Below are 144,179 nucleotides of genomic sequence, written 5' to 3' on the forward strand. Positions count from 1 at the left end.
ATGGTTTCATGATCATAAACTTTATCTACCCTCTACAGAAACACAGAAACTCATACTACACTGGTGTCACAATCTGCCAATGATGGGTCATCCTGGAGAAACCAAAACTCGACAACTGTGTCAACGTTGGTTTTGGTGGCCCAAAATGGCACAGGATATTATTAACTATGTCAAGGAGGAGTGTGGCTCAATGGTTAGAGAGGCAGACCCTGATGCAGAACTCTGGTCCGGGACCAGGGTTCAATTCCCGCCTCGGCGGGTCTTGGGCTCATAATTCCTCGGACCTGATTTCTCGCCTCGGTGCCTATTCTAATCATGGGCCCCACGCTGCAACTCTGGGCAATAGCTTGCTTAACTTCCACACCGGCCCCAACAGCGCTGTGGATGCCTGGCTTCACCCTGGGGGTGCCCAGGAGTGGACACTTCACAGGGAAAGCCAGGAGGGGTTCCACAGCGGTATGAGTAATAGCGCCAGGAAACCGCTTGGTGACAGTGCGCTCTACAAATACCTTGACATTTACATTTACATTTACATTAAAGCCTGTCCCACCTGTGCACGACAAAAGTCCTCACATTCCGCTCCTGTTGGGTTATTACAACCCCTTCCTGTACCAAACAGTCCATGGACATCCATTAGCATGGACTTCATCACTGACCTGCCTGTAACCCGCGGTTATACTGCTATCCTGGTAGTGGTAGATCTCCTATCAAAAATGGCACATTTTGTACCACTTAAGAAAACACCCACTGCTTTAGAACTCACTGAGGTCTTTATACGTGACATAGTAAGACTGCATGGACTACCGTCTGTAATTATCTCAGACCGAGGGCCCCAATTTATTTCTAGGTTCTGGCAAGAACTGTGCAAAATTCTAAACATAGATCTCAGATTGTCCTTCGCATATCACCCGCAGACGGATGGACAAACTGAAAGAACAAACCAAACATTGGAACAATACCTACGATGTTTGATAACTACCTCTTGTCATGATTGGGTACAGGCCTTACCTGTTGCAGAATTCGCATACAACAACTCCACTCACTCTGCTTCTAAAATCTCACCTTTCTTCTTCACAACTGGTTGTCACCCTAAGTGTTTACCCTTAGAACACTTACCCTCTGACACATCTGTTCCCGCAGTCAGAGAACAACATGAGAATCTGTTACACATTTGGAACCAGGCTAGAGAAGAATTAACACAGGCGAAGGCCGCTATGAAGACTCATGCGGATAAACACAGACGTACAGCTCCTGACTATAAAGCAGGGGATAAAGTATGGCTTTCATCTAAAAACTTAAGATTAGAAGGTCCCCGTAAACTCCAACCGAGATTCCTGGGTCCTTTTGAAATAGTAAAGGTTCTGTCCCCTGTAGCTCTTAAGTTGAGTCTTCCTCCCGAACTGCCCGTCCATCCTGTTTTTCATACCTCCTTGCTAAAACCCTATGTAGCACCTACACATCCTGAACCCCCTCCACCACCTGTCACAGTTGAAGGAGAACTGGAGTATGAAGTCAAAAGAGTCTTAGATTCTCGTAGACTTAGAGGGAAATTGCAATATTTTATTGATTGGGTGGGTTACCCTCCCGAAGATAGAACCTGGGAACCCGCAGAAAACATTCATGCTCCTAGATTAGTCCGAAGGTTCCATGCTCTGAACCCCTCCAAACCCAGACCTGTTAGAAGACCATTAGGGGGGGGGGGGGGTACTGTTAGGACACGTAGATCATAGATCCCTTTCCATTTCCTTAGGAGACATGCACAGGCAGGAATATGCTGTTGTGCGCTGCTTGTACTACATCTCCCAGAATGCCATGGGAAAGACACGTGAACAGAAAGGCACTGGGGAGTATAGACCAATCACGGACCTCGAGGGACTATATACACCTTCTCTTCCAAGATGGCGGTGCTTGGTTTTCCTAGCTTCCGTCCTAAGACGTGTTCCCGGCTTGGATCGTGATCCTGTCTTGTTCCTTTGCTGTGAAGTGCCTACTCAACGTTTCCCTGCCTCCCCTGGATTACCCTGACCTGTTTCCACGTTCCTGCGAGTGCCTCGCTGTATGTCCCTGTGCAGCGAGGAGAGTCTGAACTAACGCGACTCCTCCCCTTCCTTACCTCCTCCTTTCCAGTCACCTCCGTGACCCGGGACCAAGAGCCGTTTCCGCGCTCGGAAGCGCTTCTAAGAGAAAAACTTAAGAGCGTGCAGTTAAGGCAGTGCCAGACGGTTATTGCCTTTCTCCCCTCAATTTTTGGTTCCTTTATTTTGATACACGCAGGCAGCGTGTCCTTTCAGAGCTTCCTGAACTGAGACTTGTATCAACACGCGATAGTGTTGCAGTGACTATTTTTTGCTTAGAACTCGGATAACGCGAGGTAGCGTTTCCGCCTGATTACTCCCTCATCTTTATTTTCTGAAACAGTCCTTCTTTACTGGGATATAACTTTGTGAAGGTAATCTTTTGGGAACGTTATATTTTGGATCCTTCCTGTTTTGTTTGGAGAGAGACCTGCAGACACATCTGTAAACAGTATCCTTTTATGGCTGGAGAGCTCGTGTGCTCATTGACTCCTTTTGGGTTTGTTATTTCTTTAAAGGCAGGTAAGCGCGTGGCAGCATATTCTCATATAGTAATGTGTTAGATAGGGAAAACTGTACATCTGTGCTTATTATTGAATACCTCTTTTTGTTCTTGTCTTTTCTGTTACTGCAGGTCACTATTTCCCAAAGACGTGGGGTCTCTGCCAGACCTTTTCATTTCTTCTTTAGACCTTGGTTTTGGTCTCTCTCTTTTCTTGGGATAGCATCATTCTCTTGTGTTGTGTATCACGGAGGGAGGTCTGTCTTGAGTAAGGAGGGTGACACTGTCTACACTTCTGAGGAGCCCGCTTTCTGCCTGGATAGTGGTTTACGCCCAACACTTTGCTCTTACTGACTACCAATAGAAGTACTGTTGCACTCAATCATGTGCGCTCTCCTCCAATTATAAATTACGCTTAGTACATTTTAAATATCTACACAGACTACACCACACCCCGGAAAAGGTTGCACAAAATGGATTTGATTGACGCCGCGTGCCATGCTCGGTGCCTCTTGCTGACTTCTTACATCTTGCGTGGGACTGCCCTGGATTGCAACACCTCTGGAGCACAGTCTTTGAAGCTCTAGAGGAAATAACCAGACACTTGCCTGAATGGTCCCCGAGCTCTTAGGTTATGTGTGCCCCCTCCAGCCCCTTGAAGTGTGCAAATTGCAGACTTTTCTTAGCAAAGCGCCAAGTGGCGATACATTGGGGCTGGCGCAAGACCCTGCGGTGAGCTGGACAGCTTAGGGATGCAGCTTACTGCCAAGAACAACTAAATGTACACTGAGAGTTGATGCCGGTGAAATCCTGCTCTAAGGATATAGGGTCCCCCTGAAGAGTTCTATCTGAGCACCCAGATGAATGTGGAAAATTGCTGTTGCTTGGGGTGACATCTTGCCATCGGCTGCAGTGCGACGCGTTTGTCGCCATGCATTATTGCACGTATTGTGAAGCTCCCATTGCGGAGGCGTAATATTTTCTCCCTTGATGCGGAGTGGCCCTCCTTACCCTTTTCTTTTCTTTGCCACACCCCACACATTTAGTAATGTATGAGACAGTGCAGTAAATACAGACATAATTTGGTAAGTATGTGGTATTTGCAATCTTGATAATGTAATGGACTGTACACTGCTCGCTTAAGACTGGTCTGAAAATGTAAACAAAAATAATATATGTAATACTTCTGATATGTACTTATACATATAAGTACATATCAGAAGTATTCATACACCCCGTTCTTAGTTTGATTTTGCTTTTTTTTCTCCAGCACAACAATCAATACATCCTAGCCTCTACACTGCATTTCCAGAGGTTTGCCCTACACACATCACAACATGTACACTTTTACATGTATGAACACCTGGCTAACTTGTGATTCCCCTATGAAATATTTAAGGTTGAGAAACTTGGGATCTCTCACCTCCCATAATTTGTCTTTCAACTCCTTGTTAGATGCATGTACCATTAATTAACCCACATACATATTCAGTTTGGTTTCACATAAACTTACATAGTGCCAGAATTTTCTTTCCAGGTCTTCCTCAAAGATGGCAGACCTGCATGCTCTGTTTTGTGAAAAGGTTGTGGTGATTCAAAATGCACATTTCTCAAGTTGTTTTAACACATTGTTGCATTACCCTTAATTTCTTTTTTAATATCCTCAGGTTGAGGTAAACTTCTAGAAACATGCTACCCTTCTAAATCGAAACTATTCTTCAAAAAGGCCAAAACCATTATCGTACTATTTCACCTTTTACCCATCAGTCTATTCCCTCAACTCTAACCATTCTCAGAGCCCCAACTGAGCAGGATTTTCACACTATCGTTATCTTTTGGGGTGTTCTCTAAAACCTTCAAAGCTAATTTATCTTTCCACTTCTCACAGCTTCATCTATCAACTTGCTAATTTTTGTTAAAGACTTCTCTTCTGTGATCTATCATAACTTCCTAACCGAACACACCACTTTCAGCCTTTCTCAATGTCAAGTCAAGTCATAAAATTTGTATAGCGCACTACATACCCAGAGGGTTTCAAGGCGCTTAGGAAGGGGGGGAGGATTATTTGTCAAATATCCACGTTTTAAGCTGCTTTCTGAACGCTACGTGATTCTGGGTGAGGCGGAGGTAAGCGGGGAGTGAGTTCCATGTTTTGGCAGCCAGGTATGAAAAGGATCTGCCTCCCATGGTGGTCTTGTTGATGCGAGGTACATTGGCGAAGGCTTGGCTGGAAGAGCGAAGTTGGCGGGAGGGGGTGTAGAAGGACAGTCGAGAGTTGAGGCAATCTGGTCCGATGTCGTAGAGTGATTTGTGTGCGTGGGTAAGCAGTCGGAAAGTGATCCTCTTATTGACGGGTAGCCAGTGGAGGTCTTTCAGGTGGCCAGAGATGTGTTCGTTGCGCGGGATGTCTAATATGATCCTGGCTGAGGCGTTTTGGATTCGTTGTAGTTTCTTCTGGAGTTTAGCGGTGGTACCTGCGTAGAGGGTGTTTCCGTAGTCCAGTCGGCTCGTGACTAGAGCGTGGGTGACTGTTTTCCTTGTTTCGGAGGGGATCCAGCGAAATGTTTTTCTGAGCATGCGAAGAATGTTAAAGCAGGAAGAGGATACGGCGCTGACTTGTCTGTTCATTGAGAGCGAAGAATCCAGGATGATGCCAAGGTTCCGTGCGTGGTCTGTCGGGATGGGTGCTTTTCCGAGGGCTTCCGGCCACCAGGAGTCGTCCCATGCAGAGGGGGATGTACCTAAGATGAGGACTTCTGTTTTGTCTGAGTTCAATTTCAGACGGCTGTGTTTCATCCATTCGGCGACTTCTTTCATTCCTTCGTGTAGGTTATTTTTGGCGGTGCTGGGGTCCTTGGTAAGAGAAAGGATCAGTTGAGTGTCATCCGCGTAAGAGATGATGTTGAGGTTGTGTTGGCGGGCGATGGCCGCGAGGGGGCTCATGTATACGTTGAAGAGGGTGGGGCTGAGTGAGGATCCTTGAGGTACGCCGCAGATGATTTCAGAGGCCTCGGATTTGAATGGTGGGAGGCGGACTCTCTGGGTTCTTCCGGTGAGGAATGAGGTGATCCATTCAAGTGCTTTTCCTTGGATTCCTATGTTATTGAGGCGATGTAGAAGGGTGCTGTGGCAGACTGTGTCGAAGGCTGCAGAGAGGTCGAGGAGGATGAGGGCGACTGTGTCTCCATTGTCCAGTAGAGTTCGAATGTCGTCTGTTGCTGCGATGAGGGCGGTCTCAGTGCTGTGTTTGGCTCGGAAGCCAGATTGTGAGGGGTCGAGTGATTTGTTGGCTTCGAGGAAGGCGGCGAGCTGGTTGTTGACGGCTTTCTCGATGACTTTGGCCGGGAATGGAAGAAGCGAGATGGGGCGGTAGTTTTTGAGTTCGGTGGGGTCCGCTGTGGGTTTTTTCAGAAGGGCGGTGAGTTCTTTCTAGTCTATTTTTCATTTCATTTACCCTAGATCTGTGGAAGCACTTTACACAAAAAGATCCCAGACCCGTAGCTTCCTGCACCGCGTATGACATTATTTCCAACTGCCTTGTTTGCTCCATTCGGGTTGTCTTGCCCTTAGTAACATAAATCTAAGACAATTATAAATCTCTTCCAATTCTTCTACTACTCATTCATACACTACTGTTCTCACCCACCCTTCATATTTCCCTCTGTAATCTTCAGGAATTCTTTCAGCAGTTGACAACACCTTTTCACTTTAAAGATATCTTGGGCCACACGCACAGGCAATAGCTTCGGTCCAGTATAGATAAAATTGTTGCACAAATTCAGATTTCTTTTGATTGGGCTTGAATTAGTATCTAGTTTTAATTAAAAATGGAATGTGGCTGTATTCCGAGCCATACGGCTTATCTAGAAAAGATTATGATTCAAACCAATGCCACCAGTGACCCACACTCTATCAGCCAAAACATATTCAAGCAATGGCAATATGACTGAACTTCTATTCGTCTACATTCCTAGACACACGTAAAGAGTCTGTCAAATAACTACTTTCTTTACTCTCATATTCAATAGTTCTTCAAACTTCCATTCTCTTCTTATATCAAATGTATTCTTTTCTAGCTTGCTGATCTGAGCCTCTAATCTGTTCTTTTTGTCTGGTGTTTGAAAGCTTTTATGGACTGTGATAGTCTCATTGATCTGCCCTTTTTCACCTCTATGTCCATTTTAGCTGACATAAACATCTTACATCCTACTGGTTAAGGTCCCTTAATCCATGTTCCACTTTGCACTTCTTTTGCACTGATTTCTCTGAAACACTGGAAACCACAAACACCACCTGTCTGTTAAGCTCTTACTCTTTCCCAGTTTTGGATCTTTAAAAACTACCTCTTTGCTCACATCCCTCATCTCGCCAAAACCTAATAATCAATTCCTACCCTCCTTGCGACCACTTGCACTTCAAGTCTTTTGAATGTAGTACTCAAACAAATGTAGATACCGAAAGATCACCTATAAATTAAGCTCTCACCTTTTTCTTCTTCGTGATTATTAAAAAACACTTTTTACCTAGCAAATTTCACCCAGTATTTTGCTTAAATGTTTTTGCACAGAAATGCAATTCTGTATTCTTTTCTGCTCTCTTTTGTACAAACAACCTTGCTCTGTCAAGGGATTTTGCTAGTGAGCTCAACAAAAAAGATAACTGAATTGTGAAAAACATTTCATTCATCCCAGAAATCTCCCCTGCCTTGCTTAACTGGCCACCAACACACCAAGTGCTATCCTTACAATAACAGCAACAAGACTTATTATTAAAAAACGTGGTTTAATTGATAGAAATCAACAATACTCATCTCTTGCCGTGGATGAACAAGAACAAACCAGCAGTTTGATATAGTACTTCCACAGAGTACATCAAACGCAATCACTCTTGCTTCATTCCAGATCAGTAACGGAGTTCAAGTCTCCACGGCATGGCAGCACTGTGATGTTGAAACAGGAAGGTGAGTACCGGTAGGGGGGAAGGGGGAAATCATGGGGTCCTTTTATAGTATGAGCAAACAATCTTTCTGTGGTATAATAAACGTTAACAAAAGGGCATCCAAATTAATGGTATATTCCAGTGTTCAACAAAAAAGAATAAATGAAGGGGTCGAGTTTCAAAAGGCACAATCATCGGGAACACTGCGTAGCAGCGTGAACTGGGTTAAATGTTCAAATGAAATGTCTCTTGCTGGAAATGTAAACTTTGAGTCTGTCACTTTGAAGTCTTGACATACCACTTCCCAGCACTGAGGGATCCAAAGTTTTGCTGTACAGAAATTGACATGGTGCTACTTTCCGAATCAACAACATGGCCACAATTTCATTTTCCATGCTCCACTTGCATTCCATCATCCTTGGTCTCCGGGGGGAGTTAGCCTGCCTCTGGAAGGATGCTTCATCATAACCCCCATATTCATCCAGAGATTAATAGTTTGATTTCTATCCCAGCTTCTCTCTTCTATTCAAACCTCATCTAGTTTGGTGCAAGAGCCACCTACTGAAGCTTCCAGAGGCGCATCGCAGAGCTAGGTAACTTGAGTAAGTGAACTGCACTGTAGTGCTGCAAGTATGGGTGAACAACGAACAATATAACCAAGATTCATAGGCAGCAATCGGCAAAAGAACGGAAATCCTCAAGTAACAAAAAAGGACATGTGACATGTGAGATGAATGCAACATCACGCAGTAGTACTACCAAAGTGCAACAAAATCAATCATTGTTTCTTGGCTCTCCTGGCTCTTTCAGAGGTCAAAATACAGCATATTCCTTCATTTAAATATCGTGAATGGAATAAAAAAGCAGCATTTATTACGACAACCCTATTTTTAGAACTTCCTGTTTAAAATGTACTTCGTGGTCCCAATTTTGTCAATCAGAGCAGAAAGCTGGTAAAGAACCTACTACATTTCAATGTAGAAGGTTAAGGGACGCACTGCAGTAGGGTATGGGCAGGATAACGACAACTGATTTGATATCATTCAACAAGATTAAAAGTTTCAATCGTTCTCCTGCTTTATCAGAAGCAACATTCATTAAATCCTAAAGGATCTTGGTCCAACTTTCTGAAGAAAGAAGCTAACTTTCTTCTGTTTTAATATGATTATAACGTGGCCTTCGAAGCTTTGCTCTAGAAACCACTTGGCTCACCAGATATATTACTGGTAGTTTTTAGTAACTATTTGAAATGCATTATAAACTTGCTCTACAAAACGAGCATCCTAGCAACTGAGCTTTCCACAATAGTTTTTAATAAACACCATAGGATGCAATACATTTTGATTTTTTGGCTTTGACATTTTGCATGAGGGTCTGAAAAGAATAACTGGTATGCAATCTATGGCACAGCTATCCCAGAAGTTGTCTAGCCTTTGCTTTTTGACATGTTGGCGGAATCGACGAAAATGTGCGTAGGGAGGCAATTTATGTAGCATGGGACTTCCTAAAGAACACCATAAAAGGTCCAGCATTTTTAAAAGGTCTTTCTTCACACAGGACATCATTAAAAAAAAGAACTTTGGCCATTCTTAGCAGAAATACCCCCAATCATGAATCACAACATTAATGAATCGGTTTTATCTTGAGGAATGCCTTTTCTCCCTAAACACACCTAAGGCTTCCAATCACTGGAAGTATCTTACTGTGACGATGCTTTGAAGTTAGACTTTCTAGTGTCTGACCTTTAGTTAAATATGCCACGCACAGTTGGGTCATGATACGGGTTACTGCAGAGCACTCCTATGCACTCTTGTTCCTCGTAGCTACAGAGTTCACAGCCTTACAGAAAGGATATTCAACAACTGCAAGTTGCTTCAAAGCTCGAAGAAAAACAAATTCTTGCCTAAAGGAGACAGTAATTAAATGCAAGCTGGCAAAATCAAGGAGAAGAGACCAGTTGCAACACGGCCAAGGAACAGCAACTGAGAATCTTTTCCAAAATATTGGGTTTTGAGGAGTTGAATAATTAATCAATATCCCTGAGCATTTTTTGTAGACCACATGTCATGCGGTTCCCCTATGTGACATGGATCAAACACACATACGGCAAACATACAATAAACAAAGAAAGTGCCCGAGGCGTAGAAAAGCCCCAACTCCATCATATGTAATGCAAGCCAAGAACACAAGGGGCTAATTAGTTAATCTTTTAGCTCTTCGGGGGAGAAACATACAATCCAAATTTAAAAGTGTCCCAGATAAGGTTCTATATTTAATGTACTTCGACAGCAGTGGCTTTTGAAGGGTTGCTCAAGTTGCCCTTATTTCACAACCATTGTTGAGGTCCTGAAAACGATTCTGTTCCCCTGAAGGCAGATGGAACAAGCAACCATAGATTGCCTGGTACATCCAGTGCCTGCCCATTGCTGGTATCATGCCCCAGATTGAAAATCTGAAGGGATTGGACAGGTGTACATGGAATAAGGTCCCAATAATAGACCAGCTCCTTGTTTAAAGTAAAAACAAAATACGGGTCACCAGCTACTGGGAGTGAAGCACTTGGTTAAAGGTTCTATTCCTGCTTTGGTGACAGTCGAGCTTCAGCTCAGTCTTCCGATGGCACTTGGAGAGCAGAGTACACCATTACCTGGTTATCGTCCTTCCGTTTACCTACAGAAGACAAAACCAACAAGAAAAGGCAAATTATATTCTGTAAATATTTTGGGTGATGTAATCACTAAAATGCAAAGTTGAAGCACACCACTGGAAAGTCTGCTAAGAGGAATGCATACTGGTGAAAACTTGGTAACTAGAAGTTCCATGATCTGAACGATTTTTGCTCTATACTCTCCTGTTCAAATTACTTTTTTTAATACGTTTTTTCCCCAGAACTAAATGTATCATTCATTAGACAACTCTTTAAAGAACAAAAACATCTACAATAATCCACTTCAGAACTTCAAAATATTTAGAGATGTCTAGGCAAGAGAACATAGGTGGATAGAAAACAAACTGACAGATTTTCATCTGGAATATGGCCTAGTACCAAATCTAAACATTTGGGTAAAGTAAGCACTCAGACTGACTTTGTATCCTGTTTCCGTCTAATGCCCCAATGTTTCTCGTAGCCACACATAGTTCCTCAATTCTTCAGACAAAGAATGAAAGCAAAGTATGCTAGAATATGCTCACAGTGACCAACTGCATAAAGTAAAACATAAAGATAAGTAGAACGCTAGTAAAAAGCCTCGCCCAAATGCAATTGATTGAGCCACATTCCAATCCTTTGCTCTGACCGCATTATGACCCTGCATATAGAGACCAGCCACATTTAAATCAAACCTGGCCCTGTCCAATAGAACAGTCCAGCCCAAACTGCCAAATCCCTTCTAAATGGGAACACGAACAACCTCAGACTAGTTTTAGCCTAGCCAGTGAGGTAGCAAGTTGCTTGTGAAAAAGCAAGCATTAAGTGACGTATATTTGGAATCTAGAACAATTACTCAAGAAATCCTGTATTATAGACTTATAGCTTGCCGTAGCTGGCTATACCGGCTATTAGAACATTGGAATGTTGGGAGCTCCATTGAAAACACTGGAGTGCTCCGAGCTTATAATGGCTGGTATAAGCCTGGAGCTCCAACATTCCAATGTTTCTTTGTTCACAGCTCTGGTTGTGAACAAAGGCTTCAGGGAGCCTGAGGGGATTCTAATCCCCTCACGCCCCCATAAGGCGTTGTTTTTTTTGTTAGAACATTCTGCCCTCTAGTGGCAGAATGTTCTAATAGCCTTATAGCCCTTCGTAGCAGGGCTATACCGGCTATTAAAGTCCCTCTCCCTTGTTAAAGGCCCTCGCCTATGGCTCGGGCCTTAAACGCTGGAGAGGGCCTTTAATAGCCGGTATAGCCCTCTATGGCGGGCTATAAGACTATATTAAAGGCCAGCTGCTGTGTTAAAGGCCCGAGCCGAAGGCGAGGGATTTTAACAAGGCAGCGGGACTTTAAAAGCCGGTATAGCCCTGCTACGAAGGGCTATAAAGCTATTAGAACATTCTGCCACTAGAGGGCAGAATGTTCTAACAAATAAAACAAAGCCTTCAGGGAGCGCGAGGGGATTGAAATCCCCTCAGGCTCCCTGAAGCCTTTGTTCACAGCCAGAGCTGTGAACAAAGAAACATTGGAATGTTGGAGCTCCGGGCTTATACCAGCCATTATAAGCCCGGAGCACTCCATTGTTTTCAATGGAGCTTCCAACGTTCCAATGTTCTAATAATGCATAATGCCCTCCTCTGCAGAACACACTACCGCTATTGTGAAATACTGCACGTCACTCCTATACCAGCAGAGAGACAATACCAGGAAAGCAAAAATAAATAACCTACAAGTTGTCAAACAGGATGACACCCTCGCTCCATGGTTTCATGAGCAATATATTCCCAGTCTTGGGTTCTGAAGAACAAACTAATAGATTCTGAGCAAAAAGTGCACAAACCGATCTTAGGGCAATAGTTTGGAAGTGAAAAGGTTAGGACTGGAAACAATATGTCTAGCATGACGTGGAGCGAGGTAGTCAACCAAACATCAAATTCTCCAAGAGGATATATGCAAGAAGAAACAGAAAACTATTATTTGATCCTTTCTCAAGATTTGGAAAGAGGACAAGCTATTGAACTGGAACACTTCTATAGTACAGTAGCTTCTTAAATTGGTAAATTAAAAATAACCTCTCTTCTGAAGAACGAAAAAGATCTCCCAACGACCCTAAAGATTTTTTGTCAAAGTAAATTCCTTAGATTCATAACCTTTAGAAATCGGAACTGCTGTGGGGCATTTTTATGTATTTTATTTTGTGATCATCCTGACAGTGTAGGGTTTTCCAAAGGTTATACATCTAAGTAATGTTATTTTCCTAATAACTTACACAATTACGATAATCCTCTCATAAATAACAACATTCCGTTTAGCAAACCTGACAGCCTAATATTTAAATCAGACCCTATTTCACCTGTAATTAACTCTTCAGTCAGCTTCATCCTAAAAGCCCCTGGCACAGACATATGTAACCCAAGTCTGCAACTTCATAAATTCAAACAAACCCTCCCATCAATTCTACATCCAACATCTCCTTGCCATCTTTGATACAAATGCTCAAGATAAAAAGTGGATTTTAGAATAGTGGATGTTGAATTTGGGCCCCAAGGACACTGATTTTTTCTGGCTCTACAATTTACTTCACGGTTAGCTCATACTCTGCAGGCTAATGCTCCTCCAACTCAAAACATCTCAGTAACACTAGGCATTCCTGAAAGCTCTCTCCCTCATACATTTCCCAGGTCGACCTCCACTCGCACACTGACATATCAAGAAGGTTAACTCCTCTTATACCAGATACCTCCTAAAAAAATCCTAATATGCGCTTCCTCGTTGATAACTATGGCTACGTGGCAACATCCCAAGAGCTCTTCAAGAGCTTCACTGAGTAGCTGTGGTCTGTTACACCACCTTTCAGGCACCCCACATGGCTCACATAACCATCTACAACAGTGGTTTAAAGGCCACACTCACAAACCAAACCCTTTGAACCATATACAGCTTAAGCGTTCTATCCTTCACAAGTGCAGCAACATATGAAAACATGCACCACTATTGTCATTATGCATGACACCAAACATCTTTCCATACAGGGCACAATACAATGCCACACCCATGCAACCAAGCACAGCCCATGGAGCAGTGTGCAACCTATCCATAAAAGTGTGTTGGCACCTCAACAGGGGTATGGAACACTCATTAAACGTAACTACAGTAAAATACACTGCAGAGAGACCAACTCGCAGGCAGCGTCGGATTGGTAACGTGGGCAATCGGGCAATGCCCGACCGACCGGTGTCCGAGCCCCAACTGTGGGATGCTTTTTTGAGCAGCATGGGGGCTGATTTGGGCGGGTTCTGCATTGATCGATGCCGCCAGCGGCCCAGTGGGTGCCAGAGTGGCCTTTTTGGAGGTAGATGGGCGTCCATTACCTCCCTTTTATCAACGGCAGAGGCGTCACTCCCTTTCTCTGGCTGGGCCGGCCCATTAATATATGCATATTGAGCGGGGGCAGGGGGCCTGAGCAAAAGCGGTCTCACTTGTTTTCAGATGTGTCACCAGTGTAAACTAATCCATACAATTTTTTAAACGCCCCCTTCCCACCCCCACCTTTTTTATAAACGTTTGCCGAAGCAGTGTTTTGCAGAAAGGCAATATACAAATGTGGGCCACTTTTTTTTTTTAGCGTGCCCAGGCCGATTTTTCTCGCAGGATACCCTCAACAGTTACAGACCCATTCCGTGCTGCTTCGTGAGGCAGATTGTTGATTGCCAGGCACCCAATAAAGGAACACTCTCCGCCCTCGACTTTCACCTTTTTCTCGTCTTACTAATGACCCACCTGCAGGTAGTGTTTGTTACCAACCACTTCGAGGTTCTTGTGTACTTTTCGATTTAATGTGTTTTATCTAGTTGTGAGGTATTTGCTGTGCGAGTGGTGCCTGTATGTCTGGCCTGACTGGGAGATGGGGTGTGCTGTTCTATGTTCTGGAGCGCAAGTTTTCGAATTAGAATCAGAAAGGGAGCTGGTTAGGGGAATGGCTGGCGTGGCATAAACATTAATGCTTCTGTTGAGGTTGTATATGGAACTTAAAGCCTGTAAGGAAACTTGTGCATAGTTACAATACATTCTGAATGGACCCTTCTTACATGTGAACCGAGAATAGTGCCACACTTCAGCACAACATTTCTTATCGAGACTGTCAGCAAATACGGAAAATCTAGGTTCAAGGATCACTGCATCCCTAAATCGGATTGCCTATTTCAGTCTTTAATAAAGCATGTTAAACGCGTGGTTTATTATATATTAGCCAACAGGTAAACAGTGAAAGATGAGGGGTCATCCACCCGATTGATCACAGGGGTGGGGTTGCTCGCTGGCTGACACCAACACCCCAATTTCCCCCAGTGCATACCGGTAAATGTCGTCACAGGTCGTTTTTACTCGCAGAAATTAAATTCACTGTTTGCCGAAATTATGAAAAGATGATCATTTTGTCGCCGTGCACGCTTTCTCGTTAACACACTCAAATAAGATACATTGAACTGGATTCAAGTGTGCTTTAATGCCCGATCACTGAACTCGATTCCAGTGTGCTCCAACCCCTGCTGCCTCAACGCTTTCTTCACTTTGTGTCAACCTTTAAATCACACAGCATGTCACACACGTGTCCCTGACGTACTCTTTGTAAACACATTAAGTAGTGGAGACGGTTTGCCTAGCTGGCACTCGAGTAAGAAATAATTCGCTCTCTGCACTGACCCGGATCACTTGCACTCTGCTGCCCGTCGTAATGTGATGGCAGAGTCGCCCAGGAGAGGCAAAAATAGGAAAAAAGTAGTATTATACTGCCACCTTGTGGCACACGCGCCGCAGTGAGAGCAGGATGTACGCTTCACGAAACACCTGTTGCTCCTATGTGCCTACGCAGCCCTCTTAGGTTTTCAGAAACAACGGGTCCCCGTCATAGAGCAAGCCAGGGCCTTATACAAGTTAGGGAAGCGAGTAGTTCGATTGATCACTGCGGAATCATCTACAATTATGAGGAAACGCATCTGTACGTGTATGTCTGAGCCCCTCCTTGTTGTCAGATTGATTGTCCAGCGCATCTTTTGCCACACGGTACGCAGCGACCCGAGTAATCTGATTAGAAGCCCATAAAAGGGATTTTATCGCCGGGTAACGAGGAGAGCGAGGCCTGGGTCAGGTGCAGGCTCGTGGATTACGGCTGGAAGTTGGAACCCGTAAGCGCTCGTGAGGAAAGTAAACAGGAGAGGAAGAAAATAAGTGCACCAAAGTGAATTGCACATACACCACAGTATCGGAAACAGGCACAAAGAGGGTAAAACACTAAGGAGAGAAGCCGAAGCTTGGGACGGGGAAGAGGAAGCCATACAAAAGAAAGGAAGGCGCCCACGAAAGGAGAACGGCGAGGACAATGGATGGGGAGCACACACAGACAAAAGGGATGGAAGGGCCTGGGAGCACCAATGGAAGGGAATTGAATAGACAGCCACCGGTCAGCGATGGTGGATAAAGATTACAAGGCTTCATAGTTTGTGGAGACCCACCGGTGGAAGATGCCGTGGTATTTCCGAGAACCATCGAACCAGGGTTGGAAGCTACAGGTGAGGGAGCGGGGCAAAGGACATTGAAAATAGACTACAGCCATGGACTGGCAACGGTGGTCAGCCTGTCGGCTACAGAGGAAGGAGTCAGTGTTGGGGGTCGGATCAAACTGAACAAGCCGGGTAAGGATCAGTGAGTGTGGCAAGTACAGATAGCCACGCGGCAGGCAGACTTCCACAAGTGTGGGGAGGGGGCAGACATCCAAGAGAGTGGTGAGGCACAGATCCAAGTGACTGGGACAGAGCAATGAGCTTCAGCAGTACCTCTGTATGCCGATAGGTGTTGCTCAAACGCCATTCGCCTCAGGATATGGCGTGCAGAGCCTTTATAGGGATCACTCAAGCAGGCTCATATCAGTTTCTTTCTTTCCGCGTTACCAGGTGCAGATCCAGCTCTCGCTCTAAGAGAGACACTTTACCGCGGGCCAGATCCAAGGTTTATTCCTGGTCTTGCTGCAAGAGTCGTCAAAGCTGCTTGCCAGGCTGGTCCTAATCATGATTCAAATTGGTCAGTTCAGAGCCGCACTACACCACCTACTGGAGCACAGAGGTACTGCTGATAAGTTTCCAGATCCAGTCTGCAGCCTGTGGAATATGCAAAAGATTGATTCTGCGGCTAGAAATTCTCATTAGAAAGCGGGTGGCGCAGACAGCTATTCGGGGTTGGCGAAGAAAGCCATAGTTAGGGGAGGCACACACAGCTACAAATATGAGTGGCCCATAAAGCTACGAATGCGGGAGGATATAGACAGTCACCAATGTGCAGGGGTAGACTGCTACAAATGACGGGGCACTGAAAGGCAAGAGTCAGATTAACAAAAAAAGAAGAAAATAACAGAACAGTGGGAAAGTGATGAACAGAACACACATCTACAAACGGTGACCAGAGATCATGCCCAGAACAGGTAAATGAGCGCCATCAAGGACATGTAAAGGGCTACAAAAAGACAATGTCACAAAGAGGAACTATGAGAGTAATGGTGGCAACAGCACCACACCATGATTGATGATCAAAACAACACAGCGATTCCCAAAAGATACAACCACATTAGAGGGATAATCATATCCTGAAAGGTAGAAAGGTAGGCGACGTGGAAAAGGTATGAAAAAAACAACGAAGCATGAAGGAATTGGGGGTGGGGGAGGGGGGGGGGGAGGGGTTGGGGAGGGAAATATACAAACACAAACGAGCAGTGGCTTAGCCAATCAGTCGTGTCTTTCGGCTTTGCCAAAGCTTTTAGCCAATGCTTATTGCTTGTGCCAAACAATATTGGTAAAAAGAGAAAAATAGAGTACAATGAGGTATACCGGTCCTTTCGTCACTAAGGCAGCCCCTTGCATGATAAACTATATACACATATGCCTTACCGTCTCATGACGAGACGGTTATTGTTATTTTTATCTGGTGCACCAATATGATAAGACCCCCATCTTCCATTGATTAAAACAAGAAAAACAGGAGCACAATTGTCCAGTTAAGGAAAGGAGCATTCTTGCAGCTGGGAGGCCCTCCTAAAAACAAACGAACCAAAAAGAATTGGAACGGGATGGAAGGGGGCAATGGATGAGTAGAAAATGGGCCCGTTTTAAAAGGTGGTGCCACTTATGCGTGTAAGGGAGGGGCAGGGATCTGCTGAAGAGCCTGGAAACAGACTTCATAAAAATAAAAAAAATAAGAGCAGGATGGAAGATGGGGAAGCAATGCATGAGTTGAGAGAGCAGCAGGGCAAGCACCTGGGGCGGAAATGTGAAGGGCAAAACAGCACCAAATGGAGATGGAAACTGCACATAAACTTAAGCACTCCCATGAAGTGCTGGAGGCAAAAAGAAACAAATACTTTCTTAAAGTTAAGCAGTGGAAGGAAAGTATCAGAAATCACAAAATGGTAAACATGGTATCAAAGGCGGGTCAAAGAAAGATCAGGGAGAAAAGCAGTCCCAGATGAAGCACAGAAATGAGGTAGACAAGAAAACTAGGAGCAAAACAGCTAGGAATGAGGCAGTGCCATAAATGGAGTGCCACGAGTGTGTGGACAAAGAACGATGCATGACGCGGCCAGGAGTCCTGCAGGAGGTGGGGGAGGAGGTATTATGTAAAAGTGGTAGAGTGACGTGAGCACAGAGCTAAAAGTTAAAGAGAGAAGAGGGTGGGCAGTCGGTAGAAGCTGTGGTTGAGGGGAAGCAGCGAGTAGTGAGCAAGAGTAAGGCCAGACAGGCTCTAACAGACAACTAGGGATGGGGTGTGGCAGACATCCAGGGTTGCAAGGAGAAAGCAGAGAGAGCCATGAAAGAAATTAGAATACACAAGAGAGAAGTGTAGCGAGCCATAAAAAACAGAACCTGCTCATAGCCAAGAAAATCATGAGTGCCATGGAAGGAAAACAGAATCACAAAGGGGTGTGAATACAAAAAAAGACAGAGAATCCCCCCCCCCCCCCCCCCAAAAAATAACAAAACATGCTGAGAATGCCACGAAAGGGGAGCTAAGCACAATTAGAGCAATAAGTAGGTGCAAGAGCAGACAAATGGAGACACACTGGGGGATAAACCAAGTCCATATAAGCAGGAGAGTCAGAGCCAATAAAGAGGACTGATAGATGCAAGGAGATCGGGGGCGAGGGGGTTGTCACAGTTGTAAAAAATATAAAAGTGGGGTGTTGATGCAGGCAGAAACACAAGAGGTCAGATTGGGCAAGACAGATAGGGCAAGAAAAGAAGGTGGGTCAGAAAGGGCAAGGGAGTGGCAGAGCCAGAATAGAGGTGTGGTAGAGAGTAGGAATGGAAGGCTCAGAAAATGCGGGGGGGGGGGGGGCGTTGTATGCAGACAGAGCACCAAGATGGGATATAAAGGGAACCACAAAGAAGGACTGAGTCACAAGCAAATGTTTAAAAAAAAGACATAACTCAAGAAGGGGTTAGATGGGCATGAGAGTTATTAAAGGGGGTGGAGGGCGAGCTTAAAAAGAGAAAGCAGTAAAAGAGGTCCATGGAGGCTAAAATCTGCGTAGAGAAGAACATAGAACCACTACCAAAGGGCAGGCGAGAGAAAGAAAGACTGGAGAGTACAGAGAAAGAAAGACAATCAATTTTTAAGGTAAAATACTTATTTTTATTTACATTACAACCTTAAAAATGTGCATTATGACAAACACAGAAATATTTGCTTTAGGACAAAAGAAAAGGTACCATCTATCAGGACATCAAATGAAAGAAGAATTTTCACAAATTTTACATCGCTCCTTCAATCACGCATACCTTGAAGATAAGAAAGCCATTGCTATAGGATCCTAAGAAATGGTGACGTTTAACACAATATCCTCTGGTGAGGAAATCTAGGGCTCTATGTACCCTTCCAATCAAAATAATGTTTTGATTCTGCATTTAGAACATTTAGGAATAAAGCTGATCTTACATGCAAGGCATTTCTGAATGTTGAGCCGAGAGCCCCCGGACGTGACAAACGCCCAGAAGCCCATTGCTACGGTGAGGATATAAATGGGAATAAGGCTGGCCTCGTACCAAGGGTTCAGGAACGTCTGAAACAGAAAAGAAAAACAACATAAAATAAGATGATATTTGCGAATGCTTCAAATAGTTACAATTTTAACCCGTGCCATCAGTCACTGCAATCCCTATTTCAACTTTTATAAATCAGACAACCTCTTTTAATGACAAAATGAGGGTGTGGAGGGGTAGAGAGAAAGAATATATTACGTGTGTATACACACACACACACAAACACAGATGCATACACCAACAAGAGAAGAGGGAAAAAAGAAAAGAACCGAATGAAAGCAAATCTGAAATTTAAAGAAGTGTGTGAAGTCAATTTGAGGTTTTAGGTCTCTGCTGTCTTTCTTGCTGTTTAATTTTCATAGCAGCCAGTTAAGAGTATAAAAGAAACGAACAGAACAGACAACTACAATTCCAAGCAAACCTTGGACTTAGACACTTAATGTAGATTAAAGGAGTTTCATTAGTTTAAAAAAAAATATTTAGACCAACACCACCTGTTTGCACGTCCTCTTTCTTGCTGCGGTCAGTAGATGGAAGTCATTATTTTTCTGTCTCTTCAAACGGTGCTATATATTAGGTTACTGTACATGCATATGTTATAAAACAGAGCTGACTGTTGGATTCACTAGACTGTCCCATGACATGCAGACTTCAAATCTCGAGGTTTGGTCTTATTGGCTGGGTCCAAACTCGGGTGGCATGGTGATCGAAAGAACAATGGATTCAACCCATATCTCTTGACTTTGGGTGAGTGGTTGAAAAGATTCTGCATTCTGTCCATCTTTTTGTTGTGCTTGCTATGTTCGCCCTAAGTGGTCATGGGTATGCCCAGACGTGGGACCCTTACTCCTTGTGCCACTGGATTCAAACTAGTCTGCTGAGGAGGGGTGATACCTCAAAACTGGCCCCAGGATGCTAGTTTCGGGTCCAGGGAGAACCTGGCCTGGCAGTTTTGGCCGGACTGTTCACATGAGTAGCAGGGGCAAGACTGATTTGCATACGACTGGGCCCAAACTGGGGTGGTGTGTAAGCAAAACAACGATGGATTCAACCCAGATCTCTTGAGTGGAGGTGAGTGGTTGAAAAGTTTCAGCACTCCCTCCATCATCTTGTGTTTGTCTTATCGGGACCACCATACACAAATAGAAAGACTCACCTACTTCTCGAGATCCCACATTCTTCCCTCACCTGAAACTGGACTTTACACTCTGGTACCATTTTCCTTGTCACAGAGTGCTAATTTCCACATTAACTTTGAGGAAAACAAGCCTTATTTCCTACGTTTAGGCTAAGCTTCATTTGAAAAAAATTAACTTTATTGTATAAAACTAGACTGGGCATATTACTCTATTTTATCACCACTGACTGACCTTGGTGGTAATTATTCTACAAAATATGGCTGTACAAAAGCGCATTATTTTGGTCTAGACTCAGCCTGATGGTGGTAACGGGTATATTTGAGCCAATACACATTTTAATAAAAGACCAGACTCCTAAATGGTAAATTTCCCTACCAAACATATTGCCAAACTGGTCTTTTAATGAAAAACATGGGCCTCCGGATGCAGCAGAAGACTTTGTTGAGAAGATCTCGAATAGCATCAGAACCATGATTGTCAATCCTCCAATGATATGGAGAGTCTTCCACAAAAAGATTCTCCACAAAAGAGGAGAACTAAAGTAGAGATAAATATCTCCGTGTCACTCACTGAAAATGATGACTTGCTTGAGGAACCAGTTTGACTCTTCATTATTAGTCCATCCTCTGTCAACAAAGTGGATCTCTGTTCCTCATGTGGAGGAATAAATCAGATCGAGAATAAGCAACCTTTGGACAAGGTTCTAGTAAACAAGTTAAAATTTGAGTGCCCATGTCCTAGGATTCCTGACAAAGTTTTTGTTACATCATTGATCCTAAACTTTCAACCTCTTCTCCAAATACAAAACACAAAAAAATGGATCAACAGAGCCTGTTCAGCCTTTCAAGGCAAAGTATTTCATACCAGTGGCAACATTATTTGAGATAGCGAAGCAGGCAAAGGAAGGTTCTATAACAAGAATTGATCCATGTGAGCGGTCTAACTAGATCCAATGCATTATTTTTCTTTATTGGAATCACAAATCCAGCAATTTCATTGGAATGATGCAAGGGCCTGCTTCTAAACGAGATCCCAAGCTCTCAGGACTAGCTTCTACTGAAGAGAGGTTATCTGCCAAAGGTCTTTTGCTTGGCAATAACTTTATTATAGAACATCTCTAAATATGTGAATACATTCGGTTCTATTGAAAGGTCAAAACCTCTTTGAAAGAGTGGTTGGGCCAATGTGTGTTTTTTCCACAGACTGCTAAGATCAGGGCTAAGGCATGGAAACGGCGAGGCAGTATAAAGATTTAGCAGCCTTTTGGATAATTGATAATCCTCCCTTTTTCATTAATTATGAAAGGCCACAGGTTGAATCAACAGATGTCCAATGGGTAAATCACCCAGGAAAACATTGCAGCTTGGGCTTCCCGGATGACAAACATTATCAAGGCTGCAACTGTAGGCCTCTTACCCAGTCATGGAAGGATGCAATTATCGTCCCATTTTTTTAAAAAAAAGCTGCTACCGTCCAATTTCTCTATTGAACAGCACTGCTAAAATCTTATGGAGAGTAATCCTACAAGGAATTTACGACTGGGCACAGCAGAACAAGATTCTTTCCAATGTCAAGTAAGGATTTCGTCCAGGGCTGGGTATAGTGGAACAAAGTCTAAGTTTGCACCAGATTACAGGGAAATGTTTCACAGTCAGGAGAGGGGCCGTTCATGTGGCCTTTATGGACTTCTCTGCATTTGACATGGTCCTCGTTTCTGAATTGTAGGACATAATGGAAAGGCTGGGCTTTGAAAAAATCCTGAATAATCTACTCCACCGTTTGCACTGGCACACTTCAACAAAAGTATGATTTAGGACAAATGGCAAACTCACACCTAGTACGAACTCAGTCTTAGGAGTTCACCAAGGCTGCGTTCACGGGCCCTTTCCTATTCCTCATCTACATTAAAGAGCTGGAAGATTTCCTAGCCAAGGCAGGGAAAGACATGCCTCAACTGGGAAACCATCCAGTTCTTCTCTACGCAGACAACCAGGTTCTTATCGCTAGAATTGCAAATGGCTTCCAAGCGCTCTTTGCCGCCTTTGACTCATTTATGAGCGACCTTGGGCTAGAGACAATTAATTTAAATCTTTGGTCTTTACCTGTGGGCGCAAAAAAATCTAATACTAAAAATATTTACAGCAATAGGACCAAGGTGGCTAAAGTTCACAATTTTACTCACTTGCGCATTCCCTTTGATGCCGTCTCAAACTGGAAATATTTACTTAACTTAAGGGGCCACCAATTTCAAAGGTCAGTTGATGCCATTTTTTGTTTTACACAAGACTAGAGCACATACCTATGAAGGAGTTCCTGCATTTTTTTTAAGCAAGTGCACTGTGATAGGTACTATGGTTATGGTATAGGTCTTGGGGATATGTCAATACATGGCAGCTACAAAGGGTGGAAAACTGCTTCCTAAGAAGGCTGCTGTCTGTTCCACAATCCTCTTTCACCCTTATGTGCAACTCAGAAGCAGGTTTAGGTTACGTGGAGGATTGGATTAAATTAAGCCCTTTGATATTATGGTTAAGGGTATGGAGGAGAGCGGAGGCGTCTTTGACAAGATCATTTCCGATTGCCTGGCACTCGATAGTGTGTTTGCAATTCCGTGGCTAGCATATATAAAACAGACACTCACATCCTTAGGAGGTCTTGGAGCTGTTCACTAACCCGGATTCTATTAGCAACAATAAGAGTGACCTAGTTAAAAGTCAGTACCTCTCTTTTCCTCACAAAACTCGGGCAAATGCGCTGCAGAACTCAGACAACTAGCATCTGCAGGAGCCCATACATGACTTTGGTTCCTGCATTTCATTTCATTTCCATCACCAATACCCATCACAGATTCCTTCCTACTCACTTACAATTTAACACAATTCACTTCTTAATTGCATTTTCAACACAGGGACCATGGTTTCCATCACTTATCTAAGGTCTCTGTAATAATGCATCCCCCTAAAGCAATGTTCACGCTATGCTATTTTGCTCTTTGTATATATCGTATTGAAAACAGTATTTAGACTGTGTCTTAAGTGAATTTCCTGTATTTGTATCTGTACTTTAGATTAATTTGTGAATATTTTTACAGCTAGTTTAGCCGAATAAAGATCATTGGCTGACTGAATGAGTAGAAGGTATCAGTTTTCAAGTAACAGACGTTAGTTTAGGTGCTATTTCAATAGACAAATCTTCTTTCACAAACCTATTCTCTTTTGCTTTTGTCAGGAAATTAAGCAATACAACTAATTCCTTTCAATCCGTCAGGACTTCTAGGCAATCTCTTTCTAGTGAGAGAGAGTAGACCTTAAAGAGTTTATCCTGTACTAAATCTTCACCACTTCAAATGTATCCTATGCAGACATTTCAAGATGGAAACAATCACCACTTCAGACATCACCTTCAGCCCCTCAATTGGATGGTGCCTTTAAGGGAGACCTATCTTTCACTTCCAATCTTTCTTTCCCTTTGGAAGAATCTACAATTTCAATGGGAAGGTACATTTTACTTAGTGTTGGACCCGGCCCTTTTGGCAGGTTCACCCCTAGACTTTTTGCTTTTTCCTAGCCTGTTTCTGTGACCTGGTGTTGGTGATTTTAGGCCTCTGCGCACTTTTTCACTGTGGTACAGTGTAAAGTGCTTGAGCTCTCTGTGTATGTGTGGTGAGTCACCTGCCCTCCCATAGGAATGAATGGGGAATATGTATGCCCATGGTAGTTCCTGATGTGTGGGGAGTGCAGGGGCGAGTTTGGTATGAGAGAACTCGTGAGACTGAATGCTGCGTAATGGTATATGCGGCATGAATGTGTCTAGTCTAGAAGTGCCACTTTTAGAAGTTGGCATATTTGTGTAATTTGTGTCTGGCGTGTGATTGGCTGGTGAGCCTGGTCCAGGAGTGCCTGGGCCTGCTTGTGGATTGACTGTCTGGTTTGAGGGTGACAGGGGCTGGAGACCCCAGGAGGTTGTCTGAGTCAGCCCGTGGATGAAAGGCTGCATTGCTGCCAGGGAAGTGGGAGGAGATGGCACCTGATAGTGAAGGGCTGTGCCTGCCTGACCACAATGCTGGCTCCACCCCCCCCGCTGGGCGACTGTCACCTCTGTCCCTGATACTGAAGGGACTTCCCTATAACCAATTCTAGCTGGTCCTCACACTGCCTGCACAAAGACTTCAAAGACTTTTCCCTGTATAAGAAGGGGCTGTGTCCCCTTCCAATTTGTTCTTGTTTGTGACTTGAATCTACCAGGGGCGGGCGCTGCCCAGCCCCTGGATGCCTGGAGGACTTCTGGGGGACCCCTCTGCCTTGCCTGATGGGGGGACTTTGCTTTGCCCTGGATACTTGATGGACCTGGAAGCCTTGTCCTGTGATGTCCTGCATTCCTGGGAGGACCTTGTGGCTGGACTGGTGACCTTTGGCTGCCTTTTAGCGCTAGGAGCGCTCTATTTTTCTGTTGTAGCGCTTGAAAGCGCTTGACTTGCTATTTCCAGCGCATGGAGCGCTTTAAATTTCCTTTGGCGCCTGGGAGCGCTCTATCTGTGTTCTAGCGCTTTGGAGCGCTTTGTTTCCCCCAGCGCTTGAGAGTGCTTTTATTCCCGTTTATTTACTCAATTTACGGGTGCCACCCCGTTTTTATTTAATTATTTGAGGCCGGTGCCCACTCGGCACTGCCCTGTGTTTGATTCACCGCCGCCGGCCCGGAGATCGTGTGAGGAGCCGCTGAGCCCGCCTCCCTGCCCAGGGCCGCGCTGCCATTGGCGGCCCTGCGAGACAGGAAGCCAGGCAGATCCTCTTGTGACGTGGGCGCGCCTCGAGGCGTCACTTCCGCTTCCCCCCCTGGCCGGGGGAAGCCTGCTTCTGGGTTCGTTGCCGGTCTCCCGTGTGGAGAGGGAGACCGGAAATGCTGGCCGCATGGAGGGAGCCCGCGCGAAGGGGAGCCGACGCGGCGGAAGGCGCAGGCGGGGCTCCGTTGTGAGGAGGAGAGCCCCGCGCCGCCCAGAGGAGCCCCGCGCCGCCTAAGGAGACCCGGTGAGTGGGGCAGGAGAGAAGGGAGGGGCGCCGGGACACATTGTCGGTGTCCGTGCCCCCCCCCCCCCCAGTAGCGAGAGCTCGCGCTCACAGTCAGTAGGAAGCCACGAGGGCTTCAAGGGCGGCCCCGGTTGGCAGTGGGTCGCCCCAACTTGTTTTGCCAGCCCAGAGAGGCTCGTAGGGGTATATTTAACTATGGTGCATTTAGGGCGGCCCCAGATGGCAGTGGGTCGCCCCAACGTTGGCTAGAGCCCACGAGGCTCCCCAAGGGCATTTGCAATTTAGAGCCCTGAGAGGCTCCAACGTGGGGGCATCATTGTTTGGAGAGCCTGTGTGGCTCAGAGGGGCCATATTTGTTTTTAGAGCCTATGTGGCTCCAACGTTTGCGACATGGGTGGTGTCCAGAGCCTGTGTGGCTCCAGCAGTGGGCGCAGTTTGCACCCACGGTCAGTGAGGACCCTGTCACAGTTTGGACTCCCAGCTTCCCAGCAATTAGTGGGCAGCTGCACCGTTTAGGTTTTGTGATTGTCCTCAGGTGCCCAGCAAGTAGTGGGCACCTGCACCGTTTAGGCTCTGACATTGAGACACAGGGCGTTCTAGCCCCAACAAGGCCAGTTGGCCTAGGGACTGCCACAGGTAGTGGCTTATGTAAGTTTTGCGCAATTGTATGGTTATTACACCTCTGAATGTGTTTTCTTGCATCATGTGTTATTCCTGCACCTCTGAATGTTTTTAGGCATCATGTGATTTTTGCGCTATTGTATTGTTCTGGCACCTCTGAATATTTTTTTATGCATCATGTGTCTTCCTTTTCCCTGCGCTGCACCTCTGAATGTTTTAGGCATCATGTGTCTTCTTGCGCTGCACCTCTGAATGTATTTTATTGCATCATGTGCTTGGTTCTTAACACCACTGAATGTGTAGGTTTATGCATCATGTGTTTCTCTTTACTACTCCTCTGAATGTATATTTATGCATCATGGGTAATGTGTTCCTTCCTAGACCCCTAAACGCTGTGTGATACTTAGGTGGTTGTCCATACACCTCTGAATGTTTTAGGCATCATGTGTTTCTCTTTATTACTCCTCTGAATGTGTTTTCATGCATCATGGGTAATATGTTCTTGTTTATACCCCTAAATGTATTTTATTCTTGAGTGGTTGTTCTTTTTAGTACAGGTGGTCCTGGTGAGGTCCTGGTACCTGTTCCCAGTAGTTACTGGATGTATTTTATAACTGTTATCTTGTGCTATACTTATTCTAAGTTCTAAAAGTGCTATTTCTGATTCTGACAGTGGCCCAGTCGCCTGTAAATAATCCCTTGTGAATATTGCCTGTGCCAGTTGGCACCATGTATATTGTGTGATACTATCTGATGTGTTTTTACAATACAAAAGTTATTTTATAAATAACCTTGTGTGGTGTTCCTTTTGTGGTGTGCCTAGTATGTTGTTGCTGTTGTGTGCTGGCGCAAATGCTTTACACATTGCCTCCGAGTGTAGCCTTACTGCTCGTGCCAAGCTACCAAGGGGGTGAGCAGGGGTTATCTTGGCGTGTGACTCCCTTGCCCTGACTAGAATGGTGGTTTCTGCCTGGCTTTGGCGTCAGCCTTAGCCTTAGCCTACCAGAAATAGCTAGTTCTAACACTTAGTAACAGACTTTCCTTCTAGTCTCTTTTTTGTTCGCTGGTGCTTTATAACACTCAAGCTGCTGCACACACATCTAAGATCCCAAGGAATTAATTCACAGATCTATATGAATGACATTCTGATTTTGTTCCAATTCAAAAAAATATTCTCAAGTTGCAGTTCGGTCCTCCATTCTTTTCATTCAAAGTTTGGGTTATGTCATAAGCCAACAAAAATCAATACTCAATCCAGTTCAAACTATAAAAGTCCTAGGTTTTCTAGCAAATCAAATTCATTCTACGCTACATCTCCCAGAAGCACAACTACTATCAGAAAGGAGTCATTGCTTTTATTAGTTTCTTCACACATATGAGCTCTTCAAAGATTTTAAATTCACCAAGAGGCCATCATGATTTTCCCATGCTCGTTTATTAAAGCACGCACATTTATTATCTTTCCAGAACGGTCCACATTCAGGAGCTATTGGTTAGAACCATCGGGAGACTCTTAATTAAAGCTACGGTACTGAGTCTTTCCTACTTATGTCCACCATGAACTCCATCGATTGTGTTTGACCCCCCCTTGGGGCTCTTTCCTAATTATATCCATTTTTGGTCTAGATCTACTGCCCTACCACCCCCCCCTCCCGCCCCGCCCCCTAACGTGTCCTGATGAAGACCCTCCTGTAAGGGCCAACTTGCTCCTACTTCTGTATGGGGTCGAAACATCAACAACCGGCTCCCTCACCAGCTTCCTGCCCTAGCTACAGATAATTTGTCTCCCCTACTTGGAAGCATGGTTACGATCTAATACAGTGTCATTTACGCGCTTTTCCTGTGCCTGGCGCTAACCTTAGCCAGTCTGTTAGTATTTTGCAAAGGAGTATTTGTGACTTGTACTGTATATATTTTACTTGTGCACCACTGTTTACCACGTCTACCCTCCTCCTTGCCACCCCACCTCCTTCCCCTCTTGCTTTGGGCACGATGACATTATGCTATGTGCGCTTATTTTACTTGCAGTACCTTGTGATTAAATAACAAATGTACTTCCTACTCTTGTTTATCGTTTCCAATTTTTCTATTGCCTACTATACTATTTGCAGCTATCCTGGGACCACTTCCTTTTTTGTACCTATCGTCCATGGGGCCATCATGTGTTGTGACTAGACAGTAACCATACACATGGTCTAACTGTTCAGGGGTTGTTGACCTCTGGGTCCTGATGCTCTACTCCTTTAAATTCGGAGAGGGAGCTCACCTCTGAACTGGACTGAACCATCTGAGCAGCAGAAGGGCCGCTTCTTCCTCTACCTCAACATTCCATTCCCCTGTGATGTTGGGGTGTTGTCTCTGTGTCGTTTCTGCATTCTGATGGCCCTCCTCCACTCGCACCTCCTCCACTCCCACTGGTATCAATTCATCTTCTTCAACTGGAAGGTGAGGAAAGCCTGGCACATGGCCTAGTCATGCTCGGGGTAGAGGTACAGACACCGGCCACGTATAGTGCCCCAGGCATGTGCACCTGCTTTGTGCACCTGTAAGGCACTTTAGTATTACAGAAGGGGCTGCAGAAGCTTGTGCATCCCTTCCGTAATAAGAGATAGTGCTGGCACATATGTAGTGCCAGCACTATCTCAAGACTGCAGTCCCTCATTTGCATGGCCCCATGCAAATGAGAGAATCTCTATACATCTGCACCTGCACCTGCACCATATTATGGATGCTGGCACAAAGGCAAAGAAGCTGGCTGCCAGGAGGCGCACTGAAAGTTGGCACACTGCAAGTCCACCCCCTGATGGCAGCCCTCTGGATTCACTGCATCCATATGCAAAGGGAACTCTAATACCTCTTTAAAGAGCAGGCAATTTGTCACCCGCACACTGAACACTGAACGGCTTTTAAGCAGTTGCTTCGTATTTCACATGAATGTCTGGCCCCCAGGACAGCATGAGTGCCCAGTTGTGCTGGGGGCAGCACATTTACTTTAACAGGGACCACTTTCCCCGTTTGCACACGGACCATCTATTTAAAGGTGTGCTATGCGCAAACAGGAAAAGTGTGCCCTCTGTGTAATAGGGGCCTTGATAGTGGTCAATCCAGGGTAACTTGGAGTGGCACTGGGGGCAGTACTGGAAGGGTGTCTTTTCCTTCACTAACCTGGCCTTCTACTCGAGTGGGCACTGTAGGAGAGTGGTAATAGCCCCCGGGAAGAGGTCAAGGTTCTGGAGAAAGGAGTTTATTTGTTCTTTAAAATTGTATTGGTATTCCGTAAGAAAACACATACCAATAGACAAATAATGTAGAGGCTCTGTGATACAAACAGAAGCTGTACAACCCAAAAACAAAAAAAGAAACTATAGGAAACGGCAATGGTGAGCTACGTACATGAGTACGTTTGGTAAGTAACAACCATCTTACAGTTAAGAGTAGAAGTAGGAGAAGGGAGACCAGGGGAAGGGGGAGGGGACAAGAGAAGTGGGATTTGAGAGTACTACTCTGAGATATGCTGCAAACGTGTCTAGGTTCTGAAGATTGATGTTGGTAGGTGTCGGAAGGGCGTTTGAATGTGTTTATCAACCTTTGGCGAACGATGACGACGTGGGACCGGTTAGGATTGTTCTATGACAACAGGAGTCAGAATCGTACAGGCGCAGCAGTAAGTGCTATTAGGCGCCAAACACCAAGCCCAATTGGTACATGTCCAAACCAATGACGCAAAAAACACAATCTAAGAGCTGGAGCGCATGCACATTACCAACTAATGAAGTTATTACACCTCATGACTCAAAAGACTTCTTCCAAGAAAAACAAGTTGCAAAGATTCTAGCCCAACACTTGATGGCAGGAGTATGATGAGGACGTGTATCTATATCTACAGCCAAAGGTCCTACAAGTATTTAGGTCTAAATTTATTGGTTTCGTGGGCTGTTAAATCTTCTTGGTCTTTGAAAGCGCCGTCAGAGAAGTCAACAATGTGGCAATGTTCAGTCTCATTTAAAAGTTTTTCTGATGTCAAAGGCATGGATCTATTGGTCATGCGGTTTACTCCTTATTCCCAAAATCCAGTAGAACAAACATTTTAACCTCTGCAGTCGAGTATCCTGCTTTCTGGGACCATCCAAATGTTTGTTCTTTAAGATGCTTGAAAGAATATGTGTCTCAAATAGGCTCTCTCAGAGCATCTCCTGGTCAAATTTCCATTTCTTTTGTAAAGCCCCATTCTTCTGATATTACTCACCTCTAGCCAGGTGGGTGAGAAGGACTACGTCACAAGCTGCTTATTCGTCAGAGGCATGACAGAGTTGAAGGCCTACTGGACCGACGCTAGACCAGAAGACATTTGGAGAGTGGCTAATTGATCTTCAGCATTTTAGCATCTACTTTTCAAGCTGTTTACAGGTAACCACTTACTCCATTTCTGTTGTAAATTTGCTTTAAAAAAAGCATATTAGGAAAATCTGTCTAGCCGGACAACGCCGATTTTCCAAGTGCTAATGTAGGAAAGACAAGTTACTTACCTTCTGTTAAACCTGATCTGGGAGAGACTCTTTCTAATCGCATGATGATAGAGACTTCTGGCAGCAGATTCCTTACCTTAGATAACCAAGCAATACCTCCAAAGAGGTGGGTCTTCAAACAGATTAGAACAAAAGTCCTGCAAGATCAAACGGGCAAAATGCCAGTCACAATAGACCGGACCATGCAGGTGGTAATGCTAGGTGATTGTGTGCAAAAATGCCCAGCTTTCTGCCTGACAGACGTCAAGGACAGGGAATCTGTGAGCTAATGCAGTGGTCACAGTCTTGCCTCTGGTAGAATGAGAATACAAGCCCTCAAGAGACTGCTTTTTTGCCAATGTGTAGCAGATCTTATGCAGAACACTATCCACCGTGAGCTGGTCCTTTTCTGCACTGCCTTCCATTTCTTAGCACCAACATACCCTACAAATAGTTTATTGTCCACCCTGAAACTCTCTTGTGCGATCAATGAAGAACGACAATGCTCTTTTTGGATCCAGACAGTGGATTCTCTCCTCTAGTTTAGAAGGGCGAGGCAGAGCAAAGAATATAGGAATGGTGATGGTTTGACCTACATGAAAGGGTGTCTCAACCTTCAGGAGGAAGGAGGCACGGGCCCTCAGACTGGGTAAACAATGGTAATAAGAGGTTGACCCTCCTGGATGATTTTATGGCCATTAGAAGTGCAGTTTTGATAGTCAGCAAGCGAAGAGGGCAGTTGTGTAATGTCATAAAGAGAGCACACAAGGAAGGGGGGAGGATATTTTGTAATCCTTTCAGGAACCTAATCACAGCGGGTGATTTGAACAAAAACAGCAGACAAATGTCTTTTAACTGTGCCCATAGCAGAGCCCTGCAGGGCCAAAGAAAGAACAATTAGAAGAACCTGGGATAAGGGTGCACAAAGTGTTTCTTGATGCACATCATGCCACAAATGTATCCTAATGGCAGGTATATACCAACTTGGCAGAGGGAAGCCTGGCTGCCAGAATAACGTCACAAACTTCGGGAGGAAGGTCAAAAACTGTCAACTATTGCCACTCAATCTCCATACATGAAGGCGGAGGGTGCGCAGGTTCAGGTGCAGAACCCTTTCCTGTTCCTGCCATAGAAGATGCTCTTTAAGAGGCAGTCTGATAGGAGGACTGATGCTCACGCTCAGAAGCTTGGGATAGCAAACATTCCATGCCCAATCCGGAACCAAAAAATTACTTGGGAGGTAACTCTTGATCTTCTTGAGACCTCTGGGCAGTGGTGGTATCCGCAGGAAGGCGTGAGGAGGCAGGAGCGCCACTCGAGACAAAATGAGTCTCTGAGCAAGAACCACCTTAGAAACTCCAGCACCGAAAACTGCTGACATTGCGTGTTCTCACTGGTGGCATACAGATCTAACCAAGATTTCCCCCACACTTGAAAGAGATTTTGCGTCACTTCCAACTGGAGATTCCATTTAAGATCCTCTAGGCATCGATGGCTGAGGTTGTGTGCCTTCTTGTTCAGAGAGCCCGCCAGGTGTTGAACCACCAGGGTAATGCCCTGACATTTCAGACTTGTCCAGAGGCTCAGAGCCTCTTGACAAAGGGTCCACGACCCCACCCTGCCGTGTTTGTTGCAGTATAACATGGTGATGGTGCTGTCCTTGAACAACTGCACTAGCCTTCGCTTGATGAAGGAATTAAGGTTTTCAATGCCAATCAGATCGGGCGGAGCTCCAGTAGGTTCATGCGAGTCCCGGACTCCACAGGATGACAGAGACCTCTGATCTCCACCTTTCCCAGATAGCCATCCAATTTCAGGACTGACACATCTGTCATACTGTCAGCTGTGGGTCGGGAAGGAAGAGGGTTCTACCGATGACCCGATCGTGTTTCGTCAGCCACCACTGAAGGTCTTTTGAAGCTCTCTCCAAGAGCATGTCAGAGAGATTTCGCTTATACTGTGCCCACTGGAATTCAGGTCCAGCGGCAGAGCCCTCATATGCCAACAGGCATGTGTCACAAGAAAGATGCAGGAGGCCATGAGACCCAACAGCCTCCTTCGGTTTCACCGAAATCCAAGATAGAGGCTGAAACATCACTATGTTATGTTATGTTATTGGAATTTATAAGAAGCGCGCAAATACCAAAAGGTGTCCTGGCGCTGAGCTTGCCTAAACTGTGAGTCAATGCGATTGATCAGTGCGCTCACTGCGAGAACAGCCAGGTCTTCAGGCCCCTTCTGAAGGCGAGCAGATTGTCAGCATTCCTCAGGTGGAACGGCAAATCGTTCCACGCCTTGGACGTGCAGGTGATTAAACTCCTCCCTCCACAACCCGCTTTTTTAAAAACAGGCTTTTGAACAAGTTTTGCCCCCAAGGATCGTAGTGTCCTACTGGGGGTATACCATTTGAACCTTTGACTCAGATGGTCCGGGGCGATGCCGTTAAGGGCTTTGAAAGCTGTACACAGGGCCTTGAAATGAACCCTTTGTTTCACCGGGAGCCAATGCAGCCGCGCAAGTTCTCCTCGGACTGAAACTAATTTAGGTATACCAGACAGTAGTCTGGCTGCGGCATTTTGAACCATCTGAAACCTATTAAGCTGTTATTATTGGGCGTTCAGGTAAATGCTGTTACAATAGTCTAAGCGTGCCATTACCAAGACGGTGACTACCGTCGCAAAACTACCATCCGAGAGATACGTTTTTATTATCCTAAGGACTCGAAGGATCAGAAAACAGGAGGAAACAACTGAACTGATGTGATCGCAAAAGGTCAGTTTGTTGTCCATTATAATTCCTATGTTTTTCGCTTTGAGAACTGGGGTAGGATAATTCCCCATGTCTGTAGGCCACCAGTCTGGGGTCCAAACATGAGGGTTATTTCCAAATACGATCACCTTAGTTTTGTTAGAGTTCAATTTCAAACAGTTCGCCGACATCCAGCATGCGATCGTCTTCATGCACTCGTGGAAACAAGCACCTGTTTCTTTTATCTGATTGTCATTGAAGGAAAGAACAATCTGAGTATCGTCGGCGTAGGAAGTCAACTGGAAACCAAAAGATCTAATCAGGGCTGACAGGGATGTCACATAGATATTAAAGAGCATTGGACTCAGTGACGAACCCTGTGGCACCCCATATGGAAGACTAAAAGGCTGGGATTTGTTGCTATCCAGATCGACCGTTTGAATTCTCTCTGATAGAAAGGAACAAAGGAGAATCCAGGCGACCCACGTACCCCGGTCCCCGACAACCGGTCCATCAAGACTTTATGATGGACCGCGTCGAAGACTGCTGAAAGATCTAACATTATAAGAATAGCCCTCCCACCACCTTCCAAGGCCTCCCTTACCTCCTCACAGGATTTGATAAGGGCTGATTCAGTACTATGGTTGGCTCTAAAGCTGTACTGGGTGGAATAAAGTACATTATTACAGCGGAAAAAAATACGGAGCTGGACATTCATGGTTTTTTCAGTGATTTTTGTGGGCAGGGGAAGTCGCAAGATAGGCCCATAATCATAGTCTGAATACCCTGGACTCACCGTTCCAGAGGATAGGCCCGAAACTGCACTGTGACCATAATAGCCTTAATGAAACTTGAGCACCTGAGAGGGAGTCAGGAATGATTTTGGCACGTTGATAGTCAATCCTAGTGAATGCAGGAGGTCCACCAAAGTCTGGAGGTGGGAGATGACTGACTGGGTTGAGCCCGCTTTTAAACAGTTATTCGACGCGGTAGGGTAAGACTGGAACTCCTAACCGCCTCAGATGTGCTGCAACCACCGCCATCACTTTCATGAACACCCCATGGGTAAGGCAGAAGGGTAGCATGGAAAACCTTAAGTGCTCCTGCGTAGGTAGCACCTCTGGGCCGAAAGGACAGGGATGTGACCATCCGAACTTCTCTTTTTTCAGAAGGAAGCTGAGAAGGTGCAAGTCTAGATTAAGACGAAGGCCTCTGCCCTTTTTGGGCATCAGAAAGTAGCGGGTATAGCAACCACAATCTACTTCTGATACCAGCACCCTTCAATGGCTCTATTGGCCAATAGAGCTAACATTTCCTGATGGAGCAAGGAGAGATGGTCCTCAGTCAGCGGATCGCAAGTGCGTGGTGTGAGTGGGTTTTCCAGGAAAGGGATGTAGTAGCCCTTCTGGGCTACTACACCTCTTTCTTTTTTCAGTGCAAAATCCACTTGTTGGAGGTTATCGGCTTCTAGTGGGGTAGGTGTTAGTGGGTCCTGCATCCCACTAGGTGCCTAAGCTGGTATACGGGAAAACTACAGGGGTTTGGAGGCTGTGGTTGCCGTGGTGGACTGACCAGATGTCTGGCTGGTGGTCCCACAAAATCTGTGGGAACAATGTCCACATCAATAAAAGGGCTGGAAACCTTATTGGCCTATATGCCTGGTCAGAAAAGGACACGCTTAGTAGCTCCTTAGTAGCTCCTACTGCAGCCAAAAAAGGGACGAAAGGCACACTGGGGTTGGAAAGGGGCCATGAATAGGCCCATGAACCTGGCAGCAGCTCTGCTTTCCTTACAGCACTCCAGCACAAAGTCTGCCTTCTCACCAAAGAGCCATCAATGTGCACACCATGAGCGAAGTGTGGACATCCCCTAAGAAGCCAGTTGTTTTAAGCCAGGAGTGGGGCCTGAGTATAACGGACAATGAAATCACTTGGCACAGCAAGTCGGCTGTGTCAAGCCCACATCTGATGGTGAACTTCACTGCATCACATCCATCAGCAACTGCTTGAGAGAGTATGGCTCAGGCCTCCTGTAAGACCATGGGCAGCACATGGGCAACCGAATCCCACAGTGTGCTGGTATCACCAACTGCAGTGCTAGATTTTGGATTGCCTATCCGGAGGAGTGGTATGGAATGTGCCACAATTGGTCCTGGAAGTGGAGGCTTCAGTAAGGAAACTGGGGTCCCCAGGAGCGGGAAAATGGCAGTGGGCAATTTTCCTGTGTAAAGGAACCCCTGTGCAGGGCTTGGACCCAGCCAAGGAGGATATATGTAAGATATTTATTGAATGGGAGCAAAGGTTCCGAGGGGCAACTCCCGACTGAACCCCCTCTGTGAAGACGTTCATCTTGACTGCCAGTGAAGGCAGCCGAAGGTCCAAGACATCAGCTGCCCTCCGCATCAACACTGTGAACGAGGCACCCTCCTCTGTAGATGCATAGAGACCAGGCTAGTATCCGGTGAGGTGTCCAATCCACTGGCATCCACCAGTTCCTCGTACCAGTTATCCTCTGTGTAATCAAGGGGATGGTGGTAACCATAAGGGTCCTCTGATCCCTCCTAATAGTCACTCTCCCAGACCTGTCAAAGGAAAAAGGCACTGGCTGCGACTCACAAGGCAGTCTGAGTCGGGCAACATTCATCCTGCTCTGTGTCAGAGTTGGGTATAACGATTGGTCACTCACCACAGAGAAGTGTCTGGCGCACTGGGTGCAAAGGCATGGAGCCGGGGGAAGGGTCGTTGTCTCGCAGGCGTCGCCTTTCCGGACCCAACACAGGATCCAAGGGGACAGACTGGTGTCGAGGGCGAACCTGCCAGCAGAGAACCAGTAGGGGGGCCCCTTTTGCACCAAGGGGGCCAAAGGTGCTCTCGAGGGGTCTGGTCACGAAAATATGAGGTGCACTGCCTCATAAAACTCCTTAAGCTGGGTGGGGGTTGCTCTTGGAAACTCTGGGAGGAGTGGAGCAGATCCTAGCACAGGATCTACAGCAGAGTAGGGCCTAGAGTTCCGACGCTCCCATGCCAGGTCTGACGACTTCAACTCTCTACGACTTCTTGGACTTCTTTTCATTATGTGACTTACCCGACTACTTGGATCGAGAGGACGACCATGGGGAGGGGTCTGCAAGCAGTCATGGGATCTTCTCCATGGCTGGGATAGAGTGCGTTGTGGAGTTGTCTGATGTCAGGCGGGGAGGCGCTTGAGGGCCTCAGTGTCTTGGGATTCATGGCATAGCAATCCATGCAGGTATCATAGTCGTGGTCCCCCTACAAGCACCAGAGGCAAGCCAAATGAGGGTCTGTCACAGACATCTGCCTGCGACAGGCACCACATAGTTTGAACTTTATTGGCTTCTTAAGAGACATCCCTAGCACACCAGGAGATGCAATCGCAAAAAAAGCCTTGACAAAAATTCGAGAAAAAAAAATCAGTCAAAGACTAGGGCTAGCTCTATTTAGGCACTGCGCACGTCACATCCGGCACGAACGATGGTGAATGATGTCATCTGTTGGCACTCAGAGGTACTACCCAAACATTTCCTGATCCAGCCTGATGCCTGAGGAATGTTATACAGTAAGGAATCTGAAGCTAGAATACTTTATCGGATGTTCTACCTTAATTATAAACATAGGGACGATTATTATCCCACCTCTTGAAAATAATGACAGATAATTATTGTTTTTACCCTTACTTTATCATGGGATATTATTTGTTGTTTATTCCTTCCCAGGTCAACAATCAACATCCCTCAGTCATCCTGAAGGCTCATCGGAATGAATGAATATAAATTTTGTAAAGCGCAAACTTAGCCCAGGGGCATCAAGAAGCTAGTGAGTGGACAGTAGTTCTTATTCTGTTGCTCATCTGTATTTACTTCATTATGTGACATTTTCTACTAAGCGTAACTGAATATGCTACATCACAAAGAAGTGTAGGACAGTGGAGGGGAATATACAACAGACCAATGACACCTGTGAATCCATATTAGGAGTCCAACACCAAGGCTTGTTAGGTAGTGTAGTTGTTTACTGTTCTGAATTTTTAGTTTATTCTGTAAGTTACTGCTAGAAAAAATTAAACAGCAGGAAAAACAGTATAACACTCAAATCCATGTGTTAAGTAAAGTTAGGACTTTCCGATATTGCCCCATAGAACATTTCTATTCAAGGTTTGATAGGCCACAGACTCCGAGCTAACAGAAAAAAGGTAGCTTGGCATCCATTACAGATTCTTACTGGATCTGCTATAAAGAGTTGCAAAGTTTTTCCAAGCCAGGCCGCACTTTCAGTCAGCAGCACCTTATATATTGGAATACAATGTCAAAATGAAAAACAATAAAACTTAAAAGTCCTTTTGCAGAGTCAGACCTGGCTTAAAGTGTCACATGACATTGGCTACCTGGCAACTGAAGCCCTGGTTGCCACGAGACTGATGCGCTTTTTCTACCATATGATTTGGACATGCCATTATTGCACACATGTTGGACAACTAGGACAGATCAGGAGGACAGATGGACCCAAAATGGAAGCCTTTACAATCCTAAAATATCTGTTGGGATTAACGGTTAGACCCAAAACATACAAGTCAAATTGCAAATTTATGGATTTGACCTTTCAACTAGCAACAAGACTTATAGTACTTAACTTGAAAACTGCACAGGCGCCTGCCCTGGAGGCCAGGAAAACTGAACTTTACAAGTGGATGCATGCAGAAGACACTGTAGAACTGCCTTTGAGAGACAGAGCAGGCAGGGATAGGAGTGTGGTCAACCGGGATTCTATATTATTAGAAATAAAACCTAAATCAGACAACAGGCTTCAGTGAATGTTAATGAGACTTGCTTCATACTTTTGCAGGAGTAGAATGGGCCAATTGCGCAGACTAATGGGACCTTTGGTATCTAACCTCTAGATAGATTTTCCTGTAATTCTTTAACATGTCCGGCACTGGAACAGAACAGTCTTCACCATAACATTTGAATGCATAGTGCCTCCCAACTGGTGGAGTTTTCCTTTGTCTGGACTGCATTGATGGCCCAGCAAATTCACTGTGATTTGCTTTCTTCTAGGACGTAAATGGGTTTTTACAACACAGCTCATGGTATATCCTTATATGCAATAATAAAACTGAAGCGTCTTGTCATTGGTTCTCGTGTATATGTAAAATACAAAGAAACTAAATAAAAGACATTGACTACCTGGCAGCTATGAATCTTAGTTTCACTATGCCTTAACATCGAATAATTTTCCACTTTATGGCAATTTCTTAAGCAGAACACAATCTAGTTTAAAAGACAGGCACAAACAGGCCCCTACGAATGCCCTCTCTCCACCTCCTTTAATAAGGCCAGTGAGAAGGGAAACTTCTCCAGCCTTTGCATTACATGTCTTGTTCAGTCTAAATCGATTATGTTGTATCTTGCCTTCTTTCACGTTTCTAGTCTCTGGCTGCGGACAAGAAACAATGTATGTGGAGTCTGTTTTCCCCTTATGTTACCATAATGGATGGACGTTTGTGAATTGTTCCCCACTCATATAGCTGCAAAGGAGAAGGGGTGAGCGTCACCCTGCATAATGAACCACAAGTGCTCTGTTTTTTATATAGGATATAAAGGTGTACTGAGGTCCTGAAAACCCTGGTATTTGGTCTTTCATCATGCTGCTGTAATGGCAGGAGGTGTTGTGTGGCTGGTCTTCTTTCATGGTGCTGTAAAGGAAGATGATATAAAGAGACATCTCTTCCCTCGTGTAGATTTAAAGAGTGGTTATTTTGTCCTCGCGCTCCTGTTGTGTATCTGTGCAACGTGGTAAAGTATTAAATCTGGTCTTATGTTCATGTACGGATCGAGGGAAGTTTCCCTGCCTAGAGGAACTTTTATTTACATTATATTATATTATACTGGACTATACTACATAATACTGTGTTGTTCATGCTATGTAATGTCCGCTCTGCTCACAGAAGGCTTATACTGAGGATCGTATGGAAAGTTAAGGGAAATTCTATGGCAGGGTGCAGCAGGATAAACTACTTTAATTAACGGCACTTAGATAAAAGGAGCTGGTCTTCAGCAATTTTGGAATTTCAGATTCTCCAGTATTAGGGGTGTCTTTCATAGATTCACATGCCTGAATCATTCCCCGTCGTCGGAGTGGGAGTCCCACAGTATATATAAAAGCAATAAAATGCCATAATACATATAGGAAATATCAGAAATACCTAACCAGGAAGTAAAGTAGCACCAGCTACAGTAGAAAAAAACCTTCACAATCGTGACTATCCTAGTCATTATGTCTTAGTCCAAACTGCAGCCAATCAGGCGACAGCACCCACCAGAATGTTCTCCCCAGAGGCTCAGGCTCTCAAATTTTCTACCGCAGGTCGTGTGAAGGGAGTCTCCCTGAGCTCTGCTCAGTTTTCTTCAAGATTAGTTAGTTTCTTCAAGTTTTCCAGATGTCTTCTTCTAAATCCCTGTTCAGGGCCTGTGATTCTTGTGGGAAGCAAAGGCTATTCAAAGAAGATCCCCACAAAAAATGTATATATTGCCTTTATCCTGACCATAAGGCAAAGGAGTGCAAGATCTGCCGGACCTTCCCCCCTAAGACCATCAGGGACAGAGAAGGACGACTGCTGTTGTGGCTTAACAGACTCAAGGACAAGGAGGACCCTTTGTCTGAGGTAGGAAGCATTGCCTCTGGTTCTTCAATAATTTCTACTAAGAGGAAGGCTGAAACTGAAGTTTTATCTCCTAGGGCGAAAATGACAAAGAAGGCCCAATCCTCTCTGGATTCTTCTGGGCCTAGTGATTCAAAAAAGACTCTTCCACTTGTTAGGATGGATAGTACGCCCTCTAAGAAGTCTGGGAAATCTTCAAAGTCTGTGCCTCCTCAGTTGCCACCTTTGACAATTTCAATGTCAAAAAAGGATTGTGTTTCCTCTCATGTGGCCACGTCTACCACCTGCACTATGACTTTCTCCTCACCGAAGCCAGCTCTAGTGATGTCTTCGGCCTCATCGCCTACGCTGGTTCATGTGCAGATCAGGCCTATCTCGTGGTCGACTATAGTCCCGTCGACGACGGCTAAGGTACCGTCGACGAGTTCCTCGTCTATGAATCTGATGTCGACGGTTGGCTCCCCGTCGATGAAGAAAATCTTGCAGTCGACGATGCTCTCGTCGACGAAGCCATCGTCGACGACGTTACCGTCGACGATGAAATCCACGTCGATGAAGAGTTCCTCTAAAAAGTCGTCGTCGACGAAGATAGATCAATCGACGACGATGGTACCATCGACGAGGCAAACCGTTCAGCAGCAAAAAGCAGGTTCGTCGGCGACAGAGGAGATCCCGTCGACGCCACCACTGTCAAGCTGCACTACCTTACAAGTCTGGTCAGCACAGTCATCGGGGATACTGTTACCATCACCTGCAACTACAGCTACGCTGTTAAAGAAAAGGGCTACTACTGAGGCGGTTCCTTCTACGCTAGTAGTGCCAGAGAAACTTTTGGATTCGGATGAGGAAGGATCCTATGAAGATGAAAACTTTGGAGCAGCCAGAAGTCCGTCTGACCTCCAAATTAAGATTCAAGATGATATGGAGGAAGAAATGCATGAAACAGAGCCTTTCTCGCATGAGGACAGGCCTGCTCCCGGCATGCAAATGCCTGAGGAATTATTTCGCAATCAACAGTACATGCTCAGTGACTACTATAGATGTTTCCCACCTTCAGAGTCAGGTGACTCTCAGGTATCCACGGCAAGACCTAAAATAGCGACGCCACTTTCACAGCAGGCACAGCCAGTTGTTTCTGTGACGTTGGAGGAAGGACGTCCAGCATTGTCTGCGTCGCAAGCCACAGCTCCTTAGACAGGAGATGAAGAGTACTCAGATCATGAGGAGCAAGAAGAAGGAGAATTAGATGATCAGTCAGAATCGTCGGAGTATGAGGATTACAATACAAACACGCCCTCTCCGGCAGAACCTACAACATCAGAGTCACCTCCTGTAGACATTGCCTCATTCCACAAGATCATGGATAGAGCAACAAGGAGGTTCATGATAACTATGGAGTCAAAACAAGAAGACTGTTTCTCCAGTATTAGGGGTGTCTTTCATAGATTCACATGCTTGAATATTCCCCGTCGTCGAAGTGGGAGTCCCACGGTAAATAAAATAGCAATAATGCTAATAATATATATATATATAAAAATATATAAAATATATAAAGTATTATATAGGTAGCAAAACTGAAAATGTGTACTGAAAACCTTTACAAAGGTTACTACATAGGAATGCATTAGAGAGAAAAAATTCCTTTGTAACATATCAGTGTCATTATGTTAGTCCAAACTGCAGCCAATCAGGCTCAAGCACCCTCTAGAACCTTCTCCTCAGAAGCTCAAGCCCTCAGATTTTCTACCGCACGTCGTGTGAAGGGAGTCTCCCTGAGCTCTGCTCAGTTTCTTTCAACTTATCTACTCTTCTCAGTTTTTTCAAAGATGTCAAGTAAGAAGTCTTTATTTAGACCTTGTTCCTCCTGTGGGAAATTACGTTTATTTGAGAAAGACCCACATGACAAGTGCATTTATTGCCTGTATCCTGATCACAAAGTGGTTGATTGTAGGTTATGTAGAACTTTCAATCCTAAAACCCTTAAGGACAGGGAGGGTCGCCTCCTATTATGGCTTAAGCGCCTTCAAGATAAGGACGCTGTTATTTCTGACGCAGAGAGCCTTCAGTCAGCAACTTCTTCTGTGGCTTCTAAGCGTGGCAGTGTTCAGGAGTTACCATCTCCTTTCCTGAAGAAAAGAAAGCTGGCTTTGGCTGTGGCTTCAGTTCCAACTGCTGCTTCTGTGCCTGTTGTTACTACGCCCACGAGATCTGACTCTCAGGCGTCGTTTCCAGCTTCTATTAAAGTGGTTACACTTCTCACAGCGCGGTCGTCGACGGGCTCGTCGACGACCACTCCGACGACGAGATTGGCTGCTGTGGCTTCGTCTACGACTACAGTCACGACGACATCGGCGTCGTCATCGTCGACGAGAATTTCGACGACGGCTCTCTCGTCGACGAGAGCCTCTGTCTCTTCCATTTCGTCGACGATCCCTATCATATCGTCGACGAAGAAGCCATCGTCGATGAAGAACCCATCGTCGTCGAATCCAGCGTCGACGAAGGCCTCGTCGACGAGGTTCCCGTCGACGGCAACGACGAAGCTCCCGTCGACGAAGGTACCGTCGACGAAGGTACCGTCGACGAAGGTACCGTCGACGAAGACACCGTCGACGAAGACACCGTCGACGAAGACACCGTCGACGAAGGCGTCGTCGACGAAGACACTTTCGGTGTCAAGGATGCCGCCTGCAATACAGTCACCGTCGGCGGACCAGACGACGTTTACCGCGTCGTCGACGATAGCATCATCGACGGCCCCGTCAATGAGCAAACCAGCGACAGTAGGACCTAAGCCTTCTACGTCCATGGAGGCACCTAAAGATTTACCGTCTACAGAGACGGCAACTTCCAGTTCTTCTTCCTATGCCAACATGCCTTTGGTGGCCATGGACACTTCAGTTTCTACTGTACAGTCCTCATTCAGTAATCAGGAAGATTCCGCATTCCACCTCCAAACCCCTGCTCTACAACCACCACTTCAGTTGTTCGTTTCTGACCATGAGACTGAGTCAGTTCCAGATGACACTGTATATGGGGATGCACGGAGTCCATCAGAGTTAATTATTAAATGCCAAGACACTTCTTCTGAAGAAGAAGAGGAAGAAGAAGTTGAGCAGGTAGATGAGCACGAAGATCAATGCGTGCAAATCCCTATGACGTCTATTCCAATGACACTTTTCTCTAACCTCCAACATATGTTGGACGATTATAATAGACGTTTTCCACCTACTCCTCAAGGTACTCCGGTTCATGAGTCTATTGATGTAACACCCTCACATCAACCACGACAGACTCCTCCAAGACAGTCGGCTCCGTCAGTACATTTGAGTGCTCCCCTGGCTACTAATCCACTTACTGACACTGACTCAGAGCCAGAGAAAGAGGAGGGTGAGGTGTGTCAGGACTCAGAAGGTGAACAGGATCCTCAGATGGCGGAGTTTGATGATTATCGAGTGCAAACACCTTCTCCGCAACAGGTCCCTTCTAGTGATTCACCTCCTGTGGACATTGCTAGTTTTCATAAACTTATGGACAAGGCGGCGGACCGTTTCAAGTTGACAAGGGTTCAACGTGATGAAGACTGTTTTCTGTATGATTTCAAAAATCAACCGTATAAGCAGGTGCATACAATTCCAATTATTGAATTTATTTGGAAGGAAGGGCAGAAGATTATGAAGGCTCCTAACTCCTTACCAGCCCAGATACCTAGATTGGAGAAGAAGTACAAGGCTCCATCTGGCTCACCTGCTTGTCTGCTTTCTCACCCAAAGCCAGATTCAGTTGTGACTCAAGCAGCACAACGTCGTGCACGTAATCCTACAGCGCCTGTCACTTCCCCTCCCGATAGAGAGGGACGCCGATTGGATGCAATCGGAAAGAAATTTTCATCCATGGCTTCAACTTCGGCTCGTGCTGCGAATGCTCTTGCGATTTTGGGTCGTTTCGACCGACAAATGTGGTCAGACATGTCCAGCTTTCTTGTACAACTTCCTGAGTCATCGAAAGTGGAAGCGCTCCAGGTCCTTCAAGATGGTCAAAGGGCTTCGGAGGAGATTATAGACTGTGCAGTAGATGTGGCGAACACTGCATTCCGTATCCTGGCCAGTGCGGCGGCGCTCCGACGCCAGGGATGGTTAAAGTCTACTTCTTTCAGGCAAGAGGTCCAGTCACTGATTATAGACATGCCGTATGATGGTGAATCTTTATTCGGTTCCCAAATTGATGCTTCTTTGGAAGCCATAAAAAAGGATACCGACACAGCGAAGTCGCTTGGGTCATTACAATTTAAGAAACAGCCCTTTCGTGCTGCACGGGGGCGGGGCACCTCGTCCAACTTTAACAGAGGAGGACAGTCTCAGTACCGCCAGTACAGTCAAGGAAACCAACGGTACTCGAACCCTCAATCTGCTCGCCAACAACAATCCAGACCCTATAGAGGGAAGTCCAATTATAGAGGGGCCAACAACACCAGCAAACGACAATGACTTGCCAGCTCAACAGGATGTTGGAGGTCGAATCTCGCAGTTCTACTCCCAGTGGTCTCAAATAACATCGGACCAATGGGTGTTGGACATTGTGCGCAAGGGTCACGCCTTGGAATTCACAGAGTTTCCTCCTCCATCTCCGCCTTCGGGTCCGCCACCTCCCCATCTCGAAGAACTACAACATCAAGTTCAAATATTACTAACAAAGGGAGCAGTCGAAGTGGTTCCTCTATCACAGCGGGAGAAAGGCTTCTATTCGAGGTTCTTCCTCATTCTAAAAAAGACGGGGGAGTGGCGTCCCATTATGGATTTGAGGTACCTCAACCTCTTCCTGAAACAGCAGTCCTTCCGCATGCTAACATTGTCAGAAGTCTTGCGGTTTCTCTGCAGCGGCGATTTTTTGACTACAATAGACCTGCAAGACGCCTATTTTCATGTACCAATCATTCCTCAACATCGAAAGTACTTGCGGTTCAAAGTGGGACGCAACCACTATCAATTCAAGGTCCTGCCGTTTGGCCTCAGATCAGCTCCCCGTGTGTTCACGAAGGTTCTGGCTCCGGTTATGGCTTACTTGCGTCTTCAAGGGGTCCAGATCTTTCCTTACTTGGACGATTGCCTGTTGAAATCCCAATCCGCAAGTCAGTTGCATCACGACACACGCTTGTGTCTCACCCTCTTCAATTCCCTAGGGTTGACCATCAATGTAAAGAAGTCACATTTCACTCCTCAACGAAGCAGGACATTCCTCGGAGCTGTTATAGACACGGACGTGTCAAAAGCGTTCATCTCTCCCGAACGGAGATTGAAGATCATTCATCTGGTCTCTACCATCAGAACAAGAAAGTCAGTTTCAGTGCGAATGTTGAAATCATTTCTGGGGATGGCGTCATCTTGTATCGCACTGATCCCGAATTGCAGGTTGCGTACCCGTCCAATTCAGGAGGAATTGGACCTACAATGGCGACAGGTGTCGGGGTCGTTCAACGACCAGGTGACAGTCACAGCTGGCATGAGGGACAGTCTGCTCTGGTGGGAGCGACGGACCAATCTGGACCAAGGGGTCTCTTTCCTTATCCAGACTCCAGATCTGACATTGACAACGGATGCGTCCATGGACGGATGGGGAGCCCATCTCCTGGATCTCTCCATCAAAGGAAAGTGGACGGCGACTCAGAAAACCTGGCATATCAACAGGCTGGAATTGCTGGCGATCTTCCTAGCGCTGAAGGCCTTCTTACCGGTGGTGCACGGAGAATCGGTGCTGGTTCAAACGGACAACAGCACCAGCATGCACTACATGAACAAGCAGGGAGGCACGAAATCTCAGCCCCTGTCTTGTCTTGCCCAGAAAATTTGGGAATGGGCAATTCGTCACCACATTTCCTTGACAGCGGTCCATTTGCCGGGAGCGTCAAACATACTAGCAGACTCCCTAAGCAGGTCTGCGTCATCCACTCACGAATGGGAGTTACACCAGCCGACTCTGGACCTCGTGTTCCTCCAATGGGGTCATCCCAAGATCGACCTATTTGCAACGCCAGTGAATCGAAAATGCCAGGCTTTTGCCAGTTGGCATCCACATCCGGAGTCCAGCGGCAATGCCCTACTCATGGATTGGACCGGCCTATTTGCATATGCGTTTCCACCACTCCCACTGGTACCAAGGACGTTATGGAAGATGCGCAGGCAACCTTGCCGCTTGATCTTAATCGCCCCACGTTGGCCCAGACAGGCGTGGTTTTCAGAACTCCTTCTGATGTCCCAATGCAAACCAATTCGCCTCCATCCACGTCCGGATCTTCTAACCATGGACGACGGACAAGTGTGTCATCCAGATCCGTCAACGCTTCAATTATGGGCTTGGAACCTGAATTCATGGAGTTTGCCTCTTTAAGTATACCTCAGGATTGTAGAGAAATTCTAGCGTCGGCTAGAGCTCCATCAACAATAAAAACCTATAGGCTAAAGTGGAAGCGCTTCTGTCATTGGTGCGCAGCATCCAACGTACATCCTATCAGTTCTACTCCTGAACAACTGTTACCGTTCTTCTTAAGTCTTGCTCAGTCTGGTCTTTCACATGCCACATTGAGAGTCTTTTTGGCGGCCATCTCACGCTACCGTCATGACGGCTCTACGTCTCTCTGTTCATCCAGAATCATCAGACAATTCTTTAAAGGACTTTTCAGGAAGTTCCCTCCGTTGAGGCGCCCTCCTCCAGCTTGGCACCTCAACGTGGTGTTATCACAACTTATGAAACCTCCATTTGAGCCAATTCATCGTTCAAATCTCAAATTTCTGACCTGGAAAGTGGCTTTGCTTTTAGCCTTAACTTCGTCTCGTCGAGTCAGTGACTTACACGCTTTCACCATCAAACCTCCATATTTGCAGTTCAAACCTGATGGAGTGTCTCTTCGTACCAATCCTTCTTTTCTTCCTAAAGTGCCTTCTGACTTCCATTTGAACGAGCCAGTTTTCTTAAAGACTTTTTTCCCGGATCCTAAATCCCCTGCGGAACAACGACTACATTCCTTAGACATCAAACGGTGTCTGAAATTCTACATTTCTAGGACAGCCCCTTTTCGTAAATCCAATCAGCTGTTCCTAGCATATGGACTACTGCGCAAAGGACACTCAGTGACTAAACAGACTATAACACGATGGCTCTCATCAGCCATATCGTTTTGCCATCAGCAGGCTGGCAGGCCTTTACCTACTCCAGTGAGAGCACATTCTACGAGAGCGATGGCGTCGTCCATCGCATTGTTTGCCGGAGTGCCTCTACGCCAGATTTGTCGTGCTGCGACATGGTCCAGCAGGCACACCTTTACCAGACATTATTGTTTGGATGCTGTCAACGAGGCGGACACCGCAGTGGGGCAAGCAGTGCTTCGTCATCCTTTCAAATAAGGTGAGCCTCTTTCCCTCCTCCATTCTTGAGATTGCTTTGCTTTTATGCTATATATATATTGTTCTTCTATTGTTTGGAAATAATGCAATCTCATCTCCAGGAGGTTACTGCTATCTATTCTATTCAAGCATGTGAATCTATGAAAGACACCCCTAATACTGGAGAAGAACAATTGTTACTTACCTGTAAACAGGTGGTTCTCCAGTATTGGTGTCTTTCATAGATTCACATGCGACCCACCCATCCTCCCCTCATCCTCCCCTAGAGGGTGCTTGAGCCTGATTGGCTGCAGTTTGGACTAACATAATGACACTGATATGTTACAAAGGAATTTTTTCTCTCTAATGCATTCCTATGTAGTAACCTTTGTAAAGGTTTTCAGTACACATTTTCAGTTTTGCTACCTATATAATACTTTATATATTTTATATATTTTTATATATATATATATTATTAGCATTATTGCTATTTTATTTACCGTGGGACTCCCACTTCGACGACGGGGAATATTCAAGCATGTGAATCTATGAAAGACACCAATACTGGAGAACCACCTGTTTACAGGTAAGTAACAATTGTTCTTCTTGTATGACTTCAAGTCTACGCCACAAAAACAGAGTTGGACCATTCCAATCATAGAATTCATATGGAAGGAAGGACTGAAGATCATGTCCAAGCCAAATTCTTTGCCAGCAGTGCTCCAGAGAGTGGATAAAAAATATAGGGCGCCAAATTCATCTCCAGCGTGCTTCATTGGACAAACGAAAGCAGACTCTGTGGTAGCGCAGGCAGCGCAAAAGAGGTCTTCTAACCCAACATCTCAGTTCTCTGTTTCCCCAGACAAAGACGGGAGACGTCTAGATTCCATCGGGAAAAAAAGTTTCTACAATTGCAGCTACAACTATTAGAGCCGCTAACTCTCTAGCCATATTAGGGAGATACGATAGGAAGATGTGGTCGGACATCTCGCCGTATGTGGACAAACTCCCCGAGCCAGATCGGGCTGAAGCGAAGAAGATCCTTCAGGAAGGAGAGAGCGTCTCATCGGAGATGATTGATGCTGCAGTGGACGTTGCTGCCACACGGTTTCGTCAGCTAGCGGGTGCAGCGGTTCTCAGGAGGCAAGGATGGTTGAAGGCAACATCCTTTCGGCAGGAGGTCCAAACAAGGATTATAGATATGGCATTTGATGGAGAGTATTTATTTGGAAAGCATGTTGACGAAGCTCTGGAAGCCATCAAGAAAGATACTGAGACAGCACGTTCGCTGGGCACTTTACAATACAGGAAGTCTTCCTTTCGTGGAGCAAGGGGAAGAGGGAATTTCTCTAATAGAGGAGGCTATAACCAACAGCGCTCCTATACTTCCGCCCAGGGAAACCAAAGATACCAGCCATTTCGGCAACAGACTTACGAACAGAGAAAAGGAAATTTCTCTTAGTCTAGAGGAAAATCCAACTATCGCGGAAGAGACAATAAGAAGTGAGAAACGCATCCTGCCGCCACCTTGTCCCAACCGAACCAAATTGGAGGAAAAATATCCCAAAATTACTTAAATTGGTCCAAAATTACCACAGACAAATGGGTTCTGGATGTGGTAGCCAGAGGTCACATTTTGGAATTCGTACAAACTCCTCTAAACTCCCCCCCAAGAGGACCGCCTCCAGCACATCTCAAGGAGCTGTTTGCCTAGATCAACACTATGATTCGGAAGGGAGCAATAGAAAGGGTACCTCATCATCAGAAAGGAAAAGGCTTCTACTCAAGATTTTTCCTCATTCGCAAAAAGACGGGGGAATGGCGACCCATCCTCGACCTGCGTGCCCTCAACAAATTCCTCAAAAAGCTGTCATTCAGGATGCTGACACTTCAAGAAATCCTCCAATTTCTTTCGGCAGGAGAGTATATGGCAACACTCGACCTTCAGGATGCATACTTCCACGTTCCAATTTTTCCCAGGCACCGGAAGTTTCTGAGGTTCAGAGTGGCTGGCAGGGACTTCCAGTTCAAAGTTCTTCCATTTGGACTGCGCTCAGCCCCCAGGGTGTTCACGGAGATACTGGCCCCGGTGGCAGCCCACCTTCGGTTACAGTGGATACAGATTTATCCATATCTGGACGATTGCCTTATCAAGGCCAGTTCTTTCGACATGGCAAAAACTCACATTCAAAAAACTGTCACTGATGCAAAGCCTGGGTTTCTCAGTGAACTTCGAGAAATCGCACCTAACCCCAGCAAGGAGAAAGACTTTCTTGGGAGCGACACTGGACACCAAGCTCGCCCAAGTATTTATCTCAAAGGAAGGACAGGAAAAGATACAACGATTGGCTGCAGCACTGTTGTTAAAAAGGTGCGTTTCAGTACGCATGTTCAAGTCCTTCAACGGGATGATTTCTTCCTGTAGTCTTCTCACCCCCGACTGTCGTCTTCGGATGAGGCCCTTACAATAGGAGCTCAGTCGCCAGTGGATACAGGTGTCGGGGTCCTTCGAGGATATCATACAAATAACACCTCGAATGCGAGAAGCGATTCAATGGTGGAGTCAAGGTTGCAACATACAAGTGGGCTGCTCTTTCCTCACGGAAGTGCCCAGGTTCATAGTGACAACAGACGCTTCAATGACAGGCTGGGGTGCACACCTCCAAGGCATGACGGTCAGCGGAAAATGGAACAAGATCCAAATGAGATGGCACATAAACAGGCTAGAATTGCACGCCATCTTTCTAGCCCTGAAGTCCTTTCAGGCAACCCTAGAAGGCGCCACAGTCTTGATTCGGACAGACAACACCACCTGCATGCATTATCTAAACAAGCATGGAGGCACAAAATCAGCCCGGCTGTCACAACAGGCACAAGAGATTTGGAGTTGGGCCCTGACTCACAATATCCATCTGTCAGCGGTCCATGTCCCGGGAATCGCGAATGTGTTAGCGGACTCTCTCAGCAGATCCACAGGCTGCACTCACGAGTGGGAACTACATCAACCATCTCTAGACCACATCTTTCAGACATGGGGGCATCCGGATCTGGACTTGTTTGCGATGCACCAGAATCGGAAATGCCCATACTTTGCAAGTTGGGTTCCCCACAAGGACTCGTGCGGGGATGCCCTTTCGATGAATTGGAATCAAGTGTTCGCTTACGCTTTTCCACCGATACCTCTGATCCTGAAAGTCCTCAAGAAGATGAAGAAGCAGCCATGCCGGTTGATACTGATTGCTCCACGATGGCCCCGGCAATACTGGTTCACCGAGCTACTCCTTCTCTCGGAATGCAACCCTATCCAACTTCCTCGCATTCCGGATCTTCTCTCCACCCAGGAGGGCAGGGTGTACCATCCGGACCCGAAATCGCTGAAATTGCCAGCCTGGCTCCTCAGCACATGGAATTCGCACACTTAAACATTCCACAGGATTGCCAGGAGGTACTGGCGAAAGCCAGAGCTCCATCTACGATCAAGACCTACAAATTTAAGTGGAGGCGTTTCTGTGCATGGTGCCAGTCTAATGGTCTTCATCCCATTCATGCCAAACCCGAGCAAATTCTTCCCTTCTTTTTGCACTTGGCCAGATTGGGTTTGGCGCATTCTACTCTTAAGGTCTTCCTGGCTGCCATTTCTAGATTTCGTCAAGATGGATCAAATTCTTTGTTTTCCGTGCGGATCATACAACAATTTTTCAAAGGATTGTTTCGTATGTTTCCGCCTGTGCGGAAACCTCCTCCTACATGGCATCTGAATGTCGTACTAACTCAGCTCATGCGTCACCCTTTCGAGCCGATCCATAAGGTAGACCTGAAATTTTTAACATGGAAAGTGTCATTGTTACTCGCTTTAACATCTGCTAGAAGGGTTAGCGATATTCAGGCATTTACATCTAGATCACCATTCATCCAATTCACCACGGATTCGGTAGTACTACGTACTAATTCAACGTACATGCCAAAAGTGCCTCTGGATTTTCATCTGAATGAGCCGGTTGTCCTCAAGACATTCTTTCCAACCCCACAGTCTCCGGCTGAACGAGCACTGCATTCGTTGGATATTAGAAGATGTCTTAAGTTTTACCTATCAAGAACCTCTGCCATCCGCAAGACAGACCAACTGTTCGTGGCTTATGGCCGGCAGTGCCAGGGCTGTGCAGTTTCAAAACAGACCATTGCCAGATGGGTCTCCTCTACAGTTGGACTTTGTCATCAGCAGGCCGGTAGACCCTTACAGGCCTTGCCAAGAGCACATTCTACAAGGGCGGTTAGCTCTTCCACTGCCCTTTTTGCTGGTGTGCCTCTTCGACAGATCTGCAGAGCTGCGACATGGTCTAGCAGACACACCTTTACTAGACACTACTGTCTAGATTCAGCAGACGACGCAGATGCTTCGGTTGGAAGAGCAGTGCTGCGCAATCTTTTCAAATAAGGTGAGCCTCTGTTTCCACCACCTCCTCCTCTATGCTCTTTAGACGTTATTCAGATGTTGATGATTATTGTTATTCATTTATACTGTATATATATGGGAGAGACAGGTCCTCAGTGGCGAGTACTCTGATATCTGCAGGGATCATATTGTTCGGTGGTACAGATACATCGATGATGTTTGTATGATCTGGAAGGGGACCACTGAACAAGCGACAGAATTTATCTCGAAGTTAAACGTCAATAACTATAACTTGTCCTTTACATCTGACATCAGCCACACACATGCCACCTTTTTAGATGTTGCAATTGACATCAACAATGGAGAAATCCAAACATCTTTGTTCAGGAAACCCACGGCAGGCAATACAGTGCTGCATGCCCAGAGCCACCATCCTCCACACCTGATCCGCAGCATTCCCTACGGGGAAATGCTGAGGATTAGGAGGGCCTGCAGCACTGATGCTCAAAACCAAATAGCGCAGGAAGCCAGCAGGCAGAGATTCTTGGCTCGGGGTTATGATGATAAAGTGGTGTTAGCGGCAATTAGGAAAGCTAATGCCATATCCCGACAAGAAGCCCTAGAACACAGGGGGTCGCATAATTCTATCAAGACCCAAACACAACAGCCTGTGAGACTTATTTGGTCTTTTAGCAACCAGCATGGTGCCTTACGCAAAATTATCAATAAGTATTGGGGCCTGGTCAAATGTGATCCAATTATAGGCAATAAGTTGCCCGCAAAACCGGCAATAACTTATAGAAAAGCCTTTTCATTGCAGGACGCATTGGTAAAATCCAGCCCTGAACTTATCACTAGGCAGGACTGGTTGGCGGGCAGTAGAGGCTTCAGGAAGTGTGCCTCATGTAAGGCCTGCATTCAGGGTGTGAACAAGACAGAGTATACCATTCCCTTCTCAGAATCCCCATGTAAGATCAGGAAGAAACTCACTTGTAAAAGTGAATTTTCTGTATATGTTTTGGAATGCCCGTGTGGCCTACGGTACGTGGGCAGTTCCAAGTTACAGGTACATAAAAGGGTCTTACAACACCTACGGGCCATAAAGACTAACGACCCAGTTTACCCGGTGGCCAGGCACTTCAGGGAGAAACACAACAGCAACAGTGAGCTCCTGAAGTACTATGTGATAGACTCTATTTCACCTATGAGGAGGGGTGGCAACAGAGAAGCAGCATTGAGAAAATTAGAAACGAGATACATCCTCATGCTGGATAGCAAGTCCCCAAATGGCCTGAATGCATCAGAGGACTTTTATACCTGTCTATAGATCAATCAGTGGTTTCTCCATTTAAGCATGTTCCATCAGGGCGAGACGTTAGGCCAATTTTAAAGGACCTCATATTATGGTTATGTAATGTATTTCCAGCTTGGCCATGGGGTTCTTTTTTACCTAATCCTTGCTCGTTTGTCCAAATAACATACCCAGTGATCCTATCTTTCTGTTAGACAGATCTGATTATAATCAATTTTACATCATGGTCAGATTTATAATCAGTTGGAAAGGTCTGTCTTCGGATTTTAATCACAATTCACTTTGCACTTCATTTGTATATTTTGGTAATGCAACCAATGTAGTGCTTCGTTGGGTTATGTTCGCCTTTTTACAAGACCAAAAGAAAATGTTTGATAATGTTTCTTGTGTATAATAGTATTTCAATAATATGGAATTGCGCCACATAGCAATACATGTATAACGAATATGAGTTTTCACAAACCAAATAGGATTTATCCAAATGCTCTAGTATACAATATAAGTAGACAACATCGGTTAAATGCGTGGTGTATGATTGGATTATGGTTTACTATATTGGCATTTTGGTTGGTGATTCTATTGACACAAATACCCTTCACGGATTTATCCGGACATTGTTCAAATTCATGTGTTTATGGAATAATATACACTGGATCAATGGGTCTTTATTGGGATTTATCCCGCTATTGGCGAACTGACCTTCACGTTTATAATGAACTAAATGGTATTTTCTTTATTTTATGTCATTACATATGACACGGAGTATTTTTACCATGTCTATTGCACTACAGCACTTTACTCTGTTTTGATTGGTTACCAATGAGCACTTTTGCACTTTATATTCGGCCATACCCTTGTGTAACACCATGTGATCAAGGCCTGTGAGAGGCGGAAACGTTATGCTGCCGTGTTGCTGAATAAAACGAACAACTCACGGAATAATTGGGTCTGCTGTTTTCTTGTGGTAGCGTGACTACAGACTGCTCCAAGTGCTGAGTGCCTTGCTGAAAACCCGTGGTGGAGATATATTATATATATATATATATATATATATATATATTTGATACTCTGACGTCTACGAGCGTTATGCTAGGAGTACTGCTTACTATTCTGATTCAGGCATGTGAATCTATGAAAGACACCCCTAATACTGGAGAAGAACAATAGTTACTTACCTGTAAACAGGTGGTTCTCCAGTATTGGTGTATTTCATAGATTCACATGCAACCCGCCCGCTTCCCCCCAGAGGCTCACTCAGGCATTATGGGGTTTCACTCCTGTACGAGAAAATCTGAGAGCCTGAGCCTCTGGGGAGAACATTCTGGTGGGTGCTGTCGCCTGATTGGCTGCAGTTTGGACTAAGACATAATGACTAGGATAGTCACGATTGTGAAGGTTTTTTCTACTGTAGCTGGTGCTACTTTACTTCCTGGTTAGGTATTTCTGATATGTGCTATATGTATTATGGCATTTTATTGCTTTTATATATACTGTGGGACTCCCACTCCGACGACGGGGAATGATTCAGGCATGTGAATCTATGAAAGACACCAATACTGGAGAACCACCTGTTTACAGGTAAGTAACTATTGTTCATATTCAACAGTTTTTGCTCACAGAAGGCTTATACTGAGGATCGTATGGAAAGTTAAGGGAAATTCTATGGCAGGGTGCAGCAGGATAAACTACTTTAATTAACGGCACTTAGATAAAAGGAGCTGGTCTTCAGCAATTTTGGAATTTCAGAATATTCAACAGTTTTTGACTCAGTACCAAGCATTAGACTTTTCGATCAAAAATTCCTTTTCTGCTTTCAAAACTGCAGCACTCTCTTAACTTTTATGTTTGGTAAATACTCTAAATGCAGTTTCACAGCGAGTGAATAAATGAATGACTGACACTGGAGTAATAGGACTTGGGTACTGGGGCTTAAAGAATAATTGTCAGAAGGCCTCTCTGTTCTGCATCTAAAGTGGATTTGTAAGCTTTCAAACATATCATCCCCAGTTACAGTAGTCATCTCATGAGAGCACGAAGTTGGGGGAAGGTTTTACTCCATTGTTTTGCCCGGGTTTCTCTGTGTTCTTCCCTGTCAACTTGGATACATGGCTGGGGAGGAAGAAAAAGCTGCCCTTTCTAGTGGCTCCTGATTCTCATTAGGTCTATCCAGGTCTCGGTTACTCTGCCCTTTACAAGTGCAGCTGAGTTTTCGATAACTATTTGAAAAAGAACATCTGCAATATACGAGTCTGTGGCTATGTGGCAGTAACAGCTCAACTCTCGTGTAAACTTGTATCAATTATAATAGTACTCTACTGTCATATTTGTCTCAGTAGAAGAGTAAAACCAAATAAATGACTTGTGGTAATGAATGTTGAACTGCCCATGGTAAGTTGTCAGATTCATCGTGACCAAGACTGTTTGCTCAAAACTTTGAATTTCATACAAAAAGGTTTTTGGTTTCTACATTTGTAGTGTCGTTTCTGACATTTGAAAGGTACAACTGTGTTAGAGTTATGCTGCCGAGTCCTCGAGGTGTGCATACATTCCACATGTAAAAGGTGTTGAAGATGGACACTGGGTGCAAGTCCTGGCAAAGAACCCTGCAATAAAACAGTTTGTGGAGTCCTGTTTAACTGCAAGTTCTAATATAGAGGTAATCAAAATTGCTGTCCTGCATACTCAGTACCTATTTAGAATACCAATTTATGCAAAAACTAAGGTATGAAGCCCCATTTTGAAAGCAGCAAACATTTATTTTTCTAGCTATGGACCTGAATAAGTGATGGGCAGCAGGGTATGGGGGGGTGGGTGGGGGGGACAGTGGGATAAAAGAATGTAGCACAATTTATACACCATTTGACCCACGCCCTCAACCTCTAAGTCACAAGTTGTTTCACCCAACCCATAATCGATTAGTCTCTAGTCTGTCTTCCATCGACACTTACCAAACCAGACATGATCAGGTGACTAGCGAGAACCACCCCAAGTGGCCAGAGGCGCCGCTTCTCACAGGCATCAAAAAATACCACACCCCAGAAAGTGTGGAGGAACACGACTGCCATCGTCAGGAATGCTGGAAAGAGAAAAAGTGTAGGACACAGGTTACTATCACAAATAAAACCAGAAGATTCATAGCAGAATAAAGTTTCAGTTTCTGCTTTTGGAATATATGTAAAGATCCCATATACCAAAAGGTTATGAGAGGAAGGCAAAGCTGCTGCTTAATTGTCAGGAGGCTAAGCAAGCGTGCGTTAAAAGTATACAGAATGGTCATTCCTATGTGCATTTCACTAGTCCCCTTTTATGCTATATATTCAGAGGAAGGCGAGAAATTAAAAAGAAGCTGAATAATTTCATTCCACTTTCTTGAGCTACCTGCTGATCTTGGAGGTGAAGCTGTATTTGGTATATTCAGTTTCACTTCAAAAGGAACCCCTGACCACCAGGTGAACCTCAGGAGAGACAATGCAATGAACTTGAAAAGGGCACCTTTAATATTCAACTCGAACTAGAGTCAGGGTAATAGTCCCCTTTAGAAGAGCTCATCATCAATAAATGCTGCAGACTGAGGAAACCAAATTTAAAGAAAAGAATAGCTGATTTTGAATTATAAACGACAATATATTGAGTACAAACTCAATAGATTAAACCATGACACCTTTCACTGTTTCTTTTAGTTGTTTCAATTTGTATCAAAGATATAGATGTGGACCAGCTGAGGCATGACATTGTTCTCTTTTATTTGACAGATCAATCATGGATTGTATTTGTTGGGGGTTGGCCTCCAATGTTTCCAGATATTGAACACCCGTATTTAATATGAAATAGCAGCCTCACTTAGCAAAGAGTAGATGGGAACTATTGACTTACCTGAAGTGATAAAGTAGTAAGGTGAATCCCCATGTATACCCACGATCCCCGGCCCGATTGAGTCTGCAAGTATGTTTATGACGGAAAAGACTCCACTGATGATCCCAAAAGCAAGACCAGACACTGGAAAATAAAAGTAAAGATGAAGGATACTTCATGAACAAGCAATCAAAAATAATTATAAGAACGTGAACGGCTATAAACAAAAGAGCGCCCTTGGTTCTTTGGCGAGCCTTGAGCTAAGGGTAAGGGCTCAACATGGTCACTAAAGTCTTTTAAAAAAAGATTGTGCTATCGCTTGAGTGTTGTCTTTTTCCTGCCCCATATTCTGCCACAAAGCCATCAGCATGCTTCACTGTGAAAACGTAGTGCGGCCTGGATACAGCAGAGTGGCTAAATGGAGTGTTGCATGACTGAATGAGCTAGTTAACTAAAAATCTATTCATTACTAGGGGAAGTTAATTTAAATAACTAACCTGTAAGTACAGTAAAAGGATGCTTGTTTGAATATTCCATTAATTCAGAATCCTCAATAAACACATGGAATATACATGCATTAGCACTTTTCAGAGTGATGCATTAAGGCCATTTTCCACGTTCAGGACTAATTCTTTTTACTTGCTGTGTAATCATAGTAACTCTACTTTATGTAAAACCTGATCCGACTTTGCAGACCTAACCAAGAACGAAGCTCATCTCTCAGGAAAGTCTGGGCAGTTAAAGGCGAAAATAACAATAATGCTAATGGTGGACTATGATCAACGTGAAGAACGACATTAGGTGCGTTCGTTAGACGCCAGAAACAACCCAGGGTGACCATGTCGCCTCCACTATGGCAGTCTAGCCCATCAACCCCCTACACATTTACAGGCTGAATGTTCTGCTATTGAAATGTATATACTGCATGAATGTGGCACTGGCTTTGTAGACATTGTATTATATTAAAAAAACTGAAAAGTGTAAAGAAAAAAAAAAGTAACCCAATTTTCCTCAAGCAGTGGATCATTAATAGACTCGCAATTTTGTTAATAGAGCATGAGGCAATTATTATGTGGCAGTCAGATAATGAGCTTGTCCCGGTTATTAGACTTTTTTCAGGACTAGCTCTAGCACTTGCATCCACAGCTAAGCAGCAACAACAAACGTGTAGTCTGTTTCAGTTGGCTGGCTCCTGTACAAATTTCTAAGAAGAGCATTCTGGACCTGCTGCAAAAACTTGCTTCCATCTCAGAGTACACGGTCACTCGATATTGGTCTTTTGACTTACTTCTCGGTATATTTTGTGCAGACTACCAGCTATCTGGCTATGCTAGATATGCTTATAGCTCAACTACCCTTTGCTGTTCTGGAGACTGCAAATAGCAGGAAGGAATTAAGGCATCATTCACGTCAATGTAGTAGCTGATTGCTCGGATCGTCCAAACGTTTTTGGGTAACTGAAGAACGCATGTGATGAGACAGTTTGATACAGTGCGATTGCAAAATCAGCCATTCCTATGGAATTTAGTGCATGGATGATCCTGTATGTCTCACACCTTGCTAAAGTGATAGCTATCCAAGGGTCATCTAGAATATACTACTGGTTGTTCCTTGGCCTCCAGGTTAATAGAAGACAGACTTGCTAACACAATGTTTCTCTCCAAGACTGCTTCCAGTTGTCTTAATGCGGGATTTGCTCCGACAGAGTCACCTTTAATAGATTCGGATAATAAAGCACTGTGATCTATTTGCCTAAAAAATTCCAGCTAAAAAGCCTCTGACGCAGCAATGCTGAAAAGTAGAGGGTGCAAAATGCAACAGGTCTGGAAACATCATGAGTCACACTTGGAGCCAGGTTGGTACATGGAGACAGGACTAATAGAATCTATTCCATTTACTAATGATAGAGTCTGCATTAAGCTGGTTTTGTAAAGACAATGGAGCGGTGCACTCCCAAGACAATATTGCTTAAATAAGGAAGCTTGATCAGTGTCTTCGTTGCATCAATCTTTATTTGTAACAATTTGTGCGGCTGATAAAACACACATCAGCCAACGCGTTTCGTTCGAAGATTGAACTTCATCAGGGCTAAATAGTGGACATTGAGCGACTGGTGCATAGAGAATGTTGTATGTTACCAGAGTCAGAGGCATTCGGTGTAGTCGCTTTACTTGGGTGAGGAAGCCTCCTTGAGAAGGGCCGACAAAGTGAACCTGGAATATCAGTCACAGCTTATGAACGAACAGGACAGCATTAAAGTCAGCATTAAGCCGGGTTTGTATGTCTAATCTTGACGGGTTATAATGTGCATATTTTCACTGCACATATTTTACAGTGAAAACCTATTCTGGGGTATTAAAGGAAGCCCACTTTAACCAAAATGATTTTCTTTTGCATTGACAAGACACATTAAGGAACAGATCAGAACTTGGCCACCGTGGGTAGTGTCTTTAGCAGCAGCACTCTTGTAATGCAGCACCGGAATTATATTTTGCCAGAATTCGGGAGAAGAACAACTTTATTTTCACATCCACTGCTGATTTTGGATTACCATAAAAAACAGGCCATACACACATAATTATCTTGTGCAAATATTGGGAAAAAGTGAAATAAAATGTACAGTTTTCGTAAATCACAAGTCCTTTGGACACATGCATACACGACATTAACATTCAGGCACAGAGAAAGAACGTGTGGTTATCAAAATTACCTAGAATTATTCATAATCATTTTTACTAGTCAAAATGGAATGTAAAGCTTCTAATCATGCATCAACGTTTCGACCCCTGTGTATCTGTGCTACATAGAAGCATCAAACGCGGGTCTTCTTCAGGACAGAATAAGATAGACTGTGTGTAGTCTAGTCAATATGGTTCCAAAGGAATCCAATATATGAACACTTGACCTGATTCCAAGTGGAGCTCCTGAGTAGCTCCTGGGTAGATGACGGTCAATAATGTATGGGCACGGCGTGCTCATCAAACAATCTCTGGCGTCACACGCTCAGTGCCATCATGGAATAATGTAAAGGCAGGGGTAATTCACTTTCCACTGTCATAAAGAGTCAGTTTTCCTATACTGATAAACTCCGAAGATTTTGTGAGTTATCTCCTATATGCTGAGGTATCGTCCGTGACTGAGTACAGGTGTTTCTGTTCTAAACTTTAAAAACACACACGAGTCCTGGTAATGTTTGTTCCCGTGGGCTCTATTCAGCATAGCCGTAAAGGCATCCTCTCCTTATGCATATGATCACTACTGTTGGTTTACTCACTCACCATAGGCCATCTGCTGAATGGAGATTGGAGACCTTCCATCTTCGCTGATGGTAGCCAAACCTTCATCTGCTTTTCTAGTAGGTAAATACGAAAAATCCATTATATTCAAATGGTTTACCTTTTTTTTTTTTTTTTACTTTTGTGACAAAGCAATTACATTTTTAGATCTCCAGATATTAAATTGGTTATTGGCAAGAATTTACAAAACACCCATTCTTTAAGACACAAAACAACAAATGACATAAGTATAGTGACCAATGGTGGCTTAGAACAGCTATAAGCTATCACTTTGCAGACTAATACAACTTTTTTTGGCTGCTCAGCAACCTCAGATAAGTTTCTTTTGATCCTGCTACCTTTGTATGTCTATGTTAAAACCCACTGCAGAGAAGATTGTGTATCTGCCCTAATGTTTATTGATGCCATGAATGCCTTTCCAGTAGTTTTTGTGCTATTTAACCTGGTACAGTTGTGCATCTGCCGGCACAACTGCAGTTCAAGTAGGTCTACTCAGCCCAAAGTCTTCATGCCAAAAGTTGAGTGTGTATGTTGAAAGCTCTTTAGAGTGCTTTTCGAGTGAAGGAGTTTTGTTCCAGGTCACTGCTACCGTTCCCATCTCCTCATCTGCGGGTTTGAGCCCTCATGCGTATACAATTCCGGTAAAATGTAACAGTAGAGCACTAGCTCGCTCTGGAGTACACCATTTTTGGATCCGCACGTTGAACTACACAGGAAAGTCACAGTGTTCATATTTCCCAGTAGTTTCTTACATTGGCGGGCTAAAGAAAAGCCAGCCTGCAGATGCAGAAAGTGGCAGCTGGCCACCAGTAGAGGTAATTTCCATTTCCAGTAGCAGTCATTTTTTTCTGGGGCGTCTGTTGCCATCTTCTCATCCTCCTCTTTGCAGCTGAGACCCTGCCCTGCGGCATGTGTGAAAGGCATCCCAAGATCAATATGAATGTAATTTATTATTACTAATTAGAACATTGCTATGTTGACGCCATCAAAGACATTTGAGTGGCTCCAGACTTATAATGGGCGTGATAAGCCGTCTGCTTCAACTTTCCAATGTTCTTCTTTCTGTTTCTCCCTTTTCAATTTAGAACATCCTACCCTTAATGGGTGGAATGGTCTACTAGCTTTATATCCCTTCCGCCTCGGGCTGCACCTGTTGTTAAAGGCCCTTTCCCTCGTTATAGGCCATCACTGTGGAGGCTCTATCTCATGTTTCTGAGACAATTTGCTTCACTGCCACAAGTTCCTTTGGTGTGTGTTTTTATAGCCCACTGCCAAGGGCTAAACTAGTTGTTAAAGGCCCTGGACCCTAGTTGCGGCTCGGGCCTATAACGAGGAAGAGGGCGCTTAACAACCAGTATAGCCCAAGGCAGAAGGTCTTTAGGGCTATTCGAACATTCCACCTACGAAGGGTAGAAGGTTCTAAATTAAAAAGGAAGAAATATGAAGACAAAAATTGGAATGTCGCAGCTCTGGTCTTATACCAGCCATTATAAGCTCTGAGCTACTCAATTGTCTTCAATTGAGCTCTCAACATTCCAATGTTCTAATTCTGGTTAACCACAGAACTAATTCTGGTTATGACAGCCAGAGATAAAAGTAATCTTGTACAAGAGAACTCTATGATTAGCAGCTAACCAGCTACATTCTTGTTGATAGTTACAGAGCTGTTGGTGCAGGCGATCTTGGCTACACTGGGAAGGTGCAGGAACCATTTGAAATCATTACACAGCCCAGATGGAAACCCTGATCATCTAGCAGGTAAATTGGCCTGAAAACTATGAACGCAATTAAAAAAACCTTAATGGTAGGACAGCCTCCTATCACTGAAGACAAATGCACGTCTGATAGGACTACAGATGTGGATGTGTTCAAGAAAGGCAAGCAAGCCTTTCTGGACAGAACTTAGAAGCACACAGAAGAGCACCATCAAGAACTAAACAGGGCAATGGGTTACAACATAAAACAGTCTCACCTGAAGAAAAGGAAGTTTCTTCTGCGGAGTCTGGACAGGTTGAATGTAATGACTCTGGTAGCTAAGCCGCACGATTAGTAAGCTAGCATTATTGACAGGGGATCTCAGCAGACCTGCAGGTCTCGCTCTAACACTGGTATTGTAGGACAGGTTCAATTCTTTTCATCCTAGAATATCACACCAAACCCCCTCTACACTAAAGCACCAGCAGAGTACAATATATATGTTTCCAAAGAGTTCCCCTGCTTTAAGAACGCGCACACACAGCATGTAGGTTTTCACTCCTTTAATAGCAAACACAAATGTGTAATTTCTCCCCGACTTATAACTCCTCATGCCAACGCGTTTCAGAGTATCCTACTCCTTCATGGGTGTTGGACTTGGCCTTTTCCTCCCAAATTTTTCGCTTTTTGCCCCCCTAATTTTAATGTCTCCCCCATGGTATTAAACATATAAGGACCATGTGTGGTAAGAGTTGCCCTGTTGTAAAATTAAATGTGGTTAGATGGTGTGCCAAAAATATTCCCCCATGTTAAAAATGCATCTGACTGAAATGTACCGTGTTTTTAAAATGGATGCCATGGCCCTGGGTTTTGCCACCTGACTGCGTTAGGTTGGCGGTCTAGTTATTAATTCCCAGCCATCCCTAGCTTTTGGAGGGAAGCCTGGCACCCAGGGTGCTCAACCTTGAGCCAGTGTGAACCAGTTTTCCCCAACATTCCGGAAGGTGCTGGCTCTGTGAGGGAGGAGGGTATAAGAAGGGAGAAGTGCCACCAGAAAGTCAGTCAGCGCTGGGACAAGGAAGAGAGGGGACCTGCTGTGAGGTGTTACCGCCACATGGTCCTGTGAGCTGGGCCCTGCACCCCTATAAACCCCCCCCCCCTCTGCTGTCTCCATGGGCCCCTAAACAAGGGAGGGCCCCTATCCAGGTCACGGACGCTAATGGACCGGGTACCACGCCAGCGCTGTTTGAAGAAGCGCCCAGGAGGTGAGGAGTGTGCACCTGAGGAATAGCTGTGGGATTGGCCGCCCCTGGGGAAGCTGTGGCCCCCTTTGGATGCACAGGGCTGTGAGGAGCCTACTTGGAAGCCCTGGTTTGCCTACCTAAGCGCTGTAAATTCCAAGACTGTTGCTGCCCTGACCTAAACTGTACTGCCTGGGAAGCGCTATAATTTGGGAGCGCTATTCTGCCCCAGAACTGCTGCGTGGGCGCAAGGAGCAAGTGACTAAATAGCACTGGGGCTGGTGTGGCCCCCGGAATGCTGCTGGCCCTTCAAGTGATGTGGGCGGAAGGAGGAGCAGTGCGCTGTGAATAGCGCCATTCTCCTGAGGAAAATCACGCTGGAGGAGCCTACCCTCGTTTCAGCGCGCTGCCCGCCATATAATTAAATATTTAAAGAAAAGGGAGCCTACCCCTTATTGTGGCCTCGCGCTGCTTTGGAGCACCGAAAAATCACCGCCGCAACCCGGCGCTGTGAGGAGACCTTCCCCCGCTGGGTGGCGCATCGTTGCAGCGACCCCCGGTGTCAGGAGGGGGCCGCCGAGGTGGAAAGAGGGCCGCGCTAGGCCCTGAGGTCGCCGTCTCCCGCTTCACGTGACGGGGGCCTGACCGCGTCATCGGCCCGCCCCCGCCGCGAGCGGATTGGCCTGCGCGGCCGTGTCCCCTGAAGGCCGCGCAGGGATTGGTTGCCGTCCGGCAGCCCGGGAAGAGGAGCTTCCTGAAGCCCTGGGTCCCCGTGAGGAAAGGGGGGAACCCAGGTGAATCACCGGTTGTCGTGGGAGAGGAGGGGGCATCGAGGCACACTGTCGGTGCCTGCCCCCCCCCCCCTCCATGGAAGAGAGCCCTAGCGCCGTGCCGGTCTGAGGAGACTGAAGGGAGGGGGCCGCGAGGCACACTTTCGGTGCCTGGCCCCTCCGCTGTGGAGATCCGCGCTTGCCCGGGTGAAGAGGGAGGAGGCCGCGGAGAGCGTCGGTGGGGCTCCCAGGAGAAGGAGAGCCCCACGTGTGGAGAGAGAGACGGGCAGGGACTGCTTAGGCACAGCGTTGGTGCCTACCCCGCCCACGTATCACGTGGAGGAGCAGCTGAAGAGGGAGAGGGAGCGACGAGGCACAGGGACGGTGCCAGCTCCTCCCCTGTCCCTAGTGAGGGTCCAAGAGTTGGAGTTAAACCCTCCATCAGCCGTCCTGAAACCCCTGGCCCCAGTGAAGAAGAAGGGCCCGGGCTGCTGGCTGACGTCGTTGTAGGGCCTCTAGAAGTCGGGAGAGCCCTGCCCCAGAACATCTGGAGCTACGGAGGAGGAGCCCCCAGCACTCGCAGGAATCCCGGTGAGTGGGGCCTTGATTAAACTGGGTGGTAGTCGGGGCACAGGGTCGGTGCTCGCCCCTGGAAACTGTGTCAGAGCCTCGTTGGCCCTATTGGTCCCCTTTTAAGCCTCTAAACTGGGCCGGGACATTACTGAGGCCCCCCCCCCCCTGGACTGGTACAGGGACAAGTTAACCCCTGGCTAGGTGTTAGGCACTGCGGAGTGAAGGGCTGGGTAACTCAGCCTGTTTGTTAATGGCTCGTTTATCCCCGAGTCCTGCAATGGTTATTGGCCATGTTTATTTCTAATTAGGATGCTGGTTGCCCTATGGTAACGCAGTGTTTCCATGTTACCTGTCAAGGTGTGGTGCGCTTCCGTGCCTAGTTTGAATTGTAGGCTGATTACCCTGCTAATGAGAATATGCTAATGTTATGCCTACACTAAGGTTATTGAGGTCCAGGTATACTGTTGTTTTACACATGATGGGTGTTGGTATGCTTTCGTGCCCATTTATTGCAGGTGTGCCCCTAGGCTGGCCTGACGGGTTATTCCAGGCCCCTGTTTATGCCCCTTGTTAATGAGCCTGCCGTACTGATTTCTTACAGGTGCTCCTGTCTAGTATGTGCTGTGATGCTCTGTTGTTCTTCCCTTACAGGGGTGGGGATTGGCGTTATAACGCATGAGATGTATGTGCGCTAATGTGGGATTTTGAAATTACAGCCACCCCCTAAGGAAGAGAGCCTGAGTTGGCCCCGCCAGATTGGCCCCAGGTCTAGTGTTCATTTAACTACCCTTTTTCCTTTCAGCATGGACTTATGGACTACTTCCTATGTAAATAATTCCCCACTTTATTCACTTGGCTTTGGCGCCAATTGGCGTCCTGTTGTGACACTACTGTTTTGCAATCTTTTGCCTTGCAGGTTGGAAACACTACTAAACTACATATCTTTTTCCAACTCAAACTGGTGTCCTGCCTCTTTTGTGGTGTACCTGATGTGTTAACTGTGGGTACTGCGTGAATGCTTCACATGTCCTCGAAGTTTGGCCTGCCCGCTTGATGCCATGCTACCCCTTTGGAGAATTGGGTAACCCCCGTTTCTTACAATGGGCATACGTGGTCTCACGCTGAATCTGTCCACAACCTTTAACCCTGCATGCTCCTTTCCTTAATGGGCCCCCGGTGTGCCTTTCTAATTGGACTCACGTCCTTGTTGCATGCCGGTACTTGTAGTGGAATTTACAATTAATACCCTCCAGTGGGTTCGTGAGGACTCACGATGATGAAAGGACCAATGTCGCCCTCCAGTGGGCCTCGGTGGGGCCATGACGCCTTCTCAATTCTTATGCCCTGCTGTGTCCGTGATGGTCAGGCACAGTATCTTGACCCACGGTCCCGCGTTGATTCAGCAGGCAGTGCAGCTCTCCACGGCCGGAAGCGTTGTGTGTATTTGTTTCCAAAGAGTTCCCCTGCTTTAAGAACACGCACACACAGCAGGTAGGTTTTCACTCCTTTAATTGCAAACACGAAGGTGTCCTTTCTCCCCGACTTATAAGTCCTCGCGACTAGGCAACCAGCATGCTCTACACTGGAGGGTGCATGCTAGAATATGTAAATGTAAATGTAAATGTGTTTCGATTTATATAGCGCAACACTTTAACCCAGGGGTCTCAAGGCGCTTGCTTAGGGAACCCGTCCTGGTATTCCCCTGTGAGATACCCGGGCCGGGTGTCCACAAGGTGAAAGCCAGGCATCCCGCCGCGAGGGGCCGTCGTGGAGATTAAGCAAGCTATTGCCCAGAGTCGCAGAGTGTGACCCCGTGAGTCGAGTAGGCACCGGAGCGAGAATTGTCGACTCCGTGGAATTTTGAGCCCGAGACCCGCCGAGGCGGTGAATCGAACCCTGGTCCACGGCCGATCTCAGCTTCCGGGTCTGCCGCCTCTAACCACTGGGCCACGCTTCTCCAATACAAAGAAGCGGCAGTCCATCCTCTGTTTCTGAACTCACCTACCCTATGATTAAGATGCCGGGGGCATCGAAACGTGTCAGGGACATTCATCAATCAGGCATGTCAGCGGTTTGTTGCAAATAAAAGGTTCGGAAGAACATTTCCTTGTGGTGTGCGTTTCTAAAGCTTGAAGGCTTTTTGGTTAATATATAAATTTATTCTGGAGGGCCGCAAAAAGCAATTTATAAAGAGCTCAGGAACCGCCTATGGTTGATGTCTCCCTTGCGACGTGTGAAGAAAGAGTGACAGCCATACCGAATGTCACCCAAACACATGATTGACAACCTAGCCTCATGTGAAGTGGGACCAGCAGTGGATTGTCTTTTGTTTGGAAACCCATTTGTGAAAAGGTTATGAAAAGTTTGTTGATGCGTTCATGGCCCCGGGCAAAGCACATGTCAGTGAAGGTGCTCATGGACGATGGTGCAATACTAGCAATTTTCTTCATCAAGGCCCTCAACAGTAGCGCAGAAAAGTACACCAAGTCACACAGGCATCCCTTTATTTCTTTTTCACATCCAGGACTAGCGATTCAGAATGGGACTTTGCAACCGAAATCTGGTCTCAAGACATTACTGTTTTACCGACTACTGAAAGATAGTAGTAATCTGTTCGCAAAGGGACACCTTCCCCTTGGGGACACCCTTTCCTTTCTAAATGTGGACATCAACATTTTTATGAGTTGGCAGTGGGTGCATGTACCACTGCATACACTATATGTTTGTGAATCTTTTTCTTTGGTTAATTTCTTGCGTTTTCATAAAGGAAAACGGGCTGCATCACAGACATAGTGATCTGCTGACACCTTAACTTTATATATGTTCAATTTAAGGCTGCCAATGCCTATCAGAGAAAGTTTAAAGAATAATCCCCCCAACAGTGACCTTAATAGAACTGAAATCTTTCACACAAGAAAACTAAGAAATTTGACATTTCGTTACCGGCCCGCACATACTAAGATATTGTGAGGCATAAAAGTTTACACAAAAGCAGTAACAACTTCTAAGTCATAGCCGCTCTTTAAATGAGTGGCTGATATAAAGCAAAGGCTGCTGCACCCACACAAAACACACCTATAAACCCTTTCTGAACCAGAACCGGGAGATTAGGAAACAAGGTTACATAACATGGTAGCTATACAGTCATTACCCTTGAACCATCATCTGAAATATGAAGCCTTTTCCCTCTTGTTTGTAAAATTGTTACACTTTTAAGCAGGCAAATGAGGCTTAAATTTATTTACATGCAAACCACCAAGGGTGATTTGATTTAGTGAAGTAAGTTTTTCAAGCATGACCTTAAAAACAAAAAGGTGTACGCAAAGGAGAACATTGTAAGCTAAGGCATCAGGAATCATTCTATTAAAATGGAGATTTAGGGTGAGTGAGTGCCCGTTAAAAGGGGACATTCTACAGTCTCAACAAACTAAAAAGCAATTGCAACGTGCCACCGGTCAGTCAATGTTACAACGTATGTCAACACAAGACCCTGCTCTTGGAGACTGCACTGCAATACAAAGGGCAGGGATTACCCAGCTTGAGGAAACAGATGTTTGCCAGAGCGCAATAAAGTGAAAAGAGAAAGGAATATAATGAGAAATTGCATATGAAATGGAAATTGAACCATAAGTTTAATTCAATTTATCAGCAATATCGTTATAGTTTTCCTACATAGAGCTCAAAATGAAACGCCATTGAAGGGAAGGAAATTAGGATAGGAGTGAAAAGGATCCAACAGCAGTTTATTGGCAAAAAGTAATTACTGGATAATTGTGGGCCACATAAGTGGAACGAAGTGCTAGTAAGTGCATGGTAAATCGAACAATTAAAATCATAAGAAACATCTAGCATTTCTCTTCCAGTGTGTGGACAAACGACACCTGTAACACACTACTCCTTGAATCCATTCTCTATGGCTCTTGAATTATACCTAAACTATGCAGTGAACATAACGTTTACCTATTCTATTCTTAGAACAAGGTGAATGAAGGCATTGTGTGTCTATTCCGGATCTTAAAGGGCAAAAATGCATCAGCGATATTAGATATCAGCACCAGGACAGAGAGAGCACTCACTAGAAAACATGGATATCAGACACATGATGCGAAAGACAACAAATGCATTTAAGATCATGTTACTTTCAAAAACCACAAGTACCAAAATGGGCACACGAGTTGATCTTAAAGAAGGCAGAAAATTACGCAAGCATAGTAACAATAAACCATTTCAGCAGTGAAATTCCTCCAATCGTCTGCATCGCGACTGTGAAACAAAGATGTGGTGATAATGGTGGCAATGTGATTATATTTGTACTTAAATACTTGGTATGGACAGCCTAAAATCACCTGCTGGTAGTAGCTCTTGATCAGAATATCAGAAAGCAGTGGTGGTGTCGGCTACAGAGCCAGAGCATTCAAGTTGTAGTATTTCCTGCTAATTATCCTCTGAGCAATGTACTGTTTCAGCTCTGTGTACATTCTTTTAATGAAAATTATTTAACAAGTTGTAGTCCTTGCTGGTTTTAGTGGACTACATAGAGGGATTCTGAACAACTTGCAACCTCCACATGCCTTACCTCGGTTTGCCCAAATTCAGAATGACTGATGCCAAAAACCAAAAGTAGGCAGTATAAGAATAACTGGCCATTTATAATGCATGCATCTTGCAGACTGTGGGTTTTTGCATCCACCAAATTTAGCATGACCTGTGAACTAAATATAACTTTCGCCCAATACGATTTATTTAGCAGTTGGTTTTCTTACTTCAGCAGTCTGTAATAACCGTATCGAAATATCTCCTGCAAAACGACTGACAGGGCAGCCCCGAAGATCAGCAATCCGTACTGGAGGTTGGCGTTTTCTCGGTTGCTGATCTGGACACACACAAACCAGATCATGGAAGACAGCAGCACTGACACGAGCCAAAAAAAAGACCTTTCAAAAAGAAAAGAAGAGATCTGTATTAAACGCCTGCTATTCAAATAAATCGGTTTCATCAGTTACAAAGATAAAAGCCCTTCTGAGCTACCAATGATCCGTAGTTAACCAACTCCAAAAATATCAAACCATTCCCGACCCAAAGCAAGTTTGATCATTCATATATGCTTGGTATCCCAATGGGCATTTGAAGACAGCCAAGCATCGCCAGGTAGGACCTTTAAGACATATCAGAACACTAGAATGCTGGGAGCTCCATTGAAAACAATGGAGTGCTCCGGGTTTCTAGTGGCCAGTAGAATTCCAATGTTGTCATTCACAGCTGTTGCTGTGAACAAAGGGCTCACGGAGCCAGAGTGGATATCAATCCCCTCGGGCTCCCTCCGCAAGGCCTTTGTTTTGTTAGAACATTCTGCTCACTAGTGGCGGAATGTTTTAATAGCCTTATAGCCCTCCCAAGCTGGGCTATGCCAGCAATAAAATCACGCTCCTTGTTACAGGCCCCCGCCGGAGCGGTCCTTTAGTGACCGGTATAGCCCGCTATGGCAGGCTACAAGGCTACAGTATCATATAATGATATACTGAGATATATATAAATACACATGCATATACACACACACAAACACACACACACATACATACATACATACATACATACATACATACATACATACACACACACACACACACACACACACACATGAATGACAAAGGAACAGACTAATGAAGAAAAATGGCGGACCACATTGATGAGACCAACATAACAAGCATTTACAATGCCATGGTTTTGCCTTTGTTAAAGTTAGAGCTATTGGCATTGCTCTTGACATTTTTATTTATGTTTTTTTTTAACATAAATGGCATTGTCATTTACAATAGCAAATTCAACCACTCATCTAACCCATCTGAACACCCAGCCACTGATCCACCCGCTCATCTATCTACGCATGCGCTTGCCAATCTCTTCATTCACCCACCCAGCTGCCCACTTGTCCATTCCGGTACCCACTCATCTATCAAAGCAGGCGCCCGCCGACATCATCATCCATCCGCTCCCTCGTCCCTCCCTCCAGCTGCCCACCTACTCATCCATCCACTCATCCTTCCACCTATTCATCCATCCGCTCACACATCCATCCGCCCACTCATCCATCTGCTCATCCTTCCACCCGCTCATCCATCCTCTCACTCATCCATCTGCTCATCCTTCCACCCACCCATCCGCCCGCTCATCCTTCCACCTACTCATCCATCCACTCATCCTTCCACCTACTCATCCATCCATCCACCCACTCATCCATCCATCCGCTCATCCTTCCACCTACTCATCCATCCGCTCACTCATCCATCCGCCCACTCATCCACTACAAAACAGTGGGTTGTGGTTTGTGTCTTTACAGCATAGACGTACACTGAGGTTGTATGGGATAAACACACACATATATACATTCACCATTGGCGAAGCTGATATTTGAATTCAATATGTATTACTGGGTGGATTTTTTGTTCTATGATTCTAGTATACGTATGTCCCATCCTACGAGGTATAGATTCCTGCTCGTAATAGAAAGGTGCGAATATTCTGCCTGGATCTGCTCAGCGTCTGGCTAGTAATTAACAGTATCATTAACAATGTGCATTACGCGCACTATGCAAACTTGCTTTATAAATGGACGCGGTGTCTGACAGCAAGAGTGCTACAGGCACACTATAGATACTTGAACAACGTATTGTCTGCAATAGACGTGCGTGAACATTCTCCAGACATCCGCGCCACGATTTGCTGCGTGTGCGCTGCAGGTAATTTCCCATGTGCATACAGGTACCTTGGTAAGCTGAATAAAGCAGCGCAGTGTGTGCAATTTATAGGACGTGTCTGTGTGCACCCCACAGGCCTTCATAAGTGGCTGACAGCACACCGTGTACACCTTACAGGACTTGGCGGTGCCACGGCTGTGCGCACTCACATCCAATCCCCATTATGCATAGGCGGGGCAGTCGAGGTCGCACTAACAGGTGGTTCCCTTACTATGCCGCAAAGAGAGGAAGGTGGCGTGAAGCGCCGGCCCTCGCGCGACGGAACCAGGCGGCCATAAACAGCTCGGCCGTGTTAAAACACAAGAAACAAAACATTTTCCAATTCGGGGGGGGGGGGGGGGGGGATTGGGGGAGGAGGGAGGTGGACGACAGAACCACCCTCCCTAACCCTCAGCAGCTGAAACGTCTGCCCGAAGCCGCCTGTCAGGACCTACTGAAGCCACCGCACACTGCTGCTGATGGATGATGTGGGTGCGGCCAGCTCGCCACAGAGGCCCACGGCGACAGGGGCAGCAGGTGAGCATGTCGCCAGGGTTGCAGAACACCCCCCCCCCCCCCCCCCCCCAACAGCTTACCTTTACCTTACTGCGGCAGCTCAGACGAGCCTGGCTTGCCCCCCTCAAAGTTGGTGACGCACCTACGCAACACAGGGCGGCCAGGGGCTGGAGGACTCCCGCTCCTCCCTCGAGACTGGCCAGAACTCCGGGGCTCCCCCTTCACTTGGGAGCCCAGGGAAGGACACGGCAGGCGGCTTCTTCTCCTTGCGCTGGAGCTCTTCTTCTCCGGCACTTCCGCTTGTCCCGCCCCCGGCCTGCCTGACTTTCGGGTCGCGGCCAATCGCAGCGCGGCCCTGGGGTCGGGAGGCCGGATAGCGCCTCCTAATCTCCCACCGGGCCGGCGGCGGTGTAAACACGGGGCAATGCCGGGTGGGCACCGGCTTCAATTAAAATATAAAGAGAGGTGGCACTCGCTCAAAGGCGGCAATGTCCCTGGCAGGGTGGGCACCTGCCAGGGGGCTCAAAAAAAAAAAAAAATCGGCAAGGGACGGGGCAACTGTATTGAGGGCGGGTGCCGTCAATGCCGGAACAGACTCGGGGGCGTTCCCGAGAACTGGCTTTCGGCTGACGTCGCCAAAAGCCAAAAATTCTCGGGAACGCCCCCGAATCTGGTCCTGCATTGACGGACAAACGTGTCTTCCAATGGCTAGCCTCCATTTATGGAGCTAGCCAATGAAAGACGGGGGCGGATTCCCAGCCCCCATACTATACTCATTAGCTTTTTCCTAGCACATGCGTACTTCGTACGCATTGGCTAGGCAAAACCTAAAAAGGGTAAAGAATTTCCTCAATTCACTTTTAGAAAACTTCCCCGAACCCCGGAGCTTAGATAAAAACAAAAACTTCAACATCCCATTTTCTGCAGTGTTAACTACTTCGATGCTGATGACGGAACCGCTCCGTCATCAGCTGCGGTTGGGCTGTGCTGATGACTGAGCGGTTCCGTCATGGCCCGGCCATTAGGCGGGCGGGGCCATGACGGAACCGCTCCGTCACGAGCAAAGCCCAACCGCGGCTGGTGACGGAGCGGTTCTGTCACCAGCATGCGGCTGCCGTGCGGCCGCCCCGCCCTCTTAGCGCTGCGGCGGAATAGCCGCCGCAGCGATGGGGTTAAAATAATGAATTTTGTGTTCTGTTTTACAAGACACCAGAACTCTAAGTTACCTCTGCCTCCCTTCCACCACAGTGGTGTGGTTTAGGATTACTAGACTAGTACAGGCACTTCTGCTTCTTGGGTTCTCTTACTCTCCAAAAGAGGAAGTAGCCCTTTAGTCACATCTCTTATCGATTGCAGCTACACTCACGAGTTCAAACCTCTGGCCCCTGTGTAATCATGATCAAGTACAGAGACAAGCAGAAGTATCAATGGTAATTTGGCTTCAGCCAGGCTTGCTGTGATCAACGGATATAAGAGAGGGCATTTCTGAGTCACTTGTCCCAGGATGAGGCATTAGCACACACTGCCTTGACAGCACAGATGAATTTAGCAAATGTTGTTAATATTCTGAGTGGTGCTGCTTCTGAATCACACAATCCCAAGCTCAGTGCCTCGTCCAGAGGAAGCAACTCCGATTCCTTCAAGAAAGGGCCAAAATGTTCCTGTTGAAAACCTCCATGAGTCACTAGAGATGTCAGGAGAGAACACCCTGGGTAGAAGTCAGATGACAACGATAGTCTCCTGTTGGCTGGGCAGGACTGAATGGTACATTAGCCCAGAAAAAGGAGCTTAAGTAGCAGCATCCACCACTCCAGCTGGAACTCCAGGATCGTACTCTCCCCTACCTTTACCTTCTTTTGCATAGCACCCTCATCAGAATGAGCAGATCTGTAACATGTCTTGGGAGCTTTACATATGACCTGTAGTCATGTTAAAATTCGAAACAAACACTGGCAAAGCAGCCGGCTCTTGCCTTTCAAATGTAATATCCAACTTTTGACTTTGCAGTTACTTTTTGTAGATGCTGTTCTTCATTAGCAAAACGAAAAATGCTTATTTGCCAATTAGAAACAGCATCTGAAAAAAAGCAGGTCGTATGAAGAATATTTGTCACCACCCATGCGAAAGTGTGGTGGTGCATATATATTTCTTCATTGGAAAAACCAAGGTTACAGGGGCATTAGATTTCACTTGTACAAAACCAGTGAAGCTCTAGCAGTTATAGTTACCTGAGCCAACTATAACTTATGCCCTCACAATGCACTGCTGATGACCTCACATATAACATCACTCATGACATGGTCCTTGACATCACTAATGACATCACTGATGATATCATCCTGTGAGCTTAAGTGTTTTGTAAATGTTTCGGAGACAAAGATACAAACTAAGCTTAATTACTATTCTTTCCGTACTAATAATTAGTCATACTATACCTAACATACCTAATCTGAGTGGCTGTGTGACTGTCTGTTTCAGTGTGTGAGTGGATGTTTGAATAGTTGAATAGCTCTATGGGTGTGTGAGTGGCTGGAAGGGTGAGGGAGTGGGTGTGTGAGTGGCTGGAAGAGTGAGTGAGTAGCTGCGTGTGTATAGGTCAGTGGGTATAAGTGGCTGTATTTGAGAGTGAATGTATGGGTGAGTTAGAGGGTGCACGAGTGGCTTGATGGGCGAGTGGCTGTATGGGTGAGTGATTGGTTGTGCGAGTATTGGTATGGGTCTTTGAATGGGTAAGTGAGGGGTTGTGTGGGAGTGGGTGTTAGAAAGGTTTTATGGGTGTGTGAGTGGTTCTGCGGATGATGTCATCAGTGATGTCATTTGAGATGACATGAGTGATGTCACGGGCCATGTCATGAGTGATCTAATATGTGAGGTCGTAAGCAGTGCACTCTGGGGCGTAAGCTGTCATTAGCTCAGGTAACTATAACCGCTGAATCTTTCACTGGTGCTGTATGAGTAAAATCTGAACCTAACTATAGAGTCCCTGTAACCTTTGTTTTCTTTCTTTTTCCAGTGAATTGCTAAGCTTTTTTAAATAGAATTTCTTAAATATACCGTCCTGTATCCTTTGGTTTTTTAAGTGAATTCCTAAGTTTTTTAAATTTTATTTCCTAACTGTAAGCTTTAATTTTGAGAGTGGGTGTGTGAGTGCATGAGTGTCTGACTGGGTCTGTGTGTGTGTGTGTGCATAACTGTCTCAGTGGGTCTGTGAATGGGTGTGAAGTGTCTGAGTGGGCCTGTGAGTGGATGCTGTAGTGTCTGAGCGGGTCTCATAGTGGGTCTGTGAGTGGGTGCGCGAGTGGGTGCAAAGGTCTCGGAGTGGGTCAGTAAGTGGGTGTGTGGGTCTCTGACTAGGACGGTGAGTGGGTGCATAATTCTGAGTGGGTCTCTGAATGGGTGTGTGGGCCAGTGAGAGGGTGTGTGGGTCTCTGAGTGGATGCATGGGTCTCTGAGTGGGTGTGTAGGTTGCTGAGTGAGACAGTGGGTGCACGAGTCTCTCTGCTGATGTGAGAGTGGGTGCATGTCTGAGTGGGAATCTAAATGGGTGCAACAGTGTCCGGTACTGTAAGTGGGTGCATGACTGAGTAGGTCTGCGAGTGGGAGCGTGGGTCTCAGAGTGGATCACTGAGAGGGTGCGTGGGTCTCCGAGTGGGTCACTGAGAGGGTGCGTGGGTCTCCGAGTGTATCACTGACAGGGTGCGTGGGTCTCCGAGTGCGTCACTGAGAGGATGCGTGGGTCTCCGACCGTTTGAAAGACTGATGTATTTACATAGAAAATGCAGTAGACTCTTATTTGCAATTAGTGTACCGATTTTTTACTTATTGGAGTCATTCTTGTGTGTTGTGAATTCAATAGCAGGTAGGAGACCAAATCGCTATTTCATAATTTTGAATCGCTATGGGAATCTTCCTCCTGGACAACGTTGCTTGTAAAATTAGGCAAATCAATTTATAACAGTCTAAGCATGTGAAAGTTTGGCAAAAGCATATTTATTTTCCCAATATAAAATACGCTTGAGAGATTTACTTACAACTGTTTTGAATGAGGGGTTATTTGTCGCTGTATTTAATTGATCTTCAATAAAAAAAAAAAAATACAAGAATAAAGTTTGTAAAGGAGTTTTCCAGTGGATTGATTCTGCAGTCTCCTTCTAGCATGAGTTCCTTCCATATGGAATGTTTTAACCCGTGTAGGGGGTGCTTTTTGCGGTGGTAACAAATGTTAACAAACCCTGCTTACTGTGAAAGCGCTTTTGGTCAGACCAATTTCTAGGCGGGTCTGCGCATTGGGTCTGGCAGGCCATACACCATTCGTTAGGAGCTGCACAGGGCAGAGTCAAAAACATCGGCAAATTTCCCAAGCGTTGTCTTGAGTCCATAGGTAAATGATGAAAGCAACTTGCTTTTAACTACACGCAGAAGAGGTGCTAATGAAGGGGTGACAGTTTTCTTTGCTAAGGTGATGAAAGCAAAAACCAGGGAACAGGATTTTGATCATAACTCGCTCATCAGATCAAATGCCCAGATACTAATACAGGTTGTACATATACATTTACTGTTTATGTTCTGCATACCAGTTAAAAAAAAGAAAACTGATAACTACCACTTTGGTAGTATCACATTTATTTCAACATAGCTGGGTGAACACAAGAATCCAAGGGCGGAAATTAGTCTCTGAAGGCCGACCGAGGTTTTATTCTATATAGGTTATCAGCATATTGTAGATACGCAATTACTTTGTCACCAATTTTTGGATGTTCGGAGATAACGCGGTTTAGAAGAGGTGCTAGAATGCATCACAGCTTGCGGCCAATCCTTTTATATACTCTAGCAGAGGCTTGGCTATGCAAGCCCAACTTTATGTTCAACGCTCCGGCGCTTCGCTTCGTGGTCGTCGGCCTCGAAGTCGCCTTTAACTCTTTCCCTCGGCGCAGAGGGGTCCTTTTCAAGACTGGGCTTCGACGACCTAGGTTTCTCCAGAGTTTTCGCCGGCTGGGAGTCCTTTTCGCAGGAGCCGCTATGCTGTTTGTCCTTGGGTGCAGCTGCGGGCATCGAGAGTTTCCACGGCAGCGTTATTTTCAATGACTTTGCATCACTCTTTCGATCGTCGGTCGGGGTTTTTGGGTCGACAACTCTTAACTCCTTCGCCGACTTTTTCTCGTTCTTGACGATCGTTCAGTCTTCTGGTCCCTCCGCAATGTTGTCCTCTTCCCCACTGGAGAGGCCCAAGTCTTGGAGCGATGGGGGTGGTCCTTGCCCCTGCATGGTGTAGTCTGCCCTTCACTGCCTGTCCCGAACTCTGAGGGTCTTGGGTGTGAACACCGAGCACGCATTGCAGTCTTCGCTTCGATGTTTGAGCAGCAGGCAGAGGTTGCAAACTGGGTGTTGGTCCTTCTGCGTGTATTTGTGGTGGCTTTTTGAATGGAGTTTTGTCCATCTCCGTGCTCACGGAGCCCCTGTGTGTGCATTCTCCGTTGGACGTCGAAGTTCTTGGTGTTTGCCCTCCTCTTAGTCGTCCCGGTTGTCCGGCCTGCAGTCGTTTTTGCTGGTTTTCGTCGATTCCTTCTTCAAAACTTTCTCAAACTCTTCCGTGACGACCCAGACCCAACAGCGGAAAAAACTTATCTGAAGATGGAGACCAAAGGTGGGAGCTTCCGCCAGAATCGCATCGACGTCACGAAGGACACCAAATGGTGGGATGTCGACAGCCCGCTGGGCCTAAAAAAAAACAAGCATTTACAATGCAACGGTCTCGCCTTTGAAAAAGTTAGAGCTATTGGGATTGTAAATGACAACATTTTTATTTATGTGTTGGTTTTGAACAGATAAATAAATGGCACTGTCATTTACAATGCCAATAGCTTAATCTCTCGCAAATGCCACACACAAACACACAGACCCACACAGAGTCCCACACACATACATACACGCAGAGCCACACACACACAGAGCCACATACACAGACACACACACAGCCCCCCCACCCTCCCCCCGTCGGGACGCACCCTCCAGGGCCAGCATGGACGGAAGTCCTTGCAGTTGGAGATGCCGGTGAAGTCGGTGATGCAGGTCTTCCACAAGTTGTACCAGAAGGTGGCCGTGGTGATGACCGTGCCGTCGATGCTCGACACCTTCCAGTAGTTGGTGGGCAGCGTGGTGCAGACCAGCACCCAGCCCGAAAGGCCAGCAGGAAGGCCACAATCTCCCCCGCCATGCTGGCCATGGTCACCGGCGAGGGTCACAGGGCACAGGTTTCAGAGCGGAGGGCACAGGAGTCAGAAGCGAGGGCCTAGGAAGAGCTGAGGGCACAGGGCAGGGTATGAGCTGAGGGCACAGGGAAGGGTAAGAGTTGAGGGCACAGGGCAGGGTAAGAGCTGAGGGCACAGGGCAGGGTAAGAGCTGAGGGCACAGGGCAGGGTAAGAGCTGAGGGCACAGGGCAGGGTAAGAGCTGAGGGCACAGGGCAGGGTAAGAGCTGAGGGCACAGGGCAGGGTAAGAGCTGAGGGCACAGGGCAGGGTAAGAGCTGAGGGCACAGGGGTAAGAGCTGAGGGCACAGGGGTAAGAGCTGAGGGCACAGGGGTAAGAGCTGAGGGCACAGGGGTAAGAGCTGAGGGCACAGGGGTAAGAGCTGAAAGCACAGGGGTAAGAGCTGAAAGCACAGGGGTAAGAGCTGAGGGCACAGGGGTGAGAGCAGAGGGGTGAGGGGTGAGAGCTGAGAGCACAGGTAAGAGCTGAGAGCACAGGAGTTAGAAGCGAGGGCCTAGGAAGAGCTGAGGGCACAGGGTAGGGTAAGAGCTGAGGGCACAGGGCAGGGTAAGAGCTGAGGGCACAGGGCAGGGTAAGAGCTGAGGGCACAGGGCAGGGTAAGAGCTGAGGGCACAGGGCAGGGTAAGAGCTGAGGGCACAGGGGTAAGAGCTGAGGGCACAGGGGTAAGAGCTGAGGGCACAGGGGTAAGAGCTGAGGGCACAGGGGTAACGCTGAGGGCACAGGGGTAAGAGCTGAGGGCACAGGGGTAAGAGCTGAGGGCACAGGGGTAAGAGCTGAGGGCACAGGGGTAAGAGCTGAGGGCACAGGAGTCAGTGAGAGCACAGGTAAGGGCAGAGGGCAGCGTGGTGAGGGCTGGAGGCCTGGGTTGAGGTCAGAGGGCTTAGGTGCCATAAGTGAGGGCCTAGGAAGAGCTGAGGGCAGAGGGGTAAGAGCTGAGGTCAGAGGGGTAAGAGCTGAGAGTACAGGGGTAAGGAGTGAGGGCCCGGGGTGAGATCAGATGGCAGAGGATTCAGAGCTGAGGGCACCTGCGCGGGCAGAGAGCAACGCGGCTCGCAACTTTAAGGAATGCCTGGAACGTTGAAGTCCCGCTTGGGGGACTCTGAATCAGAAACTGCCCAAGAGCCTCTCTCTAAAACAAAAATGCCCCAGGATGCTGTGACGGAACGATGGAGCGGCCCTCTGCCCTTCGGGGCCGCTCTAGAACCACTGTTGTGCCCCAGACGCCCACACACACCGGGCTGCTTTGGCGGGGGCTCCTCGTCGTTCCCCGCGCTGCTCCTCGAGGCGGCGGCTCCCTTCACTGGCTGAGGGGCTCTCCCTTTACTCTGGGAGCCTCGCGGCTCTCGCGGCTGGACTTCTCTCTCCTCTCACTCCCCGGGGCTCTCCCACGCTCTTGGGAGCCCGGGGGGTGGGGGGTTTGCAGCGGCAGTATCTCTCAGGACACGGAAGCTTCCAGAGGAGGCGGGGTGGGCTCCCGGCCTCTTCCTGTGGTCCCGCAGTCCCTCCCTCGGCCTGCCCGACTTCCGTTTCGGGCGCCGGGCAGCGGGAGCAAACGAGGGGTAGGCACCCTCTCTAATTTAAATATAAACAGATGCCTTACCTTAATCACAACAAAAACGGAGTATACATACCGGGCAAAGACGGAAGACGGAGACAACAGCCACGAGCCAAGCACGACGGTACACGGAGACGACGGGCACAAAGACGACAGCCACGCACGACGATAAAGGAAATCAGCAACAGAAATCGCGCAGCCCATCCGTGCAACAGACACGTTCCAAATGTCAAAAACATGGCTTGAAAAAAAAAAATACAAACGCCCACCGCCCCATGACGGTAAAAAGGGGGCGGGACTAAAAAAAACACAGGAACGCCCACGAATCTGCTCCGACAATGATTGGCATTATTCTCTTCCAATGGCTAGCCTCCATTTATGGAGCTAGCCAATGAAGGAGAGAGGCGGGTTCAACCCCACTACTGTTAAAACAAAATTTTTCGAGCTGCGCAGCATTGCTGCACAGTGTACGCCAGTCGAGATCTAAAAAAAGAAATAGAAGAAATACTACGATTCCGGACCCAACCACTAGATGGCGGGATAATGCACAGCATAGTATATCCGGAAAGATTCATGCTGCTACATGTTATTCTATCAACATCTGCAAATGTGAAGTTTCACAATAATTTGAAATAAGTGAAGCCGTACATTTTAACCACTATTTGCACCAGGAGTAGAGTAAGAACATACAAGTATCTGCCCCATAAATTGAAGGGAAAACTTTTTAAATAAACAATCCATTTTAAGTCTAGATTCTCATGATGTCCACTTTATTGACTGGTCGAAGTTACTAGTTTTAACTAGGTGCAGGCCCACTAACCTGAAAATCACCAGGCAAACTATTTCAACAATTGTAGTCTGAAAAGTAGAGAATCGTTTGTATTTTGACCTTCCCACACAATATTATAACCTTTGTTAATTCAATTAAAATGAGTACATTTCTCACAAGAATTACAAAGGTATGGAGAATTGTATGCATCAGCAACAGATACTGTATATCAGTTTGTGGATGAAGAATTCCGGAAAAGAGTAAGTTAAAACGTTACTCTACTGCCACTGAGAACTGTACCTAAAGCAATAACGAGCACTGGCAAAGCCAAAGAGTCTGGCTTTATTATCCGGCCTTAGTGCTTTTGGCTTTTGCAATGATGGTTTTGTTTGGTAGCACTTTATCAGTTTTCTAACTAGGTAAGCCAAATAATTGTTTTCAACACGCCGGAAATCTAGGAACAGTAAAATAATTAAAGTACGGGGAAAAAACCATTAGAAAAAGCATTAAAAAAGGCCAGTCCTGCATATGTACATACAGCATGCTCTGAATACTTTGCTAACTTTACCATTCTTTATCCTTCCCATTCTTTATCCTTCCCAAGATGACTAACGTGTTTTGGAGCCATGAGTGACCTATCTTAGAACGCAAAATAACTAGAAAGAATTAAAAAAAATATTCAAAATAACACCCTATTTTTGCACACAGATGAATAGATTCTTGATTGCCTGCAGGCTTTTCTTCAACACTAAGCCTTGTCAGCCACTAACACATATGAAGTTGTAAGGCAGTGATCTATTTAACACACATTCCAATATGCCTGAACACCTATCTTTTCACTTTACCACTCACTAGTGTGACGTATTAACTGGACCACTGCTGCTAACTCCAAGCTGCATATCAACTAATATTATAATCTTAAATGTAAATTAAGGAGTGAGGCCAAAAAAACGAACCAGTTATGAGGCTTGCAACCGTAGGATTATTGTGGATATTTTTTTTTATTAACGGTCGAGTCATTTCCTTATTACTCTCTCCATGTCTTCGTCCCGTACAGGCAAAAACACAATAACATTCAGAACTTGCCACCCAAAAGAATCAAACAGCATCCCTGTTTCCAGAGTAGAACTCCTTACAAAGTTGACAAGTACCATCTAACCTACACAGCAGTCTTTTCGACACCCTGGAACATACTCAGTGATGAAGGCAGATTATTATAAGGCTCAGACTGACGTATACCCCGATTGTCATGAAAACGCAATTGTGTACGCTTAAATAACTGTGAAGGAAATTGATTTTTCCATACTTATAAGCACATGCAGTGCCTACTGTGTTAGTTACAACATTGTTGATCCTTCCACAAACCCCAAACCGGTTTATAAACATCTGAGCGTGAGAAAATACGGATTACTATCCAAGGTGCAAAAAACGTTTGTCAAATCTATTTTAACGTGGCACTATAAGGCTAGATTTTTACAAAAAAATCCAGTTAATCTACAATCATAACCCAAAATTAAGTCTGAAAGTTCTTTAAATCAGAGGTACCTATACATGGCACCTTTGAAAAGAACCAGGTGCACAAGGATCACAGTTACAGAATGAATGTAGTAGTTCTGCTCTTTTAAACATGAAAATAGTTTTCTGGTTTACTACTGAGCACGCTATAGAAGGAATTTGTGGAATGATAGGCACTAAAAAATGAGCCTGGAGTCTGCCTCCATTTACTGATGCAGGCCCTCATTATCTGATCGCCATGTACCTCACCAGCCTTATGCCCCCTAGCCACACAGCACAGCTTCATCCATGCTAAGCGCACCAGCGTTCATGCCCCTCACACACTCATCCAAGTCCACTCTTGACAAACACTGCCTACTGTTACTTGGGCTCCACAAATGTATAGTCACGCCCTGCCCTCCACGAAAGGGATGAAGAGCATCTCTCCACTTGAAAGAGGACTGAAGAGGGAGGGAAACTCCATAATCACAGTTTTGCGAAGAGGGGATGAACAAGCTGGAAGAGTGGAAATAAGTCAAAGAGGACAAATAGGTCTATTTAAATATTCTTGGCAAGTGAATAGGAATTGTTGTAGGTTACACAATGCTTGAGATTCTGCACATAACACCCCTTCAGGATAAATAATAGGGAAAGCACAGCAAGGACTGGTGAGCAGTACACAATCACAACTACAAAGGACTAGTTTGACTTGGCGCTGTGGATTTTTAAGCTGTTCCCAAAAGTACGATTCAACTACTTCACAGACTGGCAGCCATTCTGGTTTATATATAGTGTGCTAAATTATCCCTCATGCTCCATTTGCATACCTCTCTCTGGAGAGCTTTCCAATCGTTGCCCCTGCAGTCCAATACATCTATAACTAAGGCACTTATTATAAATTGCCTGGATTACGGAAATGCCCTTAAGGTTGCTGCAAACAGCGTCTATTTGCTAAACTTCAGGTGGTACAAAATGCAGCTGCCTGCCTGATTGGCACCCTGCCATCCTGCTCTCCATCTGAGCCCACTCTTAGATTTCTGCACTGGCTTCCGATAAAAAAGCGTTTCCTTTTCAAACTCCCCTGTCTTGTTTCAAAAGTCACTTTTTGGAAACGGGCCCCTCTATTTGCCAAATAAGTTACAGTTCTATACTCTCACAGGTAACCATAGATCCAGAAGGCAACCATTACTTCACTTCCATCGCATTCGCACTGTTAGACATGGAGGCAGATGCTTTTCAAATTTGGCACCCCATCATTGAAGCAAATAACCCTTGTTCATATGATCTTGTCTGGACTTAGAACAATTCAAGAAACTCCTCAAAACCTGGCTCTTTAACTTCTCTGTGATATTGCAGTCCTGTTTTAGAGTGCTCCAGCGCCGAGATACCCCCTTAGGCGTGGATTCATTTGAGCTTTATAAATAGAACTAACATAACATAACAGTACTGACAAATCAACCATTCATCAGCCCAACACACTGCAACTGGGCCGGAGGAATAAGAACTGGACCCTTGAAATTGCAAATGGAATAAACAGGCACAGAAGAACAGGTACTGCAGACAATAAGGTCAGGAACTATCTTAATCACCCAACACTTGGGAAACACCAGCCTGAGCATTAAGGGGTCCAGTAGGACCCCACATTAAGGATCTACACACTAAAGCTAACTTGGCCAAAGCAGAGAGAAGAAGACCAGCACCACCACTGTGATGTACCTTGAAGACAAAATAAACCTAGATCAATTCCACCTGGGTTTAGACAGCAAGTGGCATCACCTCTTTCACAATATGCCCCATCCACTGGGAGATTCTTTCAATGTATTCTCCAGTATAGAATATTTCACCAATTGGCATTCTTAAATCTTCTCCGTTATCCTGGTGGGAGTCCCACAGTGACAATAATAAGCAGAGCATAAAACAAGCCTTGAAAACTATAGCAAGTTCAAGGGACATTGGTAACCAATTCACACTGTTTTATAAGAACCAAAAATTAGCAAATCGGAGGATAGTCCCTGAAACCCTCTTCCCCTGCATGGCCACCATACCTCAGATTTGTAACGGCACGTCATGTGTGAGGGAGTCCCCCCGAGTTCTGCTCAGTCTACTGTGCTTCAGTCAACTTTTGAACTTTTTCTCTCAGAGAATTGTGTTGACTTCCCTCCCATAAAACACCTTCAAATTCAACATCTATGCCTGTAACTGCTTTTAAGGTGCCTTTAGCTGTAAAAATTCCATCAATGACAGATTAGTCATCAACGGGCAAAGTCTAGAAGAGGGACTCAAAGTCATCCACAAACACAATGATGAGTCGCCGAAGCCATCCACGACCACAACAATGGCATCAATCACAGCTACGACATGGAGGACGACAACTTTTTCCATTGTCGTCAAGAATACTGATGAAGACTTCGTTGATGGCCATATCTTCTACTACCTCCTTGCCGTCTACAGTGAAAATTTCATTTTCTCAGTCACAGGCTGGCATTATGTAAACTAAGGTTTCTTCGTCTTTATCTCCACAGACGACACAAAGGAATTGTTTTGATTACAGAGGAGGTGACTCCAGTGACATTCCATCTGGATCAGACATTCCGAGTGAGGTGTCTCCACTGCCCCTTGCACATCTCCTGGAGTTAGTTGAGTGTGGTGATGACTAAGGGCCATTTGGGTCAGCTTATATCCCTACGCAGCTTCACTGCAAGTAACAAGAAACAGATGATGAAGAACTGGATAAAGAGACATCAACTTTTGTAGAAGGAGATTACTCTTTTCAGGATAGACCACAATAAACCTCACACCGCTACGAATCATTTAAAGACCATTATCCATATGTTTAGCTGTTTGTAAACAACCTTATTTACAGGCAGGTAATATTAGTGTGCCTATAGCGCTGGTAATAGATCTGCGGCACATGTTAAATGATTATTGTAAAAGATTTCCAAGGCTAACACACCAGCAGTACCAAGTCAACAACATACTCCAATGTGTACCGATACCCCACATATGTCATCACTTCCTAAAAGCCCATTGAGCCCACAGGTCCCAACAGAGTGATGAGTCTTACCTTCGATCACAATTCATGATGACTACGTAGACAAGGATGTGGATGAGTAGCCTGAATGGGGTGAGATTTAAGATTAACTGGGTTCAGGTCTTAAGATTAACTGGGTTCAGGTCAGGAATGGGATGATTAAGTCGCCCCACTATCTGCATTTCCCATGCCACCCCCCCCCACTAGTTCTCCTACAGAAAACATTGGAGATGTTCACAAACTTCTAGAGAGATCTTCAAAGCATTTCGACCTGCCATGACCAGTAAAACAGAGTGCTTTCCATACGACTTCAAAGATTCAGCAATGAAATCAGATCAATTCCCATTGTTGATCACATATGGCATGAAGGCCTGAAACTGAAGAACATTGCATCAATGGCAGCAGTCATTCCTTGGCTTGACCAAAAATATAAAGCACCTGAGAACTGGGCTACATGTTTCATCGAACTTCCACGTCTAAATTCAGAGGCGATTCAGGCAGCCCAAAGAAGGACCAGGAATCTTTCTACCCCATGTTCGGCATCACTAGACAGAGGGCAAACGTCTGAACAATGTGGAACAAAGATCTTCAGCAATGGCAGCGACATCCATATGAGCTTCCAATTCATTGGCTATATTAGGAGGATATGATAGGCAGATGTGGTCTGACATAGCAGCCTTCCTAGAATTCTGCCAGAAGATAAAAGAAATGTAGTACTAAAATTTTACAAGAGGGTGAAAGGGCTTCATCTGCAATAATCAATACAGCTATGGTTAGAGCCTCAACAGCTTTCAGGCAGATGGCATGCATAGCAACCTTAAGCAGACAAGAATGGTTGAAGGTCACCTCAGCCCCTCAGCATCAACATCGGGACATAAACGTATCTAGATATTACAATCATTGGAAAGCTATTTCTCAAGATAAGTGGCTTTTACATATAATACAACATGGTCAGACTCTAGAATTTGTTCAAAAACCTCCCAAATGTCCTCCTCGCACGAGATCGCACCAACATCTAGATCTGTTGAAAAAGGAAATCCTGTCGCTTATTTTCAAAGGAGCAATAGAGGAAGTTTCATTTATACATCAAAACAAGGATTTCTTATCAGACTTAAGGTTTGTGGTGGCAGGGTGCATTATCTATTCAAAGTCCTTCCTTTTGGACTCCGATCTGCTCCCCGAATTTTCACCAAACGAATGTTACCACCAGCGCCATGCTTGGGAAGAAATGGCCATCAGTTTTTCCCATACATAGACAACAGGCTTATCAGAGGTCTGCTTCCTATGGTCACCACACTTTTTGCTCTGATATACTGGTTTCTCGACTTTAGTGTGGATGTGGGCCTGCTAATCAGACCCACAGCCCAGCTGTTCTCTTTCTAAATTCATACCATGTACTTTAGGTACATACCGTATTGGGTCACCTTTGTGAGCCCCTGTATAGTGTACCATAGGTACCCAGGGCATAGGTGCATCCAAGGCCTACCAGGGGCTACAGCATGTATTATGCCACCCCTGGCTGGCCATCCACATTGACACAACAGGCTGATCATTCAGCTGGGGCAAGGTCGTGTAATCACCCCTTGCTTAGGTATAGTATCCCTATACCTACCATTACATATAGACACATATATACCTATAAATCCCTCCTATGGCAGGCCTTGATAGTCCTGAAGGCAGAGTGCTTGGTTTTATGTGAGATGGTGCTCTAGCATGAGCTGAGCCTGTCTGCAGCTTTCGGAACCATGTCCTTATAGCTGTTCTATGATATAGCCATACCATATACTCTTAAGTGCATTATAATCCTCGTGGTTATTGCTAACTTTGGTTTGGCTTTATCAAAACATGTCGTGTAAGGTGTCATACTCTTTGGAATACTACCTCCCCCCGCCAGTCCTGGCGGCGGGGTAGCATTCCATCCTTCTAGAGGGAGAAGACATGTAGTTGTAGCTTTACCCGGTTAAAGTTAAACAGAGCCTCAGCATCACAAAATGGATGCTGCTGCCACAGACACAAGTCTGACCTCCTGCAGCTGGGAGCCCTTCCAGCGAGTGAGGCCAGGACAATAGGTTTCCTTCCTTGGGAGGTGCTAGCACCTCCCCAGACAGGTCATAGTGTATTGGGGCAGGGTGGGTTGAATGAAATGAGACACTGCTTGGGGCACACAAGGTGCTCCATGCATAGCCCAGTTCAAACCAGTTGCTGGGGCACTCCAGCCCCAGCTCTGGCGCGAAACTGGACAAAGGGAAAGGTGTGTAACAACCCCCTTCCCAGGTTCCACCCATAGGAGGGTCCTAGCTGGTAATCCAGCCCCTTTAATTAATATAAAGCTAGGAGCTGAGTCTAGAGACTTTAGATTATCTTGAACTGAAACGAAACTCTGGACCTTCGACATTCTACTGCAACTAGAAGACTGAAAAATCTCCCTTGTGGTCAAGGAGTAACAACCCTGTGCAACCAGGCACCACCTAGCGAATTGCCGGCTTGCTTTGTCGATGCTCCTGAAGAATCCAGACGACTCTGCTTCACAGGACTGGACTTCCAGACTTCTCGGACCCCGACCCACACCTCCAGCAAAGCTGAGACCCATGGCAGACACAAGAGATGTGGGACCGGACTCCTGGCCATTTTGCTCTTTGCTAAACTGTGCAGCTTCTGTGGCGTCCTCAAAGTTGTGCATTGGGGATTGAGAAGCCCCAACCCCAAGCCGTAAGTACACCGAAGCTCAGCCCTCCACACTCCACGAGTGCCGCGTGGGGCCCGCTCTTGCATTTCTCCTCGACGCGTCTTTTTTTCTAGTACATATCATCTTTGAGAATACTACTGTGATTATTCCAAGCGGTTTACTATGCCCACCTCCACATCCTTTGGTTTGTACTACTTACTAATCAGATTAATGCATGTGAATCTATGATGGATTTAATACTGAAGAAAAAAACAAGTCCGTACCTGTACACTGTGGTTCTCTAGTATTGATATATTTCATGAATTCACATGTGACCTTCCCTTCTCCCCATGGGGGCCCACGACTCGGAGACCGCTTTCATTCATTTTAGAACACTTGTGCTTGAAATCTGAGGTACGGTGGCTTTGTAGAGGGAAGAATGTTTTAGGGGGATGTGCTCTGATTGGATAATTGTTGGTTCTTATAAACACTATGAATTGGTTACCATTGTCACTTGAACTTGCTATTATTTTCAATGATTCTTTATACATTGCTTATAATTGTCAGCGTGTGACTCCCACCATGACGACGGGGGCAGATTCATGCATATGAATCTATAAAAGACATCAATACTGCGGATCCACAGTGTGCAGGTAAGTAACTCGTTTTTTCCACACCAAAGATACTATGTGGGGCAATGCTTAGGCCATCTATAGAGTCCATGCCATAAAAAAAAATACACAACAGCAGAGAAGCTCTGCACCAAATAATTGATTGACAATGTAATTGGTGATGTGATCTATACAAAGACAGAATTACATTACAAAATCACAAAGAGTGAAGAACCGTAGTAAATTTTACTTAAGAGAAAAAAAGGAAATATGTATGGCCAAAGTAAGCAACTATGAACCTGCCCCATGTATCCCTAATCAAACATATCTTGCAGGCCTCCAAAACATGTTTTTGTATCTTCAAACAACAAACAAAATTAGAGCATCCAACCAGGATGGAGAACCATCAGAGCACCATGCTATGAAGAATGCCCCATTTCTGCTAGTGCTCAACATTACATTAACTCATGTAAATTGCTGAACGGGTGGCTACAGAACACCTGAAACATGGGATTATCAACGTATCTCTAAAGAACCCTACTGCATGTGCAAGATATAAACTATGCTCCAAACCCAAACTTTCTATAACCGAGAGAAATCCTAGAAAAAACTTCTGGAAAGTATGCACCATCACACCAGTTGCTCAGCCATAGCTGGGATTGAAAACTATTGGAGAGCAAAGTACGCAAGCTAGGCCTCCGTGATTTTCTAATGAGAATGATAAACAAATCTCCAAAACAGCGACATTCAGGCAGGCAATCAAAAGAAACTGAAGATGCAATACCATGGGGACATTTCTCTGGGAGTATAGGGCCCCTGGCTCTGAAATATCCATTTATCAGAATGCTCTTTAGAAAACCCTTGAAAGCTGAATGGCTCATCCAATTGTGTGGATACTACGGATGGAAGAGAAACCCAAACTCTGACAAAACTGAACATGCTATAACCGACATTACTGATGCTGTGTTACACAACCTCCAATCTCTACTTTTCAGCTTGCGTATGACTGTACAACACAACTCATGTCAAACTTCACCTCCCCCGATTTGCAGTACAATTTTCAAAATAGATTTTAAATGGTGCTTAATCAAAAATGTCTTTTTAAACAAGGTTTTTCTCCTTGATATTGCACATTGTAAGTTTGCACAAAATTTTTTTTTCATACTTCCTTTATACGAAAAAAAGACATATTGCTGTTTTCTTTATGCCATACAGAAATTTTAAAAACAAAACTATTGAAGCATTTCATTTTCGACCAGAAAGTTTTGAACCAAGTAATTTCTACCAAACGAGCGATCACCTCTAAAGAAAATTAAGAGTAACTAGTAAATAATGCTATCATCAAATCAAAAATTGTGGAGTTTTCTATTTCTTTGATCTCATAACATAACAAGCATTTACAATGCAATAGGTCTCGCATTATTAAAGTTTGAGCTATTGGCATTGTAAATGGCAATGCCTTTTATTCATTTGTTTTTAAAACCTGCAATTGGTGCCTAAACACGCACTTTGAACGTATAGTCCTTGCTTACGATGAGCAAGGCTGGCAGTAAATGAGACTGCCAGCCTTGCTTCTCATAACCATGGACTATATGTACGAAGCGCTTGTTTACGCACCGATGCAAATGAATAAAGGGCATTGTCAAACATCATTTTGTACTTAAATGCAATCACCAATAATAACGAGTGTTGGACCCGTCACCGTCTCCACATACTAAGTGCAACAGTTACACAATCAGTGACATTTAAGCAGGCGATCACTCTTCCCTGCAGCAGGTGCGATAACCCACAGTGCTGCAGGCCTCATGTTACCTGCAGACTGCACGAGTCCCTGGAGTACCCTCGCTAACCTGTGAGATGTTAACGGGGGTTGACAGACATCTGCAGCATGTGCTTTAACCAACTGAACTGTCACTGGCATGGTAATGTCTTTCCTCTGGTACAGAAATCCACAACCTGTGGGATTGCAGCATGTGACATGTATGTTGTGCAGAGAGGTGCATGCTCGTTCACTCGCAGGTTTCTTTTCAGCTGGAAGTATTATCTGGAAGTTACTCACTATTTAGAAGCATGTGCTATCTTGCTATAACCGAATTAACTACTGTCTCACTGGGATTGGGGCCTATTGTGACCTGGAGGTGGTGGGGGGAGGTCACACGATCCTTCTTGAAACAGCAGTTCACACTTGGCAGGACATGCTCCAAATGCTGCACCATCACGGGTGCACAGAACCAGTAGAGATGCTCCATGTACCAGCTTTGCACCAGTGGTGAACCCTCGTGTGCCAGCAATGCGTTAGCAAAGCGCTGTCTTGTGCCAGCACTGTTTTAGTGAACAGCGCATACGTGCCAGCAGGTAACCAGTGTACAGTTCCCAGCTGCTCGTGATTCACCAGTGACCACAGCTCCCCTGTGGCCACCGGTACAGCAGTGGACTTTGCGCTTTTGGTTGCACTGCGCAGACAGACGTCTGACACTACTCTCTTCTGCCGGTGCTGGATGAGGGAGCATATATGTGGCCAGAACTACACTTCTGCACAGCGTTGTACTGTGCGAGACTCTCGTTCTTAAATGCCCACTGTGCCAGCGCTGCACTAACACACAGTTCATTCGAGGCGCTCTTGCACTAGCGACTGTGGACCGCACCGGAAAGCTGTTCTGTGTTCGACACGGCCCAGTCGGCAGCTACCAGTAGCAACGTAAGAGGATGTGGCTTAAAGGCTAGAGCGGCCGACCTTGAAGCTGGAGACCCGGGTTCGAGTCGGGGAAGTTTCAAGCATAACGTGATTCTGGGCAAATCTCTATTGTCCCAGCCCTAAACAAAACAAGGATCAAACATGTCACCCGTGACTGTTCAACATAAATATGCTTAATCAATGCTCAACAAATCAAACCGCACCACCCACCAACCTTGTTGTATGCAGATAATACCGCATCCACCTTCCACTGGGAGGGCATGTCTCAGACATCATGGAATACCCTGACCAGAGCAAAGAAAATGTGACGAAGGAAAGCTACTCCTACATTACCTTGCCAAAATAGGGACGGTTACTCCGGGCTATTGCTAAACAAACAAGCACTAAGGGGTGTAAAAAATACCTTGGGAGGCAGGCGCCGCCGCGCTGCCTGCGGCGACCCGGAAGCTCTTGGCCGGCCGGCCAATCCGCTCGCGGCCGACCGGAAGTCCCGCCTCCCGAGGTCCGCGGCTGCCGGCGCATGGAGCGCCCTGCCGTCCGAGGTAGCCCGGGTCCCCAGGAGGGGGCCGGGGAGAAGGAGGAGTGTGGCGCCTGTTGCGGGGCCGGCGCGACAACAGGAAACAGCGCCCCGGTGCCGAAGGAGGGAAGAAGAGTCCTGCCGCCGGGCCCTGCAGCTGAGGAGAGCCGCCGCATGAAGGAAGCCGGTGAGTGGGTTGCTGAGCGGGGGGAAGCATGTGCGCGAGTGGGGGGGGGGGAAGCATGTGCGCGAGTGCGGGGGGGGGGCGGGCTTTGTATGTGTGTGTGCGTGCGTGTGTGTGACTGGGGGGGGGGGGGGGTTTGAGCGAGTGTCTGTGTGCCTGTATGTGTGTGCCTGCGCTCGCCTGTGTGTGCGTGCGTGCATGCAGAGGGGTGGGGGCTGCCTGCCTGCGTCTGTGTGAGCAAGGGCTGAGTTACTCTGCGCATGCGCGGGTCAGACGCGCGCTCCCGCAGTCAAAACTGAGACTGCAAAAGCGCGCGTCTGAGTCGTGTCCATTCTCCTGAATACGGGCGACATTAGGTCTGAAGCAGACACCCTCAATGCTCACGCATTGAGCGTAGGTCTGCTCGACCTAAAAATAAGACTGAAAGCAACAGGATGTAGATGGAGGCGAGACCTCTTGGTGGGCTTGGATAGCAAATGGGAGGTAGATGGAGGCGAGACCTCTTGGGGGGCTTGGATAGTATGCAGACTTCTGCAGAACCACTTCCACAAGGAGACTGGCTATGTTCTTATTATTGAAACTGGAGTAAGCTGGGGAACAACCAAGGGGAGCGGGAGGGAAGGTGAGAGGGGAAGGGAATGTTCTCCTACTGATGTCAAGTGTAGTTGGGAAGACTGTAGTAGAGAGGAGCAACATTGTTTGCGGGAAGACTGCTTTTGGAGCCCATGATACAATATGCTTTATCTGCCTACCACTTGTATGTTGTTATTGCATAAGCATGCATATGGCTGTACGGCCCGTTAGAAATGCAAGATGGCACAGAACCATGCCCCACATACTGGTGTATGAGAGGTTTAAAACTGCAATAAAATGTAAAAAATAATAGAAGACTGAAAGGCTGTGGGTGCCTTTAGTGGAGTCAATCCAAGACCCTTACAGATAAATGTATTACATACTGTGAAATGGACAATACAAAGGATTGAAAATGGGGGGGGGTTCTCTTATCCTGGCCTCCATAGTGTTATTGCGAGCAGTAGCACATGTTTAGTGTTTCTGTCACTGAGACATTTCTACAGTAGAACAATAATTACTTGCTCCAGGTCGCCAGAAACAGCAAGTGATGTCTATAAAATAAATGGATGCCACGTTGATGTAGTGGAATAGGGCAAGCACACTAAGAAACAGACTAAGCAATGACCTGATGACCAAAGTTACAGTTGAACTAGACGATTGGAGACTAGATATAAGGCATTTCATACATGTGCAAAACCCTGTAGAAATTATGGCATCAAGAAGTATCTTAACCCCTTCCATGCTGGTGACGAACCCCAGCCGTCACGCTCTGCGGCGCTCGTGTGCTGATGACGGCTGGGGTTCGTCACGGCCCCGCCCTGTTCTTTTGTTTACCGCACAGCGGCGGAAACGGCCCAGCATGGAAGGGGTCAAATGGTCATGACACATGTCAGTGTCTTTTAGGGCAAAGGAAGGGTGAGCTATTTTTTTAGCCAAGTAACTAGCAGGTGAATATTGTAATAAAAATACAATCTTATCAGTATATTTTTTTTAACACATTTAGTACTGCTCTTTCCCAATTACAAAAGGATGGACGGAAAGCTGAACAATGCAAACATTCACCCCCAGTCAAAGATCTGGGTTTAATCCATCAGTCTTTTGGTCACCACGCCACCCACTGCCAGGCCAGGTCCTCCCTGGACCTGAGACAAGCATCCTGTTAACAGTTTCTGGGAATCACCCCTCATCAGGCAGGATAGCTTGAGTCGAGTGGTGTATTGAGCACGGGACCATTGACTGGGCATACCCTTCCCACTTAGGGTGACAAAAGCAAAAAGAACAAATGATAGATGGAATGCTGAACAATGTAAGCATTCACCCCCAGTCATAAAGAATGTTTGATATTGTTCAGCATTCTAGCCATCAATTGTTCTTTTTGCCTTTCCCAATTACAGCATGGTAGCGTCCACACCTTTTACTCCGTGATAGAAATAAGGTCCGTTAGTATGAGGGTACCACTGTAGCATCACAAGTGGTTGCACAAATATTTTCATAAAATACACTATAAGTTGAGCTAATACGCATTATGTACTAGCAGTTAACCATAATAGAGAGAAGAACCCAGACAAATTATATGTCAGGAGCAGAGGCTTGAATTATGCTTAATAAATAAATATTAAAATTTAGCACTATATTATGAAATATTAAAACTTTCCCTTGTTTTGTCCCACAGTCTTCCACCAATCACATCACGTTCTGCTCCTCAAATAGAATCAGCATCATCTTGACAACCTTTGTTTGCTGTTCAGCAGTCAAGAGACGTGGCTTTGTATTTGGGTTCCATCTGATAAGTAGAATTGTCGCTACAGAATTGTTTTCATTTGGTACAGCTCTCCAACCGGACGAGCGCTTGCTATGGTCAAATGTGATTACCCTATCACTCCTCGTGGATTAGCAGCCTGTTGCTATTATGAATCAGTCACACTTCAACGTTGAGGACTATCAGGATTACTATGAGGTTGACCAAGATAACTTTTACGGCTGAGATCCTGGACAACTCAGTCGAGCAATCAGTGCAAAAGGCTTTAGCAAAGGCCCTCCAATCTGTCTCGCAACAGCTAAAGAGCTACCCCATAACACAGAAAGACAGCTGGTCCCCCGGATGCCCTGAAAAGGTTCCCTGCGAATGGAACACAGTAGGTGCCTCCAGTTTGCTACAAAAGTAGGCACAAACTGATACACTGGACAATTTGGCTAAATCATACCAGTGTGACCAAGAGTATGTTTCAGCTGGAAGCTCCACTGACTGCCACTGGCTAAAACTGTAGATAACACTACTGACATGGATACCTCCCACTCAGACTTTTCTCAGGACCCCTTTGACACTAGCAAAGGGAAATGCAAATGCACTACAAAAAATCCTAACGTTTCTTATAAAGCCCACACAACAGTACTCACTTTTGATCCGAATTACATCATACATCAGAGATGGTCGGAATGGACTCCCTCTGGGGAGGTGGCAAATTATGTGCAAGCTCGCTTGTGCAAATCCTTTGATAAAGTGTGCAACCGCTTACAAGCGATAAATCCTCCCGGCGTTGGTTGATAAAGTGGCAGAAACTCCAGATGTGGACCCAAATATGGAAGTGCTTATGAATAAATACCACAAGATCGGGATTGACAGGTCCTGGAAAACATGCAGGGATAAACTCTTTGACATTTCTGATCCTTTAACCAAACTTTTGGAGATAGCTTACTAAGCTACGGAATCCGGGGAACCAATTTACCCAGACGGCGGTGTAGGATGGGCGCAACATGCCACATAACAGTTGATCAACGCCAACTGTACCAGCTCTTCAGAACATTGCAAATCTATTCTGATGAAGATCGACCCACAGCTAACAGAATTAGCAACAGCAGAAGAAGGTCCTGTGACCAACGGACTCTTGTTCGGAGATCCTTTTGTTAGGCACCATCAAGGACGATCTCCAGGGCGTTCCTCCTATTCAGGTCCCCAGAGAGGATTTCAACCAGGACGACATGGAGACTGGGCATATGATGCCAGAGGAGGTACATTGTTCCTCGCCACATAGGGAGGCAGAAATAGACAGCGTGGTAGACACCGAGGAAATACCCTGGGGGATCAAATACCAACCTCGTCACTCCTATATCAAGTAATTTTATTAACACAAGTGATATTGGAAGGCAAAGTGAAGTAGATTCTTTACAACTGGGGATCACTGTCTCAAGACGCATGGGTCTTAGACACCGTGCAAAGTTAGAAATTGCCATTTTGTAGTACTCCATTGCAATTAGGGAACCCTTCACCTCTCAATTTTCCACAAGCAGAAGAATTTTATAGATACAGAAATTCAGGCTCGAATAAAAAAAGGCATTATTCCTCTATCTCTTTTCCACCCTCAGGAGTTTTTCTGTACCATTTTCCTTGTCCAAAAGAAAGACTGAGGTTTCCGCCTGGTCTTGAACCTCAGAGAGTTCAACCATTTTATAATCTAGCAGCTTTTCTTGAATCAAGGTATCCATCATTTACAAAATCTTCTACAGGCCAGAGACTAGATGGTCAGATTGGATTTGAATTATGCCAGACAGACCATTCCAAGTTTTCCCTCTAATCAACGTTTTCTCCAGTTTCAGTGGAGAGAAGAATGGTGCGAGTTTACAGCGCTTTCATTTGGGCTCTCGTCAGCCCCACGGTGCTTCACAAAATTGATGAAGCCAATTGTGGACATTTTAAAATTTAAAGAAGTGAAGCTAACAGTTCATCTCAAACGACTTCATAATTTTAGCTGAAAAATAAAGTTATTGTGATGCTTCATCTCGCCAGGACGATATAACTACTTCAACATCTGGAGTTGGCCATAAACTCAGAGAAATCTTTGCAGACTCTGGTTCAATCCATAGAGTTTCTAGGTTTTTGACTAGACTCTCTGACAACGCAGTTATGGTTTTTCAGTCACAAAATTAAGGCGATCAAGAAAGAGTTGCGAGTTGCTTTGAGCAGAGAGACAATGTCTCTTCAGCTGTCCACCACAATAGTCGGTCTATTGGCCTATTCTAGCGAAGCCACTTTCCCAGTGTCCTTTCACTACAGAGCATTGCAAAGTTTGAATATACAATAGTCCGGCATATGCGGATCAAGAGCCATTGTCGCTTGAGACCAAGACAGAATTGAGGTGCTGGCTCGAACACATAGAAGCCTGGAACTGCAGGGCGATCTTTGGATGCCAGCTATATGTGGCGGTGAAATCCGATGCCAGCCGTTGGGGGGCAGATGGTCGCTGAAGGAACTAGCATTGCACATCAATTGTCTTGAGCTCCTAGCGGGCTGTTTTGTGATAACGTAATTATTCCGCGAAAACAATGACCTGTGTATTCTGTGGCGGATGAGCAACATTTCAGCTGTCTTTTATATTAAGTTGGGCGGCACAAAATAGCGGATGTTAGTGGAGATTGCCAAGGATATTTGGCACATCTGTCTAAAACACTGCATTTGAATAACAGCTAAATATCTTCTGGGCCACCAGAACACGGTGGTGGATGGGCATTTCAGACATCTGACAGACTTAAGCGAACTAAACTGAATGCACAGATTTTCCAACAGTTCAATCTCCAATGGGGTCCTTGAAAAGTGGACATTTTTGAATGGATATTGAACAGACAACTGAAGGAATTTTTCATTTGGAGTCCGGACCTGGAAGCCTTCCTCCAACCTTGGAGGAGAAAAAGGGGGGGGGTCCTCCACTAATGATGATTTTGAGGGCAGCAAGTCATGGAACAAGGCAGGTAGAGGAGTGGATTCTGGTCACTTGGATGTGGAGGACTCAGGTTTCCTTCCTGGTAATTAGGTTTCGCCTCGTTGAAAGCTGCGCACCGCGCAGCTTTTCGGCGCAGGCGAAATCTAATGTTAGAACAGTGTGGCCTTCGTTCCGCCTCTCTCTTCCATTGGCTAGCTCCATAAATGGAGGCTAGCCATTGGAAGAGAGAACTGTCCGTCATTTCCCGAGGCGATTGGTGGGCGTTCTGCCGATTTTTTCCCTCTCCGCAAGGTCATGGGCGTGTACTTTTTTTTTTTTTTTTTACACCGATGTTTGTGTTCATTGTTCGTCTTGTCCCTGTCCCACTGGCTGTTTCCTGACCACCCACCCACTGTCCGTGTGCCTGCCCGCCCCCCTCCCGTTGTCCGTGTGCCCGTTATCCCGCCCCCCCGCTGTCCGTGAGCCCGTTCCCCTCCCGCTGTCCGTGAGCCTGTTACCCCGCACCCCCTCCCGCTGTCCGTGTGCCCGCCCCCCCTCTCGCTGTCCATGTGATATTTTAGTAAACGGTTTCTAGGAGACGATATTCATGTCAGTTGATATTCTGACAATGTATTCTAGTGCTACCATGCCTGTGTGTCTAAGCACATACTTTTAGGCGCATGCTTGGTTGTGCTCCGTTTATGCCGGAATCTTGCTCCCGCTGTCCGTGTGCCCGCCCCGTCCCGCTGTCCGTGTGCCCGTTATCCCGCCCCCCCGCTGTCCGTGAGCCCGTTCCCCTCCCGCTGTCCGTGAGCCTGTTACCCCGCACCCCCTCCCGCTGTCCGTGTGCCCGCCCCCCTCCCGCTGTCCATGTGATATTTTAGTAAACGGTTTCTAGGAGACGATATTCATGTCATTTGATATTCTGACAATGTATTCTAGTGCTACCATGCCTGTGTGTCTTAGCACATACTTTTAGGCGCATGCTTGGTTGTGCTCCGTTTATGCCGGAATCTTGCTCCCGCTGTCCGTGTGCCTGCCCCCCCTCCCGCTGTCTGTGTGCCAGTTAACCCGCCCCCCTCCCGCTGTCCGTGTGCCCGTCCCCCTCCCGCTGTCCGTGTGCCCGTCCCCCCTCCGGCTGTCCGTGTGGGCCCATCTGTGCAATGTTGCGTTAAGGTGCAATAGTTGTCTCCACCTTTAACTATAGGATGTTCTGAAAGTGGCGAGTGTGGGAGATGCGAGTTTCTAGAAACACACAATAGCCATCCATGAGGACCATGTGGGATCTGTTGGCATATGTTAAGATTTCGGTCTAATGAATTCCCTTGTTTGTTTATGTGTGGTGATGGAGAACGCTATTGTCAGCGCAGTGGTAACTATTGGAATATCTGTGCTTTGTTGAGATCGCACAAAGTACTGTCTCAGTTGCACTGTTGGAAGTTAAAAGGACAGCGAGAAAGAACTCTTGCCTGTTTTTTAGGCAACGGATATAAAGACCTCCACCATTCATTGAGTGCAAGGGCTTAATGTACAGCTTACTCTTTTTGCTATCCGCCTTATCAGTTGATTTTTTTTTTTTTTACTGTGGTCCAAGACTTCAGCCTCATGGGATTTCATCCAATAAAATCTTGCAGAAGTTCGGAAGAGAAGCCCATGCATGCAGTTTCTCCTTAAAAATAAGCAGCTTTTAGCAAAAGCTCGGAACAGCTGCAGCATCCCTCCCCCACTGAGTTGAAAATGCAACTGGAGCCAGCCCATGGAACAAGTTGAGCATGGCAGTCCTTTGTGGTACAGGCGTTTGCTCAATGCCCGACTGCATCAGACAGCGGGCCTAGAGTAAGCTTTCGCGGGAACACTCACCAGTAGAATTGCATCTTGCTTCACATAGCCCACATTCTTAATCACGATAATCATTATGCACAAATTAATTTTCTTTGAAATGAAATGCAGGATTTTGAGCAGGGAAACTGCACGTGAAGTGCCCCAATCACTGCATCAAACCACTGTTCGGTTGCACTAATTGATTACAGCGCTGCCAAAAAAAAAATTAAAAACACACAAAACAACGGAAACATTTTCAACATAAGATGACAAGATGGCTGCCTTGCTGCCATCAAAGTTCCAGGTGTCCTCCGTGAATTCCTTTAAGTGCGTTGAATGACGCACACGACTCCCACTGTAGTGACGCGCTATGACGGTGTGCACAAACCACCACTGACAGGGCGCACTCTCAGAACGCTGAGGCGGCGATTATTCACGCACGGGCCCTGCGCTTAATGTCCGTCATCATTTTCCTACTGCCACTGCTCCTGCTCCCTTTGCCGTCACTCCCAGAGCAAGGTGAGACTTTTCATTAAAAATTGGTCAAAAGGCCGGGGGGGGTCTCTGAAAGCTGCCTACAATATAGCACTGCAGTAGTCTAACCTTAAAATAAACGTGCACAACTGAATTCCATGTAGTGAATTTATGTATCTCATGCAGTGTAGCAAGTTCTCAGTGCTAAGCGTTTCAGCTGTCAATGTCTGAAATGTAATTATTTTTAGCTTCCTGTAATTTTGCCATTTAATATGAGGTTACAGGAGGGAGCACTAACTTCTTGGAGTTTCTTGTTGCTCAAATGGCTGTAATTTCTGATATTTTGAAGTTTCCCTTGTCCTCATTGCATGATTTTTGTTTGTGAGAAAGTGTCACTCATAGTCGCTGAAATCTCGCTCATAAATTCGCTGAAATTATGAAGATGTCACACATGGCAATCTGAAACCATGGCAGCTATGCGTCCCCCCTCCCGCTGTCCGTGTCATTATTTTTAGCTTCCTGTAATTTTGCCATTTAATATGAGGTTACAGGAGGGAGCACTAGCTTCTTGGAGTTTCTTGTTGCTCAAATGACTGTAATTTCTTTTTTTTTTTTAAATGTCTTTATTCAAATTTCCCCCCCCCCCTTTTTTCTGTTACAACCAGTACATTTTTATCGTTACAGAAAGTTTTTAGACCAAGTACAGATTTGTGTTTTTAGAAAATTATATAAATGCAAATTCTCACACTAAACATGAATAGGGTACATCATATATAATAATCTTATAGTCCGTGCATATTTCACAAATGATACCAAAAGTAGCAAAGAAAGCATGTTTTTAGCTTTTTCCACTCTTCCATTGGTCAATGGGGAACCATATCCTACCCCCCAGAGCTTTTGCCTTTCTGCCTTTTCTATCATATATAGCCCTCTCTAAATTATATGTAGATAGTAATCTAGCTATCCAGATCTGAAACGACGGTGCTGATTTCTCCTTCCACGCTTTTGCAACAGCTATCCTGTATACTGCTGTAACCATAAATAGGAATTCTGGGTACATTATATTTTCTTCTAAACTTATGCCCAATATTATCAATTCATCAGTTAGTTTAGTTTTTATTCCCAACGACTTTTCCAGAAACTCCTCTATTGCCAATTTTAAGGTGTATAGTTGCGGACATTGTGCGAACATATGTGTGATATTAGCATGTGTTGAGTTGCATCGTGGGCATATTATTCCGGTGGAGCCCCCCCATTGGGCAATTCTAGCGGGTGTGTGATATAGTGAATAGACTGTTTTATAATGTTGGGTTTGAAGTGTGGCTGAGCACAAAATAGTTCGACCAAGGTCTAAGGAATTTTGTAGGTCTTCCGGTCGGGCTCTTACTTGTTCTCTCCATTTGTTACTGTATTTCTCTCTGTCGTCTATTTTGTAGACCTGTAACTCTGCATACAACTGTCTTATTGAACACAAAAGGCTGCTTCCCAGGTAATCCATTATCCTACAGCTTGTCATCCCTCCTGCTCCCCCCACTTTTGTATGAAAGTAACTCCTCACTTGTAAATATTTAAAAAAGCTATTCCCAGCTATTTTATACCTGTACTGTATGTCTTGGAACGTTAAGAATACTCCTCCTGAATCCATTAAGTCCCCCAATTTCTTGATCCCTTTTTCGTCCCACTCTTTCATAGCTGTGTCTCTAAAAATTTCCAGTGGAAGATCGTTATTCATATAAAGCCTTAGATATCTGTTATACCTTCCCAGTCCCAATTTTTTCTTTATTGCTCTCCAAACTTTATATATCGCGCTCAGAGTCTTAAATCTTGTGTGTTTAAAGTATGCGTAGTCCACAGTTGTAACTAAGGCGTTTTCTGCCGCCTTTCCTAAAAGTGCTTCATATACATTCGCCGGACATTTTCTCTCTTCCTGCTGAGCACTTCCACCTAATAATCCTTTAGAGTATTGTAGAGCTGTTGCCCAATAGTAGAATCTAAAATCAGGTGCTCCCCAACCTCCCCTCTCTCGTGATAATGTCAAAAAACGATATGCTCTACGTGTCTTCCCCTGTGCCCAAATTAATTTATTTACTATTGATTCTATTTTGTTGAACCATATACCTTCAATGAATAGTGGAATTGCCCTGAACAAGTATAGAAATTTCGTAAAAGTAACCATTTTAATCAAATTAATTTGGCCCATAAGAGTCAGGTGTAAGTTATTAACCCTCTCCATGTTGCTTTTGACCTTACCTAGCAATGGTTCCAGATTTATCTCTACTAATTTTTCTAAGTCTGCAGTCACCCTAACCCCCAAATACTTTGTGTCTGAAACAATTGTTGCGTCTGCAAATGTAGTGTGTCTGTTCTGAACTACTTGTGTTTTTCCCCTGTTTATTAGATATCCGGACACCTCCCCGAATTTCCTTGCCTCCTGTTCTATTTCAATCAATGATTCCTCTGGTGTCGGCGTTATAACAGCCACATCATCTGCATAGGCAAATAATTTATACTCTTTCTCATGCAGTATAACTGGAGTTATCCCCCTATTTTGTGTAAGCCTTCTTAGATAGGGGTCTAAATATATCGCAAATAGTAAAGGTGAAGCTGGGCATCCCTGCCTAGTCCCCCGTCTAATCTGTACTGCATTGGAATAGGATCTATTAATACGTATCCTAGCACTAGGATGTTTGTAAAGTGCCTGGATTGCGGTTATATATCCTCGACCTATACCAGCCCACTCCATAGCCTTCCATAGGTACGCCCAAGAGACCCTGTCAAAAGCCTTCTCGGCATCCAAAAAGATAGCCGCGACAGGGTCTCCTGAGGCCGCTGCAGCATCCAGAATAGTGATCAGCTGTCTGGTGTGTTCAGTAGTTCCTTTGCCAGGTATGAAGCCATGTTGTGTAGGGGAGACCACTCTTTCTATTACCTTACTCAACCTGTTGGCCAGTGCTTTGGAGAATATTTTTGCATCAGCATTAAGCAGTGTAATCGGCCTATAAGAGCCTGGTTCGGTGGGGGGTTTATCTTTTTTCAGGATCACTATTATATCCGCACCCGCCCAAGATTGAGGAACTATTCTGCCCCCCTGTGCCAAACAACAAATTATCCATATATCTTTAGCTAGCACATCCCAAAATGTTTTATAGAATTCTACCGGGATCTGATCTTGTCCGGTTGCTTTACCAGATGGTAAGCTAAATATCGCATCTCTTATCTCCTGGACCGTTAGTTGTGTGTCTAGCTTATCCCTTTCTTCAATACTCAGCCCCTCCTGTAGACCTTGCATTAGGTATTCCAAGCTTTCTGCCTCTATCTTTTCATTGTTTTTATCTTGTTCATATAGCCTCTCATAGAACCTTCTGAATACCTCCTGTACCTCCTCCACTTTATTGACAATTACCAATGTACCGTCCTTAGTTTCTTTTATCTCGCCCGCTGCTAACGTTTGCCTGGTTCTAACTGCGAGCAAGTGTCCCACCCTCTCATTACATTCATAGCACTTCTCTTTATTTGCTAGGTATTTCCTTGCTGTTTTCTGTGCCAAAGTAATCCCCGTTTCTGACTTCTGCACTTCCATAGTCACTAAGATCTGTTCAATAGGGTCTTGCCTTTCTATTGCATCTACTAACATTTTTTCCAAGCCCATCAGAGTTCTGATCTCCTCTTCCACCTTCTCCTTTTCCTTTTTACTTCTTACCAGGGTGTAGCTTAGTGTCTCCCCCCTTACTCCTGCTTTAAAACTATCCCACACCATGTCTGCTGAAGCTGAATACCTATTTATATCCCAGAATTGGGTTATCCATTCTTGCATCCTTATAATGTACTCCTCCTCCTTCAGCAATCCTCTCTCGAACGTCCATGTCGAGTTTGTCCTTTCTGCTTTTTGTGGTACTGCTAAGCTTAGAACCAGCGGATTGTGGTCTGACATTATTCTGGGGAGACATTCTATTTTAGCCCTGCTAACTAATGAACTAGAGATAAAGAAATAGTCCAGTCGGGCTACTGTTTGATGTGGTGCGGAGTAGAAAGTGCTGCCTACACCTAGAGGGTTAAATTCCAGCCACGTATCCACCAGCGCATTATGACGAGCAAGGTTTTGTACTGCTTTGTGCACCTTTTTTTTCCTTCCTTGATACCTGCCTCCACTCACGCCTATTACTCCGTTCAATCCGTTGATATTAAAGTCCCCGCAGCAGATCACAGGCTCCGGCCACAATGCTAACTCACTGTCAATAAAATCAAATAGTTCGGGCTCATCTTCATTTGGACCATACAGTGAGGACAGTGTACATCTTCCTGCGGCTGTTTCTATGTCTAGCATTACCCATCTCCCTTCAGGATCCTCTTTTTTCCTTTTAATTTTAACAGCACCTTTTCTAGCCAGAACTGCTACTCCCTTGTTTCTCCCCTCTTGTCCTGTGCTAGCAAGAACCTCAAGGCCCATCTGATCAAGCAAGAATTTATCTTCAGCTGCTACATGTGTTTCCTGTAAGCAAGTTATATCAATTCTCCAATATCGCAACAGCGCAGAGAGCTTCTGTCTTTTCTCCTTATTGTTTAGACCACAGATATTAATCGTCATTATCCTAACTGCCATGATTTTAGTTTTGCTTTTACCAACACCTCAGCTACTATTTTATCTTTATCTGTACATTTTCTTTCTGCTTCCTTGCAAACTTTACAAATCTGTATCATTTTACACCTCCACCTTCCACCAGTGACTTCTTCCCTCCCTCCTCCCCCCCCTTTAAACCCCCCCGCCCCAACTGCTGCCCCACCCCCCCTGTGACAGGCAAATAGGTCACTCCTGACCTATGCGTGTCCGCTTAGCGTTGTAGAGTCGCTCCCCCTCTCCTCCCCTCTTGTCTAATACTACTCTTATCTATCAGGCTCGGTAAGTTATCCAACATTTGTATTTTCGTGATTTTGAGCTCCTTCTGCTCCCTTTCCTGCCTATTTCCTTCTGGCACCCCCTTGCTCTTTTAACTCTGTCAGAAATTCCCCCGCTTTTATCTCAGAAAAAAACATTCTTGTGCGGCCCGCTGAGATAACCTTCAACTTTGCTGGAAACATTAGATAGGCCTCTGCTCCTTGAGTCTGAAATGCAGTGATCAACTGTCTGAGCCTCCAACGTCTTTCCACTGTTACGTGACAAAAGTCAGAATGACGCACACGACTCCCACTGTAGTGACGCGCTATGACGGTGTGCACAAACCACCACTGACAGGGCGCACTCTCAGAACGCTGAGGCGGCGATTATTCACGCACGGGCCCTGCGCTTAATGTCCGTCATCATTTTCCTACTGCCACTGCTCCTGCTCCCTTTGCCGTCACTCCCAGAGCAAGGTGAGACTTTTCATTAAAAATTGGTCAAAAGGCCGGGGGGGGTCTCTGAAAGCTGCCTACAATATAGCACTGCAGTAGTCTAACCTTAAAATAAACGTGCACAACTGAATTCCATGTAGTGAATTTATGTATCGCATGCAGTGTAGCAAGTTCTCAGTGCTAAGCGTTTCAGCTGTCAATGTCTGAAATGTAATTATTTTTAGCTTCCTGTAATTTTGCCATTTAATATGAGGTTACAGGAGGGAGCACTAACTTCTTGGAGTTTCTTGTTGCTCAAATGGCTGTACTTTCTGATATTTTGAAGTTTCCCTCGTCTTCACTGCATGATTTTTGTTCGTGAGTAATTGCTGTCTGCTGAGCTCGTCGGTAGGCTACAATAAGACTCACATTTGCGAGAGATTAAGCTAATGGCAATGTAAAGGACAATGCTATTTATTTATCTGTTTTCAAAACCAACACATAAATACAAATGTTGTCATTTAAAATGCCAATAGCTCTAACTTTTCCAAAGGCGAAACCCTTGCATTGTAAATGCTTGTTTTTCAGATTGCCTGCAAATCTCCCTGCAAATCTCCCATCCTTCTTCCTTTTCCGACATAACTTACGGATCCAGCAAAGTACCCACACCAGATAATACAGTCCAACCTGCTTTGTCTCATGGCTTGGAGAATTTCAGGAGGTGTTCGCAAAAGCCGGGACCTTCGGAACAACCTTCTTTCTTCTTCAGACAGGCTTGCTCTACACGTATGCATAAGAGATATTCTTCACACTGGGCGAGATGGCTTTATTGTTATGGCGAATGGAGTTTGGATTCTTATGGGAGCACCTGTAACCACGGTGATGAATATGCTGTCTGAACTGGCATATAGCAGTCTTGCTTACAGAATGATTAATAATTTCTGGTATGCAAATTCAACCTGACATGTTCAGATAGATGCTCCTCATATTAGTGAGCATCCGCTGGTCACTAACTAGTTGAGGGACTAGATTTTCAAATCCTCCGCAACCATGGTACTCTTGAATGTGGGATGTAAATTTTGTTCTAAAATGTTTGGATCATTGACCTGACAATTCATATCTCCCCTGCAAACAACTTTCAGCTAAGTTGACTATGTTACTGTACTTGATTTCATTCAAGAGGATCTCTGATAGTAGAGCACTGGATATTACGGGTAGAGTATTTTCCCCTGGCAGGGTGGGATTCCACGTTTCCAAACGTACCAAAATGAATATTAAAAGTGTTCATTATCCAGCTTTTTCAAATAATTATAAATTGTGTGTGGTTGGTTGTCTAGAAGAATATGAAGATTATATATTTGGAGCCATAGGATTCGGCAGGACAGTTATTGTTTGCCCCTCTTTTGTTTCGTCTAGTGACACCTGCCACTTTGGCTCGCTGGTTGAGATGGTTATTGGCGGAAGCGGGATTGATGTTACTGTTTTTGGATCCCACATGGTTAGGGGTGCTATGATGGGATAACTTTGTCACCTTTCATACATTTAAATTATATGTGCCACATTGACAGCACTTGCGGCTCCTACACATCTCTTGCTAGGAACACTTTACCCAAAAATGGTTCATTTTTATCGCAATATTCGTAACACCACACACTCCCCTAATAGTGCCTTCTTAGGGGTAGGGGCCTTACTTTTATATTGACACCCACTGCACCAATGGTTCTCTTGCCAGCCACATATCCTGCGGCTTTTGTAGTTTTTAGCGAGCGACCTGCTCCTCCTCCAATATGGCACTCAAAGATGCTGTGCCAGACAGAACATTCACACTGCCTCAGTGCAGTCTGGGTCCTGCAAGCAAGTGACACACCTCTACATCCAGCATGGCGCTCCCAGGTTCTGCGCCGCACAGTTTGTTAGTGATTATGCCCACATAGTCGGTATTCCTCACTGCTGTTTTCACCCTCAAACAACAACTTTAGACCGATACTTAAGAAGCAGCTCCACTCTCAGCCTTCCTCCTCCAAGAAAGCAGAGCAGGGTAGGTCTACCCTCGGGGAGCTGGGCTGCATTCATATAAATACTTTCCTTTTGCCTCCAATGAGTATCGCATCCACCGCTGATATGGTAAGACTCCTTCCTTAGATTTAATTTGGCCCTTTCTCCTGCAGTATGCTAATTCGCTTCTCCTCAGCCTTCTCTTGTGAGGGCTATATCATGACCCAAGTCCCTATTAATATGATTACTTTTGCCGTATATTTCCTCACAGTGCGAGCTATCTATATTTTGTGGCTACACATTTGTCATGTGTTGCTGGGTGCAAGTGTGTTTTTCACGGTGCCTTTTTGCACTCATGTGTAGTGGCATGTTTAGAGGTTGCACGCATGTCGTGTAGGGGGGCATGTCTCGACTCCGCAGATTTTGCCTCACTTTGTACAGCTACTTGCGATTTATATATTATAATGATGTGGATTTTTTTGTATTTTAGGACGGTTCTCAATTTTAGATGCAATAATCCCAGTTTATGGATGTCCTGAAGTCAGCTTCTTTGCAGAAAGACTTAATACACTTTGTTGCATGGTCAGATGGTGCCAGAGGGTGCCAAGTGGCCTTTGTTTTGAATGCAATGTGGATGTTGAAGGGAAGATCGGCAGTGAGGTGGAATCCCAGGATCTAAGCACAGGTGACAAGATGTGGAGTAAAACTGTTCAAATTCCTCTGAGCGCCACACAAATGCAAGTGTTTATATACTCATACTCACACATACCCAAAATGCTTTCAGAAGGCGCATATACCCTTAAATTGTTTTACACACGTCCCACACTATCAAGGAGAAACATGTTTTAAGTATATAAACCTGATTATTGATGGACGGGAAAAAAAATTGTGGGATATCACAGACTTACCCCCACGCCCCATCCCAATTCGCCCTCAACAACCTGTCCAAAATGAAAGAATATCAATTTCCCAATAACTAGATCTAGGTCCACAACAGGACAACTACAGGCGTAGATTTCCTGAGAGCCAAAATGGAGAGAGAAATGGAGAAGCACATTCTGCCAACATAAAACCTGCAGACCTTCCCACGGCACTACTAAGTCCAGGATCCTCTAGGCTATGTCAAACATGAATCAAATAATCACCCACCAACATGAAATACAATGAGAAGAGAGCACCAAAGGCAGCTCAGTTTGTAGTCCAAACCTTCCAGGAAGGCCCCAGGAGAATCTGCCTAATATAAGATATAGCTCCACCCCTGAAAGCTCTGATCTGAGCCTCGTGGTGAAGCCCAAAGAGTTTGTCAAATAAGATCCATCATCATCTGTCTCACATCAATCGAGGCCTATTTTGTTGCAAGGGTACCAGAGTTCAGGACTAGAAAAGTAACAGATGTCCATCTCTGCCATGCTTGGATGCCTTTCACATAGTCACTGTTCTATCTGCTTACATGCATTTTCTATCAAACCAGTTAATTTCTCTTTTTTTCCATGGAGTGAGGCTGTACACCTTCCTATCTTTGCCATGTTCTAGCACCACCCTGCAAGCCCAACAAACCACTTAACGATCCTCCTAACAAGACCACCAGCTCCACTGGCAGCACTTCAAGAGAGACTCTCAAAACCTAAGGATAAGAGGCCCTACGAAGATTGTCCAGATTCTGAGTAATCTTCTCTAGCTTCACCAAAACACAGTTTAAAGATGGATATCTCAGCATGCAATGCTTTAAATTAGCGCAGTAAAGATCTCTCCCATACAGGATATTTGCTCCAAGTCTGGAAGATTGCTTGCGAATTCTATCTGGCCCACTCTGGCCATCGTAGGTTAGGTGAGGGTATAGACTGAGGAGTGCACCACTGCTTCCTGAAAGGTCTTCAGGGCTCCTCTCAGTACAAGCTTCAAAGGGACCCCTGTGAGAAGCGGAACTCTGTTTTTTTTTTAGTGTTGTGGAAAACCCTTCCTGCATGCCAGGGCACAATGCCTGTGCTGCTCTAGGTTGATGACCAGCCTGTAAGCCACCCGGTTGTTGTGGCTTCTATTGTGCTGTGACCCTCTAACTTTTGACACCATTCGGCAAGTATATCTCCAGGATAGGCAAATGTTCTATGATCCCTGACCAGTAGTCGCCCATCAGGCAAGGGTTGAGCCTGTAAAGGCTTGCAAGCACAAGCTATCTAGCTCCCTCTTAACAGAGAATCAGCCCATGCAGTAGGCATAAAGGGGGAAGCAGATAGATATTCAGGCACAGTCAGAAGCCAGAGACAGCCAGAAGTGGGAACTACCCACCTAGTAGGGCATTCATGTTCCTTTTCACAACAAATTAAAAACAACACAGAAGCTATGGATTTATTATTGTGAATCCAAGAACCATCTTTGGGGTATTGTCGGAGTATTACATAGTGAAGCCTAACCAGCCTCATAGCAAAATGCTCTACTGTCTTATATTGACATCTCTTCTTTACGCAACTAATCCAAACTATTTCAAAATGTTAGTGTAACAATGATGGATAGGAAAGGTCAAGTCATTCCACAAATCAAATTGTTAACTGGTCCATGGTTGTAACATAACGGATTAATCAAAGCCATTTACCATTGTGTTCCCTCTTTATTTCAGAGTAATTTACCCAACCGTTGACCAGCTGAATGTGACCTTCCCTTTCCGTTTCACCTTTCTTGCTGAAAGAAGGAGGCTTTCTTCAGCGACTTTTCTATACTGTGCTCACTTATTGTCAGAAGAGGAATACAGAACAGTACTTGTTCGATTCTTCAAAACTATGAATAGACTATCTCCTAGCTTCCTGGCTGAGATCCTTGTTAGATAGTCACCAACCTAGCCTAACAATTATCAGCAAGCTAAACACTACCTTCTTGACACATTGAAAACTTCAGTGAGACCTCAAGTTTGCAGTTTTAACTTACTTGGCCCATATCACTGATATTCACTCTGCACTGAGCAGCGCATGTAAGACTATTCTAAATATATACTGTATCAAAAAAAGGAGGGTTTGGCTAATACTTCATCACAATTCACGTTCTTTCTCTCCACTTTGCCTGCGTAGCCATGTTTCTGTACATATTAAAAATTGACATAATATAGCCTTATAGGCTGCTGGCGAGGGCTCTGCCAGTTTTCAAAGGCCTTCAACTTGAGTTATTGGGCCGATCCTTAGGAGAGGGCCTTTCACAACCAGTATACCTCAAGGCAGAAGGACTATTAGAACATTGCGCCCACTAAAGATAGAATAGGCTAAATTAAACAGGGAGTAATAGAAAGACAAACACTGGGATGTTGGATCTGAAGGCTTATACCAGCCATTCATTATAAGCCCTGAGCTATTAGTAAGACTATCTTATTTATGCTATCCACCAACATGTTTTGAGCTGGGCACTGAAAACATGTTCATTTGTACGGCGTTTTTATCACAATTCTATAAGGAATGAGATTAAAAATACACTCCACTTCCAGAGCGTGCCACAGAACAGATCAGGAAACAGCCAAAGATGTAGCCAAAAAAGCGTTGCATTTTCCAAAACCAGTTCCGATTCTGATCTTGGGTAGAAGCGTAAACAACTACATTACATTGACAGTCAATACAGAGTATGCATACTGGCCGATGGGTGCGGAGTTACGAACTTCCTCGAAAGTGCCGACCATGAATCTGCTCTCACTCTGATGTTCAAATAACAAATATGTTTCTTTGGTTTGAAGCTAGCCGCATCACAATGTGGTATTGTCTGCAGTAATTAACGACCACATTAATGTAACTGCCTTTAGCTACGTCCTTTGTTTAAAGCAGACACCCCGGCACTCTCCTTGATCTGCAGTCACCCCCGGCAGCTTATATCACACCATACACCAGGTCAAAACACAACAATATACACAGACCAACTATCCGAATTCCTCAACACAACAAATCACAGCACACTGTATAGCATCACTTCAGTCATACAAAAACGTGCCAAGCCATAACTCATTGATAAGTACCACATCGTGACATCCAGATCACAACCTACACAGCAAAATTCCATGTTCGCTTCACCCCTATTCCAATTTGAGACATTTAATACAGAACAAGATACCACAATGTAGCACGTTGTCACCACACACTGGTATATAAAAACCACATGCTGTTAACATACTCATTCTGTATCTGCAACACCAAATCTCTGGTTGTAGTGGGACGTCTACACCCTCATGATCAGCCCTTCATATGCCGACAACCTCGAAACCCACGATCGCTGTGCGCCCAACATAGAAAGACAACACACCGCCCCATCACAGCACTCACCCTGCCACCAGAATGATTACCCTGAGAGGGTCCCTCGCTACTGTCAGCAGGAAGAGGGAGAAGGCGGGTCCGAAGGCAATGAAAGTGCAGCCGAAGAACATGGCGGCCCCCATCTTGCCGGACCCTTACAAAGCCCGACCGGGTCGGCCGCCTCCGACGAACCCCACAGATCAAAATACTAGGGCCACCCGGCGGAGATAGCTGCCATGGAAACAAGTGTAGGGCCACTACGAACCAGCTGGCAAAATGATAACGACTGCTGCTACAAAGGAATAGGCTATGGAAACCAAAGAAGGACGAAGGAAAATAAACTGATGGAAACTATAAACATACTAACACTGTGTATAAAGCAGGGTCGGAAACACAATTGTAACAGAGAAAAGACTAAAACAGAAAAAAGGCCACGGAGATTAAGAAACTAAGAATACCACAAAGCAAAATAAAGAAATCGAGGCAAAATGAAGATAAAGGGGAAGAGAGCGGGAGGATAACAATTATAGATTAAATAGTCAGAAGAAGTGGGGACTGGCCATGAAAGTGTATAAATACACTCAGAGGAAGAGACCGAACTGCCACGTTGTAAGTCCTCTCATGTGAAGGTTCACTAGGAGGGTCCGTCTCACAGGGACCGAGTTTTTTCATTTCTGGGATTTGCTTTTACATATCAGTGCATTTTGGGAGTTGTAGTCTTAGTCAGTGGTCAAAGTGGGGACAAAAAAGTAGGGGGAACTGTGGGCGGAGACTCAGGGGGCGGGAATAAGCAGAGGATTGGATTAGTGGGCGGAGTCGGAGTTGTGGCTAAAAATAGCAAAACATACCAATTTTTAGTGCATTTGACATTTCACTGACCAGTTACAGCTTATAACGTTATTTAATTCAAACAATCGATACACATGTTTATTTGAGGTTTAATATATAAGTTGTTTATATTTAATTCATTTACAATGTGGGACATGTTTCCAATCACAGAATGTTCCAAATACGCTTATAAGTGGAATCATAAGCCATTTGTCTCCGAGCGATGCAGTTTCTTTCATTATTATTATTATTATTATATTTCTTATATAGCGCCAGAATCGACCCCGAAGGGGTATCTCCGCACTTGCCTTGAGAACCCGTCCTGGTTTTTCCCTGTGAGATAGCCCCTACAGGGCATCCCCAAGGTGAAAGCCAGGCATCCCGCCGCGGGGGGGCCGTTGTGGAGAATAAGCAAGCTTATGCCCAAAGTTGCAGAGTGTGAACCCATGATTAGGTCAGGCACCAAGCGAGAATTATCGAGTCCGTGGACATTTGAGCTCAACACCCTGCCGCGTCGGGAATTGAACCCTGGTCTGACCTCTGCTTCAGGGTCTGCCTGCTCTAACCAGTGAGCCACACTTCTCCACATTGGCACTTCTCCCTTTTTCTAATCATTTCTGAACATAAAATTCAGGTTTAAATTCTATGACAGGAGGCCCCACGATGTTTATGAACATTATAGAAGACAGACGATTTATTGATATTCTGTTCCGCAGTGGTGTGAGCACATCATTCATTACACTAAAGCCCCGTTCACATTCAGCAGTTGAGGTACAAAAGGTGTTTATAATGTGCACTAATGGTTTCAGGCTTTCAGGGATGCAATTTTTATGTTGTTTGTACTCTCTGAAACCAAGGATGTACTGCCTAGTATCAAATACATGCAACCTGCTACAAAGGTTTTGTAATTCTCCCTCACCGTATAAGATGTCTACTGGATCTGGATCTGGCCAATAAACTGGTTGTAGGAGTTTCATTCTGTGTACTAACTCTTTGTATTCGATTTGGTCATTGTTTGTGGTTGTGCATCTCGAAACATTTGATGCATTAGACATTGTCATCCTTTTCGCAGGTTAGGGGGGGCGTGGCTTGGATGCCGAGGAGGTAGGCAGCGTGAGCTCGGAGCTCCGCGCCCGATCCCGGAAAATATCCTGAATATCTGATCGAACCCAGACGAAATCGGTATAATCCGACACTGGACGGTACCACGGAGGGTCCGGCGCCGACGGCGGACGACTCGGGGACATCCCAAGCCCGATATCTGACTCTGAAAACTGAACTCAGGCGTGAAGTCATCGACCTAAAATGGCGGCAGTGGCGTGAGGCACGGGGACGACGGAGTCGCTGGCCCGGAGACACATTAAGGGCTGCTACTTCCACTGATAGGAGGTGTTAACGGCTGCATCGCGCCCCACTCGGAGTGTAGGAGTGGACCTCTAGAGCGCCACCGGCGGTGGTTGGGATCCGAACCCTTGGTGGCGGCGGCGACAACATGGCAACGACCCAGTGGCGATGGCCCCAGGCCTCTGAGCACGACTGGCGCCAGCTGGACTAGCGGGCGATCGAAACCCTGCTCCCTAGAAGCAGTCTTGGATCCGGAGACTAGAGCGGTGTCCCAGGCGCGAAACACGGCGGGCCTTTTTCCGCTACTGCTGCGAGAGGACCTTCCTGAGGGCAAAGCCCGGCGACGTTCGGAGCGGGGGCAGAGACGGCTTTGGAGGCCACCGCTCGTGCCGGCCCAGATGGGGAAGCCGAAAGGGAAGGGAGATGGTGCGACCGATACAGAAGCTGCGGAGGGAGCGGATCGTGACCAGTCGGCGCTACAACGGATGCAGGACCGGATCCTGGAGGCCATCGCCACCACAAAAGACGCCTTGCAGCAGGACATAGCCCAGGTGGCGACGGGCTTGGGCCTCCTCAAAGCTGACCACGATAAGCTCAAGGACAGAGTGAAATCCGTGGAGATCACAGTTCAGGAATTGGCCCCGAGCCATGCAGCGGTGAAGGCGCAGATGACGGAGGTGATGGATCGTTTGAAGGTGCTGGAGCGGAGGGCCGAGGACGCGGAAAACCGGAATAGGCGCAACAACGTGCGCCTTGTAGGCCTGCCGGAGAAAATTGAAGGTGACGATATGGTGGGCTACCTTGATAATTGGTTGCGAACGGAGGTGGCGCCGGAGGGACTGTCCCCCTTCTTCTCCCTTGAGCGAGCACATAGGGTTCCGGCGCGCCCGCCGGCCCCGGGCCTCCCGCCTCGCCCAGTGGTGTTCAAGTTGCTCCATTACCGGGACAGAGACTGGCTTTTGCAAAGGGCGAGAGAAGCAGGACCCTTTCAGGTGGACAACAACAGGGTCACAATGTTCCCGGACTACACGTTTGAGACGCAGAAGCTCAGGGCGAACTTCCTGTCCCTTAAGCGGGAGCTCCGTGATGAAGGCATCAAGTACTCCCTGTTATTCCCAGCGAAGCTGAGAGTGGTGGTAGATGAACAGACACTCTTCTTTACGTCCTCGGCGGACGCTTGGGCCTGGTGGGACACTTATAAAGCGGGAACGGATGGTGCCAAGGCCAGGGAGGAGGAGGCTAAACCGATCAGGAAATCTCAACGGATCAGGAAGAACCGCAGGAGGACCGGCAAACCTTCGGTGTCACAGACGGAGACGGAGAGGCAAGCGGCCCTACAAGCGGTGGCGGACTTATCCAAGTCTACCAGAAGTCAGTCCGGGAAGGGCACGGACTCGGAGGACCCGGGCACAGGCTCGGAGACGGGACTCTCGGAATTTGGTGGAGCCCGGGGCCCTATCGTGACGCCGCAGACTTCGGAGGAGATACTTGAGGCGTGTTAATCTGGACTAGTGGAGTGGACTCGCTGGTTGGACACCGGGGCGCTGGGCCCGTGGCAGTGGAGCACTGCTACTTGAGGTTTCGGGGCGCTAAGATGTGGGGATTGTGGGGCGGAGTGTGAGGGGTTGATTTGCTTTCACGGACCTTTCGCATCGTACCACGCCCTACTGGCCCTTAAGGTCATCGCAGTGGAGACTGCGACTATTGCTGCCTTTCTTTGAGGGGTGGTTGGGAGTGTTGGTTTGGATGGGGGTACTTCCAGTTGCGGGGGGCCTGTCCTGGGGGGGTGGGAGTTGAGAGCAGTTGGGGTTGCTCGGGGGGTAGTTGTTGTTGAGGGGGTTTGGCTTCCTGTTTGGAGAGGGAGGGAGGGTTGGTCCGTGGTCGCGAAGAGAGCGAGGTCAATGATCTTTATTGTTCGGTCTGGTTGTGTGAAGGGGAATGGCTAGTACCGGGGCGTTGAAATGTGTGTCCTGGAATGTGCGGGGTATGCAGTCTATGGCACGCAGGCATAAAGTTCAGGCATACCTCAAGCGCAGGGGGGTTCACATAGCGTTCCTGCAAGAAACACATCTCAATAAGCAAGACGGGATTGCTCTGCAGAGGCGTTGGAGGGGGCAGCTGTTTAATACGATGTTCTCAGCTTTTGCGAGGGGGGCACTGATTTGGATACGGGCGGGGGTTCCCTTCCAGGTTACAAAAACATTGGTGGACCCTGAGGGCAGATATGTGGCAGTGGAGGGGAGGCTGAAAGGCAGGGTGGTATCTCTCTGCAGTGTGTACGCTCCCAATGTGGATCTGCCCGCATTTTTGTCTACACTCTCGGGCAAACTGGCGGGTTATTTGGCGGGGCCGGTACTCCTGGGGGGGGGATTTCAACTCGGTTGAGGATGTGGTATTGGATAGGTCCCATCCCCCGCTGCATGCGTCCCCAGTGCATAGAGTAGCTAAGCGCAGGCTGGAGTGGCAGGAGAGCTGGGCCCTCACAGATGCATGGAGGGCGTTACACCCCACTACTAGGGACTACTCCTTTCAATCGCACCTGCATGATCTGCACGTTAGGCTGGACGCGTTTCTGTGTTCATCATGCGTGCTTTCTGCGGTGGGAGGGGCGGAATACTTGGCTCGGACGATATCAGACCACAACCCTTTGTTGCTATCCCTGAACTGGATGGTGACTGCTAACTGCGTACCAACATGGCGCCTGCAACCCGACACCCTGGATGACCTGTTGTTCAGGGAGGCCCTGGGAGACCGTATTGAGTGTTACTTTGAGGAGAACAAAGGCACGGCCTCCACGAGGGCGGTAGAGTGGGACGCGTTTAAGGTGGTGGTGCGAGGGCACTGTATAGGACACACGGCTGGGGCTCGCAAGACTTTGTTAGATGATTTAGATAAGGCCGAAACGCGGTTAAGAGAACTGGAGAAGGGTCGCCCGAATCACCCTGAGTTGCAGGAGGGGCTTAGTGGGGCCAGGGAGGGGCTGGCTGTAGAACTGGAACGGCTGCGCAGCTTTGATCATAAGGCGTACATGACGAGGGCGCACGTGGAAGGCGATAAGGCGGGGTCTATGTTGGCGTGGCTCGCTAACCCAGTCAGGAGGGGTATGCCGATCATGATGATCCAAGAGACAGGGGAGGAGCCCTGCCATACCCAACCCGGGATCCTGAATAAGTTTCGGACTTATTATGAGGGTCTCTATGAAAGTGGTGAAACAGGGGGGACAGATGAGCTAGGAGAGTTCTTGGACGGCTTACAACTGCCGAGGCTGGAAGATTCGGGGGCAGAGGAGCTGGGTCGGCCCATATCGCTAGGAGAGATAGGATGTGCAGTAAAACAAATGGCTAGAAATAAGACCCCGGGACTCGACGGTCTCCCGATAGAGTTTTATAGTAAATATCTGGAGTACCTTGCTCCCCGGCTGCGAGAGGTCTACAATGAGGCGCAAGCGAGGGGTCGGCTCCCGGGCTCCATGTGTGAAGCCCTTATGATCCCGCTTTTAAAACCGGGCAGAGAGGGGGCGGCCTTATCCTCGTACCGTCCGTTGTCCATGTTGACGACGGACTACAAGATCCTGAGTAAGATTCTTGCCAACAGACTGCTGGTGCATATGACTGGCCTTGTTCATAAGGACCAATGCGGTTTTATCCCGACGCGCAACACTACCCACAATATTCGCAGACTTACGAGACTGATGGGGGCGGACTGGCCGGGCGCCGTCTCTCCATTTGTCCTCTCTATTGACATAGAGAAGGCCTTCGACAGCCTTGAATGGGGGTACTTGTATGAGGTGATGCGACGCTTCGGGCTGGGGGACGGATACATAAACTGGACCAAGGTCCTGTACACCGATGCGGTAGCGAGAGTCCGAGTGGGTGCTCTGATCTCGAGGCAATACCCGGTTAGGCGTGGCACCAGACAGGGGTGTTCCCTATCTCCGCTCGTTTTTGCCCTGGCGATGGAACCCTTCGCTGTAGAGGCCAGGCTGGGTCGCCACTACGCCGGTTTATCATTTAGGGGCAGGCCACATTTCATTTCTCTATACGCAGATGACCTGCTGATGTTTCTTGCTAACGCGGGCCCCGAGCTAGAGGGGGCACGGCGGTTACTAGGGCGGTTTGGCCGGCTATCGGGCCTGAGGGTCAACTGGCCTAAGTCCTGCTTATTCCCCCTGAGATCAGGAGAACCGTGTCCACTCACCGAGCAGGAACTCCGGTGGGAACCGCGCTGTCTGCATTATTTGGGAGTCTATGTCTATCATACCCCGGCTGATTTGCTGGAAGGCAAAATCACCCGTTGCATTAATGCCTTACGGGGGAACATGGACTTCTGGTCTACCCTGCCGCTGTCCCTGGCTGGTAGGATCTCCCGGTGTGGGTCCCGAGTTCTATTTTTAAGCGCCTGAGATCTCTGGTCATAGCGTTCTTATGGGGCACCGGAAGGAGGCGCATAGCGCTCGATACTCTGCAACGCCCCAAGGATGGAGGAGGATTGGCTGTGCCAGACTTTGAGGGATATTATCTGGCCGCGCAGCTGCAGATTTTCACTCAGGAGGTCGCGAGAGTGTATAGAGGCCCTGAGGACGCGAGAATAGAAGGCACCCCGCGACATGTGCTGGCGTACATCACATTGCACCAGAAACTTCGGGTAGGAGATTTGACGGTCGAGGAGCAGACGTTCCGACTCTGCTGGGATCGGGCCCGTAAGCGGGCGGGAGTCCGCCTTATGTATGCCCCTGAAATCCCGTTGGGGATGGTTACGGCCCTCCCACATGGAGGAGTCTGGTCGCGATTGATGGGTTGGGAGGAAGCGGGGATACAAATGTTGGGCGATCTGTATGAGGATGGGGTACTGCTGCCGTTTCAGGAATTGCAGGAACGGTTCGACCTGCCGAGGGGTGACTACTTGTTGCACGCAGCGGTCACGGGCGCTATGCAGGCTCATTGGGGGGAAGGGTTGCAGGAGCCGGGCACCTCCATGGCATGTCAATACACGATGATGGCTGCGGGGACTTTTAAGGCTGTCACCTGCCTGTACTCCAGGATACAGAGGGAGGCCCTGCAGCCACTGACAGCTCTGAAGGCCAAATGGGAGCTGGACCTGCAATTAGAGATCCCTGACACGACCTGGGACCAGCTACTGAGGCGGGCACGGAAGAGCTCGAGAAATGCCAGGTTTCAGTTAATCCACTTCTACATCGTTCACAGGGCATACCTCACACCGGGGAAAATACAACAATATTTTGGGATAGAAAACGCTGCTTGCCCCAGATGCAATACGGTTGGGGCGGACTTGGGTCACATGCTATGGGATTGCCCATCTCTGAGAGACTACTGGCAGGAAGTTGGGCGGGCCCTCAACAGTGCAACAGACAGGGACATCCAGTACACGAAAGCGGTGGGCATCCTCCATTGGTTCCCGCACACGCCTAGAAACAAGACTACCAGCAAATTTATAGACTTGGGGCTCATTCTAGCTAAGAGGGAGATAACGAGGAATTGGAAATCGAGAGTGGGGCCCGCATATAAAAGGTGGTATGGGGAATGCCTGAGGTGGGCGGCATGTGAGAGCACCCTGAGGTACCAGATGGCCTGGAGGACAAATGACGAGAAGGCTTTGGAGAGGGCAACTGCGTGGGAAATGATGGTGCAGGCGCTCCGTGACATAGATGGTGAGGAGCAGGAGGGCGAGGAGGAGCTGGATGTAGCAGACCCTGTCACCATACCGGGGGGCACACCTTAGCGAATGTATGTACTTCCTACATCACAACAGACGTTCTTACAACGATGAATCAGCACAGCGCGACCACGGGGGGGAGGGAAGGAAGCGGGAATTGGCGGGCTGTTGGGGAACGAAAATTATGGGGCGGGGGAGGGGTGAAAATCACAAAAGCAACCCAGCGATACTTTAGTACAACTAATGTCAGACAATGTAAAGTGGTACGAGAAATACTCATGGACAGGGGATACCCGCACCTGAGAAAGGGGCGGCCCTCCCGAACAAGAATACAATGGACAGTATCACTCCTTGTACACAGAGAAACTGTAATTTTTTATTATCTTGTCTGTACAATTATATTGGTGATGCAATAAAAATGATGTTAAAAAAAAAAAAAATCCTTTTCGCAGGTTATTTGCTAAGCTCCGAAAGAACTGTGCCCTATTGATGCTAACACAGCCTTTGTTCTGTTGCAGTCCTACACCATCAAACTGCATCTGTTCAGCAGCATTTAATGCAGTTGTAGCAAAGGGCCCAGGTGCATCAGCCATTGATTCAAACTCCAAAATCTGCATCTGTATTGAGCGATCGGCCCCATATATGGTCATATCACGCCGCTGCAGCCTTCTGGATAGGTCACCCAATTCTGTGAGAGCATCATATAATATGCCTATATTTTCAACAAACACCAGGGAGGTTAATAAACGGTTTAAACCAGCATATTTCCTCTGCTCAATGTCACTCCTCGTTGAGTCTTTGGAAGAATCCATGAAATGTTTACTAAGTGCTCTGTAGTTATTCCAAACAGCTCTCACAGATCTTTCACTTGAGGACACCCAACGTACATCTAGCACCTTTCCAATTGCCAGAAGTCTTACTTTTACCTCCAGAGCACATTCCCCAAGCTCTCTCTGATTTTTCGGAGAGGCATGGTAGGTGGTATAAAGTTTATAAAAAAAAACTTTGAGCTGATTAATGCCTGTGACTTCTTTACAAACATCACCCACCGCAAGCTCTAGCTTGTGGTTAGCACAGTGCCATAAACTCAACTGTGGATATTTCAGTTTCAGAAGAGTTTCCACACCGGATTTCCTACCTATCATGTTGGAAGCCCCATCTGTTACAAGCTGAACCAAATGCATTTTTAAATACTCATCAGTAAAACCATGTCTCTGTAAGCATGCAAGTAAGGTATCTAAGATTATATCTGCTGCTGTGCTTGGCAGCTCAACAAGGTCTAAGAAAAAGGTCAGTGGCTCATCGTGTTTATCAATACACGCTCTTACACAGATAATTAGTGTGGTCAATTTACTAACTGTGGTAGATTCATCTATCATGAGGCTTATTTTTGATTCATTCTGCAAGATACAATCAATCAGCCTTGACCTCATTGTAGCAGCAATATGGTCTATTATGTCAGCACAGCTGTGATCTGAATGCAAGACTCTGCCCAAGTCTGCACCATTCATTGTTTGAACATCAATATCCAACGGCATATCAGAAAAAGGGCGCTCATGTTTACCTATTTTGTATGCAGTTCTGAATACACAGCATGTCTCTTCCTGTACTTTCATTTGCATTTTCAAATTGTACTGTGGAATACTTTCACAGGCCCTCTGCTCTAAAATAGCTAATGCCTTAAGATGACAGGAGCTATTCTTATGACAAAATATTTTTTTCTGCAGAGAAATTTGCTGCTTGTCTTTAGAAGGGCCATATGGAATGACCAAGCAATCTACCCATTCCATGGGAAAATGCATACCTTGACTTGTTTCTGTTTTAAGATTTACCTTCTTGCACACTTTACATCCAAGCTTGCCTTTGGAAAATAAGAGCCATGGATACTCTGTACGTTTCATTTCAAGTTGTTCAGTAGACCAGCAGGCTGGGTGATCAATTTGATCCATACTCTCCACCACATTTCCTTGGAGGAGTATGTGACTGTCGTTAGTGCCACAGCCATCTATCAATACTTCGTCTTCAGAATCGACTCTTCTCCTCTTCTCGGGCATCCTGACACTTTCACTTGTTTGCCTTTCAAAACCCTGATTTGCATTTGCCATTGGTCCTTCCGATCTGGAGCCTGGGGACTTCTGTGTTTTTCAAGATGTGGCTGGAGCATTTTTCTTTTGCAGCCACTGAAGCATCTGCATAAATAATTGTGTAAATGCATACATTTTAAAAGAAGCACTGTACCAAAACTCATGATTTATTTTAAATGCTGGCTGTTGGTACAAATTGGGATCTCCCACAAGACAAATTTAAGAAATAGTCCTTTTCATTTCTTAATTCCACGGTAAGAACTATATTCTTTTTCTTTGCAAGCGGCCAAATTCTGGAATAATCTTCCTGAGAGCATCCGACTCCTACCGAACCATCTCATGTCCCGGAAACAACTAAAAACCTTCCTTTTCCGATGAGTGATGGTGATGTGTTCTGGGTCAAAGCGCTGGGGTGCCTTAGGGTAGCCATGTGCTATACCAAGTATATATTCATTCATTCATTCATTGAATATTAGCCGTTTGACAATGAAAACCAAGGTGTCAATTAAAATGTGTCAGCCCACACTTAAGGCATTTACTTGAAAAATATTTTTACGGGGGAGGAGCCAAGATGGCGACCGGAGCAGACCTGTAGGCTCCCGGCTCCGCCAGTCCTTTTCAGCCGTGCCAATATCCTGATTCTAATCCTGGCGAAATTGACGGCAGATTGGGTGCGATGCGGCGCTGATCCCGGCGGTGCTTTCCCGGACCCTCGACCTGCCCGGCAACCGAAGATAGCCGCTTTCCAGTCCACAGCCCTGGACCCCGCTTACACGGGCTCATCCTGCCGTGCCTCGGAGACCTGCTGCCGGCCGGAGTGCTCCGTCGGCGCTGGCTGCTGAACCACCGGCGTGACCCTTGCGAGGCGCTGCCCGAGCCCAGCCACCTGAAGAGATTCAAAGCGGGCGGATAGAAGGCAGCGCTCACGAAGCTGCAGTACCCCATCGGAACGGCGCCTTTGTTTGAGGCTGAAGGTACGGGGAGAGGATTGCCCGGCCATGTTGGATCGCCTGGAACTGCTTGACCCCATGCCTCGCTACCCGAGATTGCCACGGGGCGCCTAACCTGCACTGAATGTCTCCCGGACACGGCGCATAGCACCCCGCCAGCATTGAAAGGGCGTGCGCTAGTGCTTTACTTATCCTGGTGAACATCTCGGAGTTTTGTTACACTGGCTCTGTGCGCTGCCATGTTTTGTGGGGAGATGCGCCCGTCCACGCCAGCGACCTGTGCTGCCCCGTCCGTAGGTGAGCCCGAGGTTCGAGAGATTCCCCGGGGACATGAGGGCCAGGGGCTACAGCCTATAATTTCTCTTGGCACCGTTCTGTCCGCCCTGTGTAACCTCCGTGCAGATATGCATCACTGCTACGGTAAATTGGGAGGCAAGCTAGATGACATGGCGTCTACGCTGCGGTGGGACAATAGCGATCTGGTTCCGCAAGGCTGCCACCTGCTACCGCCTGCACTGTACGAGGCAACAGCGCTTTCTCCTGTTTGTGGGACATCTGAGCCCGCTTCCCACTTTGCTGACGCCCAAGATCACCCGCCTGACAACACCACCCGGGATACTTTGTTTCCCCTTCCAGTGAAGAGTGCTACATTGTGGCCGGACTACTTATCGTGTGTGCCTTGGGATCTATCTGTGGCGTTGCTGCTACTGTCTTCTCCTGGGCTGTGCCCCATGACTATACTGCCTACAAACTCGTGTACTCCTGGTGTCTCTGTGGAACTTTCTGCTACATTCGACGGATTTCCTGGTGACTCATTGCGGCCATTTTGCGCTCCCATATTGCTTTCGTTTTTTCTCTCGCCATTTTGCTCCTTTGTTCTGAGGTGGGCGGGCTTCTCTTGGGAAACGCATCTGGGGGTGTATCCACGTTCGGGCCAGGGCTAGGCTGCTTTTCCTGTTATCGGCTTCTTGGCTGGTTGACCTGGGTTTGGGATTGTTTTTTGCGTCCAGATTACTCGACCGCTGTGAATTGATGTTTCACTCCTGTATTTGCCTTAATGCTTGCCGTTTATCCTGAACTTGGGGTGGAAGATGTATCAGTGACTGATGGGGACCGGGATGCCTGGAATTGATCCTCCTCCTGCTCTTTTTGTCTTTGAGAGTCGAAGATTAGGGTGTCCTTTTCTCCCTCTCTATATCGCATGGTATGCCTTTTTCTCTTCTTTCTCTTTCTTTTCTTTCTCGCTGTATTTCGGGTTTATTGGGCGACAGACACACTGCTGGGGGGGGGGGGGGGGGGGCAGGCCGTAGCCTCCGCATGCGTGTAGGGTGGGGGGTTAGTAGTTAGAATTTAGTCATTATTTCTATGGTGCCTTCTTTTATTCCTATTTTTTATTTTCACTTTTGGTCTGGGTCCATGTCTAGATTACTAGAGGTTAGGTGGCGGCGGGGAACGGGTGGCACGTGAGGGGGGTCTTCTAGCTGACTCTGAAAATAGCTGCCATGCTGCCCGGGTGGGACTTGACGGTTGGCGTTGATATCCTGTGTACAAGTTTGTAACTACTGTCATGCTCCTCCCGCATGGATCCTCCTTTTTGCTTCTCTTCTTATATGACTTGGGACAGTATGACTTGCTTCAATATTTGCACAAACAAAACCTTTAAAAATTAACCTTCACTGATTCTGGGACATGGTATTATAGTAACTAATGTGTAACTCTTTAATGCTTGCTTAAGATGATGGGTAATACTGTGTCGCCGTAACGTTGCATTGGTGCTTTAACTGCTTTTGTGGCCGGCCGGTAGGTTGTAGGCCCGTATTTGTCCTTATTTGATGCACAATAAAGGTTTTCAAAAATTAAAAAAAAAAAAAGACAAATATTTTTACATGCATTTATGCAATGCAATAATAGGGTAATTAAATGCTACTTTGTTTGTATCAATGAGCAGGTCCCAATAAATGTGAGGGAGTACATTGGATTGTCTCAGAACCTGGCTGAGGGTCTTTACCTCTTTAAAACTTGATGTTGAATTGAAGATAGTCGAATACTGCGAAGCTTCTGGGTAAGCAGCAATTTATGTGGCAGGCGGAAGAGATTTAGGAAGCACCCCTACTTCCGAGATTCTGTGACAACTGTGCTTTGCGGCCTATGCAGTGACACTGATTTGCATTCGATCTAGCAGTAAACCTGATCCCTCTCTGGCCTTGCAGTGCCGTGGTTTGATGATGACCCGTCTTTCTGGTTTGAGAACAGAAACACCCTGCTCCGGTCTCTGGTGAGTGTCTGTAACAGCACGATCTGAGAAATCTTTCAAATAAAGAAGGGCATGGTAAATAAAAGTTAACATGAATTTGCTAGAAAATACTGATCATTTTGCACTGGTATCTACAGAATGGGAACGGCTCAATTTTAAATTGTTCCATAACTAAGTTCAGGCACAAAAAAAAACTGCAAGACACCAGTAAATCCTGGTTTAAAGACCACTATTCTAACTATTGAGCTCTGCACCCTCTAATAAAGCAGGGACTACTTGAATGGCCAAGTAAACCCCCTAGATGTCATATTGCAGTACACATCTTATAGCAACTGGGAAACCAGACATGGAACATAATAAGTTCTGGCATAAAGCATTTTAGTTAGCCGAGGCAGTGTGTGCCCACTAGTTACATTTAATTAACACTTTTACCTCATTGTCAGTGTTTTCTGTGCTGGGAGCACTGTTGACTAGGTCATTCTGTGACACTCAAGCAAAGCAGAGTTGTAGTCCTATGCACAAGGCCAGCATTAGATGTTCAAACATGAATGGTAAAATATCCTAGTTTGCAGATGCTTTCCACATAATTATAGCTCTGCCGTATTTTTCCACATGATACATCTGCCGCATAATCTGATGGTTTTATCAAAAAAATGTGTTTGTTGCTCAAACGGATCAAAAGTTACTAAACAACGTGAATTGTGTTGCTGTGGAGTGGAAGGCCGTGTGCACAGGTTGACTGGTCACCTTTTTCACCGCTGCATTGGCATGTTACACTGGGATTAATGAGATGAAAGCTTTCCAGAGACTGTTAGTATGTGTAAAAATGTCAAATTAATAAAGTATCAGAAAATGTACTATATAACCCTGCAGTCTTTTTTTTGCTTCATAATTTAGTCATACCTCCAACATTATGTTGTCCTCCTTTGCTGCATAATTGCAGTGGGTTCAATGCAGGTAGCACATGCTAAAAGTGATTGTGTATGAAGCAGAGATACCATGAAGTTTGTGAGTTTAGGGGCATATTTATGGGAATGGTGGTGCAGGGCAGCACAGCATGTTACTTTGCTGCACTACCCTGTATCACAGGGAAAGGGCAAGAATGCACGTTATTTATCCGTGGCTTTTAAAACATGACTTGGAGCTTTGCATTGTGCATTTACCACATTGCAAGCATACCTATACTCAGCACTCCCCTTGCTGCCCCTCAATTCCTAGCATATCATTACCCTGCTTCTAGCATACCCGGACCCAGCCCGCCCTCGCCACCCTCACTTCCTGGCAATGCTCATTACCCTGTTTCTAGCATACCCACATTCTGGCCTCCCCTCGCTTCCCCTCACTTCCTGGCAACACTCATTACCCTGCTTCTAGCATACCCACATCCTGGTCTCCCCTAGCTCCCCCTCACTTCCTGGTATTTCTCATTACCCTGCTTCTAGTATACCCAGATCCAGCCCTCCCTCACCACCCTCAATTCCTGTCATATCATTCATTACCCTGCTTCTAGTAAACACAGACCCATCCCTCCCTCGCCACCTTTACTTACTCCTATCAAGCATTATTCCTGCATCCAGCCCTACCCTCGCCCACCTTGCTTCTTCTGGTATAACCGGCCCGCCATCTCTACACTTCTGGAGACTTGCCGCAGATCACACGGGCAGGCAGAGCAGACTGCAAACTGCCCAGGGGGCACATAGGGCGAGCGGGCATAAAAACGGCTTGAGGGGCATCAGCAGAGCTTCTGCACTGTAATTGCAGGTTAAGCTGCACGTCTGGATTGAGATAGGCAGGGACAGCATTGTTGGGCCCCTACCAGCAGCACAGAGAGCAGTGGCAGATTGGGATAGATGCCCTTCGGTGGAGCAAAATGCCAACATTTTAGAAGAGTAAAGAGGGAGATTTGTTTAAAATAACCGGAAGAATGAATTTCCCCCATTGACTTCTGTTGAAAGCAGAGGCCGCAGGCAGCTGAAATCAGTGCTTAATTTGTCAAATAATATGTGCCGAGGCTCAAAGTTTTTCTCAAAAGCTCGTTAACAGTGCTGCCGAATGCAGGGTTGACAGTTGTGTCCGCTACCACCAAACACTCCCTGTGCCTTTATTTTACTTTTGCAGGTTCTTTTTCATCCCTGCTTTCTGCTCTTGTCTCTATTTTCCAGTCCTCTTTCTTTACACATATTCTGCCTTTCTATCTTGTACTCTTTTAGTCCCCAAATACGAGTGCTGGTGGCCACCACCTGCAACCACCTTGTCAAATTAAGCACCGGAAATGGGAGGCCTGATGACGGTATGGGGCTTGACTTTGCCTCCTGCTTTGTTTTATTTTCAAAAGTAAGCAGCCCTCCATATAACTACAATCAACAATTATGCAAGGAAAGCATCCACTTATTGATAATTTGTGACTAGAGCTAAGCTGGACATTACTTGGAGATAGTGCTAATTAACTCATGACTAAGTGATGTTTTTGTTTATGGCTGTTAGCGGCACTATTATGGAGTCAAGATCCCTGTATTGAAGTAAAATAAGAATGAGAAATATGAATGTGCATGCATCAGGAGAGTTGGAGTGAGCTCTCTAGGTCTCATACGGGATGGAAGTGACGTTACTAAATAAAAGAACGTATAGTGCTACAGGAGCCTTTAGATAGGGATAATAACAGAATTAGAGTGATGTGATTGCTTCTTGTTACCGGCACACTACTTTTCAGCGCATGGGCTTTGCTTTGACATGTGCTATCTATTGGGAACACAGAAAAGAAAGGCTAATTATGCAGCAAACAATGAGAGCAGGGTCGGCCCGTGCCTGAGGTTTTACCAATGCCAATGGTTATGACAGTGTGAGCCGGTGCAAGGAGTAAATAAAAGCCGGCCTTGAGATGGATGTTAATTCTATACTCCGCCCTCTGCATATAGAACTGTAGTTGCTGGTGCTTGGACTGGGACATGGTAACAAGAGAAGAAAATGAACGAGAAGCCATGAAGTACATAATATAGATCAGCAACTACACAAGCCTTCCCTTATCCCAGCTTGCTAATATTCACTTCACATGCTGTTAGTTATATACATGGGTGTCTCCTACTTCCCATCTCCAAGCCTGTCCTCAGGGAGCAGGAAAGGCCTCCCGTCAAACCTTTTGGTCTTAGGGGTAGGTTTAGAGAAGGGCATCGGAGGAGTGCCACCGTGTGAGAGTAGTTGAAAGACGACAAGATTCTGTGACAGAGGAGTGTGTGAGGGTGAGTGAAGGTGGAAGCCAGAGAAAAAGCCCTTAACTTCCAGGGAGCTCAGATAGGCAATTGAAATATTACTGCTGCATTGTGCACCGATAGACCTTCAAGAGCTACTGGCCTACTGTACAAAATGGGAAGGGAGAATGCACAGTGCTGCCGAATGCAGGGTTGACAGGTGTGGGGGGTTGGGGGGGGGGGGGGGGGGGGGCTGATGTCCTAAGCCTGCCCGAACATCGAATATTGTTGCTCGGACATATAGAGTGCGAGACTTAATTGCAGTATTTACTTGCATCTTGCACACACTGAAGTAAGTCAGCAATAATATTCTATACGAAGAGCCTAGCATATTTCACACTGACACTGTATACTGTTTTATTTGTAGCCGTGTACAGTACACTTTGCAGTATGCATTAATACTGAGAATAACTCAAATGCATCAGTCTGCAAAACTAAATTGTCCCCCCCCCCCCAAAATAAAAAGTGTCATCTATTAACAGTAAAACCTTTAAATTGAATATGCTTTAATTGTGGTGGTCTCTGAAGTGGTGCACTTGAGTAAGTTTTCACTAATTCTTAACTCTTGTCATCTCTACCGAATGTGAAGTGCTGAAAATATAGGGCGATATGAGTTGGTGAGCCTGCTAGTGACACAGAGAGCAAGCTAATCAGAGAAGTGAAACGAGAAAGAGACGTGCTGGGAAAAGCAGAGAATGAAGTGAGATAATGAAAACATTAATGGAAAACCATAGGGGAAAGGAAAGGTAGAAAGAAACAAGTATTGGGACACAAAATGTTTACGTGAAAAGTAGTGGGAAAGAAAAAGGAAGGAACAGGCAAGGAGGATGGCAGAAAAATACAAGCTAGTAAGAAGCAGGTGATGGAGTGTAGAAAAGAGAATGGTTTGGAGATAAAATACGAAGAAAGGCAGAGAGAAAGAAGACAGAAACAGCAAAGAAAAGGGATAAGGAGAATTATGCACCAGGCGTTTTATTCCCCCCACTTACTTGATGTTTAAGGAGTTCAGCTTCAGAGGCAGTCCAGGCTCCTCATGCAGGCCCCGGTTCAGCGAAAGGGCAGAGCTGTGAAGGAGGGGTCGGGTTTCTCTGAGCAGGCACGGAGAGTAATTTACAGGAGAGGCTGGTGGGGCTGGGGCAGCTTTTCAGTGGCTGGCTGGCGAGCAGATATATAGCAAGTCAAGAAGTCCCCCAGGTGGCGTCCGTCAGTTTGCTTGACACCAAAGAATCATTGTCACAGGGGGGGCTGACAGCGTTGTGAGGTGTGAATCACGGGCTCACAGTAGCCGCAGGGCCTACAGAGTAGCCGTTTTTGCACCATGCTACACTGATGGTCCTTTCAGTCTCACTTTGCAGGCCCATTAGACACAGCGGGGAAGGGGAGGAGGTCGGGCGCACTGCAGAGGCCTTCTGAATATTCACGTTGCACCACTCATGCGGGAAAAAAAAGTGTACTTTTAAAGTATGGCAATTTTACAGTCCCCGGTACGCTCTTTCATAAGTAAGAAGTAGGGGAATGGACTAGCATATTTTAAGAAGTAGGGGCACGCCGTGCCCTTCCGTCCCCGCCCACTTCTAACGCTGGTCTTAGTTGATTTTAATGAGGGCAATTAGACCAACACATCTGATAATAATGATAATTAAACGAGAAAGTCCAGTAATACAAGAGCGGTGTCCTTTGTGACATAGAGCTAGGGACGTAGCCAGGTGTTTTTGTCCCTGGTATATCCTGTATTTTTAATCTGAGACAGCAAAAATATTGGCAAAAGCCGTGAAATCTGGTATTTTCCCCATGTGAAAGATAAACCCCCTAAAAACCTCATAAAGAAAACAGTCGAAAAGTATATAAACTCTTTTATTCGTTTCAGAATTATAACGGCAGTGTAGAAAAAGAAGACAATTTTACAGGAATTCTTTTTCATCAACTAGCTCTTGGCTGCTGCAGAATAGCAAAATATACACAAAATTGTCTATATTATTTTCTTAGAAAGGTTGCAAGTCTTCAGGGAGTCATACGGTACACATGTGGAATAGCAACACTGTTGAAATTCTCCCAATCTTTTCTGACATTTACAAGCCTTGTATACAACACTTTGAATGCCATTTCACTATACACAGCAGAAAAAGAGCACTGTTGCAATGAAGAAATCTCCTTTTACAGTGTAAATGGAACTAAAGAAACATTTCTTTCCCATGATATCTGATTATTCTATATAGTTTCACCTGTTAACCTGAAGGTATTGCAAAAATGCATTACCAAAGCAGGTTCCATCATTCCCTAATTTTAACAGGTCTCTTTCTATATACTTGCTTAACAAACAAACAAACAAAAAAGACTTTGTAAACCATTACATAGTTTCTAAAAATAAAAATAAATGGTTTTAATATTTGGTATTAGTGTTTCCTTAAAGGAGGCCTGTGAGGATATGGGTATATTAGTTAGCCTTACCATGAAATACACTTACAAAAACTGAAGAAACAATCCTGCCCAAGTGGGCACCATATTTGACCTCCATGTAAAAATACTATAGTGCTAAAAAGTGTACCCTTAAGAAACAATTAAAAAAGCTAAAAAATTTTTAAAGAATGTAATAGCGGAGGCTGGACCAATGAGAATATCATGTAAACTATGTGCAAATAATGCGGTATGACTACTTTACAAGCTTGTAAAGAAATCTTCACTAGAATTTAAACCATGAGGCATCTTGGTGTCTAATTCTGAAAAATATTTAGTTTCCAGTGAACGAAGAAGAACTTCACGATTGCCTATTCTGAGGAGCAATACAGAGTCAATCACAAAGAATCTTAAAAGCTCTGGATCATTGCCATGTGACTCTTTAAAGTGGCGTGCCACAGGGTAGGGTGCATCACTACTGCGGATTGCTCTGATGTGCTGGAGTATCCTCTTGTGAGCCTGCAACCCGGTACTACCAACATATTGCAGGCCACAAGGACACTCCAGCAAATAGACCGCAAGCTCGGTCTTACATGTGAGCATCTTGGAGATAGAAACAGGGGCTTCGTGGAAAGGAACTCTATAGGATGTTATGCTGGTACCATGCCTGCAAGCCTTGCAGGTGGCACACCTGACAAATCCCCTTCTGGAGTTAAGCCAAGATTTGGCCACAACCAATTCTGGGATACTTTTAACCAACGTGTCACTCATTGACATGGCTTTCCTGAACGTAATGTCTGGAGTGCCTGACATCAGATCCCCAATGACTGGATAATTACGCACCAAGCTCCAATTGTTCTTAAAAATCTTGCGTAGAGATTGGTGCTGACGGTTGTAGGTCAGTATTAGTCTTGTGGTGCAATATCATTGACCTGCTGTGTTGTCAGCCTTCAAGTTTTTACCAGATAAAGCATCTAATCTGGGGATCTGATTACCTTTGCTAATGGCCTAGTCAACTGTTTCAGCAGAATAACCCCTGGCTATAATCTGTCTCTACTGGTACACTGGGCTATCTTGCATTCATCTTGTGTGCTGCAAATCTGCCAGATGCGCAGCATTTCCCCAAAGGGAATGCTGCGTATCAGGTGTCTCGGATTATGGCTAGCAGCGTGAAGCACAGTATTGCCTGCCGTGGGCTTCCTGAATAGTCTGGTGTCAAGTTTCTTGTTGCTGATGAAAACCTCAACATCTAGGAAACATACGTTATCATTACTTATGTTACCTGTAAAATGTAAGTTGAGGGTGTTGGTATTGAGCATGGTGATGAAATTAAGAGCCTGCTGTTCAGAGCCCTTCCAGAACAGAAATATGTCATTGATATGTCTATACCAATGAACCACATGTCAACAAAAATGGTTCAGCACACCATACAATATATAGTGACAGTATTAATGAGGTTAATAATATCAATAAGCCATGGAGTTTTCTTTTCTTGTTTTATTCCAAATCTTCACATACAAGTAGCCTACTACCTCATTAATACTGTCACTATATATTGTATGGTGCGCTGAACCATTTTTGTTGAATTGTACACAGTGCCTTAGGCATTGACTTTGGAGGCCTAGGGGTATGTGGCCTCAGGTTTTTGGCACCCACAGATATAACTAGACCAAGATATATTGGATAGAGTGCAGTCAAGTGTCTTACCCTGTACCCCTGTTCTAGTATCACCAATGAACCACATGTTTTGGCAAAGCTCCCAGCATGTTGACCATGGAGGAAGTGCTCCTCCCACAGACCCCTATGCAAACAGGCATAGCTGGGGGAAAAGCAGACCTCCATAGCAACACCTCTAACCTGTTGGAACATTTGATTCAGGAACATGAAAAAGTTGTTGCTGAGACATGTGGAAATCATAGATAACAACATCTTATTGTGGTTATCCATTTGTATGGGCCTAGTACATAGATAATGACCAATCACCTTGATACCGTCCTGATGGTGTATGCAGGTATAAAGGGATGTAACATCCAAAGTAATTAACCTGAAATCATCATGCCATATAACCTCCTTAATTTTCCTCAGAAAATCACCAGTGTCCTGGATGAAGGAGGGCAATGCCCTTACGTGTTCTTGAAGGAAAGAATCCACAGTTTTGTGTAAAATTCATTCCATGACTGTTTAACAGTCCTGATGTCACTTCTTTTGTAGCACTGTCTGTCATTAAGGTGATTAAAGGCTGCCTCCAGATACATTTCCAGTGGCCAAAGCACAACATTGCCACCTTTGTCTGCTTGGCGTACTATGATGTTGCCGCATGCCTGTAACTTTTTCATTAGTTGGACGTAACAGTTGTTTTGTGGCGCATATTTGTGATGTGTAAGCATTGTGGAAGTGCACAGTCTTTTTAGTTCCACGGTTACAAGTTCATGAAAAACATCTATGTTGTTGTGCAACATTATAGGTGTGAAGGTTGACTTAGGTTTAAAGCTGGTGTTACCAGCCATGTTCAAAGTGACCTGCTCATCACCACGATCGCTGCACGTATTTTCATTTTGTAAATGGTGCAAGTTTTGTAAGAGTGCCAGGTCTTTGACGGTCAGGATGGATGGACTGCTGATGGTTTAAGCAGCCCTGGCGTTCAAGTTGTTGTAGTCAATTTTCTTTAACAAGTGAAATGTGCGCATTTTCAACTTCCTGGTATATTTATACAAATCAATACGAGTCTGCGCATAGTTGAAATTGCTAGCTAGGCTGTACGACAAACCAAATGACAGAACTTGTAGTTCAGCTTGGCTCAGAGAGATGTTGGCGAGATTGATAACTGCTTGTGACTCCAGTGCTGGACCCATTTTGCCTATTAGCGCCCTCATTTGCGGTTCAATCTTCTGTCGGCATTTGTTTTTTTTTGTTTGGCTTGCCGCTTGCTGTTACATTGCAGTCTTTCCCGGTGTTGTTTGTTATTTCTTTGGCGCCTTTTGCAATCACTCCCCGGGATTACAGAGTAGATCTTCGGTCCTGGTGCAGGCAATCTACCTCTTGCGCCAGGGAGAACCTGGTAAACCCCAACCCGGTAGTCTGTCGAGTCAATTAATTGTCAGACTCACTTACAGGCACAGAGCTGAGATCTGACAGAGATGATGCCAATTGAAGAGCAGCGCTGGTACTGGTTTCTGAATTAGCCGTTGTTACTGATTTTTTGGAAGCTTTTCTAACATAAAAGTTCCTGGCAAATGTAAAAACTTGCCCCAATTTTATCCCTCTGGAATTTGTATGCTTTATGTTTTCTGATTATTTCTTCCTCCTTGTGCAGTCGGCTTAACATATCATTTTGATATTTATTGGTATTGTCTGGGGTTTAAATTTTGCTGATGTCATTATTTAATTCATCAATCTTTACTTGCAAAGCCGCTCGGTCACTTTCTGCATACTTAAACAGAATCATCACCAATTTCAGCGAAGTTTCCAGATTACATTCTGCCCATTCAGTGAGCATGTTCGGATCAGGATTTTTATAGCTGGGTGCTAGCATAGTACGCAGTCTTCGGGGATGCGCCCAACCTCAAGATAGCGTGACAATGAGCAATGCTCCCACCATTTGGATTGCTCGGCACGCATTAGATTTTCAAGTTTTTTAAATATGTCTCTAATATTGGAGCTGCTAGCTTGTGTAGGTATCGCTTGCACTACAGATCAGGGCCGGCGCTAGGCATGGGCAGCGTGGGCAGCGGCCCAGGGCCTCGCAGCCAGGGGGCCTCGCGCTTTCAAATGCTTCAGAGTTTGGAGGCCCAGGGGGCCCAGGAGGCCCAAGGGATTTAATCAATATCTGCCTGCCTTGGCCTAATCGCTGCATCTGCATGAGGATAGCAGCGATTAGACAGGTAATTAAAGAGCCATTACGTGCGAAGTGCGCCCTGCCCCTGGTTGAATAAGAAGCAGGATAACCTGCAGGGCGCTAAAGGAAAGATAGAATGACGGCGCCTCACACTGAAAACAGCTCAGCTCACCCAGGACTAGGGAAAGGGAGCACAGAGTAAATGAAAGGGGTGCGAAATACGGAATCAAGTGAGAGGGGGAGGGGGGGGGGGCAGATAGGTGTGATAGCAGCCAGACAAGAGGTGCAGGAAGAGTAGCACAATCAGAATGTAAAATTGGCTGGACTAGGGCTTTCAGTGTGCTAGGTCCCTCGAGTCTTTACCTGGTGGTAAATTAAAATCGACATTGAAACAGGCCCCTACCAAACCCTATATTCATGTCCTTTACTTTACCTACAAAAACAATGATCCTGTATCAGCATAATAATTGTATAACACAGTGGCCGGCATTACACACTGCCTGATTGCCCTAATGTCCAACCCGGCCCGGGTTGGACATTAGGGCAATCAGGCAGTGTGTAATGGTCCAATCTGCCAGGTTATTATTTGACCTGTTTTTTGGGCTGTTTGTTTGCCTGCTTTATGGTCAGATGAACATGTTTTTAATGTTGATTTTCATGATATCAAAACAAACATTGCCTGCAGCAAAATCACATTATGCAATCTCTCATACCTTACAAAAAACGTAAACAGCATGTCTTTACAAGTTAAAAACTGCCCTAATTTTGACACTTTTCTAGCTAACTAATTCACTAATGGGGGCCACTTTTAATTTTGTGCTGGGCCTATTTCCTGACCCTATGAGGTCACCTCCTGTCAGGTTAAATCTTATCCAAATTGTAGGGGCCTCGCATGTTCCTATTCTGCCCGGGGCCCCACAAATCCTCGGACCGGCCCTGCTACAGATGATGAATCGCCAGCCGGCAAGTCATCGAACAACTCATTGGCAGCCTCCTCTCAACTCCTCAAAGCGTCGGGGGACATGTTGACTTTCGCAGGCAATTAGAACTGCCCGGTGTCTGAATCCCGCACACTCCTTCACCGGACTAATTAAATTATCCCTCTACCTCTGCAAGATTCTTGGCGTTGCTCGGGTCTTCCGACTCGTGCTCCATCAGTCCCGTCCTAAGCTTGAGGAATGGATAGTGTTGACCAGAGGCTACCGCTGCCTGTCCTTACAGAAACCACAAAGTCTTTTTCGGCATGCCGAAAAACTGCTTGCTGCTGCTTGGCCCAAAAGCGAAGGAGGGGTCTGTTGGTTACTGAGGAAGCAAGCTCGGTAAGATAGATGCCGTAAACTTCGCCACAGCGATCCAATAGCTTGGAAGAGACGAAAACAGACCTAGTAATAAGTGTGAGGTTTAGTTATTTTTTAGCTGCCCTTAGTATCCGCCAGGACCCGTTTTGGCCTTCAGGAGGCCTTGATCACATGACACTTATGGAGGAGTGTACCATAGTTAAAGTGAAATGTATGTGAAATGTGATTAGCATAACGCACATGATAGTAGGCATAGATGAAACATTCAAATGCAATAGGCAAATGCCCAATTTCAAAAGTACCAGCGCAAATAGCAATCATTAACCGCTAAAATAAACATTACATCATGATTATTAAAAGCACTTAAAAAGATCAGTAAATCAAGGGTATTTTAGAATCCATAAAAATACCTGATGTTGAAAATTGCTTTATATGTGATTGGAGTAATATAAAACCCAACTGGGTAACAGCTCCCCATTTAAAGCAAAGCAAAGCAAAAGCCATTATTTGTTACACATAACTAGGCAAAAAAAATCTCAATACAACCAATCAAGTTGATATTCAAAATGTGCTGAATTTGCAACAATTGATTGAAACATGTGTGCATATAATAGGCAATTAAAATATGCATAAAAACTTCACAATAAAAAGTTTCTATTAAAAATTGCCATCACAAGAGAGTAGATGCCTAAAAAGGTTAAGAGTGCTGGTACAGAAAGAAACAATCATCACAATATATATGTATGGGTCGCCGCTTGGACTCCATTGACCACCATGTCTCTGCTCCCAATCAGGAATGAAGAATGCGCTACAGCTGCCAGCAGGGGGCGGAACCAAATAAAGAGCCAATGAGAACATTACAGAACTCTTAGCAGATCCCCAAGCCAGAGGCTCTGCGTTGAAACTAAAAACCTGCACTGATGAAAGCGGAATGCTGAAACGCGCCTGCCTTGCGTTTCCAGCACAATTGGGACTCTCTTGCATGCCTTGTGCCTCCATTTACCTGGAATAAATCCTGGTGTTTTGTGTATATATATATATACACAAAACCAATGCCCACTCAGGAAAAAGAATGAGCCCGACATGTGCTAGGGCAACACCAGGATTTATTCCAGGTAAATGGAGGCACAAGGCATGCAAGAGAGTCCCAATTGTGCTGGAAACGCATATATATATAAAACAAAGGACACCTCCGCTTTGCTGGGGGCCACCGGTCCTGCAGGGCGAGCTCAAGGCCAGGAACGGAGATCCTGGAAGAATGCGGGTTTGACCACGAACAAAAGAGCCCAACAGCGACTTGTGAGGCAGCTGACTTTATTTGTCTCATTGTGTGCAAACCATGCTCGTACTCCTTACGCGTTTCGGCGTCACTGACGCCTTGTTCACAGGTGAGCAGTATTTAAAACCAAGTGGTCACGTGCCTGCACAAAAGTACCTCAGGCCCCAGAATGCACCAACATAGTCATTTTGAACGTGCATGTTAATTCAATTTGTGCTGAGTAGCGTGATTTTCTTACATATTGCAGTAATGTTCCAGATCGGTGCATTCATTGTAAAGCTGCTTGGTGTCAATTGTTGTCACACGATGTTGAAATGAATGCCGCCTCTGCGCTGTTCCAAAGAGAGGAATCGCCCTCTCTCTTCTCCTTTTCTCACTCGTCTTTGCCATGTTGCTGCAGTTGTCCTTTTAAGCTGGCAAGCGGCGAGGAGTGGTCCATGCCCCCTCATTAAACATAACAAAGAACACCTCCACTTTGCTGGGGGCCACCGGTCCTGCAGGGCGAGCTCAATGTCAGGAGCGGAGATCCTGGAAGAATGACCACGAACAAAAGAGCCCAACAGCGACTTGTGAGGCAGCTGAATTTATTCTTCTCATCGTGTGCAAACCATGCTCGTACTCCTTACGCGTTTCGGCGTCACTGCCGCCTTGTTCACAGGTGAGCAGTATTTAAAACCAAGTGGTCACGTGCCTGCACAAAGTACCTATATATATTTATTTTTATTTTTTTTCTCCATATTTGCAAACTTGATTTCCCGTTTTTGGAAAGATGAGCCACGCCGACGAGTTGTTTTGCAAAGTAGTTTTACTTGGCAGTAACGTATTGAAACACAATGCGTGTCAACCGCAATCGGTCTTGATCACGTGATCAAGACCGAGTGCGGTTGAAAAGTGTTGTTGGATTCAGCTAGTGCTGAGTCCTAAAACGGCTGCCAACACTTCCTGGTTGAAGTGAGTCTTTGAGTGGGTGCTGTGAGACCGAAACGCGTAGGGACCATCGTGACATGTTTTTACTAGAATATGAAGTATAAGAATTATCTAAGTACCCATGAGTGCGGCCCGTGTTTACAGTGGTAAACTTTGTGGGACATATGACGGCTAGGCTTGGCCGAATTTGGGTTGCACACCGCCTGAGAGAGCCAAAACCTTCCAGTGAGAACAAGCACATATGTCTAGTAAAGTACTATGTACATATTTTATGATATATATATATTCTATATTTAATATGTGCTCCCGGGTCCCGCACATAGACGGTAATATTCAGTGCTTATGACCTTGATAAGGATGTCCCTGGAAGACAATTATACTTTCTCAACAAATCTTTTTAGTTAAGGCAAAACCACAAAACAACTTGTTGAGAAACCTAAACTCTACAGGACCAATCTGTCCATTTCTTTGGATCTGAAAGGAATAGTAGGCCTCAACCCTTGAATAGTCGGGGCACACTCTGTAATGCTGGGATGCAGGGACTGCGTTAAGGCACTGCCCTTGATTTATGGGCATCTTATGAGTATACATTGCTGAAAAATCTATCAATCACAAATCTTGCTACCCAGAACTCCCTTTCAAAGCCTCTATGACTCTCCTACCAGTGACACCAAGGTCAAGAACTTACTCTGGCAGACATGGCGGATCATCAGTACAAGTTGTCAGACAACGGGTCTGGTGGAGGTAACTCTATCAAATGCAACAATGGATATTGCGGCAGCATTTCATTGAAATGTGTGTATGATGTACCTAGCACAGTGACTAAAGAGACCAGAGGCCTTACAATAGATAGGGCGTACTCTTCCTGTTTGTGGCTTGGCGCACCTTTGAGCAGGTGCACCGTGTGCAAACAGGAAAAGCATGCATTATCATGTAGAATGCAATGCCCTCAGGGCGGCCACAAACTTATGGTGGCCCCAGAGCAGCCCATCCAAGAGAAATATGGAACAGCTGTTTAAAAGCTGCTAGAAGTTTTCTCTGTACAGGCGGCTTCCAGCCTGCGCTTTAGCAAGGGATGTGTGATCCCCTTGCAGGCAGATGCCGTGAATAATTGAAATCCGTCTGTAAGGGGATGTCTGTGGGGTCCACAGGACACCCTTTCATCCCTCCAGAGGGCTGCTAATAGAGGGCGCACTTACAGGGTACCACCTTTTAGGTGGCACACTGTCTGGTCACCTCCTGACAGCCTCTTTTCCTCTACACCCATGTCTTTAATATTTAATACAGCGCGGGCACAGAGGTAAAGGTATTCCCTCATTTGCATGTGGCCACGCCCCCACTCAAATGAGGAATGCCCTCTTGAAAAAGCGCGGGCGCTATATGTGCGCCTACACTTTCAGTATTGCAGAAGGGGCAGCACAAGCGTCTACGGCCCCTTCTGTGACATCAACGTGCCATAGGGGAGTGTAAAGAGGGCACACATACCCGTTGTGCCCCTCGAGCATATTCTGTAATGTGACTCAGATTTGTAGGCGCTGAAAACCTACCCTTAATTTGTGGGTACACTGCCTATGCTTTATTTGGTGTCATAAATTCTGCAAGCATTGATTGAATTTCTACCTGTTTTCTGCTCCTTCCACAACTGACACAGACACTTTCGTTGAAAAACACTCAAAATACAGCAAAGTCCACTACATTAGTGGATGGAAAACCTGTTCCAGCTAAAAATAAGCCCATTTCTCTTACCCAATCAGGTTGTATGCATCCCTGAATGATCTTGAACCACATCTGCTTAATGAATATGACATTGGGCTTAGGGTTTGGGTTCTGATTAACCCTGGGTGGAGTTTGTGGAGTTGCACTACGCGGAACTCCACAAAGAGCAAAACAAACTCCACCCCACTACGCAGATGTTGACAAACGCGAGCGAGGAAAAAACTCAGCGAGCTCCGCGTAGTGCGGAAAACGCCGCAAGCAGAGCACAATTCACTGCCCAGGGTTAGTTCTGATTGGTTGATATGGCTAGTGCTCTGATTGGGTCCTAGGGATTAGGCTCCCACTGACTCTCGGCTTTAGAGCTAGGGTTATGACTGGCTTGGGTTAGGGTTTCCATTGGCCCAAGGTCACCTGATCACTAGGGCTTTTTCATGTTAGGGATCAGCATGTCCAGCACGGGCATCCAGTTAAAGGATGACAGGTGAAGGGTATTACGTGTTTGGGCCTGTTTGGGCCAGGTGAGGCTTAGGGCCAGAGATGCTGCTTGCTTTACAACCTAGAACCTCTCTCCAAGAAAGAACCACAAACACAGCCATGCTCATAAAACTCTACCCAATTCTAGAACACACTATCACATACCTTTATATCCCTACACTCACAACCCCTCCATAATCCATGACCCTGTACTACAACACACCAAATACACTTTTTACTTACCAATAAAACATGAAACTCACACATATATTCTCACAAACTCCAACCCATTCCACATAAATACCTTTCAGTACCCACTCACTACTCCTAGCATTGCACTTTCCAACCCTCTGAACCCTTATTTCAACCATCTATCATACCCTTACCAACACAACAATCCTTTTCTCCTCAAACACGACAAATAACAAAATGATTTTAACACTCCCCATCACAAATAAGACAAAATAATCCCCCAACTCAGCCTACAAACTTCGCTCAAGTTAAATAATCTCCCTCTCTCACACTACGCAGAGACTATACTCACACACAACCCCACCCTCTACTCCTCCACCATACACAACTCACAGCCCTTCGCACTCAAATCATACACCTTAAGTCACTACCAAGATACCTGGCAATACTGCCCCTCCAAAACAAAACCAAATGCACATCTAAAATTTATCAGCACATACTCTAGCTCATCCAGCACCTCACCACCATCTCAACGTGCATACACACATCCACTGTTCGCCAAATACCAGCATACATAACCCACATTTAAAGCCATCTCAAACTCACCCTATCCATGCAGCAAATACACCAATGGCTCAGTCCAAAAACACCCAGTTCCCAATCATACATGTAGGCCCATTTGCCAATTCAGTGCCATTCAACATGAAACTCATGTTTAACCACCATCCCTCTCCCACACACCTTTCCCCTTCAACATATGGAAAAGAAAGCAACTCCACAACCCTCTTCTTAACCTCGCATTCCCTTACCTACCCCATAACAAACCTACCAGTCATGCACAACTCCACAGCCGAACCCCTCCATTTCAAACAGACTCATCACCAACCACACAGCCAGACCCCAAAATATGTATTTTAATCCTTTTGGAAGAAGGTAATGATAACCATAAAGAACACTTCCTCTCCCCCCTTAGTCAATAACACCAACAATAGCATTCCACACAAAACTTCAATGAGCATTATTCACCCTTCTGCAACAAAACTCTCTCCATCTCCAAATTAGATTCTTTACACCCCCTACTGATTAAATTCTCGTTCAATGTAAAAAACAGGTACCACATATTCATCCTATTAATGGCCCCACAGTCAGACTTATTTTTTATTACAGAATCATGGCTGGGAGAAGATATGGCACCGGTATTGCATGAAGCTGTTCCACCAGGGTATAAAGCTGTTATACAAAATCACTTAGGCAAAAGAGGAGGCATCTTAGGCATCATATTTAAAGAATTAACACATTTTGCTAAATCCAAGGATGTTTCAAGGTTGTGAGACCCTCCTTGTCAGATGCAACCCTACACCAACATTTTCATGTTACTTTCTCCTTCTCTACAGACCAACACCTGGTAATGCAACATTTCCAAACATATTGCTAGACACAATCTCTAACCTTCTTACATTATACTCAAAGGTATGCATTCTCAACATACAGCTCCATAAAATCCACTTGACCCAAACTTATTGCCATTGCGCCTTTTTTTAAATCATCCATGTACCCAACCAATGTTTCCACAAGAACCACTGTTTCTTGATATATAATACGTACCCTGGTTCTCTGTGAGTAGGGTTTCCCTTGTGCTTGTTGAACAATTGATGAACCTAGGGGCATATTTACCCTGAAATGTTAGGAGCACGTACTGTGCCAAATTTGGCAGCTTCGCACTCCGACATTTCTAAAACGCTGGGATGCGCCGTATTTAGAACAGTACGGCACACCCTGTGTTTCTCTAGCGCTGGCTCTAAAATTATCTGGTGCACGCCAATGCAGGCACCCTTGCACCATAGTGCAAGGGTGCATGTACTGCAGGAGATGATTGTTTATGTGCAGGAAAGTGTCCCTTCCTGCTCATAAACAATCCATAATGGTGATTTATTTCTTCTACTTGTGCTGCAGAATACAGCACACATAGAAGAAGCAAATCATCATTATATAATGATTGTTTATGTGCAGGAATTGACAGCTTGCTGCACATAAACAGTCACTAATAGCATGTTACTCTTTCTATATGTGCTGCAGAATGTAGCCTACTTAGAAAAAGCAAAAATGAGGAGAAATAATAGCATTTCCACTTGTTGTGCCATTCTAATGGCTGCTCTTGCTTGGTATACATTTTTGACTCTGCCTCGGATTTACACATCCTTGTCTGATACAGCGTCAAAAATCAATGAGTGTTGTGCTTGAACGCACACAGCAACACCCATTGCATGCCCCTTTCACACTAAGTGCTGCATATTAAGGGGCCGTATTTTGAAGGCGGCGTTAGGGCACAAAAAGTGGCTTAACGCCACTTTGTAAATATAGAGAAGGGCATAGTGCCACCAGAATATCACTAAAAGTGATGTTGTGGTGGTGCTTTCCCCTTGTAAATGTGTCCCCCAATATGCTGCACCCCAGAATCATCCTCATTGGCCTAAACACACACAATCTCCAGTAACTCGTTCCTAACCCCACACAATTCTCTGGACACAGATTAGATATTATCTTTGCCAACCCAAAACCTAATCACACTCCAAACAATCACTCCTGTCCCATAGTCAGATCACTTCCTCATTGCCTTCCAACACAAGGCACCAAAATCCACTACAACCATCCTACCGTCAACCACAAACCAATCATGGAACACGCTGAATTTGGAGGAACTAAAAAATCTGCTCACCTCCATCACCGATCTGGCTACCATCAATTCTGTACACACACTCTATGGATAGCTCCAGAGAGTTTTGATCTCTTAATTCGTCTGAAGACATCCAAGCATAACAAAAGAAAACACACCCCTTGGATGAATGCAGATTTAAAACAAATCAACCACAAAATGCTAAGCTTCAACTCAACTGGCTTAAATCAAACAACCATGAAGGCAAAATATGCTTTCATAGACATAATGAACATATAATTCAACAATCTAAAAAGAAATTAAATTATACTTTTCAATCTGAATCCACAATGCAAAGTGTGCCACTAAAGAATTCTATAAAATGCTCACCGAATTCCGTAAGCCAAAATGCACAGTATGTTTGAATCACATCTCACAAGATTTTTTGAGAGAAACTGACCAACCATTAAACAACTAAAGCAAATATGTTGGTTACCTACTTAAACAACAAAAAAACAACAGCCCTGGCCTGTTTCTGACAATACTCCCCAGCACAAGGCAAACACAGCAACTACACTTCAAAGAAATATGACCAACTGAATTTCTGGATCTTGCCAAAGGAAGCATGCCAACCGGCTGCCCCTCTGACCCATGTCCACCTCAAACCTTCAAAAACAACCTACTGTAAACTTCAGCAGCTATCCTGGTCAGAACACTCATAAAAAACTCCTTAACTATAGCATGTTTTCCTAGAACACCATAAAAAGGTATACAAATGCCCTTATGTATACAAAATAAATAAAAAAATCTGGACAATCAAGACCCCGAACAGACCATTCCTGGGCAAACCTATAGAAAGAGCACCTTTCACCCAGATGTCACCATTAATTGAAGACAATTCCAAATTTCCAACTTACAAAATGTTTTTTATTCAGGAAGAGGGTCTGAATTATCCCTAATCTCTATATGGGATTATCTTAAAAACACAGTGGATCAGAACGGAGTTGCTGCCCTTCTTCTCTTGGACCTTTCAGCGGCCTTTGACACAGTGGATCAGTATACACTGCTCCAAGGATTTAAGGAAGCCAGAGTAAAGGGCACAGCTCTCATTTGAATCACATCCTACCTACACTATAGAACAAATATTATACATTCTCTTCTAAACCATACAAGATTAACACCTTGGCTGCTAGGCGTTTTCCCCCCCTGTGCTGGAAAATGATTGAGTGCTTTATTCATGACGAGCTCAGCTCGTCATCAGCACAGCTCAACTGTGCATCATGACGAGCTGAGCTCGTCATCAGCATCGAAAGGGTTAAAGCAGGAGTCCCCCAAGACTCAGTTATCTCACTCATGCTTTGTAACATCGACATGAAATCATTACTCAATCTGATCAATGAGTTTAATATCACCTGCTATAACTACGCAGATGACACACAGATACTTCTGAAATTGGATAGCCAAAAGGGCATTAAACCATCAAACTCTTTCATTGCATCAGAGCCGTCCACCAATGGATGACATGGAGCCACCACAAATTGAATGTCTCCAAAACCGATATACACACCTGTGGCGAGTGGAAAACCTATGACCTTGTCTGCACCTGGCCTGATGATTTGGGACCACATCCAAAATATCTAAGGAGATAAAAAAACTTGGAATTACCATGGACGCCAGACTGTCAATGAATATACCAGTGGATAAGGTAGCCAAATCAAGCTTTCTCACAATGAAAACACTGAAATGCATCTTCCCACACCTAGGATTCCCACACAAGTTTCATGCTACCATCTTTCTTGTCCTATCAAAACTGAACTATGCTAATGGTCTGTACTGTGGCTCAACTTTGTGAACAATGAAAAGGCTACAAGAAATTCAGAACCCTGCCCCTAGACTCCTCCTACATGTAAAGCCACAAGCACAAATCCCCCCAGTATTGAGGGTGCTACACTGGTTACCAGTTGCCAGAAGATCCTTGTCTAAGCTGCTTTGTTTCACACACACAGGCACGGCCCGTGACGGGCGTGCCACCGGACGGTGATGTGGGGCAGGGGAGGGCCAGGGTGGGGGTTTGTAAAATGTGGGAAATGGACGATTTAAGATGATTACCGAAGAAAAAAAACAAAAAACTTTGTTGCGCGCGCGCTGCATCACATTTGGCGATGCAGCGCGCGCAACAAAATTCGGGTTTTTCCCGGTACTTACCTTAAATCGTCCTTTTTCCGCATTTTACAACCCCCCACCATGCCCCTCCCCCGCCCCAAGTCACCGCCCGGTGGCACGCCCGTCACGGGCCGTGCCTGCTCACACAGAACAATACATATCAAAGGACCACTCTTTATCAGGAAAAAACCCAACAAATACATACAGCAAAGGAACCTATGCTCAAGAATGACTCCCC

At 45.8% G+C, this 144,179-nt stretch overlaps 1 protein-coding gene and 1 pseudogene across 1 annotated transcript; both read right to left on the reverse strand.

Moving 5' to 3' along the window:
* Positions 1-7,342: 7,342 nt before the first annotated feature.
* On the reverse strand, positions 7,343-110,976 carry APH1A (aph-1A gamma-secretase subunit). The gene is made up of 7 exons (XM_086947606.1): positions 110,663-110,976; positions 69,233-69,403; positions 60,173-60,246; positions 56,916-57,038; positions 55,991-56,118; positions 19,146-19,269; positions 7,343-10,185 (listed from the first exon to the last, which is right to left on the reverse strand). Exons 1-7 carry the CDS (start codon positions 110,773-110,775, stop codon positions 10,121-10,123), a joined length of 798 nt encoding a protein of 265 aa, XP_086803732.1. The 5' UTR covers positions 110,776-110,976; the 3' UTR covers positions 7,343-10,120.
* Positions 110,977-112,005: 1,029 nt separating this feature from the next.
* On the reverse strand, positions 112,006-120,582 carry LOC147673683 (E3 SUMO-protein ligase KIAA1586-like; annotated as a pseudogene).
* Positions 120,583-144,179: the final 23,597 nt, after the last annotated feature.

This window comes from Lissotriton vulgaris, chromosome 12 (assembly GCF_964263255.1).
Source record: "Lissotriton vulgaris chromosome 12, aLisVul1.2, whole genome shotgun sequence".
NCBI classification, from domain to species: domain Eukaryota; kingdom Metazoa; phylum Chordata; class Amphibia; order Caudata; family Salamandridae; genus Lissotriton; species Lissotriton vulgaris.

Coding starts and splice junctions, on each gene's coding strand:
- APH1A (XM_086947606.1), bottom strand. CDS start 110,775: ATGGGGGCCGCCATGTTCTTCGGCTGCACTTTCATTGCCTTCGGACCC. Junction 69,404..110,662: donor GTAATCATTCTGGTGGCAGG/GTGAGTGCTGTG, acceptor TCTTTTTGAAAG/GTCTTTTTTTTGGCTCGTGT. Junction 56,119..56,915: donor TTACTACTTTATCACTTCAG/GTAAGTCAATAG, acceptor TTCTCTTTCCAG/CATTCCTGACGATGGCAGTC.